The 144,179-nt window shown below is 40.5% G+C and overlaps 2 protein-coding genes across 5 annotated transcripts; both read left to right on the top strand.

Moving 5' to 3' along the window:
• Positions 1 to 23,218: 23,218 nt before the first annotated feature.
• Positions 23,219 to 93,896, top strand: acvr2aa (activin A receptor type 2Aa). Of its 4 annotated transcripts, none has more exons than XM_017684477.2 (12): positions 23,219 to 24,572; positions 49,860 to 50,067; positions 55,166 to 55,275; positions 66,397 to 66,551; positions 74,002 to 74,025; positions 79,263 to 79,406; positions 80,615 to 80,758; positions 83,340 to 83,485; positions 84,308 to 84,422; positions 86,137 to 86,275; positions 87,522 to 87,652; positions 88,351 to 93,896. In XM_017684477.2, exons 1-12 carry the CDS (start codon positions 24,518 to 24,520, stop codon positions 88,543 to 88,545), a joined length of 1,566 nt encoding a protein of 521 aa, XP_017539966.1. In that variant the 5' UTR covers positions 23,219 to 24,517; the 3' UTR covers positions 88,546 to 93,896. The 4 variants fall into 4 exon arrangements, with proteins under 4 accessions (XP_017539966.1, XP_017539964.1, XP_017539967.1 ...); XM_017684475.2 differs by having other exon boundaries at positions 55,166 to 55,317; XM_017684478.2 differs by lacking the exon at positions 74,002 to 74,025.
• Positions 93,897 to 109,747: 15,851 nt separating this feature from the next.
• On the top strand, positions 109,748 to 129,082 carry epc2 (enhancer of polycomb homolog 2 (Drosophila)). The gene is made up of 14 exons (XM_017715528.2): positions 109,748 to 110,151; positions 115,088 to 115,247; positions 117,056 to 117,201; positions 118,240 to 118,446; positions 119,490 to 119,638; positions 120,181 to 120,310; positions 121,332 to 121,544; positions 121,646 to 121,729; positions 122,405 to 122,544; positions 123,449 to 123,792; positions 126,733 to 126,869; positions 127,117 to 127,255; positions 128,291 to 128,561; positions 128,854 to 129,082. The coding sequence occupies exons 1-14, from the start codon at positions 109,999 to 110,001 to the stop codon at positions 128,924 to 128,926; spliced, it is 2,346 nt and encodes a 781-aa protein (XP_017571017.2). The 5' UTR covers positions 109,748 to 109,998; the 3' UTR covers positions 128,927 to 129,082.
• The last annotated feature ends 15,097 nt before the right edge of the window (positions 129,083 to 144,179 follow it).

Below are 144,179 nucleotides of genomic sequence, written 5' to 3'. Positions count from 1 at the left end.
ACTATGCCTACCTTCATCGTCACGCTGCACTTATTTCCACTGTTACACTACACCATTTCCATTGTTAAACTACCCTGATTTCCATGATTACACTACTCTAATGTCCATTGTTACGCTATACCTACAGTATTTCCATTTTTAAAGTACATTCATTTCCATTGTTCTGCTATATCTATTTCCATTCTTAACCTTCTTTAATTTCCATTGTTCTGCTATATCTATTTCCATTCTTAACCTTCTTTAATTTCCATTGTTCTGCTATATCTATTTCCATTCTTAACCTTCTTTAATTTCCATTGTTCTGCTATATCTATTTCCATTCTTAACCTTCTTTAATTTCTATTGTTCTGCTATATCTATTTCCATTCTTAACCTTCTTTAATTTCTATTGTTCTGCTATATCTATTTCCATTCTTAACCTTCTTTAATTTCCATTGTTCTGCTATATCTATTTCCATCTATTTCCATTCTTAACCTTCTTTAATTTCTATTGTTCTGCTATATCTATTTCCATGCTTAACCTTCTTTAATTTCCATTGTTCTGCTATATCTATTTCCATTCTTAACCTTCTTTAATTTCTATTTTTCTGCTATATCTATTTCCATTCTTAACCTTCTTTAATTTCCATTGTTCTGCTATATCTATTTCCATTCTTAACCTTCTTTAATTTCCATTGTTCTGCTATATCTATTTCCATTCTTAACCTTCTTTAATTTCTATTTTTCTGCTATATCTATTTCCATTCTTAACCTTCTTTAATTTCCATTGTTCTGCTATATCTATTTCCATTCTTAACCTTCTTTAATTTCCATTGTTCTGCTATATCTATTTCCATTCTTAACCTTCTTTAATTTCCATTGTTCTGCTATATCTATTTCCATTCTTAACCTTCTTTAATTTCCATTGTTCTGCTATATCTATTTCCATTCTTAACCTTCTTTAATTTCCATTGTTAGGCTCTACCTATTTCCATTCTTGAACTACACCCATTTCCACTGTTGCTCTACCTTACACTACCCACTGTTACACATCACCTACCTCCATGGATACACTACACCCGCTTCAATGGATTCTTCAACCTCATAGTGTCCATACAAAGAAACAAAAATGACACCCTTGCATTTTTACACTCCTAATCAAGCTTTAAGGATGTAAGCAATGTTGCACCAGACACACACTCACATTCTGACCCTTACCGCTATGTCAACCCCAACGTGTTTAATAACCATGAGCCGACAGTCATACCTCCGTATTTGCCTGTGGTCAGGCTGCCGGTGCCAAAACCCATCAACACAACAATGAGGTGGAGATGGCCGGTGGAACAGCGCGTCCGGCGACAGCCGTGGCCGTGCTGCGAGGAATTTATCGCCGTGGCACTGTCGGTTCTGTTTCCTGCCAAGCTGCCAAGCCTTTGGCTGACGCCCCACTTGGCACAAGCCATCCGGCTTTTCATTTTTTCAGCCGCGGACGAGCAGCAGGGCCAGCGAGAGAGCGTAACCTGCAGTTAGCATCTCACTAAAGAGGATTCCAGCTACAAGATTGATTAGGAATGATTGCTTTGGGCCACAAAGGCCAAATTCCGGCAGGTAGGTGTTACAGGATAGACAGAAAACAAAGGGGCTATTTTACCATTAACCATTAGAAGCTGCACTTAGCACCTATGAGACCAATGCATGTTGCAATTTTATATGAGTTATTTCTCACTCATAGCTCCTGAAAACAAGCAGAGAAATTCTATGAGCTGATTATAATGTACGTCACTTGTTATGTACCTATGTAATTACATAGTGATGCAATTACACCTATGTAAAGTACCTCAGTAGTCTAGCAAAACAGCAGTAAGAACTCTGGTTTCTAAAGCTTTCTTCACAGTCAGAGTGCAGTGCATTACTTTTGCTGTTAATGTTCAGACTTTGCATCACCCTTGCAGCCTTTAGACAGTATTTTACCAGAATGCGTGCGTTCACATTAGCCATGAAAGTCCCGTTAAATGGATAAAGGATGTGCTGTGTCCAGCAGCTCTTTCATTTCAGAATCCTGTACAGTCATGTTCCACTTTCCCAGGCGGCATCCTTGCCATGTAGAAAAAGCCACAAGGTATGAATTCTGCTACATCTATTTCCGTTCTTGTTGTTATGCGACACCTATTTAGATTGTCACATTAAACACACTTTCATTATTATGCTACACTTATTTGCACTGCTATGTTACACCATATCCATTGTTACGTAAGACCCTATGCATTGTTTTCACTGCACCTACTTTCTTTGTTACTTATTTTTACTGTTACACTACACCATTGGTACACGACGCACATTTCCATTGTTATGTTACATCGACATTCATTGTCTCACTACACCCACTTTCATTGTTATATGACACTCGTTTCCATTGTTATACTACACCTATTTACATTTTTATGCTACACCCATTTGCATTATGATACACCTATTTCCATTGTTACACTACACCTACTTTCATTGTCATGCTACATGTATTTCCATTGTTACATTCCCTTTTTATGTAACACCCCATTTACATTGCTTCATTACACCTCCCTTCCTTGTTACACTGCACTTATTTATAGATAAACATAACGCTGTTGTTAGAACAAAACCTCGTATCTCCATTTCTGTCAATTTTCAGTTTTTGTTGTACTTTGAAAATGCATCTTGGCCTTTATATTGTGTGTAAATTTCATGAAGGACAGAGTAAAATAAATGGCCAAAAATGACTTGGAAAAACGTCTGGTTCCATTGACTTACATTAAAAGTAAAGAAGGTTTTTCTCTTCTCCTGTAAAGTTAGCATTTTGGAGATACAAGGTTTTGTTTTGTTATTCGAGGGGGATATGAAGGGATGCCAATCCCCTCTTCAAAAAACATTCTCCCTAGCTGTCCCTCTTTGGAGTAGTATGATATCACATTAAATGTCTATTATCAATATTAATCCATATGTGATCCATGTTCATTTTGTTGTATCAGTAGTTACTCATGTCAAAAAAAACCTCATTATAATCAGGGCAATGCATGCATGCACAAACAGAAGAGGTGGATAATGTAATGGCTTGGGGCCTGAAAAGGGATGTAATAATGAAAGCACAGCTAATGAAACTGGCTTGATTCAAATCATCATTTGGAGAGGAACAGTCACTGGTTGGAAAACAAATGGGAAAAATGCTTGTAACACTCAACATGGGGTCTGTTTCAGGGAGAAAGTTCCACCCTTCAACAAAGAGAGCCAATTTCCACAATGGCCAGAACAGCAAATGTGTTAATGAGCCAAGCTACAAACTATTCATGAGATTTTTATCAAATTTTATCAGTGATTTCAAATAAAAAAACTGTGATTTGGCCTTCCGTAGTAAGTTTCAGGTCTCTCCATTCAAAGACATAGGACTCTGGTCTTGTATGACTGGAAATACCTGCCCAACAGCAATGCTAAGATGGCCACAGAGTGGACAGACTTTCTTATAAGGGCTTTGTTTGAACTCACCCATGCCCCCTTGGAATTTATTTTATTATAGTGCCCTCCACAAATATTGGCACCCCTGGTAAACATGAGCAAAACAGGCTGTAAAAACATTCTCTATTACTTATGCCTTTATCTTTAATGTGATAATATACATATTTTTCTCAAATGTGTGTGCCACAATTGTTGACACACCTTTATTAATACTTTGTGTAGCCTCCCTTTGCAAGAGTAACAGCCCTGTGTCTCCTGTAATGCTTAATGAGACTGGAGAACATACAGTAAGTGATCTAAGACCCTTCCTCCATACAGATCCTCTCCAGATCCTTCAGGCTCTTAGGTTCACATTGTGGGCTGTCCTCTTCAGCTCATCCCACAGTTTTTTTGTAGCGTTTGGGTCATAGGACTGGGTTGACCCTAAGCCTTGATTCTCTGGTCAATGAACCATTTTGTGTTGATTTTGAGGTGTGCTGTGGATCATTGTCCTGTTGGAAGATCCAAAGTATGGCCTAGTTTAAGCTTCCAGGCTGAAGCAGTCAGGTTTTGATTTTATTTCTGCTGATATTTGATGGAGTCTGTGATAACGTGTATCTGGATAACCAGCCCAGGGCCTTTGGAAGAAAAACATTAAGATTAAGAGACCCATATTAGCCCCACAACAGGGAAATTTCAACTCCTCATTTGATCCATCTGTGCAGTGAAACACCACATACACCCTAGTGACCACACACACACACACTAGGGGGCAGTAAGCACACTTGCTGGGAGCAGTGGGCAGCCCTATCCACAGTGCCCGAGGAGCAGTTGGGGGTTAGGTGCCTTGCTCAAGGACACCTCAGTCACATACTGTTGGCTCTGGGGTTTGAGCTGGGAACCTTCCAGTCACAGGGCCGGTTCCCTATGCTCCAGCCCACAACTGCCCCACATAAAGCAACCACAAGTCACACCCAACGTGGGGCTCAAACCCACTACCCTGAGAGTCTCATGCTTTACCGATTGAGATAGCCGGGCAACTGCATCCCCATAGAATCCCAGATTCTGCCACCATACTTACATACTTTTCTGCATGGCTATTTTTGTGTCCATGCCAAACTTACTTCTGGTGTTTGTTGCCAACTATCTATTTTGGTCTCATCTGACTATTGAACACAGTCCCACTGAAAGTTTCAGTAACATTTGCCAAACTGTAGGCGCTTGAGTTTGGAGAGTTGGTCCTTGACAGCAGAGTCTTTCTACTGACTGCCCTCCCAAACAACTTGTGGTTATATAGGTGGTGTTTGATTGTGGTTTCAGAGATTTTGTGACCCCAAGATTTAACTCATGTCTGCAATTTCACATCTGTGATCTTTGAAGATTCTTGGTCCACTTCAACCATCCTCCTTAATTATTGACCTGATAGTGGAAATTGACATTTTCAACTGTTTAGCTGTTTTCCTATAGCCATTTCCGGATTTGCGGAGCTGAACAACCTTTTGTTTCATTTCTGTATTCTGTTTCTTATAGTGACGGGAGTGCATTTGGTCTGTGTTTCATCTCATATACATTCTCTTGTGAAACAGGAATTCATGGCTGAACATTTATGCTCAGGTGACCTTAAAAAACGTAAAATATAGTGAATATTTTTCATTTAAATTTCACTCATAACACAAGATTTAGTTTTTTTCTTTTAGTCATTATACCTTAATTAAAGGTAAGGGGTGGACACACTAAATACTGAAATATTTTATATTATATTTAGTTTTTGTTTCGCAATTTTCTGCTTAAGATATTGTTTAGTCAGTTCTCCTGAAAGTTCCAATTTTGGAACCACAGTGTTTTTTATTATACAGTGACAATGTTTGCTTTTCCTCCTGACTGTGAAATGCGACTAACTTGTACTTAAAGGACATTTTGACTGGAAGTTAAATGAACGAAAGAGTGGTCCCTGCTTTTTTTCATGGCCCCCAGTGCAGTCGCCCACATTTCCAACAGTGCATGAGTTCTGCAATTCCGTGTACGCGCACTACTGTGCGTATGTTTGCATGCCCATCTGTCTAGTGAGTTTAATACAGCTTGAATATGCACATAATTACCACCTACATTTATATATTAAATTTCTATAGAAAAGCTCTCACACAGCCTGTTGCTTTGAGCCACAACTTAGAATGTGTGATTATACACTCCTTCCTATTCACTCCTTGTGTTAATTGTAGACTCGTTTTCAGAATGCCGTTGACCTCGCTGGCGCCGCGCTCTCATGCTACGATCAAGTGTATGGTGGTGTGTAAAGCGAGGCTGAAAGGAGGTTGGTGCTGTACAGTGAGCAGGTGAAAAGCAGAGAGGCCTTAATTACTTTCACTTCTCTAGATGGATCACTCAGGGGTCAGTGGAATGACGCATGAGGGGAGGAAGAGGGAGGATGAAAAAAAAGGAATTTTCCCTTGAAGAGTAATAAGCTGCTCTTGAAAAAAGACTGGAATAAAGGCCTGGTATGGGGTTTAGTGGGTCTGTGAGAAACTGGAACATGTTGAAAGTCGGATTCTCACTTGAATACTGCGCTCTTTATGTAGTACTTTTATTTTTTTATGTTTTACTTGAAGGAACAACTCAGATTCCTATGAAGTAAGGATTCAGGGTGGCCAAGCTGGATGTGAATATAATAAAAAAGATTATTACACATTATATTATTATACATGCACTTTTAGATGGAGATTTGACAAGTGGAGAACCCTCAGGGCCTTCACGGCCTTCAGAGAAGGCCTAGGTTCTTTCAACTCTGCAAGCATTGTACTAACACTTTTGTACCATTGCAAAGTTTTGGTTGGACACAAAAGGCTTAAACACCCAATGGGAAAAAAATCCAATCGTTTTTTTCTCCATAGTATCTAGACAGAAACTGTCAAGCGAGCTGTTCTATTGTTTAAAACCAATCACTTTGTTGATTTACAATGAATGTGACCAATTTCCTTGGAAAAACCTCTGTCTAGGACTTCTGGAAGTTCTAGATTCATTGCTAACTTGGTATGAGTGGTATGAGCAGTCACTCTAAAATGTAAAATACATGCTAATGTCAAACTTCAAACTTCTAATAAAACATTGAATGTTTTCTACATGATTGAAATCTTTCTGTTTAATCTACAATTGCTCAAAAATGCTCATGTGACCCACTGTTAGTTAAGTGCTAACATATTATTAGACTCCCATAGGTGTGCTAGTACTGAGCATTATCGTAGAGGTGCTTTTATTCATCAATTTTGACTGAGCTTTGACATTTATGCCCAAACTCAAGGCCTATCTCCAGTAGGCTAGTCCACTGGTGGTGCAGTCTTGATTTATTTGTGTTGACCTCAACTTAGTAAACACTAACATTATTGCTAGCTTGTGTCTGTACTTATGTACAGCTAGGGCAACTGATCCCCGACATTTTTAGAGTCGTGGGAGTGTATATCATTTTGGTCAGTGGTCAAATACAGTGCCCTCTACAATTTTTGCCACCCCTGGTAATCATGAGCAAAATGAGCTGAAGGGACTGTTCTTATTTTCTTACACTTTTGAGCTTTTATTTGAAGCTTAGCCAAATTATTAGCAAAAATCTAACCTTTAATTATAGCTTCTGTTCTTTTCAGGAGACTCACTTTTAGCTTTTCAAAGAAATCTACAGGGATATTTTTCCACACTTCCAGTGTTCAGTCTTAGAAGTTTGTTGCATTTACTGTGTCCCAAAATACAACTTAACTAACTAATTGCAAATTTAGACTAATCGTGCCTCATAAAACATTACATTACAAGCATTTGGCTGACACTCTTATCCAGAGCGACTTACAATTTGATCATTTTTACACAAATGGCCTATCTGCATGTCTTTTTGGACTGTGGGAGGAAACCCACGCAGACACGGGGAGAACATGCAAACTCCACACAGAGAGGACGCCGGTCGCGGAATCGAACCCAGGCCCTCCTTGCTGTGAGGCGACAGTGCTACCCACCACGCCACTGTGCCGCCACCTCACTCCACATCTCAGATGTCCAGTTTTGGGATTCTTCTGCAAACGTTATTCTTTTCTTTTTCTCAGTAAGTGCTTCCTGACCACCATGCATCCTTTCAGACCCAAAGTAACTGTCCCCCAAAGGGACAGTTTTGGTGTCTACTAGGTCTTCCAGGTGGTTGTTAGGAAGTTAGGAATCCCATTTTCTCTGTACGTTTTCTCTGTGCATTGAGGCAGCTGTGGTGTGTTTGGGTAGTTATGTTATGTGAATGTAAAGCTCTGTTCACATGTTTTTCCTGATGAATTTGATAATTAAGTGGGAAGGTGTTCAGTTTAAATGCAAGCCAGAGTCAAAAGTTCTTACAGCAACCTTTCAGCATGTGACTGAGAACCATACCTGAATAATTATCATAATAATTCAGTTTCATGACTGAAAACACCACAGGAGTAAATTTTGTACATGATTGAAGAATGAAGGAGCTGTTGGCTGTTCATCTACATGACATCACATCTCTGTTTACTGGGAATTTCATGGATAGTATGATTAAGATTAATTAAGAGATTCTTATTAGTCCCACAAATTTCACCTCCGCAATCTAACCCATCCATGCAGTGAAAAACCACATACACATTAGTGAAGACACACACTGGGGGGCAGTAAGCACACTTGCCCGGAGTGGTGGGCAGCCCTATCCGCAGTGCCCAAGGAGCAGTTGGGGGTTAGGTGCCTTGCTCGAGGGCACCTCAGTCATGTGCTGTCAGCTCAGGTCATTGAACAAGGCTGGTTCCCTAACCTCCAGCCCACGACTGCCCCCAAGGATGGTTTCGACCCAGCAACCTCTTGGTTATGAGTCCAGCCCTTTCCGCTGCGCCACTCTGTTGATTGGAGCAGATGAACGCATGCATCCTGATAAAATGCATTATGTGTTACTGATGCAAAACCTGAACAGGACCAGTAAAAGTATTATTCAGAGTTTTATGTGAAAAGGCTTTAAGGGCTCTTTGCATGTAATGGCTATTTTGACTGGAAAGTAAATAAACAAAGGCATGTTCTTTGACTTTTGCACAATACTTACCTCACCAATGGGCTTCCATCAACTAAACATATACAGCACTGATGTGTGTTTATCTCCCACTTATGCATAATGCTGCTCATCCATGGTAACTACTTTCAAACAGATCCTTCAACATGGTACATTATTTATCACTCTAAAATCTTAAAAACTTCATTTTGCAAAAACACATCTTGCACTTAAGCATGCATTTTTAAATGGTCTGCTCCTCTAAGATGCCGTAATATATAGGCTGATATCTGTTTCAAATATGTTCACAATTTACCATAGAAAACACAGAATTTCTCTGTACATCCACAAAAGTGACTGGTATAGGGTAGCAGCTTAGCTTCGCACATAACAAATGAGCTTGGACATATCATGGCCCAGTATACTAAAACATGCTAATGAGTGGACAAAGATAGGAGCGCACAGGGAGCCTTAGGCCAGCACTCGCCAGAGTCCCAAACGGGGACGAGACATGCAGGAAGCAACATGAGCTCTCCTTAAGGACACTTACACCCCATAGCAACACCACTGAGGTCGAACGCAGTAGTCCAGCAACCGTGCAGCTAGACACAAGCACTAGAAGCTAGCATTAGCTTAGCAAGAGGGTCCATGTGGCCGGTCTCCGCCCAGGCGTCCTCTTTAGACAAGAACATAGGTTCATTCACTTAATGAGCACATTCTGCTCACTTAAGCCTCGCTGCTGCATGTTTAGAGAATAAAGATTCAAATCTTAGCAAGTAAGCCTGTGTTTGTGTGTGCAGAGCTGTTAGCTTAAGCTACTTTTAATTGACTTTCTTGTTAGCACCAAATGCTAACTTAGCAAGAAGGTCTAAACAGCTTTACACACAACTAGGCCGCTTCATTCTGCCTAACTGATGCTGCAACTTTAGAGGATAAAGGCTCAAACCAGAGTGAGTGAAATCGAAAAAGACTTTGGAAAGAAAGACAGAATCTTTCTGATTTTTAAAGATACAGTAGGAACTTTTTTGTTCGTCCTCCAACTTGTTCGTCCAAACAAAGAGAAAGCATATTGGGCATTGGAGGAAGGGTGGGGTTAAGAAACAGGGTAGAAAGGGGCATTTACAGTTTGCATGATCTTGCGTATTCATAGATCTTTGCATGCTTCCTGAGAACGTTGGAGTTAAGGAACTCTTCTAATTACGTTGTCGTTTTTTCATTCATTGAAAGAATTTGCATTTACAGACATCATTTATTTGCACCAGGGGCCATAAGATCATAGCTAGAGCACTACGCGTACAGTTTCCCTCTTTCTGTGACTGCCTTTCTCTCTCACACTCCCACACGGTGTGTAACATTACAGAGATTACAGCTGCTCCCGTGTGTCATTTCCCCCCCAGGTCGCTCAGGTAATCCCCATTCACCTGTACTCTCTCTCACTGCTGCAGAGACACAGCTAAGGCCTCTGTGTTTGACTACAGTAAGCTTCTGGCTCACATGGCAGCTTAAAAAAGCTCCAGGGTTACGTCAGTCCTCTCATGTCAGCTTTTTATTCATCTTCACACTATCTATTCACCCACACCCAAGATGCTGAAATCAAAGGCGCATATAATGTGTGTATATATATATATATATATATATATATATATATATATATATATATATATATATATATATACACACACACACACACACACACACACACACACATTTATATATACACAACCCCAATTCCAATGAAATTTGGACGTTGTGTAAAACATAAATTAAAACAGAATACGATGATTTGCAAATCCTTTTCAACCTATATTCAATTGAATACACCACAAAGACCACAAAGACAAGATATTTAATGTTCAAACAGATAAACGTTATTGTTTTTTGCAAATATTCACTCATTTCGAATTTGATGCCTGCAACATGTTCCAAAGAAGTTGGGACAGGGGCATGTTTACCACTGTGTTACATCATCTTTCCTTTTAACAACAGTCAGTAAGCGTTTGGGAACTGAGGACACTAATTGTTGAAGCTTTGTAGGTGGAATTCTTTCCCATTCTTGCTTGATGCACACCTTCAGTTGCTCAACAGTCCGGGGTCTCCGTTGTCGTATTTTGAGCTTCATAATGCGCCACACATTTTCAATGGGAGACAGGTCTGGACTGCAGGCAGGCCAGTCTAGTACCCGCACTCTTTTACTATGAAGCCACGCTGTTGTAACACGTGCAGAATGTGGCTTGGCATTGTCTTGCTGAAATAAGCAGGACGTCCCTGAAAAAGACGTTGCTTGGATGGCAGCATATGTTGCTCCAAAACCTGTATGTACCTTTCAGCATTAATGGGGCCTTCACAGACGTGCAAGTTACCCATGCCATGGGCACTAACACACCCCCACACCTTCAGAGATGCTGGCTTTTGAACTTTGTGCTGATAACAATCCGGACTGTCCTTTTCCTTTTTAGCCCGGAGGACACACTTTATACCCAATCATGACACTCAGCTGCTTCCAATTAACCTGCTCACCTGTGGAATGTTCTAAATAGGTGTTTTTTGAGCATTCCTCAACTTTCCCAGTCTTTTGTTGCCCCTGTCCCAACTTCTGGAATGTGTTGCAGGCATCAAATTCAATATGAGTGAATATTTGCAAAAAACAATAAAGTTCATCTGTTTGAACATTAAATATTGTGTCTTTGTAGTGTATTCAATCGAATGTAGGTTGAAAAGGATTTGCAAATCATCGTATTCTGTTTTTATTTATGTTTTACACAACGTCACAACTTCATTGGAATTGGGGTTGTGTATATATAAATGTGTGTGTGTGTGTGTGTGTATGTATGTATACACTCACTGAGCACTTTACTGGGAATGTATCTATGTCTCTATATATCTGTATATGTATCTATATCTGTCCATATGATTGCACTTACTAAATACATTTACATTTTACATTTTACATTTACAGCATTTGGCAGACGCTCTTATCCAGAGGTGCACTTTGTAGATCTACAGTTACAGACTGTAGCCCATCTGTTTCTCTGATACTTTTTAGCCTCCTTTCATCCTGGTCTCGTTCAGTGGTCAGGACCCCCACAGGACCAAAACAGAGATGCCATGTCTCCCAGGCTGCCACTCAGCTTCGGCAGCAGGTCCGTGTGGCCGGCCACTGCCCAGGTGTCCTCGTTGCCCTCGTCCAGGAGCACTCCCTGCCACTTCTTTCATCATTCTCCACCAGGCTCTGCCGTCAGTCCTTGGCACGCTACCATTGTCTTTGTGGCCTGTCGTCGCAATGCTGCACCTTTGTCTGCAATCTTTGGTTCAGCCCTTTTTACTTTGATGATTGTCTTTCAGTTTGTAGTATCCCACTTCTGACACCAAATGTAGTTCACTGCTATTGGAGACAACACTACTTATGTGTAAGTTGTGCTTTATTAACAGGCTGAAGTTAGACGCAGTCATGCCATACATAAGAACAGTTCGCTATAGTCCAAACATCTGACTCTCAGTGCTCAGCTCTCACTCCAGTTCTTCCTGTTTCACACATAAACTCACAGCCACCAGGCTAACTAAACCTTACAATAAGATTTTTTGTAGGAAACCCACTGACTAAATGCTGTAGAACAATCACCCCAAAACTAACAGGATAAATAGTTTCCAAACAAGCCACAGTATGTTATACTATTCCACGTACAGCAAAACAAAAAATAAAATAAAACAATGATGTAGGGATTGATTTGGGTGCTTTCTAACATTTTCTGACATAGAAAGCCAATGTCAGCTGCTTTCAGAAGCAACACAACCAAGAACAAAGTTAAGGTTTTGAGCAGGATCTACTTGCTTGTGAGATACGCTGATTATTGAGTGCACCATCAGATCATAACTGTTTGATAACAGCCCTGATGGCAGATTTTCACTGTAAAACAGTTCAGAACTTCAGAGGTAAATGTCTTAACGACACTGTCTTGCTCTATTTAACTGAGATGGACAGAAGGCTACACCCCTCAGTTGGACTGGTTTTGAAACTTAGTTTGGTCCCTCCCTAATAAGACCCCCCCTTACCCCCACCCCAGATTTTCTCTGCACTTTTTTTATTGTGACGTCTGACTGGTCATTTCCACAAACTCCAACCTCTACAGGAGAGTCCGGGACATACATTCTGACTTTTTCTCTTTTTCAGCTGTGTAACAGCATTCCTGCTTAGTGGAGCTATGAAGATGACCTTATACACAACATTCCTCTTTACTTTACCATTCACTACACGCCCTTCATCATATGCAATGTAGCTGCAAAGGCAATGAGACTTGACTGCGTATTTATAGTGATAGACTGTCTTTTTAAGGCAGCTATAAACCAATCAAATCAAAAGATAATGAGGAAAATCATAGCAATTAATATATAAACAGTGAAATAGGTTAACTTTGTTTGCTTGTTAATGAACAAGGCCTTTCTTCTCACGTGCCAAAGCTAAAGTTTTAAGCAACAAGAAGAACAAATTGGTTGGTGCACAAACTGCGTGTTGGTAAACAGCCACTGCTCCGAGGCGACAGAACAGCTGACTGTGAAGTGTCGGCCTCACTATCTGCCTCGTGTGTATTCGGCGGTGTTTTTGATTGCTGTTTACATAGCACCGGATGCTAATGCTAACAACGCGCTGAAGGAGCTTTATGACAACATCAGCTCGCTTCAGAACAAGCATCCGGAGGCGTTCTACGTGGTAGCGGGGGATTTTAACCACGTAGAACTGAAGAACACCCTGCCGAGGTTTTACCAACACGTCAACATCCCAACGCGAGGTAATAACACGCTGGACCGTGTTTACACCAACGTGAGGGATGCGTACAGAGCCTTCCCCCGCCCCCACCTCGGGCTCTCCGACCACATCTCAATCATGCTGGCCCCTGCATACCACCCCCCACTGCGTCGCTCCAAACCCACACAGAAGACCATCACTGTATGGCCCAGTGACCGCGACGCTGTGCTGCAGGACTGCTTCGGCTGCACAGACTGGCAGGTCTTCAGGGAGGCTGCTGAGTGTGAGGGGGAGCTGGACCTGGAGGAGTACACATCTGCTGTTCTCGGGTACATCAGCAAGTGCACGGAGGATGTCACTACCACCAAGACTGTGACTTGCTACCCGAACCAGAAACCCTGGCTGAACGCAGAGGTGCGTTCTCTGCTGAAAGCCAGGGATGCTGCCTTCAGGTCTGGGGACTCAGGTGAACTCAGGAGGGCTAGAAGAGAGCTGACTGTTGGAGTCAAGAGGGCAAAAGCAGCATATGCTCTGAAAATCCAGGGACACTTTTCCTCCCAGGATCCACAGAGTATGTGGAGGGGCATCAAGTGCATCACGGACTACAAATCCAACGTTGCACAAAGCTCCAAAGACCCATCCCTGCCTGAGGCCCTCAACAAGTTCTACGCCCGCTTTGAGAACCCTGACACCCCCCCCAGCACCAAACTCACACACTCACCAGGAGAGGAGCCCCTCAGCATGACACCAGCAGAAGTAAGAAGGACGCTGAGGAGGATCAACCCCCGGAAAGCTGCTGGCCCGGACAACATCCCCGGAAGGGTGCTAAGAGACTGCTGAGAGACCGACCAGCTCTCGGATGTCCTGGCGGACATCTTTAACGCCTCCCTCATCCAGGCAGCAGTCCCCTCTTGCATGAAGACTGCCACCATCATCCCGGTCCCCAAGAGCTCTGCAGTGACGGGTCTAAATGACTACCGGCCAGTGGCCCTCACGCCGATAGTAACAAAGTGCTTTGAAAGACTGGTTCAGACCCACATCAAAGCCACCATCAACGTCACTGTGGATCCACACCAGTATGCGTACAGGAGGAATCGATCCACAGAGGATGCCATCTCCTCTGTGGTCCACACTGCCCTCACCCACCTGGAGCAGAAGGATTCCTATGTTCGTATGCTCTTTGTGGACTTCACATCTGCTTTCAACACCATGATTCCTCAGACCCTGATAACAAAACTCTCCTCACTTGGACTGAGCTCTTCCATGTGCAACTGGGTCCTAGACTTCCTGACCAACAGGCCGCAGTCTGTGAGGATCCACAACATCTCCTCCCCCACCATAACCCTCAGCACTGGCTCCCCTCAGGGCTGTGTGTTGAGCCCCCTCCTGTTTACACTGCTTACATATGACTGCTCACCTATCCATCCAGGCTGTCATATGGTGAAGTTTGCGGACGACACAGCAGTGGTTGGATGCATCACAAACAGAGATGAGTCCAACTACAGGCAGGAGGTGGAACACCTGGAGGGTTGGTGCAGAGAAAACAACCTCTGCATCAACGTAAAGAAGACGAAGGAGATGATTGTGGACTTCAGAAGGGGCCATCATGACCACCTCCCTCTGCACATTGGAGGTTCTGAGGTAGAAGTGGTCGACAGCTACAGGTACTTGGGTGTGCACCTGAGCAGCAACCTCACCTGGAGCAACAACACTTCCACTCTGGTCAGGAAGGCACATCAGCGGCTCTACTTCCTCAGGAGGCTGAGACGAGCTGGACTCGGGAGGGCAGTCCTCACCTCCTTCTACAGATGTGTGGTGGAGAGCGTCGTGTGCTCCAGCATCAACGTGTGGCATGGAAGCTGCTCTGCTGCAGATAGGAAAGCACTGCAGAGGGTGGTGAAGGCTGCACAGAGGATTGCTGGAGTCAGCCTCCCCAGCACCACAGACATTTACACCTCCAGATGCAGGAAAAGGGCTACCTGCATCAGGAAGGATCCCACCCACCCAGCACATGCACTTTTTGTCCCGCTCCCCTCAGGCAGGAGGCTGCGGAGCATCAAGTGCAAAACAACCAGACTCAGAAACAGCTTCATACCAGAAGCTGTAAGGCTCCTAAATTCCAACTGACACTTACAAGAACAAGTACTGTTACAGGCACTGTCACTTTAAACCGCACTGAGACACTTTATCTAGACACTTTATCCACTGCTCTAAGTCAATATCATGCTGCTATAGCAAACTTGCACTCTGGACTTCATATTGCTGCTAACTTCCTACTCTCCCTCTCTTGTGTACTTCTATTTATTTATCTATTTTAATAACAGCTCTTGGGTGTAAACTGGACCATGAGATCTTAATTTCGTTCCACCTCATGTACCATGTGATGCGAATGACAATAAAATCTCCTTGAATCCTTGAATCCTTGAAATAGAAATGCTCAAACCTGTCAATACAGAATGCAATTAATATATAATTACTTAATTAAGTCTTTAGATTTACATGAACGTACAGCAAAAGGGGAAAAATAACTCAAATTTCTACATGACATAGTCCCATGCATAAATGTAGTTGCAAAGGTAATGAGACTTGACTTCATATTTGAGGGATAATTGTTTTCACAGTATTTTTGTCATAAAACGAAAGAATTAAACAGAAGAACAGATGGGGTCAGTCATGATGTTGGTTGGTTATTGATTCAGCATTTTAATATGCTTTTAAAGATCAGGATTTAAATAATTTGCTGGTTCTTGCCTGATGTACTGGAGGAGGTTGGCAGAGTGAGAACAGGCCTCAGAAGCAAAGAGCTCATTTTTCAGGTGGGGGTCATGTTGTAGTTGACCTCATCTCTGTAACCGCCTCACCTTTCAAACAGATCTCATCCTTGAAAGAATCCTTAAGCCATTTAGTCTGACGGCAGAGAAGATCCATGTAAATGTTTAATTGTATTGCTGGTTTCTTGTCTTTTCGCGTCCAGACATTTGTTCAGTGGATAGGTCAGTTGGTAGTAGAAAAGGCATCACAGGTCACATTGGCATAGTTTTGACTGCCCTCCCTAAAGAAATGGCTAAATAGAGCCACTCTGACTGCCCAGCTTTTGTAATTCAATTAATACAGACTGAATTCTGAAACTGAATGAGTCGATGAATAAAACTCCACCTGAAGTAGAGCTACACCACTGATATGCGGATCAGTGAGCTTTACTCATTTCCCTAGTTACTCTACACCCATTTCTATTGTTTGCTACCCTCTTTTTCATTGATTACTATACACATTTCCATTTATATGCTGCACCAATTTCAAAGGATGCGCTACACCCATTTCCATTGTTTCACTACAGCCATTTCCATTGTTTCGCTACACACATTTCCATTGTTTTGCTACTCCCATTTCCATTGTTTCATTACACCCATTTCTATTGTTTCGCTACACCCATTTCCACTGTTTCCCTACACCCATTTCCATTGTTTGGCTACACCCATTTCCATTGTTTCACTACGCCAATTTCTATGGTTACTGTTCTCCCATTTTCATGGTTATTCTACACTCATTTCCATTGTAATACTGCTCTCCTTTCCTTAGATATGCTACACCCATTCCCTTGTTACTCTACATGTATTTCCATTGTTACTTTGCACCCAAGTCAATGGATGCGCTACACCCCTCTCCATGGTTACACTTGGAGTAACAATGTCTAGTACAGTTCTACTCTTATTGTGGATTGTGCAGTTCTACTCTTTACTACATTATTGTCCCAATTATAGAAATTCAGTGACTCTATGATTAAAAATGTGTCAAATTTTTATACTGATATACAAATACAGCTACTATACTCACTTCCATAGATATACTATACCCATTTCAGAGGAAACACAGCCTCCATTTCAGTGGGTTTGCTACACCCATTTCAATGGCTATGCTAGGAGTAAAAGCCTTGTAGACACAGCATTGCTAGGTGAATGTTAAAATATAATGACTATTATTAGTTAAAATGACTCAAAATTTATGAAGCAATAATGACTAGTGTTACAACAAACCTGAATCATCATAAGGAGCTTATTAAAGAATTAAATCTGTAATAATTCAATTGTTAAAAATGAAAGACTAATATTTATTCATATTTGTTCCCTAACTGCAAAACCCACTGAGGGAATTCTGACTGGTTTTAGACTCATGAAATTCACATTTGGCAAGCTATAAATTCTCTGCTTGTGGTATTTCAATTTTACACAGTTAAATAAAAAGTAAATGGTTTTATAATTTTGTTAGAACTTTTCAGTTTTTTGCCATTAGGAGAAAATTCTGCTATTTTATTAATAATTTATCACTTCTAGTATCATCATCATATCAAACATTACATTTGATGTCACTGTGCAGACCTACTACTTGGTAGCCATGGTTTCCATAAAAGTATGTACATATGTAGAAAACAGCATTAATTTTTTTGTTTGTGTTTGGGAGTGAGTAGACTCCTCAAATCAAATCTACGGCTTTGACAGGCTGCGTTACTTGGCTACACATTCAAAGGCGTTACAGGGTGACTCTTGGACAGATACAGCCCTCCTACTCCTGACGTGCTCCGCTTTAAAATTTGGCCCGAGATAAGCTGTGGCACTTTCAGCACTTTGATTAAAAGTTAAAAAGCTCAAGGAGAGGAACGATGCAAGGAATGTGCAGAATGCCGCCCGATGACCCTATGACAACATGTTTTACCATTATTTAGTGGTGAAACAATCTCAGTGCTTTCTGTAGGCAGTTTGCTGAGTAAATACACTAGTGTCCTTCACATTGCTAATGCAGTTTAAATTGGTAATTCTAATAGCCCTAATCCACACCTAGGGCAAGATAAGAAAAATACACCATTGAAAATCTGGGCATTCACTGTTAAAAACGAATGCCAGTTCAACTTAAACGTACACGGTAACATTTTTTCTCACCAACTCCAGCTTAGTTTAGTCAAAAGTTCTCTCAATGTTTTAGTTCTGCTTTTCAGAGAGGAAAATAATACAGAATTAGTTTTTTTGTTACCTCTTCAACTCGTGAGACCATCAATGGTCTACAAAACTTTCATATTTCACAAGCTACATTCAAAAAGTGAGTGTCATATGAGAGCTGTATCTGTACCTGTCTTTCCAGTTAAATAGATGGTGATGTCATTTTAAACCTTTATAATAAAAGAAGCTGAACTTTTTTTTTTTAACTACTGAAAGTCGACCCATTTTTCTACAAATCTGGGCTATAAACAATAAACAGATGGCATCTCTTCAGTAAGTCTGCTCTGGAAAAATTATTTTTATAAAATAATACAAAGAGTATCTAAGATTTTTGGCCTTCAGCAGTAAATTGTAAGCATATAGCAATATGTGTACTCATAAAACACATGTTCTGTTAATTGGAGGGGAGCTTTTACAAAAATAAATAAATAAAATGAAAATTTACTATTTCATACAGTTATCATTTTCATGCAGAATAATTTGCCTTACGATTTGGTCATGAAGAATCAGATGGACAAACCAAAATACACCCTGGAGAATCACACAATTAATCCCATTAGACATGTTCTCCTCTTGGGTACCTACTTACGAATGGCTGTGGTATCACTGGGGTTCAAACTCACAACCTCCTGAGGTTGAAATGAATTATTAGATAGTTGCACCACATGTGACCATATATTTGAAAGTAAAAAACAAACATTTTTTTTACAGTGCATTAAACATTTATGTGCACAAAGACAAGGGTTCCCAAGGGGTGCAATGGACTAAGCTTTCATCCCAACAGGAGGTTGTGAGATTGAACCCCAGTGATGCCACAGCCATCTATAAGTAGGTACCCAAGAGGAGCCCAGCAAAGCCATAGCAGTCCATATCTGGAAGCCCAATAGGTCTAAATGCCTGAAGGAGTCCCAGTTAGTGAAGAAACTGAGATGCAGAACCAGAGAGGTAGGACAACTTTTGACCAAACTAAGAAGCTTGAGTTGGGTGAACTTTAGAGTCTACAAGCTGAGTTTAACTGGAAAAAGACTGTATACTGTTACCTTCTAATTTAGCCAGTAGAACAGCTCTAAAAGAGGTGCACAAAGTTATCCAAGTCATCCGATTTCTAAAATTGCTTCGCCAGACAGAAAAATCCCTTTTCTCTGAGGTGAAATGTGTAACAACAGTGAGCTGAAGACCTTTAAGAACTACATTCTTCAAGCCTGAGACATCGCAGACTTATTCGAGTTTGAATATAAGCTTTCTGACTGAATTCCACAGTCTGCATTTCAGTATGAATGCAAGAAATGCATGTATTGTGTTCGTATTAATGCCCAAATTACAGCTTATGACCCTGTTAAATGCTCAGTTTCACTCTATGAATTAAAAGGGCGCTATCTCTCAAAAAAGGAGAATGCAAGTCTATGTAAGATTGTGTTTCAGAGGCACTAGAAGTCCTTAGTCCTTAACGAAGCATGTAAAATATGCCTTCAGACTTTTCATATTTTTGTTATAGTCCAGCAATTGATTATTAGTTTGTGAGGATAAGAGACTCCTGTGTCAAGGTGGCTCTTGGCAATCACAAATTGCACTACCTTATTTTTCCCTTTACCTATGGAACTCGCATTCATCTTTTAGTGACACTAATCTAATTTCTCTGGCTAAAAGGCATCCAGTTTTTCTGGAGTGATAGAGACTAAGGGACAGAGCAAGAAAGATAGAGAGAGAAAATGTGAGAGAAAGGGCGGGAGGTGAGTGGAAAAAAGGAGCGTTCTTCAGCATTATTTAAGGTTTTAAATATCAGGAGTGGGAGAGAAAGTGGTGGGACAATATCAGTCCCCATCAGTGTTTGACCTTCATAGTAGCTTAGTAGGGATATTGTCAAAGTCACCACTCTGTTCGAGCCAAAATAGCATTGTGTGATGGCCTTAGCCTTAAAAGTGCCCTAGCCAGCACATGCTGGAAAGGTCGCATGCTCATTACATGGGCTCAGATCGCAGGACGCCGATGCATTTTTGCAGCAGCGACAACACTTGGTTAAGCAAGGCAGAAGGGATTATGTCTGTTGATCCACAACATCAGGCTATAGTCATACATATAGCACTCTGAGGAGGGGACATACATTGATCTTGGTCATCCAGGGTTTCAAAAGACGGCTCTCGTTTTGTCATCTTTGCTGGAATGAAAAAATAGTGCTGTGAAAAACTTTTTCATTATTCTACATCAGGATAAAAACACAGGAAACATAGATTTAACAAAAAATTGCACAACTAAACATGCAAAAACCCAAACACCTCCAGGAAAATTACACATTTTTTCTAAATGAAACATAAAACATCGTCTTCAAGGAACATGTTTGAACATGACATTTGTCTGCTAATTTTAATACACGGCTTCTATTGATTTCTATGTATTAAAGTAAAACATAAATACAAAAATAAAGGTACTAAACTGTCGCAGGACCCCTCTTGACACTGGGGTCGTAGCCTCAAGGGTACATTTCAGTACTTTAGTCAAGGAACATAACTGTACCGTAATCCACTGAGTTGTATTTACTCCACTCACCCCTTCTCGCTTCCAGGCTTTTAATTTTATTGTTCTGTTTTAACTTTTAAATTAAAAACTTCTCTGCCCATAAAACTTTACTCCACATCTCAGACATCCACTGTTCCTCTCTCAAAAATGAAAGCTTTCAGTGCTGTTTTTCTGATGAGGACAGTTTTAGTGCCTACCAGGTCTTCCAGGTGGTTGTTAGGCATCCCATTTTCTCTGTAACGTTTAATAGTATGTTGAACGTTTTGGAAACTCCTGCCTTTTCACTTATTTTCCTTTGACTTTTCTTTTTCTCATGCAAGCAGATAATTTTACATCTATTTATATATCTATATATGTATGTATATATATATATATATATATATATATATATATATATACACACACACACACACACACACACATACATACACACACACACACACACACACATATACATATATATATATATATATGTATATATATATATATATATACACACACACACACACATATATATATATATATATATATATATATATATATATATATATATAATCAGAAATTAAATGATTGCTGTTGACGGAACAAAACCTCATATCTCCATTTTTGTCGTTTTTCAGTTTTTGACATATTTTGAAAATGCCTGTTGCTCTTTATATTGGGTGTAAATGTCATGATGAATGGATCAAAGGAAATAACCCAAAATTACTTGGAAAAAAATCTGGTTCCATTGACTTACATTAAAAATAAAGTATGTTTTTTCCTTCTCCTGTAAAGTGACCATTTAGGGGATGCGAGTCTTTGTTTCAACAGCTATATATATATATATATATATATATATATATATATATATATATATATATATATGTACATATATTTCTGATGCTGAAAATTCATGTACTTAATGCTTGTTTTGAGTGGAAAGTAAATAACTTATTGGATTTTGCACAGTAGCTACTGTAAGTACCAAACATGTGAACATCATGATGGTGTGACAGAGCTGAGCATTTTCTGAGTATGTTATTGTGCATCCAGCAGTTCACAATACATGTTTTTTCTCATAGAAGGTGCATGCTAGCCTCATCCTCGCAGATTGATGGTATTGTTACTGGCGCTGTCATACTTTGCACATAGAATTGGCTGTGACTAATTCTGTAGGGAGACACTGGAACCCTTTTGTATTTTAGTGGCTGTGCGTTAAGCTCTGTGTTACCATTAATTACACGTGTATAAATATTATGACACTGACTAACATGAGTAATAAGATGTTTAGATGCACACAGATTCTACAAAGCTCAAAATTAGGACTTACAGGCTAAGCAGTGACTTGAAGAATGTTACGGTCGACATATTAAGTCTAAAGGATATTTAGCACATAGTACCATGTTATGGATTTTAAAACTATTCATTTCTTCAGAGGGACCCTTAGACAAATTATGGGAAATATTCAAATATCTAGATGGAAATCTTCATTTACACTTAAAAATGGTTCTTCAAGGTTTTTAAGTAACATGAATGCTTCTATTTATAATCATGAGTTCCATTTCATGCTTAAATGGTTCTTTACATGATGAAATGCTTCTTCAGATTGATGGAAACTATGTGTTGTATATGGTTCTACCTAGAACGTTTCTGAAAATGGCTCTATATAGCACCAAAAAGGGTTCTCCTATTGTTTTAAGCTTGACATGGTAACAATAGAAGGACTCTTTTTGGTGCAATACTTGTAAGAAATGGTTCTTCAAAGGCTCTTTAATAAAGGGAACGGATGCATGAACATAGAACCATGTGTTTCATGGTTAAATGGTTTTTCAACTTGATGGAGAATGTGTTGTATATCGTTCTACATAGAACGTTTCTGAAAATGGCTCTATATAGCACCAAAATTGGTTCTTTTATCGTTATACGCTTGGCATTGCAGCAATAGAAGCCTTTTTGGTGCTATATAGAACCATTTTCAATTAACTTTTATATAGAACCATACACAATGCATTCTCCATCAATCCGCTGAATGTTTTCACCACGCAAAGGAGCATGAAAATGGTTCTATAAAGAACTCATGGCTCTAAACACAACCATTACCCAGTGTAGGACACTGCAAGGTTTGACTACCACCAAACGTACAGCATTGCTAATAGTGGAGAATTTCTGTCTAGAAAGTAAATATAAAAGAATAAACTGATATTGTCTTTTTTGGAGATGTTTGGCACTGAGTAGGACCTCTAAGGTGCCCTGAAGTGTGTTACATCACATTGTAGTAAGAATTCATGCTCAGCCTCCCTCCAGCTAGCCATGGCTAAACTGCCCACCGTCTCCACACGTCCAACCCCGCCTTCCTTCAGGAGAGGGACGCTTTGATTGGTAACCGAGAAATCTGGCCTTCGGTATTCACCCCTCTGATTGGACTGAAGGCCTGTCAGTCATCCGATTTGCATTACGTCTGCGCGAAATGGGCGGGAAAAAGAGAGTGAAGGGCAGAAAAAAAACAAAAACAATCCGCCCGGTCTGCCATCTTGAATACAGTAGAGCCTACAGTGCGAGGCACTTTATTGAAGGCAGCGTAGAGAGACGGAGGAGGAGAAGGAGAGGGAGGGGGCTAAAACTGACCCGAGATTCATCGTAGCAGGCAAATGAAGACGAGAAAGCTTCATAAACCGAGAGGATCGTATTGAGAGAAGTTATCGGCGCCGTGACAACGTTTTCTTTCTTTATTGCTTTCTTTCGCTTGTTGAAGTTGCTGCCGTTGGATAGCTGGCCATGCTAACCGTCGCTGAAGGAGCCGACCCGGGCAAGAGGACATTATCAAGCCGTCGAAATTTCCCAACGACGATATTTTAAGATATTTGAAGCAAAACCGTTCGGCTGTTTGCTTTCGGGGTTCCTGAGAGGGGGACGACGAAAGAAAAGAGATTGCTCTGTGGTTCTCTGGAGAACCAAAAAAAAGAGGGAGAGAGCTGGGTTAGCTGGAGCGGAATGTGGGATATAGCACGTTAGCTAGCCACGTTAAGCTTGTTTTCCCTGTCAACTTCAGCCGAATTGCTGCGGCGAAGTCCGGGGGAAAAGGGGAAAGGTGGCTCGGCATTTAATGCGAGGTCGTTTTTTCACATCCTTTCAAGCCATCTAACCTGTAATCTCTCTGTTCGGCCAAGCATCAATGCTCGTACACATAAATTATCCACGTTATCTGCCTCCCTCGTCTCTCAACACCGCACGTAGTTGTAGGATGGTGACTTTCCCCTGAAGTGAGTGAGAGTGTGGGACGCTTTCTTTGGATCTTTGAATGATTTTTTTCTCGCTGGAAACTGATTTTTAACCCTTTTTAGGGACCAGTTGTCATCACTGGGCATGGGAAGTGGCCCACTTAGCGTTAACGCCACCGAAGGAGAGGTTATTGAACGGCCGGGTCTGGAGCTTTGACCGTTTTTTTGCTTTTTCACCTCAGACAGGTCTTCAGTCTTTTTTGCCTGAGTGAACTCAGAACTGCTCTTGTGAGATTTGATTAACCTGTTTTAACCGTTTTCTTCATTTTTACTGAACTGAACTCTTTTCCTATATTTTTGTGGTCCGGATCTCTAGCCACACATCCTTTGCTGCTGGGACTTTAATATAAGACCAGTTTAACACTTAAAAGGATTGTATTTTGCTTTTCATCGACGCATCACTGAGTCTCTGACATGGGTTTTTAAGCGAGTGAGCAGTCGTTCTGTTAAAGACTGGCCGTTTTGAAGGGAAACCGCTGGAAGCTGCAGCTGTTGGCCTCTTGTCGTATAAACGAAAAGGATACCAGATTTGAAAGGAGGAGAGGAAGAAAATATGGGTCCAGCTACAAAACTTGCATTCGGCGTGTTCCTCATCTCTTGCTCCTCAGGTGAGCCGGTTATTATTATCGCTTGTGTTGCTCGGGTCGCTTTGGGGTGGGAGGCACACGATACTGACGGAAAAACGACTAGTACACTGCTACACTCTTCGCTCTCTACATGGTGAAAGGATTCTTCAAATTGACGGAGAATGTCTTGTATATTTTGGTTATAGCACCAAAAAGGGTTCTGCTGTTGTTACAAGCTTGACATCTTAATTATGGAAGAACCCCTTTGGTGCTATATAGAAGCATTTTCTAAAGGGTTCCGTCTAGAGTCCCCGTCAGTCTGAAGAGCCATTTCGCCAGGCCATTAAAGGAGCATTAAAACATGCAGATAGTTCTGTATAGAGCTCATGGTTGCAAGTAGAACCCTCCCCTTTGCCAAAGAACCTTTGAAGAACCGTTCTTTTTAAAGAATGTACGATATGCAATATGCCATACATAAATACTGAAATATGTTGGTGTGATTTCAGGGAGAATTGCTGTTTGAATTATTTTGACCAGGGCTACAGATAATCAGATATGTGGCAATATATGGAATATATATATGACATATATTAGCCTATTGTTGCTGTCCAGTGAAAACCATATGTATCTCCATTTTTGCTGATTTTTAGTTTTTTTTACATCATGTCAACACACCAGCTCTCCTTTACGTCGTGTAAAAATTCATGTTGAAGGGACTAATAGACATGCTTGGAACTAAATCTCTTTACATTGACTTACATCGAAAGGTAGAGTGTTTTTGCCCTCTCCTGTAAAGGGACTGTTTTGGAGATACTGTTTTTTTATTGGACAGCGATGATATATAGATTCCTCTTTTATCCAACTTATGGTAGTCACATATGGACATATATATGCCATCTAATTTGAAATTTGGCCATTTCCAAATATGGGACATTGGGCTATATGGGACATTTCAGCCATATATTAACATACTGCAACATATGTGTGTTATGCATGTTAAACTACATATGGTAGAAAACATGCATATATGGAAGACATATATGTATTCAACCATGTATATATGATCCACATTTTATGCATATGTATGTCCAGTATTTGATACTTACATTCGTGTACATATATCTTGAAACATATGCCTGACCCTTTATAATATATGGCCATAGAAGAGCATATATATCAGATTTCTCTATGGGAGAGACACTGATCTGGAAGGTCTGAGGTGATTCAGGAGAATCACAACATGCAGTAAACAGTTTCGTGTTGTATTTGCAAACTGCAGCCTCCTGCAATATCGACATTACAAAGGTTAAAGTTGCGCAAATTATAACCAACTGTATATTGCACTGTCCTTTGGAAGTCTGCATGGGTTTTTTCATGCTTAAATGAACCATGTCTGGTTGAAAAAGCTTTGTAAGGCCAGGTTTTATTTGCAGCTGTGTATGATCCAAAGGTTATAACCCAGTAATATACTTTGTGGTGCTTTTTCTAAGATGTTGAGGTCATCTTCGCTTGTAAAATATATAGTGGCTTGCATCTAAATACCTCTTAGTGGGTTTCACTGCTGGTAAATGTCCACCAGTAAAGCTCACAGTGGCCTGGAGAACAGTGGAGAAGATTCATGAATATGAACAGCGTTGGATTTCTAATGTATGTGATAATAACTAGTCTATAATTAATGTTCTCGGCGCTGCTGCTGCATTTTTTATGGGTAACGTGTAATTCCCCTCTGTACACAAAGCTTCAGCTGGTAGACGACATTGAATGTATCTTTATCATTTATCAGAAGAACGGGAGGGTAAGCATTTGATCAAACTGACTGGACCAGAGCTCGTATTTGCATGTGGACCTCAGAAGAAAAGCAGTAGAGATGCATGTAGGAGACTGGAGGGTGTTTTGTGAGGGCCTGTTTTGGTTTGTTGAAGAACTTTTGTGTATGACTGTCCTTAGTTCACAACTTAATTTAGCAGGAATGTCATATGTGTGCTTGTTTATCCTATATATTTTTCACTATTCTGCACCAGAGTCGCAGCTGAACCAGTTAAATGAATAGATTAAGATCAGTGTTTTCAGTCTTTTGACTGATAGAGTAGGAAAAACGCATCTGATAATACAGTCATTTGCAAGTATTTACAAAAGATCCATCTTTTCTCCTCTTCTCACAGGGCAAAAGCACTTTGAATATGAAGGCTAAATGTGAGTGGCACATTTGCTGAAAGTTTGCATGGTGTGTTTTCAGGCTTTTCACTTTCCGTGTCACTGGTTACAACACTTAATTTAGAAGGTATCGGAGCAAGTGTGTTGTTACTCAGGTTCACAGCTGAGAGCGAAGCACTTGGCTGGTTTACTGCCTTTGAGGGCTCCGTTTACCCTAACTGGATTTCCATGAGGCAAAAGCCTCAACTGTCAATAGAAGTTTAATGCTCTGGACTCACTCTTCAGGCTTCTCACGTGGCCTGGAAGCCTCTCAGAATGGGAAAATAAATAAAACACCTTGAGTTGTTTTAGATGATTATGTAAAATTTATTTATGTATCATTTATGCATCATTTTCACAGTTTTGCTCAGAAGGCGAGAGTTATTTTCATTTTGCTGTACATAATTGTTGTGTATTAGTGTAGTAGGTTCCACAGATAATTATATTTACCTTCAGTTCATCTTCTGTATCTGTAATTATTAACCATCTACTCTACCAGTTTTTTTCTGTTTCTTTCAATGTCAAAAATGAGAAACGTAAAAAATGTAAAGTGCGTTTTTCCATTAAAAAGTCATAGAAATATTTCTACTTGCACTTATGAACACAAATGTGACATCAATTGAAAGAACCTTTTTAATAAGCAGTGAGTGAGAAATGATTATTATCAAATAACACCAATATTCCTGGCATTAACTGCAGCTTCTGAAGGTTAACAAAAATAACTTGGCAGCTGACTGTGACTTTAGCTTTTGGAGAAATCTGAAGGCAACTTGGCTCAAAGAAGCGCTCATTTTGAAGATCACACCCAGGATTTAGAAGCAAGTTTGTTTATTGCATTTGTGCATGCTTTGGAAAAGATTATCATATCTGCATTTTAAAACAAAGAGGAATTGCACCAACTTTAAAAAAAAATTCTGCATAATCTAATCACTGGGTCATTCAGAGTGCTGTGATGTGATTGTAGAGAAACTTAATGACTTCATTACAATTGCGGTAACAGGATCTGGGGCCGTGATGCATAAACAGTAATAGTGATTTCATTTGGTATCTAATAACCAGTGTGTTTTTATGTATAATGTTGGTATATGTTGGCAAATCTGAAGACTGTTTTGCAGTACAACATCCTCTGTAGTCCTCCTACAATGACTAGATTAAGAAATGTTTATCTCAGGGTTATCACAATTCAACATCTCAGGCATCCGGCAACATATTCACAACCATTTCAGCTTCATGTGATGTAGCTTTTAAAGGCAGCCCTTTCTGTCTGGTTCCTGTCCAATTCTTTCTCTGCGAAGGTGCATTTCAGGTCAAACTCTGAATGACTTTGTTTATATCTTAATGATTAAATGGACTGAATTAATCAGTTTAGTTTGAAAGGCACCGTTTTTATCCAGAGATGAGAAATGTGTGGTGTTTTCTTTTGACCGTTTATATATTGCCTGTTACCAGGAAAAAGAAATGAATGAACATTCAGCTGGCCAGAGATTTGACTGTAGGAGTGAATGATGCTTTCTCAGACCTAGCTGGTGGAGCATGGCTATCACAGAGCAGTCGGAGGGGAAATAATACATGTGTATGTGTGGGCTTGTGTCCTTGTTGAAATCTGTTAGCAGGGCCTAGGTCCACTTCTGTTGTGTGTGTGTGTGTGTGTGTGTGTGCATGTGCAGTCCAATTTAAACTAATGCATTACTGAGTTGAAATAGGAATACACAGTGTATTAGATATAGTCGTGTTTAGTCTTCGCAATTAATTGTGAAAGACTGCAGTTGCTGCTTGACCATTAGAAACAGCACTTAATATCAAGTGAATGCATTAATAAAATCACAAGAATCTAGTCCTTTAAGATTATCTGTGATATTTGTAGCAGATTGGTGGTGTTTCAGATCAGACTGGAAAGATGGTTATTGGTTCTGGCTAGGTGAAACACGGAAGTGCAGAAGATATATTAAAAGTTTTGTGCAAGTGCTTCACTGCGGTAATAAGAGAATTACTCGCTGTGGGCTAAATTAAATGCATAGCCCTATCGGCATCCCTGGTGTTTGAGGATAGATTGGTTTGCCTACTTTACCTGGTTGAAAATGTCCTGAAAGAGGATTTTCCAATATAATTGGAGTCTCTGTTGCTGCAAAAACTCACCCCAGGCTCAAGTGCTTATGTAGCCCAGAAATTAAAGGCATTCACTGTTCGAGCAGGGGAGTAATCCAGGTACGACTTTCAAGTCGATTGGCTCAAGCAAGCACAAGGTTTGGCATGGCTAAAGCGTACGAGTGCCAAGTGGACCAAAGCTGGGTAGCTGTCATTGCAAGGTTAATTACACATTATTCATACCTCATGCTGCTTGTAATGAATCAGATTTACCAACACGCAGTCAAGACACACATGAGAAACAACCTTTACAGTAGGATTTATTTAGCTTATTGAGGCAGAAACACTTGGTAGTCTTTCTTTACTTTTTTAAACTTTTAAAGATATTTTGGATCTGAAAATTTACTGATTTGCATATTAAAATACACCAGTACAATATGTTTGCTTTCCCAGAAGCTCATGAAACATTAAAAACGAATGAAATACAGGGACAAAGGATATGGAGGAAAGACTAGACTACTTTGTCAGCAACCCTGAAGCTTCTCCCTCTATCCCAGCAGTCATCGGGCGGAAGGCAGGATACACCCTGGACAGGTTGCCAGTCCATCGCAGGGCAGACAGACAGACAGACACATTCACTCACACACCTAGGGGCAATTTTAGTAAGTCCAATTGGCCTGACTGCATGTCGTTGGACTGTGGGAGGAAACCGGAAAACCCGGAGGAAACCCACGCAGACACGGGGAGAAGGTGCAAACTCCACACAGAGAGGACCCCAGTCGCCCAGCCGGGGAATCGAATCCAGGCCCTCCTCGATGTGAGGCGACAGCGCTACCCACCGTGCCACCCGGTGTAATACCAAAAATCTAAAATATCAGATGGCAGCACATGACACACATGCATGTGTACACGTCTATGAAGAAAATTGCATAACTAGGAAATATGGGTGTAATTAGGGATATACCAATATTACTTTTTCCCTTCCGATACAGATACCTTATCCTTATATGCTTATCCTTAAGTATCTACTGATACTGAGTACTGATACTGATCCTTACTCTGTCTAATGTATCTACTCGATAAGTGCCTGCAAGTGTTAATATCTGTACCATTCCACTTTAATATCGTGTTGTATGTCACCGCCACAGTCACCAAAAAACACATTAAGATTGAACCAAAGCATTTGTTGGTTTGGTAACATCACATATTTAAGGGAAAGTCACGGTGCTCGTTGGTACGGTTCATCTTTAAATGCTTATAATGATTGATGTTTTAAAATATTTGTGAGTCATGTCCTTTGTGTAAACATTTTATTTCAGCGGTAACCCTTTGTCCAGCTACCAAAACTGTTAGCGAGTGGTGGCAAGCGTTCATAGAAAACAGAAACCTGTTTGGAAACGCTGTCCTCTGTTCGCCGAATTTGAACGGTGGCCTTGACGCTAAGACAACGATACATTGTTTAAAGCGGTAAATGTTATCTGGAAAGTGAAAAGGGCGCTGTGAATAAGGGTCACTTGCTTTTCTGTTCCAACTGCATTAACAATACATGAAAGCAGCATTTCGAAATAGAAGGTGTTACAGCTCATTGAACAGCTCACGACACTAATGACTGCACTTCTAGTAGTATATGCGCTACTTTTTACACACTATTTAGTGAGCTAGTGTGCAGTTTGGGACGCGGCGTATTTTACAGAGATTAATCCTCTTCATCCAGTGAGCCGACGAGTTTCCTCTTCAGATGCTCCAGCATGGAGGGTGTGCTCCGTGCCAGCTAAAGGTCGGCTTTACAAATAGCACAACTGACAACCTTGTTTGCTGACTTTAGCTCCTGCTTTTGAGGATTTTGTTCTTGAGGCTGCCATCGTGCTGTTCTCTCCAGTGAGCAGTAATGACAGAACATTCTTACTGAGACAGTACAGCGAGAAACATGCGTGCATGATGACATCACCAACTAATGGACTACTAGATTAGTTGTTAACTAATTTGTTCGCGGATTTTAGTCGACTAAGCCGAAAAATCGTTGCACCCATATTTCCAACACAGTGTTGTTATGATGTAAGTGATGTGTCGTGATGTGGTGGTTGGTTAGTGTAGTGGTTAACACCTCTGCCTTCTACGCTGTAGACTGGGGTTCAATCCCCACCTGGGCAAACACCCTGCACTATACCAATAAGAGTCCATGGGCAAGACTCCTGACACCGCCTTGGCCCACCTGTGTAGAATGATCAAATTGTAAGTCGCTCTGGATAAGAGCATCAGCCAAATGCCATAAATGTAAATGTAAGCCATAAGTAGCTGTCTACGATTAGGAAACGGTGATCCTTCTTTATGGCTGCGTCTAGGATGTCAAACAAAGGTTTTTCTTGATACGCCATGCCATGCAAAATCAAGACAATTGACCATGCCGTGCGTAGGCCTCAGAATGGCGCCACCTACGCTGGGGGCCAACTTTTGAAAACATCGCACAGTCAGTCAGTTGGGGGCATTGACTATTCTTGGCCATCCTGCTGAACAGTCAGACAAAAACATTACACCGATGAATAATGGAACTTGGGGTAAGCAGAAAAAAGAGCCTAACGCTAATTGTCAGAGTGTTGAACTCAGCTTTTGCTTCAAACTGTGAAGGGATCTAATAAAGATTGAGCTGTGCAGAGCTTGAAAACTGAGCACGGCTAGTTTTAAAGCCTTCCATATACAGCTATTTTATTGCACAATTCGTTTGACAGCAAATAAATGTAAATCACAACTAAATGGTCTCAGTGTTTTAGTCAAAAGCAGAGTGTGTGGTAACGTGTGTGATAGTCACACTGGTGGTTACCTTATTACACATAAATCTGTTGCCATGAATCATCATTTTGTTTTACAGCCTTATGCATGAAGAATATTTGAGCCCTCTCATTTAGTGGCAATATTTTAATGCGTCTGAATACATCTGTATTCTAAATCCCAACGGAGCTGGAACTGATAATAGTTTACTATATGATTTATAGTTTGACTGAGAATAAATGTGACCAGAAGCTTTAAAATTAACCACTTATATACTGTAGAAATGCCTAACGAGAAGAAACAAAAAAAAAGAGGAACGCCCTTTTTCGTTTTTCTGTCTGTGTTTAGCTGGAGTGCTTAGCAGATATTAAAATGACACCGAAGGTCACCTATTTTACTCAAATAGATAGATATAACTGATCATCCAGCAAATGATAACACTAAAACCAATCGAGCATCAAGCAGATTCATGAATTTTTAAGAGCCTTTCTTCATCAGTCTAATGCCTTATTTTCTTGTGTGTTGTGTTGCACTTCTCAAACCAGCATGCACACCACTTAGTTTGAATTGTCCAGTTTAGGTAATAGACCTCAACTAGATTGTCTCATGCAAATCGCTGTTGTTGGATCAAAACCTTGTATCTCCAAAATGCTAACTTTACAGGAGAAGGAAGAACATACTTTACCTTTAATGTAAGTCAATGGAACCAGGCGTTTTTCAAAGTCATTTTGGGTCATTTCTGTTGGTCCATTTATCATGAAATTTACACACAATATATAGGAGGTACTTTCAAATGGTCAAAAACTGAAAAATGACAAAAATGGTGATACAAGGTTTTGTTCTGACAGCAGCGATATACACGTTTCATATAAATTCATGTTAGCCTGTGTTATCAATTACTGGGATTTGTAACCCTTTAACATTGTTTTGCTCACTCAGTTTTCATATCAGGTACTAGGTAAATGGAGATTCATCATCATCATCATCACCTCTTTGACCTTCTATTGTCCAGAGTCATAGCTGCGGCACAGCCTAGACAAAAACATCTTTTCCCTTGTAAAGTAGATCCAGACAGCTTAGCAGGGGGCCATTATATATCCACAGCACTTCTACAGCAAATCCCCAAAACAAAGATTTTTGTTATGTTGGGGATAATACACATTTACCTCATAAATCCCCCTTTGAGAAGTCACACAGCATGCATGCTGATGGGCAATTTGGTAAGCCTTGTGCATTTGCGTGCACTCCAGCTATTACAGGATTACGGCTCATGTTTTCAGCACGAGGTCACAAGATGACATAAACGAAGATAAAGAGGCAGGCCTGTGTTGAGGAGTCGCTGAAAAACGTTTCCTTTCATTTAAAGCTACGTTAGTCATATTTTCTCATTAAGGTTGTATGTCACATGGTTTGTCATGACTGGAATAGAAAGAAACCTCTAGTGTTGCCCCGGCCTCTCCAAAGAAATATATATTCAACCTAAACCTCTTGAATGCCAGCGGAAACACTGGTACTTCCAAAACACACTTTGTCATATTCTTTACTTCATAACTTTCATATTTTGCAAGCTACATTCAAAAAGTGGGTGTAATATGAGAGCTGTGACTGTCTTCTGTCCAGTCAGATAGATGATGATGTAATTTTAAAAGTTTATAGTAAAAGAAGCTGAATTTCTTTGTCTACTGAAAGTCGACCCATTTTTCCACAAACCTGAGCTATGAGCTAGATCTCTGGTGGCGTCTCTTCAGTGATGTGCACTGTAAAAACATATATATTTTTAAAAGTACAAAGAGCTTGGCTTTCAGTAGTAAATTGTAAGCATATGGCAATATGTTTATGATCATAAAACACATTTTCTGTTCATTTGAGCTTTTATAAAAACACCAACACTTTATATTTATTTCATTCAATTGCTGAATAATTTGCCTCGCAATTTGGGCATTCGGGTGGAAAACCCAAAGTATACCCTGGAGAATAACTGGTTAAAGACTGCATTGATTTTCACTGTGTAGCTTCCAATAAATGGAGTAAATTAGCTGTTATCTAGGTACTGGATGATAAAGGGTTTACAGTCGTGATATCAGTGACTAAAGTAATCTCAGGTTTCTGTATTATTGTGATGTAGTGAAAATATAGTGATGTTTAAACAGCACTAACGCAGAGCTGAAATCCTTTCACCCTGGCTGTTAAATTGACTTTCCATCGGACTGCTGGTTTTTCTTTATAGCACCAAATAATCAACTAAAATTGAAATAAATATGCGATTATTACCAGTAAAACTCTTTAGATTGTAAATGTAAATGTGTTGTCCTGTTGCTTTGCGGGGAGACTGGAGCAGTAGCCTGTTTACATCCAGCACATTTTAAAAAGAGTGCCATCATACATGGTTATCATAATTATAATTAACCAGATTTTAGAGATGCATTGGGTTTTTTACATCAGCATAACACTGATACTCATGTAAAACCAATACTCGTCCCATCTCCACTGTAACTATTGCCATTATTTAGTTTTGTTTATTTCCTCAGTGAAGTATCTTTGCCCTGATGCAATCAGTGTTGCTGGCTCCTGCATGTTTCTTTAATGGCAATCGGACGGATGTTTTTCTCTCTCAAGATCAGATGTCAGTTTGAGCCTGTATGCTGTGTGGCCAGGCTTTCTGCAATTATTGCAATGTAATGAATGGCTGTTAATTCCATCGTGCCAAGCCAGCAGTGTAACTGGCGTAATGATGTGAAGCGTCATTAGTTTTACAGTTTAGTGTTTGCTCATTTTTAGAGAACATAACACATAATAAATGCTCATAATGCTTCGGGTCCAGTTGCTCTTCTTCTCTGCCGCACCCAAGTGACTTTTTTAAATTAGCTGCGTTTTGTATTCAGATATGATGGTCCCTCAGCAGAGTGTTTAAATGACAGATTATTTCTTTTTTACTCTTTTCAGCTCTGGCTTACTTAGCATTCTTAATTGATAGCTTGACCTTGCGTCGCTTGGCAGCGTATTTTGATCTGCCTCTTGAAGTGGACTTCCATGACATAGGCAGGTTGTTAGCTGCTGTTGTCCAAGATGCAGGTGCCTCTGTGAATAATTTACTACCACGGTTGACCACTGCTGACGGAAGGGTTATTTGAAATCAAACGTGTCGCCTTTGTCCTCTGACAGTTTTCTTTGACCTGTGCCGTGTTCTATTCTGGTTTGCGTCTGCAGCGGCGCAGCCAACACAAAGATGTGTACTGACGGCTTTTAGTACTTTTTTTAGTAGCGAAGAATGTTTTGGAATTCTTATAGATGAAAAAAGTTTACCTTGTAAAAATTGCTATTCTTCATGAATGAGGATATTCTTTCAGAAGCCTCAAATAATAAACCTATTAAACATTTCGTCATTGTCCTAAAACTGTCTGAGATGTAAAAAACATCCATAACATACAAAATGCTGTATACTCACGTTCTAAAGTTTGGAATCAGTGTTTTTAGTGCTATGAAAGTGTCGATAAATGGTTAAAATGATTTGAATATACTAGTCCTGTCCAACTTTTTTGGGATATTTACGAATAGAAAACTGTAAAATAAATCAAAGTAGTTGTTTAGTTCGGAGTGATGAACTTAACCGTAGAAGATTCTAAAATGACTTGTTAAAGTTATGATAAAATTAATATTCATAATACATTACATTTCAGAAGTGTCAGTCACTTCTCGGATAACTTCACATTGATTCCTATAAACAGATAAGTACAGTATATTATAGGACATTACAGTATCTTGTTGCTGTTGTGCTTGTTACTTAAAATATTTTAAAACATCTGGAAGTATCTCTTATTGTCTAAGTGCAGAGTATGTAAACCTGCACTGGTTTTGTTGATATTGTATATGAAATCACCAAAAATATTAGTATGAAAAGCTATTCCAAGCTTTTTTGGAGTTCCAGAAGCGCATTAACTCAAAGAACGTGACGTTGGACCTATTGGTCATGGGATGTACACACAGTGTAAAGGGCAGCTGGCGGTTTCAAATGATGTAAATTACAAAGAAATTGAGGTTAATGTATTTTGATATGGCAGAAATAATATTCGTGTTTGCTCTGTTCCTTCTACACGAATTCCGCTGGTCAGCAGCGACTCCCAGTCAGACACAAAGACGATTCCCTTTTAAAACGGCTTGACAACTGCTGGGACCAAATCTTATCCTGTAAATCCAGTCTGGGATTTCCAGCATGATCATTTGTGGCTCTGGTGATGATGTACATTTGTTTCACTGAGTCGATGAAGAGGCTGGCGTGAAAAGCATCTTCTTTTGCAGTCCTGGATCTGAGAACGTGCTCTCAGACCGACGCCTACCAGCTTGTGTTCGGCAGTCGTGTCCACACAGGTGAAGCTCCTCTTACATAGGCTAATGGTGGTTGATGTGTCTTTTTCGGGGGGATGGGGTTCGGTTTTCCCAAAGCAGCTTAAAGAGGATTTGGAGCGAAAAGTGTGTTAAACATGATTGACAGTCGATTCACTGACATGCACAAAAAACCCTCGCAACATATGTTTGCCACACATAGGAAAGCTTAACATTCTGGATTTCCTTCTTATCCAAAATAACCTCTTCTTTCCGACGTGCGCGTTAGTTTGATTTTGATAATAAACAAAAATATTGTCATTAGACCCATTTTGTACTTGTGTTTGGATCTCATTTCAATGAATCACCGTCATCTCAGTGCTTTTCAGCATCTCGTAATTGCTCGCTGGATGCGCTTTAGAGGCCTATGATAGCGATCATGCAGCCATTTGCTCAGTTAATAGCTCATAAGCACCATAATCAATATTTGATGCTTATAACTCATTTGAAAACGTGTAACAAGGGTTTATTTCTCCCATTAGTGTTGTATCGTATGATTGGAGATGAACCACATATCTCTACTATGTGTCAAATCGTCTAAGTCAAGCTGAGTAATTTTACCTTCAGCCATATTTGCGGCTTCTTATTTCTTATTGTAGTCCTTTAGGGAACGCCGCATCTTTCTGGACTGCCAGTCCAGAGGAGGAGGCTCCAAGCAATATACATAACCAGAAGAACATTTTGTCTTAACATCACTTTCGAGAACAGTGACCAGGGAGAAGATCTGCTACAAAAGTTGTTGGATGGCGCCTGAGAGGGCCAGTTCACTGTTGCCACGGGTGGCATGAATCATTAACCCTTAATGATTAAGGGCCTCGGGACACTTCTTGCAGAGGTGCCGTTGGCCTGGATTTGTGGAACAGTAACAGAGAGTCGTGGTGAAAACAAACAACCGCAGACGACATGCAGGTGCTTCACTCACCATGTTGTGCGCATAGCAGCTGAGCGACCTCTGGAAAGGCACCATGTGTTTGGTCAGCGCAGAAGAGCAAAGAATCGTTTCAAGATCAATGAGGATATGTGAGTTTGTGATGTAACTTCTCTGAAAGTTTACAGAGGCCTTTAGAAGCAGCATTAGATCTTTCACATTTGACGTAAAGTCAGTAGTGTAGACTCAAACCTGACGATACAGAAGGTCAGTTGAATGTAAGTGAAGTAACTACTATATTTACATTTAAATACTATAGCAAAATGACCAGAATCATTGCAAGACTTGTAAAGGTGAGCTTACTTTGTTTTCAGTGTTGTTAGTCCTGCTGATTTTAAACGAGTTGAGTATTTAATATCAGAAACGCTACCATTCACAGTTAATATCAGTCGTAACAGGTATAAGAAGGGCTCATTAGAGGCGTGGCAGTAAAAACACTGCTTGGAAAGACCCCTGCTGCTTGGCTTAGGTTCAAGCTGGGTAGTGCTATGTGCTGCAGTTGACCTGATTTCCGTTGGGAATTATTGGACGTTGAGACTTTATGTTCCTTCAGGACTAATTCAGTCAAACGTATGTGCATCAGGTAGTTCTTAGTTAAAGATTTTCTGACTGGTACAGGTTATAAAGGGGCTTAAAATGTCAATAAATGATCAATATATAGGCAATATCATTTTGGATTTGTATTTTAGATAGAGATGCACCGATAAGCAATTTCTGGGCTTCTATGATAACGAAGTATGAGCATGTCTTTGCTTGTACTATAACAGCTGAATTAATTACGAAAACTTTTAAAAGACTATAAAAATATTCACATTATACTTACATTCATATCATCACTGCTATCTAGATTAACAAAAATCCTAGCACCCAGGCATCTGTCTGAAATAGGCTGAAATAAGGGGGGGGGGTGTTTAAATCTGTAAAGCTCTGATTTTCTGTTAGAATTCATGTCACTAAGTTATATTATGTGCTGCTGCTGGTCGACTAGTACTCCTTGCAGCCATTGCAGGAAAACTCAGAGTGACTAGCAGCGGCTGCTGTGAGGTCAAGCAGAGGGAGAACACTCTCCACAGGTGTCTACATGTGCTGCACAAGCTTCAGTGCATGCATGGGCTGAAAATAGGAGTTATCTATTGTAATTATTAAAAATTTCAATATAGGAGAGATAATAAGAATTTGGTTATTCCATTTATCAGCACGTCTCTATCAGCATATCTCCTGATTTCAATTTTATGCTTCTCTACAGTGCCTTGCTGACTAATAAGATTGTAGGTTGTGGAATGAAAATGGCCAAATATGATCAAAATGAATGATTTTCTTTATGCCAGAGGTGCATTACAATATTAAACTAGTCTTTAAATATTGGTGCACCAACAGTATTTACCGATAAATGCACGGCACCTCAACGTTGATATGTATTAGTTGAGTCCTATTTTGGACTTAGTTCGCAATTCAACAGTGCCACTGATCCCAAGGAGTGTGAACAGAGACACATGGGCACTGGGGAGCTGGAGATGGCTATATTTAGTGAAAAGCATATAAGTATAAGTATAAAGCTACACATAGTTTCTTTTCTACTTTGCTTTCGCTTTCATCACACAGAGCTCCTTTGTGCTACAGAGACCAAAGAGCATAAGCCAGCGGAGGAGAGAGATTTATTGATGAGCAAAGTGCACGTTCCGCTTTATTCGCAACAATGCAGTGTGAAGAGGTTTCGGGTTGTACAGAAGTTCCCACTGAGTTATGCTAATCCCAAGGAAAAAAAAAGAAGTGGGGAAAGTAAATGTTCAAAAAAATGGGAATTTAGAAAAAAAAAAGAGAGAGAAGTCTTAGTGAGTGAGGAGTCGAGTCTAAGATTACCTCTTGGCTATCAGCTTTAATCAAGAACCAGAGCAGGATTTTAACATCTCGTCTGTCTGGACTACTGGGCACAAAACATCTGTAACATGGGTTAATCACACAACTGCCAGCTGGATGAAGGACACTGCAGTACCACAGTCTAAAAATGGCTAAATCTTAAGGCTTATTGACATTTGACATTTAAAACCCTCACAGTTTTCGCCAGCGATAAAATTTTGTAATTTCATATAAAAATATTTCTTACTTGTAGCTCATTAAAACAAACAGAGAAATTCTGTTTCCCTCAACTTTTTATTTAACACATTTGAGTTTGAGAATTTTTATCATGATTTTAATTTTATTATGATTTATGCAACAGGTAGTTCTAGCCATGCTAATATTTGGCCATAACATCAGGGGGTTTTCTCAATCACCGTATCACTCCGCTGAGATGCTGTTGCTAAGCAACGTGTTTGACAGCTGTAGGAGACGCTTGAGCCATATGAACGTTTTTACTTCTTACTTTGCCCCAAACAGAAAACGAACACTTTTAAGGTCACATTTGACCCACAGCCGATTTGGTCAGACTCTGAAGACGAGGCGACACTAAATTCCTAAACTGTCGTCACCACTGAGCAGCTTTTTAGTCCGCAGCTGAGACAGAAGAACACCTGGACAACCTGGAATCAGCCAGAAATGAACCCAATACCATTCGCCAAACATGTGCTCTGATCTTCAGAGTCTGACCAAATCGGACTGAGCCATAAAATTGACGCAATAAAAAACAAAACAGTTTGGGAATTCAGCGTAAGGTGCTGGAGAATGAACTGGCAGCTGTACGGCGAGGGAGCGGAGCTCGTTACTCTGACATGCTGCTTGTTAAAGAACTATAATTTGGTGGAAGGAATTGCTGACATGAAAACATATTAAATGACCCAATTTATTTATTTCTCACTTTATTTATTTACCTGTTGTATAAAAGCAACAAAACACAAGGACGTGTGTTATCGCCATAACATCATGAAATCACAGCCGTGATGTTACTTCGCGACAACACGCTCCCTCTCATGTTCTGTTGCCTAAATAAATTTGATGAAAGGTTATTGCTGTGCCAGCAGTAGGTACAGTTACATTTTTCAGCCTCATCCAGTCTTAGCGCTGTAATGCTGAGTATTTGCCCATTCCAAACTGATCCAGTCTTCGAGTTTTCTTGGGAAGTACAGCCACATAATTTGGGTAAGATATGCTAGTCTTACGCTTAAAATTACAGAAACACAACATTTTTAGTATTTTTCGTAATTTGACACTCTAGAGTGTTTGTTTTATTTTGTATTTTGTATTTTTATATACAACATTTTGAAGTTTATTTTAAATGGTCCCATAGTACGTCAGTGCATGACTACAATGAAACTGGCAGATTCACAAAAAAGCTCTTGTTAATTTACCACATTATGGTGCTAATTTAATCAGTTTTGTTTGGATTTGTTTTTTCTCAGACTTAAAGTTGCTATTTAGTGAACATGGAAGTCCTCATATTTGCTTTCTAGTGTCTTTATATTGGCTTATCATCCAGTTTGATTGACCTATTTGATGAATTAGGGCGGCGTGGTGGGTAGCGCTGTCGCCTCACAGCGAGGAGGGCCTGGGTTCGATTCCACGGCTGGGTGACCAGGGTCCTCTCTGTGTGGAGTTTGCATGTTCTCCCCGTGTCTGCGTGGGTTTCCTCCGGGTTCTCTGGTTTCCTCCCACAGTCCAAAGACATGCAGTCAGGCCAATTGGACATGCTAAATTGCCCCTGGGTGTGAATGTGTGTGTGGCTGTCTGTGTCTGTCTGTCTGCCCTGCGATGGACTGGCGACCTGTCCAGGGTGTATCCTGCCTTCCGCCCGAAGACTGCTGGGATAGGCTCCAGCACCCCCCGCAACCCTGATGGAGAAGCGGCTTGGAAAATGGATGGATGGATGGATGGATATTTGATGAATTAACCACCAGTTATTTTACTATTGTACAGTGAAATCTCTTCACTTTTGATATTTACAGTCATATACATCTTTTTAATGTTAGTCAATGGGTCAATGGAACCAGACTTTTTTCAGTCATTTTAGGTCATTGCTTTTATTCCATTCATCATGAATGTGTTCAAATTATGTCAAAAACTGAAAACCGTCAAAAATGGAGATGCAAGGTTTTTTTCCAGCAGTGATATATTGCTCTAATCCACGCGTACTAACTTGTTCATTTCTCACGGTTTTGAACCGGTGGCACGACTGTATGGGCTTCATACCGCTGAAAATAAGTCTGGATCAGCCCCAATCCTTAGCATTTGGTCTTGTTTTTGCAGTGTTTTTGATTCTTGACATTCAGACAAATGCAAAAAAGTTGGAAGTGCAGACTTGAACCCATTGACACAGAATGTAAATCAATTTACGCAAATCTTACCTAACTGACCTGTTAGTCAAGCAGTTGTGTAATTATGTTTGCTTCCAATAGCAAAATGATGACAGTAATGGATGTAGACCTTAAAAGCTTTGGTTCTAAATGTTCAGTAGGCCCAGTTCACCAAAACAAGGCATGACGTTAAACTGTGCTTGTGCTGCCCTGGTGCTGTGGTTTGGTGACGAACAGCAAGATGGTTCTTTCCTGCACTCTTCAGTACCACATCTGTCATGATAACAAACGCTTTCTGATCTATTAAGTGCACTTTGTTGTTCATAAGAATCCAGCCCCGGCACTTCCAGGTTTATGCCATACTCAACGAGCCTGTGAGCCTGTGTAGGCAGCAACTTGCCGAGGGTTTAAAGGGCCTTGTTTTCATTTGAACCCAAGCCCCTCCTTATGATGGTAAGGAGCATAGGAAATTATGTAAGCCTGATAAGCAGCAAACACGCCGTGAACACCCTGCTTCCAGTAATTTTGCAGTCCTTTTTTCCGTCAGAAATGTGTAATGCAAAACCACAAAACTAGCGAGGGCCTAGTTTCATCAGCTCTAACTACAAGATACTTTGGATCATTTTTGCTTTTTTTGGGGGGGTTATTATTATCATTTGCTGAAAGCCAGTGTGAGGTTGGATAGATGCAGATGTAGCATAAATTGTTGTATATATAAACCATATGCGTTTGGTTTAATTGACAAAGAGAAATAACTTATGTTTATTTTTGGGAGTTATAAGCACTTAATATGCCTTCAGCTTACTTCTCAAGAAAGGTTCAGGTTGCAAAGTGAAGCCAAGCTAAACACAGTGTGGTACACAGATTCTCGTGGACATCAGGCGAGTGCCCTTAACAACGCAAACGTTTAACAGTATCACAGTAGTCTGGTTACCAGCGTATGTGACATTGAAGTCCACGCAGAGACATGTGTGTCAAGAAATACGAATAAGACTGTTGTCATGTGTTTTAGGGAGAGAATCACAGAGCAACAGGTTGAATCCAGCTGGTTTAAAGACAGGAAGATAAATTCATTGATGGTAATTGGCTAGAATGAATTTTAATCCATATTTTAAAAACTATGAAACTGTGACTTTGTAACAGGTGAATCAATAAAGTGATGTGGTTGATGGGCCTGTATTATTTTCACTGTAATAATTTACTAATGGTGGGTTTCTTGAATGCCCTGATGCATCAGAACACCCACAGAAGCATTATACTGTGCCATTCTAATGGACAGGAATTTCGAGTGGGTGAAGCATTTTTTGGCTTTTCACATTTTCTTAAGCAAATCTTACTTGACCATATTGCGGGATGAGCGTCTGACTCAAGTCCTGCACGTTCATTAGTGATCATTAGATCATTATTTTGAGTTTGTCATGGCTTTTTTTTAAGTGAGCTCACACTGCTGACACAGAGTCAGTGTTCCAGTGAAGCTCAGCTGAGGAGAGGATCATGCAGGAAGAATATGAGTCAAAAGTTTATTGAGTCACATTTAGATGAGTTCAGAGCATGGACTGACCATTCCCTCCACTTGTGATCACACACTTGTTCGATAGCTCATTTGAAACCAGATGTTCCCTAGAGGGAATTACAGGACTTAAAGCATATTCCTGAGAAGTTTTTGCCTTAGCCAGATGTGTCCCGGACCAGTACTTTGATGCATCGCTAGTGTCAGCGTAGCACTTTAGAACCTTGATGTTCATCTTCGGTACCACCATTCCGCTCCGCTTGAAACTGATGTGACAGTAATTCCAGCAGATTCCCTGTAATCCTGATAATGGTGACTTGTGTCTCTGGAACTAATCCTTTGGCTTTATCCTCACCAAGGGGCAATTAGCAAATTAATTCCACAAAATAATTTACGCTGTGATTGCCGGTTTGAATTTGTCTTTAATGAGCCGTTTTGGTGTCATTGTTTTTCGGCATTTTGGATACGAATGACTCACTGAAGATCTGTTGGACGGTGTTTGTTAGTTTTGATAAAGAGGGCTATATTAACCATACAGACAAAAGCACACTCAGTTTCTGTGGCTAACGCTTCTTTTGCAGTGTGATTCCATGACTAATCTTGACTTGAAGAGGTGCTTCATGCCAGAAAGGGAAGGCTACAGTAGACCTGGAATTATGTCCAATGATGTTTTTTGTCAGTTGACACAGCTATCATGCTTCCAAGATGCCCTGAGGAGTAGTGAGTATTTGAAGTGGAATGCTTTGTTGAGAGTAAAGTATGGAGACTATTAAAGGCTTGGGCCTTTAGTGCTTTTCTTCTTGGTAAAAGAACTCCAGAAATGTGCATTTGCCAGACATGCACCTACTCTGATTTACTAACGTTAGCATGTGGTAGACTTGGGCCACCAAGCCAATGCTTCTTCTGGCCAAAATCAAGAATTTGTTGCCAAAATTATAGTTCACAGATTATGTTTATTTTATATACACCAGTCAGGCGTAACATTATCCTTGCTTCTACGCTCACTGTCCATTTTATCAGCTCCACTTACTCTATAGGAGCACTTTGTAGTTCTACAGTTACAGACTGTAGTTCATCTGTTTCTCTTATGCTTTGTTACCCTGTTCCTCAGTGGTCAGGACCCCCATGGACCCTCACAGAACAGAGCAGGTACTATCTGGGGGCACTGCTGTGTCTGATCCACTCGCACCAGCACAACACACACTAACACACCACCGCTTTGTCAGTGTTACTACAGTGCTGAGAATGATCCACCACCCAAATAGTACCTGCTTTGTGAGGGTCCATGGGGGTCCTGACCACTGAAGAACAGGGTAAAAATGGGTAACAAAGTATCAGAGAAGCAGATGGACTACAGACTGTAACTGTAGAACAGTAAGTGAAGCTGATAAAATGGACAGTGAGCGTAGAAGCGAAGTGGTCATAATAAAGCTGTGGCTGTATTGTTGAATATTGAATATTGTAGTTTCTCCCAGTGAAGAAGGAAATTGTAGTGTCTGCTTGTTGGCAGTGGAAACTGACAACAGGCTTGACAGAAAGTAACTTCCTCCTCAAAATCATACACCAGCCATAGAACCTTTTCTTCCACTTGGCTTTGAACTGGGGCGGTCAATATGACAGTACTTTATCGTTATTATGATCATTTTTGTTTGCAAAGAAGCATTTGTGAGCATATCTTGAAGATCGTCAGTGCTTAAAGAACACAGACCAGCTGCATGTTTCACTACAAAGAGAGAATAATTAGTCCTGTTCAGTTGGATTTAGTGCAGCACAGTATGTGGAATATTGAATATTCAATAAACATTGTGTTCATAGTCTTTGATGGCTGTGTTTAAATGTCCGCGTCAGAATATTGTGATAGACAGATAGAAAGAAAGAACGAACTAACTAACTTTATTGATCCCGAAGGGAAATTGCAGTGTTTCAGTAGCAAGACGTAGGCTGTGTTCACATTACCGAGTTGAAGTGGCACAAATCAGATTTTTTGCCCTTTTTCCTGTAGTCGTCATTGTTGCCGTCATTATCTGATTCTTTTTTGTTGTCTGGACTGTCAGTGACAGGAAAGCCATATTTTAATACCTCGGGCAGACTTAACTTCCAGAGAGAAGTTCTTCTTCTGCCATCTGTCATTTCACATTTAGCTGCCGTGGTGGTACAGGTGTCGAATCCTGATAAAATCTAACTTCATGCAGTTACTTGTGTGGCTGTCCAGACAGGCTCTGGATCTTGTCAGGTCTGGTGGTTTGTAAAAGGCAGGGATTTTCATTTGTAGTGGTGAAAATATGATATGTGGCCATGGCAACGTCAGAAAACGTCAACCCAGGGCATGAGGATATAGTTTTATCACCTATGCTCATTGAACGTTTTCGTAAAATCGAGCTTTCTGGTCATAAAAGTAGAAAATATGAATACGAATAGATCATCCATTCTAAACCTGATCGGTTTTCACGCCTAACGCAAGATGCCAGAGACCACAGCTGTTCTGTAACACCGCCGGTTCTGTCTGTTTTGCTGCACAACATTAAGCATGTTCGCAAATTAGCATAAGTGCACCACAGTGCATTTAGATTCCCTTTGCCATGGCCTGACCTGTCGAAGTCCAAACGAATGAGCTCGCATTGCACGTTATTCGGTTTGAAGTATGATCAGCGCTGGCACTCTGAAGTCATTTGCATTTGTTAATGGTAGCTACCAACAGTCACAGTGAGTGGAGAGACAGAAATGAAAATGGAGACAATTAAAGGAATGTGCACTAACAGCTCTACTTGAGCACTAGTAGGTCATATTTCATATTTCGTCCTTGTGGGATTGCAGTTGTAGGTAGCTAGTTGCTTTGGTTTGTGGCTGCTTGACCTGTATTGTTCACTGATTTCCCCCCTAACCCACCTGTTACGGTGGCGCCAGCAGTCTCTTCGCTAAGCCTGTGCAGCCAGTTCTTAAATACCTGGCCACACTTGAACTGTTCCTTCTGGGTGATATGAGTGTCACCGCAGGTATGGCTCCAGGTCTCTTTAGCCCGAGTTACCGGTTGGATTGACATTGTTGTGCAATGCAAATGTCAGCAGTGTGTAAGCATTTAGGCTTAAGTGTGACAATTGCATGCACTTTAGAACCACTTATTACGTTTTAATTAGTGTGTCGTGCCTTGGTTGTGTTAAGTGTTTCATTGGTTACTGTTGGCAGCACCTGTCAATCGTTTGGGCACAGCTAATTAAATATCTGCTTCTAATTCATTAAAAAAAAATTTTTTTTTGTAAATGCACCCAAGTAGTTTTCATATTTAGTCAGATTTAGAGTTGAACCACAATAGTTTTAATTCCTAATTACTGTGTGTTTTAGAAGTTAATTGGTAGAACATCTGTCCTTGGTAATGCGTTTGAACCTGTGTTGTGACCAGGACTGGGTTTTGAAATTCAATACTTCTATGATTCCAAACAAAGTACTTCACCACTAATGCGTACCTGAAAATGCCATGTCATTTAATACATAATTAAAATTCCTAAGTCGTTGGTCACCATTGAGAGAGACAGTAAACATGTTTATTTTAAATCTATTCCTGTTTAAATTATATATTTTACACGTTTTATTAGCGCCAGTGCATCTTAATTAGACTGACATCCATAAATATACCTATTTGTTTCACCTCATTTCTTGGTTGAGCCACAACCACTTTCTGTTTTATAGTTTTAAAGAAGATATTGAAAAAGTACTGTTCAGGAATCTGTTGACGTTATGGTTTTAGTGTTGGTATCATAGTTGAAGATTGTTGAATGATGAGCAGCTCTAGTTGTGATGTATGGTGGGTCTAAATTGCTCAAATTGCTAGAAGTCCAGCATTTCTTAGTGTTAATGAAAGCCCTTCTAGGAGTAATCATAGTAGTGTATTTGTAGCACATTGGTACCAGTTTGTGATACAAGGTGCAAAAGCACAATGAAAATTTCATTACGAGCCTCATCAATACGTGCATTTCGGCTGTGTTCACATTACCAGGTTGAAGTGGCACAAATCAGATTCTTTGCCCTAATGTGACTCAGATCTGTTTTCAGGGCCATGTGGACAAACAAATCTGATCTTTTCAAACCCGACCTGAGTCACTTTCATATGTGGTCCTAGATCGGTTATATATCTGATTTGTGGCCATGTGACACTCAGATCTGAATTCAGGTTTCTGTTCCACTGCGGTCAGCATTACCATGGCACCAGCGCCGGACAGAATTTAAGGCCTGTAAACGGTGGAAAAGAAACACATCTCACCTTTTTTCTCCTTCGTCTCACTCTGATAATGAAAAGCTGAGAGCTGATTATCTTTACAGAGTTAATTATCTTCACAGCGAAGCACACTCGGACGGTTAGTTTGTTCGCTGATGACGTGACACATGCGATTCATTCACATGACGTTACTCAGTATGATGTGCATTGAGTGCATTGAGTCACTTACCTAAACGAGTGTGAACGATCCTGTCAGAGAGATCGGATTTGAGCAATGAGGCTTGTAATGTGAACATAGCTTTAGACATTTTGTAATTTCTTGTTTCTGATTCAAGCAGAAGCAGTATATACATAAAATTGATTTTAGTAGAAGTATGTGTTTTGTTCAGAGTGATAACAGCACTTGTTGCTGGTTCTTTATGTTTGTATAATAAACACACACACTGACAGAAGTGACACATTATATCTTATGTCCATCACCTCATGCACGAACATCATCTTGTTTTCCCAATTGTAGCAGTGGTCAGAAGCAATTATGAAACCAACCTTCATCTTACCTCCAACCATAGTTCTTCTGCTCTTGGTCATGAAAGCCACAGCCTGTTTTTAGTTCAGGGTTAATCGTGTTGTTGTATTTTTTTTTGTTTACCCGTGCGGTCAGCACAGAGTATTTTTTTCCCCTGAAATGGTTTAAAATCCCATCGGTGCATCTCACTCTCTCAGATTATTTTAAATCCAGCGGATTAATCGCCTGCGGCCTCTGTGGATGAATATGAGAATCTGCATGGACTTGTAGAGGCCTATATCTTATCTAACTGTTGTTTGCCTTTATTTATTTACTATTTTAATGTGTTTTTTTTCTCAGCCGGTTCATTCACAAAACCTGTAGCCATTAGAATATTATCTGAATTCAAAAGAAAGTTTCCACTTTGAAGAAAAAATGGATTAGCGACTTTGAAATGAGTGACAACAGAGATATAATATGGGATAATAGGAAGTGTAGGCTAGCCTACACTGTACAGTGTATGTGTGGTAAAGAGGAATGAACCTGAGATGATTTTATCTATTGATTTATTAAGGGTTGCATCATGTTCAGTGCTGTGAAAAATTGCCCCTTCCTAGTTTCTTCTATTTTTGTGTATTTGCCACACTTGAATGTTTCTTATCATCAGACTGCTTTTAACGTGAAACCAGTATAACCCTGTTATGCTGGTAGACACAAAATAAGGTTTTTAAATGATGATTTCATTTATGATTTCATTTTCATTTAAGGAAAAATGCTGTTCAGCCCTGCCTGGCTCTGTGAAAAAGTAATTGGCCCCTTAGCAACTAAATCAACCAGTTAACCAAATTCAATTTAGTATTGGGTTCAATTTCAGTGGCCACACCCAGGAACAATTACTGTCAGACCTGTTGAATCTAAACATCACTTTAATAGAAACTGTCTGGTGATACGAAGCAGATTAGAAGGTCTCAGAAAGCAGCACATGGTGGCACGTTCTAAGGCGATTCAAATACAGTTGCCAAAAAAAAAGTCATTGAAATCTACCTGGAAATCTAGCCAGCTAGCACTGCTGAGCCTATGAGACTCCAGAGAACCACAGTGAAAGCCATTATCTACAGTTGGAGAAATCTCGGAACAGTGGTGAACTTTCCCAGGAGTGGCCAAAACACCAAGATTTTACCAAGATCGCATCGAGAACTCATCCAGGAGGTTGCAAAAGAACCAAGACGAACATCTAAAGAACTGAGGGCGTCACTTGGATCGGTTAAGGTTGTGTACTATTTCACAATAGGAAAGACACTAACCCCCAAAACCTTTGGGATAATATTCTGTGTACTAATGAGTCAAAGGTAGAACTTTTGGAAGACATGGACCCCTTTACATCTGGTGAAAATCTAAAACCACATGGTGGTGGTAGTGTGATGGTCTGGGGCTGCTTTGCTTTTGCAGGATCTGGACGACTTGTCATAAATGACAACAAGTCCAATGAATTCTGCTCTCTATCAGAAAATTCTAAAGGAGACTGACCGCCCATCAGTTCATGACGTAAAACTCAAGCATAATTTGGTTATGCAGCAGGGCAATGAGCCAAAGCACACAAGCAAGTCCACCTCTCAATGGCTCAAAAGAAATAAAATTAAGGTTTTGGAGCGGCCGCAAAGTCCTGATTTGAATCCTTTTGAGATGCTGTGGCAAGACCTTAAACGGGCAGTTCATGTTCGAAAGTGTAGCTCAGGTGTTGCTGAATTAAAAATAATCCTGCAAAGAGCAGTGGGCCAGAATTCCTCCACGGCAGTGTAAAATACTCTTTACAAGTTTGCAAACGTGTAATTGCAGTTGTTACCTAAAAGGGAGGCACAAGCGTTTGTCAGATACAGGAAGGCAGTTATGTTATTACATTGATGATTATAGGTTTTGGATAAATCATTATCTTCAGTAAATGGAATGATCATTTAAAAGCTGCATTTTGTGTTCATTTTGTCTTTAGCGTATGTTAAAATTGATGATCTGAAACATTGAATTGTGACAGATAAAATAGAGGAAATTGAGTGAGGGCCAAATACTTTTTCACTATATCAATATTTGATGATAAATGGGGAAAACATAATTGTTATACATTGTAATCATTGGAGCCCCACAAACTAAACCCTCACATTAGCCAAATCCTGTTCGGATGTCCATATATCCAAATAATTCTGTGGGAAAACCTGCATCATCACTTTCCCCTCCCATAACACCCCATTTGTGGGTATAGTATTGAAACAGAAATTCCATATCAGCGCAGATTTTATACTCAATCTAAAGTAGATTTCTGTGGATCGGGGTTCTTGAGTCTGTAGAGTGTGTTTTGAGTGATTTTCCTGTCGCTTTGGGAATTTGGGGCTCAGGAAATGTTGGGATTTGAGTGTTTGGTATTTCAGGCTAGTTGCATCATCCACGTTCGCCTCCAAATTGTGCTCATCGATCACCACTTGTCACAGCCCACAAAACAAGCTTGTGTCTAATGTTAAAATCTCTGCTTTGCAGGTGCCATTCTGGGCCGATCGGAGACACAAGAGTGTGTGCTCTACAACTACAACCCAAGCTCGGAAAACCAGGGAAACCGCAGCATTGAGCCGTGCGTTGGAGACAAAGATAAGCGTCTGCACTGCTTTGCCACCTGGCGGAACGTGTCCGGGACGGTGGCGGTGGTGAAGCAAGGCTGCTGGTTGGATGATGTCAACTGCTACGACAGGTAATCTTTGTTTTGAACACACTGAACAGCACTTTTCTTGACCCTTTCAAAGGGCTTATAGTTTCTTTTTTGTGTGTTTGATTTTATGTTTGACGTTCACTTATGACATTTTTGAGGGTTTATGTTCCAAAAAAATAATTTTCCATCCTCTCTGAATTCATTAGAATAAAACTCATGTTTTTGTTATTGTGAGTTTAAGACTCATATATGTAAATGAGCTTGGTTCTCGTTGGCTGCCCTGTATGGTGCCTTGTTCAAAAAGCAGTCCAGGCTGAAACACTCCTTATAACTCAAGCATAAATGGGTGGGGCCAACCAGCTATAGGTTGAACACACGGATATATCGCTGTTGTCCGAACAAAACCTTGTATCTCCAAAGTGGTGCCTTTACAGGAGAAGGAAAAAACATCCTTAACTGAGTACGTTTTTCATAAACTGCCAACTCTTTTTTTTTTAAGAAAAGTGAGTAAAATGTGGTTCTCCATGACATGGGGTCTGGAAATGCCTACCATGGATTATAGTGTTGCGTTGAATTTGCTTGATTCAAATGTGTAAATCATGTCCACATGAAAAAGTCTGTTAGGTCAGTGCAGTTTCGTGTATTGAGTTTCTAATGTATTCGCTTTTGATGACAATTGTGTTGATGTAATGGATTTCATGTAGAAAGAAATGATGTGGAACTTACTGCAATAACTTTATTCAGTGTAGCAACTCATTATTCCCTCTCTGCCTTGTGTATTTCAGATAAGTCACTAATATAACATAGCAAACTACACTCACCTGCCACTTTATTAGGTACACCTGTTCAGTTGCTTGTTAACACAAATAGCTAATCAGCCGAAACTCAATGCATTTAGGCATCTAGAGGTGGTCTAGAAAACTTGCTGAAGTGCAGAACGTGGCGTGGATGTTGGTGCCAGACGGGCTGGTCTGAGTATTTCAGAAAGTGCTGATCTACTGGGATTTTCACGCACAACCATCTCTAGGGTTTACAGAGAACGGTCCGAAAAAGAGGAAATATCCAGTGAGCGGTCAGTTGTGTGGACGAAAATGCCTTGTTGATGTGAGAGGTCAGAGGAGAACGGGCAGACTGGTTCCAGATGATAGAAAGGCAACAGGAACTCAAATAACCAACCAAAATCTCTGAGGAACGTTTCCAACAACTTGTTGAAAGTATGACATGAAGATTTAAGGCAGTTCTGAAGGCAAAAGGGGTCCAACCTTTTACTAGCAAGGTGTACCTAATAAAGTGGTCAGTGAGTGTGTATGTTATTTATTTTACACAGCTTTGGACACATTTTTTTTCCACCCTCTTGGAAAAGTCTTCAAAGGGAAAGGACTTTCTGGACACCAAATGTACAGTTGTGAAAATGTTGTTTATGCCAGTTTTTCAGACACAATACAGAAAAATCGTGCTCCTTGTACTGACCTTTGGTAGTTGTTAAACATTGAACCTTTATTCTTGCGCTGGCTGCGGCAGAGACGACGGTAAATCCCCATTCATTAGCCATATGGCCTCTACTAAAGATAGAACACATTCCGTGCTGAATATTGATACAAAGACACTGCAGCCTTGTGTAAACATGTTTTCTGGTTGAAGTTTGAACCCTGTCCCCTCCCGTCATAAACGTAAGTAAAAGTCCACTCAGCCTTATCTGTTCATGAACCCCCATGTGACGGGTAACTGCTGCTAGCTCGTCAAGAGGAGGTGTTTCGATAGCGTGTGAGGCGGCTGATCTCGCGAAAAGTAGCACCTCGCTCTCCTTGCGGCTCTTGTCCTAGCATGCTGCTGAACCTGTTTACTCTGAACCCGTTGGAACTGGATGGGTCGTTTTATTACTATTGCCTTTTTTTCATGAAACATACCAGCTGCCAGCCTTTGGTGAATCTTGGTAGCTTAGTGAGCATAAAGGTATAATAAAAAATATAACATCAGAATGCTTCACAATAAATGTAATATCAATGACAATATTTATTTTTCTCTGAAATTTGCTAACAAGCTGTAATGGTAAAATGTTCCAGTAAAACTTTGATGCCACGTTTAAAAAGGCAATGCAAAAATTTGACTACAGTGATTTTTTTTTTTACCCAAATTGTAGAACAGTCGTATAGCGAAGGACTAGAAGGGAAACCAGGGACCTTGTGAATCCTTAAAAAATGTAAGGCCCTAAAATGTCTTCATTTTTTACTATTAGAGGTTGTAAATCTTGGTGATGCCTAAAGTCTGTGTACAGTACAGTTTTTATGGTTAAAAATTCAAAGTAGGTTTACTAAGTCAGCCCTGTAAAGCCTGATATAATCATTTGAAAGTCAGACCACGTCGTACGTCTTTACAAATAAATGTCACACGTACAGACCAACAAAGAAGATCCTCCTCGATGTTTAGGTTTCGAGTGCTGTAAAATCAACATGATACGGATGAAGATGTGATAAGCACAGCATATAATTCACTCACATCCTCAGAAGACGCCTTCTCTAAGTTTTGAGTGAGTCCCATTTGAATACTTTTTCAATTTGCTTCAATTGTCAGATGCATGAGCTCGGGGATGGGCTCTAAAGCACAACCCATGTTAGACATTTTGACCCCAAAACATAAGTTTAAACTACTTCAGAACAGTCCACCAGCCAATAGTAAGAAACTTAATAATTATGAAGGGCAAAAAGACAAGACTGCAAGAAAGAGAGAGAGTGGTTAGTGGAACTAAATAGGGAAATTGAGAAGAAGGGTTCCCAGGTACAGCTGCAAGTACTGTGTATGTGTGGCAGATTTTCAGTCGGTCTAAATAATAATGCACAAAGACATTAATGCAAGTGGAAATGTGCCTATTTTTCATTTCTGAGGTTGTATGTCGGTATTGAAAAGCATTACATTTGATTGTAAAATTTGTACGAAAACCTTGAAAAACAAAAATTGGAAAGTAAAATGAATAAAATGTTTTGATGTCCAATGATATTATGCAGTTTATTCAGTAACTATACACTGGTTGTTGTTCACAGACGCTCTGTAATTGGTTTTAGTCTGTCTTCATCCATGTGGTTGTTTAGCGTTCTACATGCCTGTGATATATAAAGCATGTCATGACATAATTTATCACAATAATGATACCATATCATTATATTGCCCAGCCCCAGCTCAGTAGCGCGTGCTCATCACAGGCCTTGAAGAAATGAGCAGCCTCACCTCTTTCTCTTCATCTTTTCCAAACAAAAAGCCTCTGGAATGTTATCCACTTCCTTTCTCGTTTGCAGCAGAGTGTGTGTGTGTGTGTGTGTGTGTGTGTGTGTGTGTGTTTAACTGGTGCAGGGTTTTTTTGTGCTGTTAATCTTTGTTTATCAACTCTAAGCTAACCGGAGCATGCGGCACTGATGTGGTCTGACAGCTTAAAAGAGTTTATTTTGCAAATATACTTTTCTTTTCCTGGTTTATTTGTTCGTACGTTGGCTTTGTGACATAAGAAAACTAAAAGGAGGTTAGGGAGTGGGGCTCCAGTCCTGACTGGACTTTGGCACAAACAGTGTAATGATTGCTAAAAGCCTGCTCAAAAAAAAGCTCCCATAACATAGTATGCTTTTATCCTGTCCATGAAAAGGTAGTTTTTTTAGGACGTTTTCGACGTTTGTTTGCAGTAATTTAGCCATTAGAGATTAAACAAGTTTATATTCTGTTGAGAATTTTATCACGTAAATATTTGTGACAGTATTTTCACAGTGATGTCTTAGAAATAAAGCTAAAAGCTACACAGTTTATCCCCTTGTTGTGATGTCAGCTCTCATCGGCTCTAAAGCCTTTTTTTGAGTCATCCTAGGCAAAATCTACTGTTTATACCAATGAAGACATGTTGATCATAAAGCTGATTGTTAAAGCTAAATATCCCAAATTGTTTAATGCAGAAGTGTTTTATGTTATTGAAACCCTTGCAGGTGTTTTCCTTGCTGATTTAAAAATTAACAGTGTAATAAACACTTAATCATCTAAGCACTGGTTCAGTCCCTGGTGATGCCAGGTGAGTATAACTGGCCTCAGCATTCTCCTCCAAGCGTGTTGAGGTATGTCTTGGAGGAAGCACGCGCAGGTTTTCACCCTCCTGGCTTGGTAGCATTGTGTGATGGGGAGACTTAGCCAAAGGGTCAAACTCAAAAATTGAGAAAAATTGGGTAAACCAAACATTATTTACAAAATATCAAATAAGGCTACATTTACACAGCAGGGGAAAGTGGCCCAAATCTTATTTTCTCGCCAAATATGATTTTTTTTGTTTGGCTGTTCACATTATCTTTTAAATGTGATCTGCATGAGACATTAGTCTGAACAGCTTCTAAACTGACCTGCATGCACAGAATACAGTGCTTCACGTTGCTTCGCTTGGCTCATCCAGTCGCTCGTGGAGGGTTCAGTTGTGTCTTTGATGGGATCTCAGGAGCAGTTATGAAGTTCCAATGGTTGACAGCTGGACTCACCACTCAGAACGTGTTCGAGGTCACCGTAAAAAGTGCACATTATTCAGCCAAGGCCTTTTCTTTGGTTCGCGTCCTCGAATTCTTCAAACCTGTCTTTTGACGCTCCAGCCTCGGACTCCAGCGCCTGTATTCGGCTATTTCATTCAAAATCTCTTCAAACAGGAGGGGTTGCAAAAAGTGCCTTCTATTTTTTTGGTACAAAAATCAGCCTAAATGTTTATGAGTCTCAGCAGCACGAAATTATGATGAATGTGGAGTTGCATTGACGTAAATGTCGCATGAATTCCGATCTGGCTGGCCAGACTGAGTCACATCGCCGCAGGTAGGATACGTATCGGATTTCCGTACCACATATGAAAGCGTCTCGAATCGGAATTGAAAATGTCAGATTCAGTGGTTTTTGCTGTTCACACTGACACACAGACACACATCTGAGTCACATAATATCAGAAAAATATCAGATTTAGGCCACTTTTACCTCCTGTGTGAACAAAGCCTAAGTGAAGGCGTCCCCTTAATTCTGCAGGGCAGTGTAGGTGTAGTGCCCTTCAGAAACCCTGAAGTTAACAGACAAAAAAGCAAAACGGCAGGTTTTCACATCATCTAATAACAGTGAAACTTTTTTGTGTTCTGTTTCTCAGCACGGAATGTGTGGAGAAGAAGGAGGACCCCGAGGTGTTCTTCTGCTGCTGCGAAGGCAACATGTGCAACGAAAAGTTCTACCACAACCCAGATGCGCAGGCTGTTCAGAGTAAGGCTCCTATCACCGACAGAAGCAGCGGTGTCTTTAAGGGTACTGGAAGTTCTTCACTTCTGATAAACCTGCTTAGCTCCTGCTCGGTTGTTGTCTTCATCGAACCTTTCACCAGCGTCAGAAATTAGAGTGCTTTTTTATCGAGGGGTGTTGATTTTCAGGGGCTTTTTCCCGATCCTCCTGTCAGTAAGCCTGTTCTTCTCTGAGCTATGTTGCAATAACTTTTTAAAAATATATATGGCATGGACTAATCCATCAGCCACAGGTGACTCCACTGTATACAGAGGCATTAAAGCTGTTTTCCGTGTTCCATATCTGGGTAGCAGATATGACGGAACAGAATGTATAAAACAGAGAGAGCAGTTTTTTGCTCTCATCTTTGGAATTTTTCAGCAGTTTTTGGCTTTAAGATACGTTTTTGTCCTGACCCCTCATTAATTTCTGACTCTGCCCTGCATGCTAGACCATACATCCTTACCCCCATTAATTTCCGACGCTGCTATGCATGCTAGACCTTACATCCTTTCCCCCCCTCCATCTATCACTGAGCGCCATTGATGGCTCTTAATCCAGTGGTTTTTGGTGCACTTTGAAGGTAACATGACTGATCCTGCTAGCCTGAGCCTGCTTGCTGGCTCAACATCGACTCTATTATGAGGATGACAGTCAACAAATGTACAGGATAAAATGGAACATCACAACAGCCAAGCAAGAAAGTACCATAACACTTTGTCAGCTAAGCAGATACTGTTATTCTAAATGTGTCTCTATTATGCTGAGCTGCAGACCAGCACGCACGCACCATTCATCCGTTCTGAACTGCAGAAAAGTAAGAAGATAAACAGCAGCAGCTAAACCGTCAACGCACAATTAACTGATAACACTATCTTTGTTCCATATTGTTCCATATTGAATCAACGGAATTGACCGCATCTTTCAGTCGTCACAGCAGTCACTCAAGATACCGCTGTGTTTGCTGCTTGGCTTTAAGTGCGTCAGTTTTCTTTCCTCTGTCTATTCAGTAGTGCAGACTGAATCCTGGGGAGCGCCTCAGAATGTTTTCTTGTATGCAGGTGGCGTATCATGGTGAATCGCGGTGCTATTTAGCTAGCTTTGTCAAACAGAGTGAAATGGCCAGACAGTTTTAAAAAGCAGAGGTTTTGTGAGGTTTTCCCGGTAGTCATGTTAGTGAAAATAGTGCTTTGGCTGAAATTAGCACTATAAATCATTCCATTTCTTTTTGCCTAAATAAGACTTTTAACTGCAGGATTGTCAGCTGGTGCCATTCCAGTAACAACAGAACCACATTTTTCATAGAACTAGCCTGATCTTTGAGGGAAATGTTAATATGGTGTTGTATGTTAGTCTGTATCCTGCCTTCCGCCCAATGACCGCTGGGATGGGCTCCAGCACCCCCCCGCGACCCTGAGGGAGACGCGGCTTAGAAAATGGATGGATGGATGGATGTTAGTCTGTCTTTATTGATAAATGGCTATCATAGAGTTAAAATAATACATCACAATTAATCTTAATATTTGGTTTAGATTGCAATTAATCACATTTGTCTTACTTGCTCAAACTTCACCCTACAGAAAGATTCCACTTTAAAGGCAGTGCATTCGTTACAGCTATATGAGTGGACAGAATGAAGTTCATCAGGATGTATTTATTATTTATTTCAGTTTCCAGGTTTCTTTAGGTTCCAACTCCTCCACGATTGCTGTCCTCTCGCTTTCCTTTTGCTGTGTTACTTGTTGATTTATGAGAAACTAGTTTTCCGCTTTCCTGATTTTGTTAGTTTGCTGCTGTTTGATGTGTCTCCTGTGGGCACTGTCCAGCACAGTCTGCTAAAAGTGTCCTCCAGCACTAATGTTACTGTTATTACCGGAATTGCCAGCATCACTGCTGTGTTTTGCGTGTAAATGACGCTTCAGTCTCCTTGTACTTTCACGATAAACAGATTCAGTGCTTGGCGGTAGCTGGTAATAGCTTTGTTTTTATCAACCGTCAACAGAATTCACCATCTAAAAGCTGGATTTGAATGAGAGGAGTTACGGCAGGTGAGCAGTTGTGCTTGTTGTACCCTGTACTAGGCTGGAACTACAGATCATTTGAAAATGGTTTATTAAAGAAATTAGTGGCATTAATAATTTTGTTAATGCATCCATAAAGTATTGACTTTTGACAACACTTAATTATTTCTTTTTCTGTTTCTGCTTTAGGATATTCCAGCTTGTAGCAAGTACTGTTATCCATAAGCCTAGCCTTGAGTTCTTGGTGATATCACCTGGATTTGTATAGCTGCTGCTGTGTAATTAGCCCTTCTTCTTGAGAAGTGTCTTATCTTTTTTTAAGCAAATCACAGCCAAAGTGTGTGTTCTTAAAATCTAAAAAGATAAGGCAGCCATTCTAACAGGATTCATGTCGTGTGCTAAATGGTCGAATGAATACATCAGTTGAATCTGGTGTACTTCTGAAAGGGCAGCTTCAAATTCAGGGGCTTGCCTGAGGGACAGCGCCATTGCCCAGTCATATAGACAGGATTTCCTGCTGATCGACAAGCAAAGGAAGGCGTCACAGTGATAAACGGAGATTCTAAAATGACTGTAAAAGATGTGCATCATTGAGAATGAAGTTTTAAATCCAGAATTGTTCAGACGAGACAACTTATCAAGATGACAAAATATAAGATAAGTACATAAGTACAAGTTCCAGCATATTATTTATCATTTTATTCACATCTCAGTCACAGAATTCTTGAGTGAGTTTTTTGATGAATGAGTGAATTGGAATGAATGAAAGAAAAAACTTTTGGCAAATAGTTTGTAATATTTAAATCCACATTGTACAAGTTATTATACAATAATATAAACTGTTAATATGGTGAATTTGAATGGTAATTTGAGTGGTAGTGTATGGGCTTCTCAGCATCTCAGATAGAAAGAGACCATTTCAGTGTTTTCTATTTTACTTTCGACTTTAAATTCTAAGCTAAATCATCTTGGCTACAAACAGGTCCCACCAGTAATGCACCAGCTTTGTCACTTGCTTGGGGTTTTAGATTTAATTTTGTTCACCTTTACCTGCTGTTGTGTCATGTGGCTGCATTCTTGAAAGAACAGGGATGTTTGCACATTTCTTGCCTCATAAACTGATGTAAATTCTTCACATTCTCTTTCTGCATCAGAATAAACTTTCCCCTCATCAGGTGCTGGGCCCGATCTGATAAAGCAGTGTTGCTTGCTGTGCCCCTTTGTTTGATTGGTTAGCGTGCATGCAAATGTACAAAGCTTCTCTTGTAATGATTTGAATTCTTTAAAACTTTGGTTTGAAATGGGCCTGTGAGCACCAGAGAGGTCCTGCCTCAGTGTTGCCCTGCCACTGTTTTGGGAGCCGTGTTCGTGCCTACAGCAGCGTGACGTTAGGCTCGGGAGATGTCTTTCAGATTAGCAGAGCTGATCTAGCACTTTATCTCTACTGAGCTAACAGGCGACACTGTCAAACATCCTCTTATGCAAATGAGCGATGGAGGGAGGTGCGTGAGTGGACGTTGGTGGCAATCTCTGAAACCACTGCCGAGATGGGTAGTCAAGAGGGTCAGGAGAGATCCCGGTGGGCTGGGGCTGCTTGCTGTGGGCTAACAAAATAAGTAAATCCACACATACAAGCGCAAGAAAACACTTGCAAACTGAAACCGTCACAACCAATTCTGTGTCTTTTCAGTAATTCGGTGGATAGATTACGGAGTCATCTACTCAAGTGGTAGAGCTCTGGTTTGTCATTTGTATTTAGCTGATAAATCAAATCAGCCATACGAATCTGGTTGTTTTTACAGAGTGAACTGCTTTTTGCTTTGCTGAGTGATGTGAAATTTCCATATGTGAATCTTATGAATGGCAAGAACAAAAGTGGCAGCAAGAAGGCAAGAATTAAAAAGGCCCAGTGCAGTGCTCCAGAGTATCGAATATATCCAAGCAAAGAGGACAGTGCAAAATTCTGACAAGAACTGGCATTTGTTTGTAGCACACAAATAGCTGCTGGCTTGATTATCTCACTTTATACAACAGTTAGTTCCAGCCATGCAAGCTGACTGGTTGAGAAGCGTTCTAACCGTGAAGCGTTCTAAGCAAAACGAGTTTGACAGCTATAGGAGACGCTTGAGCCATTTGAACATTTTACTTCTTACTTTGCCCCAAACAGAAAACGGACACTTTTAAGATCACATTTGACCGACAGCTGATTTGGTCAGATTCTGAAGACGAGACTCCATTAAATTTCCAAACTGTCCTCACCACTGAGCAGCTTTTCAGTCCGCAGTTGTGACAGAAGAACAGCTAAACAACCTGGAATCAGCCAGAAATGAACCCAATACCATTTGCCAAACAAAATGAGCTGTAAGATGCTTTATAGACTGGCTGGAACAAAAAAACATCAATTCTGATCCAGCAAAAATTGACAAAATTGAGCTAAACTTGATGTGACAGCATTGATATTGGCTCAGACACTGAAGATCAGACTGCACGTTTAGCGAATGGTATTGGGTTCATTTCTGGCTGATTCCAGGTTGTTTAGGTTCTTCTGTCACAGCTGCCGACTGAGAAGCCGCTCAGTGGTGATGCCAGTTTGGGAGTAAGGAGCTGGAGAATGAACTACCGGCTGTGCCGTGAGTGAGTTTGTTACTCTGACGTAGAAACAAGCTACTATAATTTGGCAGAAGGAACTGCTGACATTTAAGCACATTAAATGACATGTTCACAGCCCACAGTTTATTCATTTCTTACTTTATATATTTAACTGTGGTATAAAAGCAACAGAACACTCAAGCTCGTCTTCTGCTCGTGCCTGCGATAACACACTCCTTCTCGTGTAATACGTCTATTAATTGCCATACAAATGATTGTAATGCACAATTTTGTTGTCTTTGGGAAGACAATTTAGTTGTAGTAGACTGAATACCTGTCTTACTCCCTAGCTGTCGATTCTCCCTACGGAAGACAAAACCAGCTTGAGCTCAAAAAAACAAATATCAAACAAATGCTGGCCTCTAAATATGTTATAGCACCTGTCAAAGTTTGAACTTTTGTTGTTTTTTTATTTACGATGAATTTGCCGCCGACCAAGTGTTGAAAAACCACCCAATTTAATTCAGTTTGTTCAGCACAGACATATGGCTGGGGAAGCTGACAGCTATGGAAAACAGTTGCAGTCAGTTTAAATAATTGACATCAGGAGCTTGTGTAGTTATTGTGACAGACATAAACAGTAGTTAGTTAACCTAATTTGTACGCACTGGTCGACTACCTAATACTTTTCTACATTTTGCTAAATTAGCCATTAGCTACTATTATGTTATCTATTAGCATCATGAAACGCCTAGTCTAGAAAACCAGTGCCACTCCAGCCCTGTCTGCATTCCTCAGTTTGCTTTCACCTCTCCACATGGTCAGTCGTTAGATTGAGATTTTATGTTATTCACATTAAGAAACTGGAGCGGGAGCTTAAATAAATGGCATTTACAGTAGCAGATAGGAGCGTTGGCATTGATATTGAAGCACTAATGATAAATTTGCAGGTTGGCACAGCAGCTTGATTTTAACATGTGTTTTGCTTTATCTTTTTAAGTAGTCAGTTTTAAGTTGGCAGTTTGTGTGGTGCTGTTGAATGTTTTTAAATTCTCCTACTGTTGTGTCTTACAGTAAGAAACGAGGCTGGTGGAGCCAATTTATGCAACCATTTATATGCATTTTTGTCACTTGGTTTTTTCATGATGAAGTCTTTTTACAGTTTTTTGAAGTCATACTTTGTTATTGTTTTATCGTATAGTATTTCGAAGTCATTGAATAGTTTGTTTTTCTCACTTGAGGCCATGGGTATTAGTTGATAAATTGTCATTTAAATTCAACTCGATTACTCGATTATTCATTATAATTGATTGTGAAAGCCCTAATTGTATTAGTAATTTGTCAGCTTTCAGAGCAAAAGTAAGCGCTAGCAGGTTTTAAGGTTTACTAACAGTCTAGCATCCTTGCTGTAAGAATCCTTTCCTGCTGCAGTCCTATGCAGAAGTTTGAGCATCCCAGTGTAACATGCCAGAAGGATTCAAATGCTCGCAGTTAAAAGGAGAGAAAGAGGATTTACTGTTAGAATCATGATCCAGGTTCGTGGTCAATAAACAGGCATGGGTCAAATCCAAAAAAGACTAACATAACAGAAGGCGAACAGTCCAGAAAGGGTCAGGCAAAAGGCAGAGTCAATAAACATGCAAAAAACGATCGTACGCAGGAATAATAACAAACACAAGAGAAGATCTAGAAAGATGCAATGCTCCGCAACTAGAGTGTGTAAATTACATGTTTTGTAAACTTTAAAACTGTATTTCCGTGTACGGTGTTCAGTACAGCGATCAGGCATTATGACCACCTCCTTGTTTCTGCACTCATTGTCCATCTTATCAGCTCCACTTACTGTATAGGTGCACTTTGTAGTTCTACAGTTACAGACTGTAGTCCATCTGTTTCTCTGATACTTTGTTACCCATTTTACTCTGTTCTTCAGTGGTCAGGACCCCCATGGACCCTCACAGAGCAGGTGCTATTTGCGTGGTGGATCATTCTCAGCACTGCAGTGACTGTTGTGCTGATACGAGTGGATCAGACACAGCAGTGATGCTGGAGTTTTTAAACACTGTGTCCACTCACTGTCCACTCTATGAGACACTCCTACCTTGTCAGTCCACTTTGTAGATGTAAAGTCAGAGACGACAGCTCATCTGCTGCTGCACAGTTTGTGTTGGTCAACCTCTAGTCCTTCATCAATGGTCACAGGACGCTGTTGGCTGGATATTTTTGGTTGGTGGACTTTTCTCAGTCCAGCAGTGACACTGAGGCGTTTAAAAACTCCAGAAGAACTGCTGTGTCTGATCCACTCAGACCAGTACCTGCTCTGTGAGGGGGTCTAAGAGGGTCCTGACCACTGAAGAACAGGGTAACAAAGTATCAGTGAAACAGATGGACTACAGTCTGTAACTGTACAACTACAAAGTGCAGCTATACAGTAAGTGGAGCTGATAAAATGGACAGTGAGCCTAGAAACAAGGAGGTGCTCATAATGTTATGCCTGATCGGTGTTTGCGATGTCCATTTCTTTGCACAGCCCACATTTTCTGTTTTATTTGTTTTCAGTTATATTTAGCAAAAAATCACTAACTGCACCAAAATCAGAAGTGTGTTCTCTGTAGAGGAGCTTATTTACACTTAGAACATCATGAAAAACGTCATTTATAGGTACTCATACTGAGACTTTTAGTTGTGATGATCAGGGTCTGCCAAATCTGGAAAACACTACACAGAACAGTTTTCAGGCACAGTCTGGCAATCATTTATGATTTCCACGTCAATGTCAGAGCTAAGTACAGGAAAAGGTGGGCATGGTATTGAGAAACATTTTCTTTGTGATAAAAGGTTACGGGAACAATAAAACACAGCTGCCACATCCTTGTGTTATTTTGTCCGCACTATTTCTGTCTAGCAGTGCAAGGATTTCAAGTAAGAAAAATGTTTGATTTTCATGTGACGTCGATTTAGCATGCTGTTATTTAGGTTCAGATGTTGGCTAGCATTCAGTATCCACTCAGATTAGTAGCCAAAGAGGTGGGGTCTAGCTCAGTGCTTATGCAATTGCAGGCCTATTTTCAGCATCGACTCACTTGATATGGAATGCCCTAGATATTAAATGCAAAAGCCCACAGGGATACAGAGAATTACATTAAGCACACCTCGCGACGTGAACGGGCGGAATGTGTTTCATGACCTTGCAACCAGGGCACTTTTCATGCCCGAGTGTGTGTGTGTGTGTGTGTGTGTGTGTGTGTGTGCGTGTGTGTGTGTGCTGTGGCAATCCCAATACTCCCTCCAGCAAGAGAGGGTAGAGTAGAGGGGGATGGGGCTTTGGTAGATTTGCTTGTGGGGGAATGGATCTGCATTTTTCTGCTCACATGCTCTAATCTGGAGTCTTTAGCACACATCCAGCTTAAGGCCGGCAGGAGAGTAGAGGGGGAGAGGATAAGGGGAGGGGGAGGTGGTCTTATGGTTTAGCTCATCGAGGTTCTCATTAAGAATGACTTCAATCTAAAGAGGTAAAGGGGTTCTGCATTTTCGGTGTATTTTATGTATGACAGGTCCACATCCGAAACAGGTCATAATTCCTTTTTACATGACCCTTTTCCAACTTCTGTTTTTATCACTGTTTTTGTAAATGAGCTCTGTTCTAGTTGGCAGTCCTGGGTTGTGTCTTGTTCAAAAACCAAAGCTGACTGAAACCTCCAGATAACATGAATGGACAGGACTAAACTGTATATATAAGCTGAATATCAGGCTAAAAGTGGCCCAAATCTGATTTTCTCACCAAATCAAAATTTTTGTTTGGCCTTTAATATTATTTTTTAAATATGATCTGTATGTGATATTAGTCTGGACACATCAGCTCCTAAACATATACACATCAGTGTCACAAAATATCAGATTGCTGTGTAGATGCTGTGTAAACGTAGCCTTAGTGGAAGTGCACAATGCATCTTTTCATATATAAATGTAGTTTTCATTATATTTCTATGATTTTGCTTTAGTACTTTACCATTGAGCTATCATTTTGGTTCATGATCATAAAATATAAACTATATTGCCAAAAGTATTCACTCGTCTGCCTTTACACGCATATGAACTTGTGACATCCCATTCTTAATCCTTAGGGTGTAATATGATTTCGGCCCACCCTTTGCAGCTATAACAGCTTCAGCTCTTCTGGGAAGGCTTTCCACAAGGGTTAGGAGTGTGTTTATGGGAATTTTTGTATAATGTAGTGGGTAGCGCCTCTGCCTTCTATACTGTAGAGTGGGGTTACATCCCATGCCTGGGTAAACACACTACACTATAGCAGTAAGAGTCCTTGGGCAAGACTCCTAACACTACCTGTGTAAAGTGATTAACTTGTAAGTCGCTTTGGATAAGAGCGTCTGCCAAATGCCGTAAATGTAATATATATTGATAAAATTTTAAGCTTTTGTGATTTATTTTTCATCTGTATTATATGATAGTTTCTTAAGCGTCCAGAATTGACAAACTAGTTATTAACTAGTTTAGTTGGTGTTGCATTTATAATCTGGTTGGGTTGACTGCATAAGCATATTTACATGAATGATTTAGCTAAACAGAAGATATGGTAATGTTAAACTGTAGGGACACAAGTGCATGAAGGATTATTGAAACTCTGCACAGCAAACTTGGCCTCACTGCTTCATTTCTGGCCTGGCACAGTGCTGGACTGGGAGTTAGCGTGTGGCAAGAGTGCTGTGCTTTCTGTCAAGCAGCCTGGCCATTTTCTCCCTTGTAGATAAACAGTAGGCTTTCATGGTTTCCCTGAATTGCACTTAACAAGATAAAGAGAACATTTGGGGGGGAGACTGTGTGCACAAGTCTGTTTGAACGTGCGAATAATCACTTCATTGGCAGCGTTCCTAAAAGAACTTGCTGCGTTTAAGGGCTGCATTAACTACTGTACTCCTCTAAGGCATTTTAACCCAGTAGCAGAGCACGAAAACTTCAGACAACACATTTTAATTCTGAGTGTTAAAAGTAAGTGCAGTCTGACTCTCATGTAACAGAAATTTATGACTCTCATGTAACAGAAATTTGGTTTTCTGCTCCAAATGCTTGAACACAGTGGGGTAGAACTACTCTAGCTATTGTGCTAATTAGCAAGTCAGCGACTTATGCTGCTGTTCCCCCCTCTGGAGATGTGTGATAGAAATCACAGCTACCACGTCTTCCTGTGTGTCTCATTATGAGTTTGGAAAGTGCCAGATGTACAGTGCCAGTCAGAAGTTTGGATACACCTCTCTGAAGGGGTTTTCATTATTTTTTACTATTTTAGGATAAGAATGAACATAGCATCTTTAGTATCTTACAGTTCCTTCACTACATTAAACCAAGACCCAGACCACACATCTATAGTAGGTAGATAGTTCACCTAGAACTGCTAAACAAGTCTTTAACCCCTTAAGGCAGACAAAAAATGGTTTAACCTGCTCTTCTGTGTTAACTGTAGTGTGAAAACCTGAAAATTCTGTGTGCATCACCAACTGGCTTTTTGAGCAAGAGAACACATGAATAGGAATCTGACTCGCACATCAGTCCCACATAATTTACTTTATCATTACATTGATTGACCAAAACAAGTATGAGAGGTTAATGGACTTTAAATTGCACTCTGAATGAGCTCACACAAAAAAGATGATGCATCCAACATGCAAATTCAGTGATAGAAACCCAGTAGCACACCTCCAGCTCTACATGCTGAAATGATTTTATGGTTGCATACACTATATGGACAAAAGTATTGGGACACCTGCACATTACACCTACAGGAACTTTCATGACATCTCATTCTAAATCCATAGCGGTTAATATGAAGTTGGCCCCTGTTTTCAGCTATACCAGCTTGCTCTTCTGGGAAGCTTTCTATAAGATGTTGAAGAATGCCTGGGTATTTCATCTAGAAGAGCATTTGTGCGGTCAGATACTGATGTTGGTGGAGAGGGCCTGGCTCACAGTTGGCATTGTGCATTTAGGCTTGTGTGTAGCCTTTTTGTGAAGCTCCTAATGCTCCTAATTCTTTTGTTGATGCTGCTTCCAGAGGCAATTTGAAACTCTTTAGTAAGTGATTCAACAGAGGATAGGCACTGTGCGCTTCAGTGAGTTGGTGTGGCAGAGGTGGCAACCCAAGACAGTGCCATGTTTAAAGCCACTGAGCTCATCAGCACAACTCATTCTACTGCCAGTGTTTGTCTATCGAGACTGCAAGGCTGTGTGCTTGATTCACCTGTCAGCGATGGGTGCGACTGAAACACCTAAGCTCGGTAATTAGGAGGGGTGTCCCATTACTTTTGTCCATATAATATACTCTGGCAGCAGATTGCTGATTATGTTAGATACAGGCAAAGATTATAATTTAATATTTTATAAACATCCATGAATATTCAAAAATTCTGACTCATCACAGTCGTGCCTGTAAACTAGCATCAGTAATTGAGTCATTTTACGTCCTTCTTTCTCTTTTCTCTAGCAACATCAAACCCATTCACCCAGAAGCCACCCTTGTTCAACACCCTCCTCTACTCCCTCGTGCCGATCATGGGCATTGCTGCCATCGTCCTGCTCTCCTTTTGGATGTACCGCCATCACAAGCTGGCGTATCCACCTGTTCTGGTGCCCACACAGGTAGGTCGAATGCACACATTTTGCTGGGATAAGAGGCGTTTTTGGTTGAAGTTGTCTCTCAGTGTTTGGTAAATGATGGGAAAATACAGAAAGTGCTTCTGTTTTTGTGTATAAAATGTCATTTTTGTCTTTGGTTGTTGTTGCTTGTAATTCACGTGCATCCTCTCTGTTTACCTGCACAGTCATCTTCTTGTCAAGACTCTGAAAAACCAGGGGTTGGGGACATTTTTTTTCCCCCCTAGGCTGCACCTCTTGTTGCCATGAGTGACAGTTACTTTACTGATCTAATGTGCTCAGTGTCACACTTGCTAGCGCTCAACCACACTTGTCTGTCAGCCAGAATGGCACGAGGCAGCCCCACAAGAGCAACATGAAAGCATTCGGGAAACGGTTTGCCCCTCCACGTGCAGCATTGATTATTTATTTATTTATTTGGTTCCGCAACCCACACAGGCTGGATATACAGCGCAGAGCCGCAAGGTTTCTGGCTGATCCGCGGGCCGCTGAAAGACGAAAGATGGTCAGCGATTCTCCGCGAATGAGATACGATGTCTAACATCATTATCGTAATCTCCCTTGGAAGCATTTGAACAGTATCTAGTTCCACCATTTCGGCTCCACTAATCAGGTTTTTAAACACATTTCCCTTTCCATTCAGTCATGCATCTCTGGAGTTAATATGCCGTTCGCTATGAGCTTAATGAGAGTCAATTAATCTAAACCTCAGATGCTAACAAGATGATAAAAGTCTTGCCTTAGCTTTGATTTATAGTCAGTAATGGAATAGCGCTTATGGCAACCAGTAAGTGTTTTGAGTGGAAATTCCCTTTCTGCATTAATAATTCTTTTTGGCCAACCAAAAAAAAGTCTGTTCCCTCTGATATCACCTGCTATATGTCTGAACTTGTCCCTCATATGCTGAAAGGGGTTTAAAAGCCTTTTTTGAAAAGCTTACGTTCTGAAAAACTGATACAGCTTCAAGCGAGTTGCAGAGGTTTAGGTTCATGTCATGTATTACTCTGCAGGCGGTGTCGGTAGGCCGCCCGATTTTGTTTCATAACATGTCGACAGGAAGCATAACATTTGGACTTACAAGTGACATTCTCCTGCTTTCTAATATCTCTTTGGCAACCGGACGGAAACGCTCGCTTCTGAATAAGTAGGTCAGTTTTTAAAGGTGTCACTCACTGCTCCAAGCCTCGCGAAAATGTGTCTGAACGCCGGCCAAGGAGCCTCAGTGCTCACACATTTTCAAAGCAACACTTTGCTTTTCGAAGATTTGCTTTTTTTTCCTGGCCCGCGTCCGATTCTCCAAAATAAATAAATAAAAATTCATCTTGTTTTCCTTCCTCGCCTGCCGTTCCCAGTGGAGCTCTTATGAAAGTTTGGTTGCTTCGTTTGTAATCGCACCTCCTCTCTCATGTCGAGCTGGAGATTGGAACTGTATGAGCGGCGTGGAACAGTGCAGCGTGCCCTGACCTGGATTTGACTTTAGCTGTTTATTTCCATTTGCTGATGTGGCTGAGTGCTGGGGATCACCTGTTCTTGCCCCCCAACAGCCTTCGGTCAGCTCTTTTCAATGCATCTCCGTCTTGACCCCTGTCTTGTGGAAATGGTCTTATATCTCATTCATATTCTGTTCCAAGAAATAAGACCTGCATTATAAATCCACGTTTTAAACACATTTCTTAAATGAGTCACAGGGTTTAATCCCCATCTTTGGATATGTGTAACTGCACCATCTAATAAACATTGGTGTTAAAGAACAGAGCACTTATTTTCAAAAACGATTAGGCGGTGTTTGGGTTTTAAACACTGGTGCCGATTTGATGTTGCAGTCAAGCTCTCCAAAGTTTGTTCTGCCATAGGGAGAGCAGCTGTGATGGGGTAAGAAAGCACTAGAGAAAAGTAAACATTTGGGTTTGTAGTGTGGGTGGGTCAAAGCCTCCTTTTTATAGCTAATACTGTTTCCTTTTTTTTTTTTTTTACATTTCATGTCAGTGTTAGGTCGCTCCATTTTGAAGCCTCTAGCAAAAAATCTGTCACTGCTCCTTCTGTCAACAATTCCCTCTTGAGGTCAGGTTATGTTGACTTGTTTTTTGTCAACAGATTGTAGAATTTGTATTGTGCAACACCATTTGGACAAACTTGTTGCATTTTATGAATTCAGAGGCCCCACTGTAACCCACTGTCGGCATTTATGACCCTTTTTTTATTAGCCTAATGGGTTGATCATTGTGCTAGAATTTTGAGGAAGCCTCGCATTAATTGCAAGTTGCAAAAATGACTTAAAAATTTGAAAATTTTGTCAATCCAGCTGTTTCGCTCTGTGTTTTGTGCTGTGCTGGAATTATCTCATCTAATGCATGGCCTTGTGTCATTTTGGAAATGAGATAAAAAGCATCATTTTATTAAACAGAATTCTTAACAGCAATCAGTTTCTCACCTTCAGAAAAAGAGAACTTTAAAGAGAGATGGATCCAAATAGGGAGAATATGAGAAAGTTGGAGAGAGAGAGAGAGAGAAAAGGAGAAAGGGGGGGCGAGGGACAGCATCACACTCTAACCTTGTTTACCGTTTGGCTTCACTGCAAAAGAAGGGAGTTCCTAGTTGTAAATTCTCTGGGCCTTTCGTGGAAGTTAGGTCCACTCACGCAGCTGCGCATTGTCTCTGAACCAGACGTGACCTAAGCTGTTTAAGGGCTTAGGGTCAGCACTGTTAGTCAAGTGCCAGTCTCAATAAGTTAGCATCGCTTCATTTCCATTTTGGAAGCTTACTATAAAAATTGTCCGTCATCGAGCATGCTGCTCTTATGTAACCCTCATCTACATGCAACTACATCTCATATTTGTGTTTTTGAATTTGCATCCCTGTAACACCAGCAAACGTAAGCCTACATTGATTTGTTCTTGTTTTTTTCGCCCTGTGTTAATTTAATATTGGTTTATTAACTCATACAGACATGTGAATAACATGACTAGGCTAAATTATTGTTTGTTTTTATGTACGCAACACGTGGTAGATTGAGACGAGATTGTAAAGCACTCCAGTAATCCTGCAAAGAACCATTTATTGATACGTTCTTTGGGGAACCAAAGGTGGTTCTTTTGCATCAGGAGTTGGCAGCCCAAATGTTAAGAAGAACCCTTTAATCAAACCTTTTATGCCCATTTTACCATATTGGCTGTAAATATGTCTCAGTATGTGCAAATAGTTAATTTAGCTCAGCTATAGCCACTTTCCTCACATCTCTGACAGGAAACTTTTCTGTAAAAGTAAAAATGGTTTCTTGTAAAATGTCTCGAGTTCTTACAAGACAAATTCAGCTTCTCGTCCGCCAGGTTTTTGTTCAAAAATTTCCATTCCACTCTAAACGGTACCTGAGGCGCCAGAATGTAACTGCAGCACCATTTAAGGTGGAACGAGAAAATTTGAGCGAGAAACTTCAGCTTTGTGACTTTTTAGTGTTTGACAGTTTCTCGTTGCAGATTAAATGTATCGTGAAATCAGCTGAGTGCTTATAAATACAAATAAATGCAAAAAGTCAATTTTCCAATTATCAATGTTTGTTTTAATCTCTCACTCTTCCTTTTTGTTAGCTACTAGTTAGGCATGATCGTTATCTGTGTTGCTATGTGACCAGCAATCTGCACACTAATCTGCAGGGTTAAGGTTGGTGAAGTAGTAGACACGCATTAACTCCAGTGTTTAAGACCGTTTATTGTTAAAACTGTGTTAGAACGATCAGAAGAACTTTATTTTACTGCGAATAGAGATTATTTTTACCTAAGAATCTACTTCTTCTGTGGAGCCGCAACAGAGCAGTAAAAGAGCCCCATGCAGCTCTGAAGCTGCTGATCTATGTCATTGCTCCAGAGATCCCTTATGGCACTTTTATGTCTATTTGGTGCTTCGTAAAGCTAGCTTTGCTAAGTAAACTCATTCCTCTATGAATAGTTTTGGACAAATGTACATTAATTGTGTCAGATTTTCAGTTTTCCCTTTTCTCTCCCTCTCCACTTTGTTACCTGTTGTTGTTTCATCCCAGGTTATACCTACACGTCTAAAAAGAGAAGAGTTTTACGCTCCTCTTTGCTTTGACATAGGAAGTTAGCGAAGTGGGCACTTTCACAGCGGTTGTGAAACATTCTGCGAGTTACTGGCAGCTACTGAAATGTTTACTGTCAGTTTGTCGTCTTGCATGCTCAGACTAAACACTGCAGACAGGTCCATTATAAATGCGGCGTTCAGACGGCCTTGATGAAAATGAAGAAAAATGCTGTAAATAAATAAACGATGATATTTTTCTGCACTACCGTTTGGGAAGCCGATGTGCTTGTCCTTTCTGTGCACTGTGTACTCTTTTTATGAAGTAATATTTTTTACTCCCACAAAGTAGATGTCAAAATGATTGGTTGGAAATCCTTTTAAAACAAACTAAGCAATATTGGCTTATTTAGGATTTTTAACTGCGTTGCAGTTTTTAATAGGTATGTTAGAGTGGAGGTGCCCAATTCTAGTCCAGGAGATCTATCACCCTGTACAGCTTAGTCGCCTGACTTGTCTAACACACCTAATCCAGGCAGTGAAGGTCTTTAAGAGCCTATTAGAGCAAGATGTGTTGTATCTGAACACTCTTTGGTAGTAGATCTTCAGGACGAGCATTGGGTCAGTGTTCCATTTCAGAGGAAAAGTTGTAGTTACCCCCCACTTAAAGGAGTGACTGGCATAGTTTTAACTCCGCTTAAAGCAATAATTTGCTGAAAAAGCCTCAAACTACTGGAAGGTAACATTTTTACTTTCAATGTCAATGCTTAATCATTTTTGTAATATCAAATGTGAAAAAACAACCTTTGAACATGTGCAACCTTTGAAAGGAGGGGGGGTTTCATTTCAGAATCATTCACATAAAATAAATTAAGATTCCAGCCTTGCCATGGATTTTTATAAAGGCTGTAGGCAGAAACAGGCTGCAAATAAGAGCTATTGACTGAATACTGCGGAACAAAGTCACAGTTCCAACCATCATGATTTCAGCAGTTAAGTCAGGATGCGAACTGTTTCTATTTTGGGTAACAATGAAACTGAATCTGACTGGTTCATGGGATCTGCTTGACTGACAGGAGAGGCACATCTCTGACAGTAATGTCATTCGTCAGAAGGGAGTACATTCATATTTTAACTGGTGTTTTAAGGCTGCGTTCAGACGGCAAAGCGTATTGCGCAAAAATTCTGCTAAACTGTGAGGAATCAGAAAAGGAGCAGAGCAGGAAGTTCAGCATCACATTCCACATCACTGAAGAGATTAAAGAAACAAGCATGTTGCACTTCTTTTTGGTGGAGAAAGATGGGTTTATTTTTTAATTTCAAGTGCCTTAAACATCACAAACAGCAGGACAAGTGACATTAAACTACTCACCAAGCTACTGTGGTGGTATTGAGGGGAAAAAATATATATTTCTTTACTTTATAAATCGCAAATGCAAGCAAAAGTGTCTTGCTGAACAGCCCCGTGTGAACTAGGGCTGGGAGATTCATCAAATGTTATTTTCAATTATGATTTTGGCTTCCAACGATTAAGAAAACAAGATCATCGAAATAAAAGATTATTCTGCCACATTCCGTTTCACAGTGATGCTCTTGGTTTGTCTTGTGTCATCCAGCGCACCCTTTTCCTTTACAGCTGTGCGTTTTCTTCCCCAACCTTAAAGCCCTATCATCTCTTGTTTGTTTGTTTATTTATATATATATATATATATATATATATATATATATATGTATGTTCAGTTGTTTTCAGTAGGTTGGGGAAGTGCACGTAATTGATTTATTATTATTTTTTTATCCTTTTTATTTGTTTTTGTTATTTATTTAAATACATATATCATTATATATTATAATCATGATCTCAAGATTGACCAAAATAATCGTGAAGCAGTGAAGCACTCAGAGTCCTCATGCTACTATGAATTCTAATGCTATTTTAAGCTGAATATGCTTTGCTGTCTGAGCGCAGACTAAAGGTACCATATCATGGAGCTCACAAAATACGATAGTTTGATGTAGTATGCAAGTTTCAAAAAGTACCATTCACTCCCCAGATCATACAGTTTATTTATGGAAGCTAAGTAGTGGAAAACAGAGGCTGTCACCAAAATAGATCCATAGTCTCTAGGTCTTTAGTTCAATAAATATCTGAATTAAGTAAATAAAACTAAGGGTATCCTTTATTAATAACACAGTGGGGAAGTTCACCGCTGAATTTAACCCATCCATGCAGTAGAACACCCACATACACACTAGTGGGCAGTGAGCACACATACCCAGAGTCGGTGGGCAGCCCTATTCATTGTGCCCAGAGTGCAGTTGGGGGGGGGATTAGGTGTCTTGCTCAAGGACACTTCAGTCATGTCCTGTAAGCTCAGGGGATCGAACCAGCGAAGCTTCCGGTCAGACGGCTGGCTCCCTAACCTCCAGCCCACGACTGCCACACATAAACCTGTATCAGCATCCGCCATGTATGCTAACTAACCAACATGATACGCTTGATTGGAGCTGAAGGCAGACAGCTGTAAAGAGCCTTGTGAAAAGTGCTCGAAACACAGATAGGAATCCATTTTGGTCAAAGCCAGGCAGTTTTTAATTCACCGTTTTTGTGATATCATAAAAAAAGCGTTATTACATATATCAGCCTGCAGCAGCTGAGCTTCGCCCATTCATGCTGAAGTTATAAGGGGTGTTTTGTCTCTAACTGCTTTCTAAATAAACCGCAGTTCAGGGCAAACAGAACAGAGATAGTTTATGTGTAGCACAATAAAAAACTGACACATTTGATTTTAAGGAATAAAAAAGAAGTAAAAAAATAAATTATTGTTCATTTTGGCACATAAACTCTCAAAAATGTCTCAGTAGATGTCACAGAGAAAAAAAAAAACATGGAATATGGCCCTTTTAAAATAAACAGGTTTGATCGTGACCTGCTACCAAAGTACTTGACAAGCTGTGTGTATTTATTATGAAAATCTACGAACAGAATAAATTGAATGTGAGAAATATCTTCAGGCTCATGTGTGGATGACCTTACGGCATTTTTTTTTTCCTACTTAAAAAGGACTTGAAATAACATTTAATTCCACTAACATACTTGCTTGCCTTGATCTTTCGATCACATTGTGTGCATTCTGTAGAATGAGATGTCTGTACCGAACTCGAAGTGACGGTACTGTTTTATGACACTGAATCAGCATCTCATCCTGAAGGAACGTTTGACTGCGTGCGCCTGAAACATTGCTTAACCCTGACCAGCCAATTGAGCTGTTGGGGAACACAGTCAAATGGGGCTACTTGGATTTACATTTGACCCAGATTCTTTCCATCCCATCTGTCTCCATCTCACACACTCTAAAAAAAAACTAACGCTTTTTATTTCTGCTTCCTTCTCTCCCTCGACTAGCACGCCTTTCATATCATGATAGAGGTAAGAGAAGCCTAATTTACCCATCCTTTTGAAGAGAGTGGCTTGGTTCCTGCTTATTCTTATTCCTTTTTGTTCTGAACATCACCAGTTCGGTTCTGAATGAGTTTTGTTTTTTGCTTTGTTTTTGTTTTTTTTTTCCTCCATCATGATCCACTGTAGAATACAAGGCAGCAACCTCTTTGATTTTGTTTTTGATTTGATCTCTGCATATTTAAAAGTGTATTATGCTCTATTGCTCTTCGGTGGTCTGAATTGGAGACTTATGGGTTCATTTTGCTTTTATTTCTGTTTTATTTGTTTTCTCAGTGCACGGATGAGTACAAAATCCCTTTTATTTTGGGGGATTCGAGCACAAGATCCCTTAATTAAGGTGCATGGTAAACTAGCGATGCTTTGCTTTCGGATGCACGTCTCCAAGCATGCAAACGTTATACTGCAAGGATGAATGTGGGAATGTATGGGAACTTGAATTGTACTTAATACTGAGACCTGCTAGTTGCCAAAGCAATTTGGCAACACCCATTGAAAGTGTCTTAGGCTACGTTTACACAGCAGGTAAAAGTGGCCCAAATTCTCACTAAATCCAGTTTTTTTGTTTGGCTTTTCACGTTATATTTTAAATGTGATCTGTATGCGACATCAGTTTGAAAAGATCAGCTCCGAAACCAGCCCGCGTGTGCAAAAGAACAGAGCTTCACGTGGCTCGTCCAGAGGTAAAGAGTCATGACGGCCAGTGGACGCTTGTCGCTCCCGGAGGGTTCAGTTTTGTCTTCGCCAGCATCACAGGAATGATTATGAAGTTCCAGTGGTTGACAGCTGGGCTCATCACCCAGAATGTGTTCGAGCTCGCCGTCAGAACGGCACGTTATTCCGCCACTTGTTTGGTTTGTGTCCTCGGATTCTTTAAACTGTTCCGACGCTGCAGCCTCGGTCTCATCTGGCTGCATTCAGTCGTTTGATTCAAAGCCTTTTCAAACTCGGAGCGGCTGCAGTGAATTTCTAAATTTTTGGTACAGAAACATCAGCCTAAATATTTGAGTCTCAGCAGCACGAAATTATGACGACTGTTGAGTTGGATTGACATAAAAGTTGCACGAATTCTGATCTGGCTGTTCAGACTGAGCCGCATTGCCTCTGATCGGATACGTATCAGACTTCAGCACCAGATGTCTTCAGCACCAGATGTCTTCAGCACCAGATGTCTTCAGCACCAGATGTCAGATTTTTGCTGTTCACACTGACACACAGACACACATCTGTGTCCACAAGATCGGATTTGGGCCACTTTTACCTGCTGTGTAAACGTAGCCTTAGTCTTTTCCAACATTTGCTGTTGTTTAGTGTGTCCCTTTCTGAAAACAAACTGCAACAGGTGCTCTCAGTCATCTGTCTTACAAAAGACTGGAGCTTCTCTTGCACAAACACTGAAAAGTATTGAAAATGAGGGATTCATACACACAGTACACAGGAAATGTGATGCTTTTAAAGGTAACTGCCAAAATATTAAAAATATTTAAGTTTGGCTAAACTAACAAATTTAATACCCTTTTATCGGTTTTAAGTTCTGCTAACTTGAGCATGATGATAATGCAGCCAGCACCATAATGTTTTGTAGTGATCTTGTCTTTTGGTGTCTGAAGTCAAACAAATAAATTAAAAAAAAATTAAATATTCAGGCAATTTTTCAGGGAATTTCATCATATTGTTCACGCCACAAAACAAATAGGAGGGATGACTTCAAATGCAAGAAGATCTTCTTTGTTCCTGGCAAACTAGACAAACAGTACCATTGTGTTGGCTACTCTCCGTTATGGAGAAGTGAAGGTCGCTCTCATTCTGGAGCTGTACTTTTAAGCACTTTTGCACACAATTCAAATGTGCATAATTCAATTTGAGCTGCTCTTGGTGGTGCTGGCACTACTTGAGACGCACAGGACACAACCTAAGCAGAAACAACAGTGATTGGTTGAGTGAGTTGATGGCATATGCAAAAATAAATAAATAAATTAATTAATTAATTGCACAAAGATATCATGACCTGTTTACATGTTTAAATTCTTTTATTTACGTCAGAATAAATTGCACTCCAGGCCTGTAAAGGCCTTAAGAGGAAAGTGGCATGTGGTTTATATCGTATTCCTTGTTTCATGGAGGATATGATCATCCTTAAGGTGACCTCTCCCATCAGGATAAAGTTATTAGCTGGGTTAACACCTGTTCCATATTTATCACATTTGTACCCCTAATTTACTCAAGTGCTCAGTTATTTTTGGAAGTTACTTCTTCACCTATAACATACGAACATGGCTTGACGTAGTAAAGCTAGTCTGGACCATTTGCGTAAGGCTAACTTGTTCTAACTGGTTTTGATCATTCTTAGCATTTTATGGGTGACGCATTCCTTTAAATAATTTGAATAACTTGCCTGGGTTTGGGCCCAGTTGGCACATGTTACAAGACACTGACAACACACGAAGAAACAGACAGGTCAGTTGCTCCTGGACATTTTCCACTGGTGTCTAGTTTGTTTGACTCTTTAACAACACCAACTCTTGTAACCCTTGCACATTGACATTTGATATCCGCCTTGGGTGTCCAGCGAAAAGACAGTCCTCTTAAATTACAGGTAAGCAGCCCATGTATATATTTTTTTATCCTTGCTAAAAGAGGCACTTCATAACGCTGCCATAAAAAATCATCGTCATTTTCCCAACTCGTGCCTGCTTAGTGACTGACATTTGGTCAAATGAAAAAGTCAACATGACCCTGGTCATTGTGCGCGTTGTGACAGGGAGAATGAAGGGTAAGGGCGTGTGTTATTTTTCTTTGATCCCTCACATCTACGTTCTTTCACTCTTTCTGTGTCGGCTCTTTCACGGCTAGTTTTGGGCAACAGCGAATGCATCTCAATCTCAAATGAATTCCTTTTCTATCCTGTTTCTTTTCTTTTTTCTTTTGTTTTCTCACCTCTCTTTCTTCTCTCCTTCATATGATGGATGTTCTGCCCTTTCGCCCCGTCTCGCAGTCACTTCAGCTGCCTTTTCTCCAGTGTAGAATTCCTTGCGGACTCACTAGAACGCAGTACACAACCCAGATCCATATGCTTTGGAGTCTCAACTCGGAGGGCACCGAGCCTTCCCTGCACCCAATTGTTTGTTTTTTTTTTTTCTCTTCTTCTTATTTTGAAGAAATGTAGGCCACGTATAAGAGCATAGCTGCTCTACATTTGCCCTACTTCTGTCCAGACTCTTAACCACAGGTGTTCTCGCTAAGGCACCAGCGTCAGGGAGTGCAAAAAATGCCCCTCTCTTTCACATTCCACAGATTTTAAGTACATACAGTCCATACGTAAAAAATGTAGCTGCAAAAAGAGCCCCGTTATTTTTTCAGATTTATTTACAAATTCAGACTATAGAGGCTCAGCCCCACAGTCTTAAAGGCTCAGTAACAAAACCAGTCTGTTTAATTTTAAGGTGTAAAAAGAGGTTGGGATATGATCACATTTAATCAGTTAAAAAAGAGTTATGAATGTTTGAGCCACACAACAGTCATAAGTGGACCTCAGGGGGAAAACAGAGAAAAAATGAGCTCACCTAAAAGGGGGGGGGGGGTGTTGCAAGATGTGGTGGCTTTGTTTCACCTACCCAACCACTTAAGATTAATGACTTATAAAAGGAGCTGTGCTTTTTAGTTTTTTTTGTTGTTTGTTTGTTTTTTTACTTGTGCTTGGGAGTTTTATTTGAAAAGCCAATACTTCAGTGAGGCGAGTTGGTGGGAAGCCAGCAAACACTGGGTCTCTCTCGCTGACTACAGTTGAATAGCAGGGATTAACTTATTTGATAAGCGCTCACGGAGCAAAGAAACAGTCCATTGTTTTTCTGCTGACAGAGGTTAATTGGTCAGAAAATGTCACGTCGGGTGTGGACGGGGTATGCATGCATGCACATATCCTCACAGATATGCACTTCCCAACCACGCACGCATGCGGACTGCCAAAATGAGGCATGGGTTAATGGCACACAGTGGGTTAATTTGTACGTTTGTTTGTTTGTTTTCTCTCTTTTCCGCTCAGTAAACGCTCGTTAAGGGCACCGTTCTTGTTGTTTGAACCGAAAGCAGCACTGGCGCTCATCTGCCGTGGTTTATGTCATTGTCAGTCTCATCCGCCTGTTGTGGCTCCCTGATTCCACCGCAGTCAAGGGCTCCTCCACCCTCCCCCACCAGCCAGTGCATTCCACAGCTTTTCAAACTGGGTCAGCTCCTCATCAGCCCAGTAGTCCACTTACAGCAGCTATGGATTATATTTAACAAGCTCAGTACTCCAACTCCCATAAGCCCCTTCTGTCAAAGCTTTGTGGAGCTCAGCAGTGTAGTGCTCGCCTGCATTATTGACTGTACAGTATAGCAGTGCTGTGGCTTGATTTTAGTCTCGGCTTTTTCTTATGCTCTCATAAAATAGTGTGTGTATATATACACACACGCAGGCAGGCAGACAGATAGACATTTACACACATTGGGGAAAAACCAAAAGAAAAAACATACTCAAGCTTGTGTTATGAAGATATAATACAAGTAGAAGTGAATATTGACTACCATTGCTTTTATTTAATTATGGTTCTTTAGGAAACCATAATCCATGATTTTAATTAAGTACAGTGGATACACAAATTTTAAAAAATATTTTAATATATTTTTTCCTGCTTTGTGAACACAAATGTGGCATTGTTTAAAAGTTTGGAATCCAGAATTATGTTAAATAAAAATAGATCAGCATATTACGTTTGGCACACTTTATTGAATGTTGTTATAATAAAGTTATTATAATTTGGCGTTTGTAATATAAACTCCAAAATCAGTACAGCTGAATGGTTTTGTTCTGTAGAGTAAGCAATAACTTTACAGTATTATAAATATAATCCTATCATATAAACTGGAATATCAGCATGGCTATTTTAGCATATGAACTGTTTGCACTGGTACACTTCATTGCTTCAAAATCCTGGTGGAAAGCGCAGATGTTATGCCACTGGGTGATTGCTCTCCAAGGGAACCACACCGTGCTATAGCTCGGTTGCTTCCCACGACACATAACAACATGTAACAGATCGTTGCTACGGAAAAAAGCTATGATCACTGTGATGCCCATAACAGATGTGTTCCTGACACAGATAGCCAGTCCCACTGTATCCATAACTCCTCCCTGATTTCACACCTTCCGTTTTGCCCATGTCTTTCAGGACCCTGGCCCCATGCCTCCGTCGCCCATCCTCGGCCAGAAACCTCTGCAGTTGCTGGAGATCAAAGCCAGGGGTCGGTTCGGCTGCGTGTGGAAGGCTCAGCTGCTCAGTGACTATGTGGCAGTAAAGATCTTTCCCATTCAGGTGCGTGAAGGAGCTCTGGCCAAGGCTGGGGAATCAGCTTGCAAAGCTGCTGAGTTAATCTGCCGAGCTTATGCTCTCCGCGAGAGGCAGTTACCTAGCCAAGAGTGTAGCAGAGCTTCAGTGTCCGCAAGTGAACTCACGTGACAGCATGCCATCCTGTTCTATTGCACTTGCATTGCACCAGTTTCAGAAAAGCTCTATATTGCCATGTCCTTAAGCAGACTCTGGTGTGTAGTTAACCCTTAGAAATCGAGTTATTACTTTCATTTTGGCATATTATTCTAATATATTTTCATAATTTGTTGTTTCACATTGAATTACGTTAACATTCTTTTTCCATTCTATATAAACAGGTTCAAGTCTTTAGGTTTGACTTATTTCTGTTTGTTTCAATGTCAAGACTGTACAAGACTGCACACAACAATTTTTAATCAAATATCAGTTATTTTAAAGCATATTTTCTCTGCCTATGAACACGTGGCATCGTTTAAAAGCTTAGAAAAAAGAATGTTGAACATCAGCAGAATTTAACTGGAGTTCTTGATTTACTGAATTACAAGCGAGAAGCAGTTAAAATAGCACTAGGGATGCACCAATATGGGAATTATAGGCCGATGACAACATTTGATCATTTGCATGTACAGATCTGCAAATACCAATGCTGATACATAAACATTTATGAAATTTAGAAAGCCCAGAAAAACATAGTAGCCCAGTTGCCACCTAAACATTCTGCTCAATAAACAGCACAATAAACAGATCATCAAAAATCGGTCAAATCTAAACATATGTCTGATGCTAATAATATTATTTAAAGCAGGTATCTACCCGATATGGTTATCATCTTGCATCCCAAATAAAACCGCCATTGAGAAGTGTGACTTCTAAGGGGAAATCTTCAAAAAATACTGAAAAGCTTAATATCATTGCTATATTCATTAAGGCCAGACATGCTATTGGGTCTTAATCAGACGTTTAGACTGTAGACTGGCTTCATATACATCGTCTACTGTAAATGATTTAAAAAGGAAATTTTTAATTTAAGTGTGGTAATGTAACCGTTTCTCCTCCCTTGCTTTAATTTAATTTCTCTTAAGCTTCAGCCCCTGTAAAGTCCTTTTTGAACGCTTGATTGACCACACATCTTTTGGCTTTTGAAGTTTCACATTTAATGTTCTGGTTCAACACAATGCTGTTCTTCTTCCCAGGACAAACAGTCTTGGCAGAACGAGTACGAGATCTACAATCTGCCTGGTATGAGACATGAGAACATCCTCCACTTCATGGGTGCGGAGAAGAGAGGAGCCAACCTTGACATCGAGTTGTGGCTCATTACAGCCTACCATGAAAAGGTAGTAGCCTCAGATTGCATCAGTTTCTTAAAATTGTTGCTTTGCATCACTGGTGCTGGTTGGCATCCAAGAATTTGTGATGGAGAGGGAGTTACAGAGGTTAGATGCTGTAGTCTAAAACTGAAATGCTTCCACTGTTTAAAGTGATAGATTAGACTCTTACTACAAACATAGTCCCATATAGTTACTTCAGCTAATAAGTAATGCCCGGTTAACATTGTGCAGATTGAATGCATAATTGTCTTACACTTGCCTCAAAAGACATAATTTGGCTGCATGATACCATTTATGCATAAACAGTTTAATTACATAGCAGAATAAGTCTGAATAAAAAAATATATAAATATAAATCAAGGTAGAATGTTTGCACATAGCTAAAATCTCCAGTACTTGTTGCATTAGCCTTCGTAGCTCCAGTGCAGAACTAAAGAATCTAAATTCAGACAGTAAAACACTTGTGAGTTATATCATCTTCTACACTTCATGGTTTGATATAATTCAACATAAGCTGATCTCTATATTGTAACAATAATGTTTGTTCACTGTTAAGCATACTAGCATTGGTGGTTTAATCACTGCTTTACAATCAACTTTATAATGGTTTGGGGGCAGTCGTGGGCTGGAGGTTAGGGAACTGGCCCTGTGACCAGAAGGTCGCTGGTTCGATCCCCAGTGCCGACAGTCCATGACTGAGGTGTCCTTGAGCGAGACACCTAATCCCCAACTGCTCCCCGGGCGCGGTGGATTGGGCTGCCCACCGCTCCGGGCAAGTGTGCTCACTACTCCCTAGTGTGTGTGTATTCACTAGTGTGTATGTGGAGTTTCACTTCACAATTGGGTTAAATGCTTAGGTGGAATTTCCCTGTTTGTGGGATTAAAAAATTATCATTTCATTTATTATATATAATAATATAAATAATGTAACACCAGATAGCTGAAATAAGTATAAAAGAACAACTTTCATGAGCAACCTTAGTGCAAACCAGTAGTCCTTAGAAACTTGGCAAGTCAGTACAGCTCATTTAAAGCGAATTGTGCATTGTAGAGAAATTTACAGACTAGCTGCCAGGATGTAATGTTTACAGTGCAAAAATAGACATTTTATTTGCTTTTTCATGACCAGTGAACCTACATGAATGATAATATGTATTAATGATGGTAAAATAGTTGTAAATCTCTAGTTTTCTTTGTGGAGTTTTGTTCCTTACAATGCCCGGCATGAACCTCTCTGCCATGAATGTGAAAAAACAACATTTTAGGCCAAAAAACCTTTCTCAGAACTTTTGTAAAACAGTGTCTCAGGCATCAGGCAGTGTATTCAGAACCATTTCATATAATAGCTGTTCTGTGAGGGAGCTTTTAGACGTCTGGTTCCTGTCACCACCAGTATGAACAAAACTTTATTTTTCTAGAACTGAGCGGTTCACAAACCTCTTGTAATGACTCTGAATGCAAACATTTAGGAAAATGGGTAAAATTCCCCTTTAGCACATTTGAGTTCCCTGATCCAAGATTTGGTAGTGACACAGGTCAAATGTGATTTTTTTTTTTGTCAGAGGTTGGTAGCCAAAAACTACACTGACATGAACGTATTGTTACTAAAACGTAATGTAGAAATAAAAGTAGTAAGACGTAAACATACACATCTACACATACTATATAAAACACATCCAGCATGAGGATCATGTTATAATACATGTTTGTAAAATCAGTGGAATTCCCCTTTACTGTGGTGTACACTGTCTGTATCATAGACCGACACATAAAAAATGAAACGAATACAAACAGTTTAAACTGATAACTTGACATCACATTATCATGAATAAGATAAACACAGAGATGCTACTTTGCTTTGAAGGTCTGTTCTTAGTTCCCAGCCAATAGTGCACAACATTGAAAAAACTCCTTTTCATTCATATTGTGTTTGTGTAAGAAGCCTTATGTGATATTAAGCCGAATTCAGTGTAGCCTATGAAACATTTAGCTGTACAGACCTCCTTATCTGGATTACTGTCACAGACTCGAGGCTGAATGCTCACATCTGCCCTCTAGAGGTAGAGGATGGTAACTTGCATGAGAATCATAAATATTTAAAATTTAAAGTCCTTTTCCATTATGAAGGCATCCTTAATGAAACATGCATTAACGACTGAGACATAAAAACAAGCTACGATTTCAAAGGACACGTTTCGTCATTATGCCGTGATTAATGGCTGTAATTACAGAACACACCAGATCACATGCGGCTCACATTCAGAGCTGGTTTGCTCAGATGCAGATTAAGGTTGTTCCTGATTTAAAGTGACTCTGAGGATCACCGTTAACACTGCAGTTAACCATAAGACTGGATGCCCGATCTGTATCAGAGCACTAGTCCCATTGTTCTTGAATCGAGTCAGGTATTCCAGTTGGCATTCCTAAGCGGTTGCCACCTCCTACTCAATATTATGTTGTGGAGATCTTTGTGTTGTTGTGAATGGACGTGCGCCTAACAAATCCTTCCTCAGAGCCATTTAGAACCCTCTTAATGCTGCACAGGAAGCTGTTGCCTCACAGCCTCTCTTGTTTCTCTTTTCTCCAGGGCTCTCTGTCTGATTATCTGAAGGCCAATGTGGTAACGTGGAACGAGCTGTGCCACATTGCCCAGACCATGGCACGGGGTCTGGCGTACCTCCATGCTGACATCCCAGGCCTCAGAGATGGACACAAGCCTGCCATCGCCCACAGGTTACTACCCTTTGACCCTACCTCTCATATCAGCCCACATTAAGCCACTGGAGCTGGTTGGCTGTGTATAGCTTTTGACTACGCTTAGTTATAGTTTGAAGGTTTTATACATTATTTATTCATTCACTTCGAAAACAATTTCAGTTAGGTGGAAACTATCATTTTCCGTTTCACATGTTTTATTTAATAGTATCTCGAGTGTTCTAATATTCTGTGAAAAGGGTATTTAACTCTGGTTTTGGAGACCCACTGTTCAGCACAGTTTTATAATTGGCCATCTCTAAAAACACCTACTAATCCTGGCAATTAACAGAGGAGTTAAATTAGGTGTGTTTGAGCAAGAAAATCACCAAACTGTGCTGGTCACTGGTCCTCTAGGACTGTAGTTGAACTCTGTTCTATAAGAATAAGAAAATTAAGCACATCTCATCTTAATAACTTAATAAAAAAAATGTGGTGCTTTGATTATTATTATTATTTCTACTATTATTATTAGTAGTAGTAGTAGTAGTAGTAGTAGTATTAATATTATTGTTATATTTCTATAGAGAGTTGCATGAAAATGTGGAACTGGGGAATTCTGCCCAATCTGGCAGATTGCTGGCTCTTGAACAGAACTCTTTTTCACTATTGTCTAAAAATGAAAACCAAGGCCAAGAGTGGTGTTTTCGCATTGTGTAAAAAAAAAAGTGATGTAACAGCAATAAAATGTTCGTTTACATATGTTTTATTGTAAAACACGGCAAATATATTTCTGCTGGTGGCTGGTTTAGCGTGACCACTCTGTTTATTGTGTGTTTATGTCTGTGTGTGCACGTGCAGGGATGTTAAGAGTAAGAACGTGCTGCTGAAGGCTAACCTGACGGCCTGCGTTGCTGACTTTGGCCTGGCCCTGAGGTTCGAGGCCGGGAAGTCTGCCGGGGACACACACGGACAAGTGAGTTCTGACAGGAGGGGAGGGAACCGCAGCTGTTTGGCTGGCAGTAGTTCTACAGCTCAGCACAGAGAAAGAGCTACAGATGGTTGCTAGATTACACCACTGTGCTATGCGTGTAGGCGTTCTGTGTGAGGAATGTCAGTATGAGGAGCTTGGCTGTTTGCAGGTACGTTAGGGAGAACAGCCTCGCTCAGGCTGAAGCTACAGAAACTCACCTCCTCAGACCTTGCCACACAGCTTTGTTTGTTACTTGGGAAGCAGGTTCCTGCTTTTTCATGCTTTCTTATTAGCATCTGCATGAGTGTGAGTCAGCTCTCGGAGGAAAATAGTGACAAAAGATCAAATATACACAGTTTTCACCCAAACTTCAATTGTATTAGATCAGCTAAGACGTGTTTGGTGTTGGAAGTATGCTTTCTTAGTTTTGCCCTGCAGTGAGGCTGGTTTAGATAACAAGTTACTGGAGTTTACACCCTACGGCACTAACATCACATAAACTACATCTCTTTCTCGAGTGGTGAGCCTGATAGTACTTACTACTGTAGAATAGTTGTAGAGATCATTCCTTTTCTCCACTTTGTAGATGAGTTTCGTCTAATCCATTTTGATGTGGAATGGCAGAGCAACCTGTTGCAGCAGAAATAGAAATGGGACACCGAACTGCATCACGCTCTGCGGCTGGTGTAGATTTTTCAATTGTATTTATGTATTTAATTAACCTTTATTTGACCAGGAGACCCCCTGAGATTAAAATGTCTTTTTATAGGGAAACCTGGCCAAGGTAGCACACAGTTTCCAGTTGTAGGAATTATAAAATCAAGCATAACAAAACAGACGTGAGGCATTTTAAATAGAGCATTAAATAGAAAACGAATGAAGAACAGAAACGTAATACAAAATGATTGAGCATGTTGCGCATGTTGCACTCTGCGATTTCGGGGATCATCCAGTGTTGTGGAACCAACGGCGAACACTCTGAGGTTCACTGCTGATAAAAATCATGTTGTACAGTTATGACGGATTCACTGTTATCGAAGTGGAGAACGTAAGACACTTTCTGCTCAGGGGTCTCCATCTCCTTGCAGACTGAATGGAGCCATCTTCCACTGACAGAAACTCTATGTCCCCCTTTTTCAATTAGTATGTGATTGGTTCCTAGGCACCTCACAGTTGTAAAAGTGTGGTGCTTTAAAATTGGATGAATCTTTTTGAATCACTGCATGTTATGCTGTTGTCTGTGTCCCGGTGTTGTCTGTGCCTGTGTTCAGACAGCATTAAAAACTCATACTTAGCGGTATCCAGTTAAGATCAGATTGCCATAGCTGCAGGTGCGATTGAAGACCAATAGTCTTATTTATGTGGACAAATGTGTGTGTTGCATAGCTAAAAACGGTAGTAGCAGTTAACATGACGCCTGAATTTTGTCACCGCTTTTGCTCGGTTGTATAAAATTATAAAAATGTCTGTAAAACTGTCAGAAATTACTCACGATCACTTAAAATGAGTGACTGTGCAGACGTTTGTGTTTTTCCTGCTCTAATACCCCTGACCCTGCTCAGAGAGAGTTTGATAATTACCTGCTAAGTTGAATCAGGTGTGCTGAAGCAGGGAAAATGCAAAAGAAAAAACATACAGTATATTGAACCATTACAGTATAGAGCACTTAATTCTACATGTGCTTATGCTTTGTTTGTTCACTGCTCTTTGTCTGCAGGTGGGAACCAGGCGCTACATGGCTCCTGAGGTGTTGGAAGGGGCAATCAATTTCCAGCGAGATGCGTTCCTCAGGATAGACATGTACGCCGTGGGCCTCGTGCTGTGGGAACTGGCCTCCCGCTGCACCGCTGCCGACGGTAAGAACAGTGAATAACTGTTTATGGGGACCAGTTAGCGTAGTTCATTCACACAGTGCTAACTGGCCCCTGTCAGCATTTGTTCATCATTCCCATTCCCTTTAACTCTGTCATACCTTTTAGCTTGTGTTACATTTACGGCATTTGGCTGACGCTCTTATCCAGAGCGACTTACAACTTGATCATTTTACACAGGGAGGACAAGGCGGTGTTAGGAATCTTGCCCAAGGACCCTTATTGGTATAGTGTAGGGTGTTTACCCAGGTGGGGATTGAACCCCAGTCTACAGCGTAGAAGGCAGAGGTGTTAACCACTACACTAACCAACCACCCTACAGGTGTTCTACAGAGAAACAGAGAAAAGTGGATTAAAAGGCACATTTTGCTGCAGTATTAAAGGGGTAGAGCATTACAGGGAGAACTGAAGACTAACAAGGTTTGCCATTAAGACTAACAAGGTGTAGAGCAACATGATTGAAGGCAGACTGCTTCTCTTTGGTTGACAAGGTTTGGATGAGGTAGGCATTGTTAACACGTTGTTACAGGATTTTCCGTCACCTTATTCTTCAGTAGAGACGAAGGTGTGGCCTTCGAAGGTGCATGAAGGTGCATTACACTTTGCTTTACCTTTTCTGAGCTGCTATAATAACCAAACTCTAATGAACTCTGTCAGTTTAAATCTTTTACTTGTCTTGAAATTTGACCTAGACTCACCTTTTTTTCTGCAAATGAAATTTTGGACCTTTATGCTGCTTTAAAGAATGATTGAACTGACTTTTCCCATTTCTTTTCTTTAAAATGATACCAAAGAGAACCCTACACAGTGCTGTGAATGTTAACCAGACAGGAGGCCCTTTTTCCAAAAATCTATTATTTATTAGTGTTTTTTATTTTAAACTGGTCTTTCAAAGCAGTCTGATCCTGTGTCATGGATTATCTTGTCAAATACTCATTATTACAGTATTATTACAAATACAGTATTGCTAAAACTGAAAAATCACAGTCAGTATCACAATTTACTGTCATAGGCAGTATATCACTGGACATCTATCTATCTGTCTCCTGGACTTTAAATCTCCTCGCTTAGCTCTTCCCTGCAGTGACCCTAATAAATCTTTCAAATCAGTGTCACACTTTCATGTAAAATACCTGCCGCTATCAAAACCAATAAAAGCCCAAACTGAAAGCTGAGACCTCTGGACTGTGTGAGATGTGGAGGAATAACCACCTGCTTGTTGTCCTGGCAGGCCCAGTGGACGAGTACATGCTGCCGTTCGAGGAGGAGGTGGGCCAGCACCCCACCCTGGAGGACATGCAGGAGGTGGTGGTCCATAAAAAGTTGCGTCCCACTCTGCGGGAGTGCTGGCAGAAACATCCCGTGAGTTCTCAACCACAGAGCAGTTGTTATTATTAATCACTCTGTGGCTGATTCTACAGAAACGTTTATTCGCTCTCACTTTTCTGTTCTTGCTTTCTTTTCTTTCTTTCTTCCTTTGTTTGTTACTGACCTTCTCATGTCTACGCGTTCTTCTTTTCTCTATTACTGTTGTTTTGTTGAGTTTTTTTCTTTGTATTTGATTTTTTTCTCTGTCTATTAACTGATCCACGTTCATTGTCTTTCTCTCCTTGGTTCATTTTTTGGTTCTTACTGTCATTCATTGTTTTTTTCTTTCTTTGTCTCTTCCTGTTGTTCTATTTTTTTCGACGTCTTTTTATTTTTGTTCTTTTTATTTCTTTGTCTTTCTTTCTCGTTTTGCTTCTTTGTGCCATTTTTATGGATATAATTCAATTTTGTTTCTTTATTCGTTCTTTTTGTCTATTCTGTTCTTTTTCTTGCATTCTTATCTTTCGGTTATGGCTGTTCTTCTTCTGCCTTTTTTTTTTTTTGTTTCTTTCTTCACTATCCTTTCTTTCTTCCGTCTGTGGTCCAATCATTTTCTTTGTTTCTTTGCTTCTCTTTCTCTTGCTGTCATTCATTTCGTCTTTCTTTTTTTGTCTGTATTGTTCTTTCTTTCCTGTTTCTTCTTTCTTTTCCTTTCTCACTTTATTCTTTCTTTCTTTGTCTCCCACTGTCAGGGTCTCTCCATGCTGTGTGAGACGATAGAGGAGTGTTGGGACCACGAGGCTGAGGCGCGTCTCTCTGCGGGCTGCGTGGAGGAGCGCGTGGTTCAGATGCATCGACAGACCAGCATCTCCGGGCCAGAGGAGATCGTCACCGTTGTCACCATGGTGACCAATGTGGACTTTCCTCCCAAGGAGTCCAGCCTATGACTAGCGGAGAACACCATGTGAATCACGTGGGCGCAAACAAAAACCCTTCAGAGACGGGCCTGGGACCGGAAACTAAAGTTCTGGACATGGAAAAGCTCGAGTCATCCTGGTGATTGTACTGTATATACTGTTGGTCGAGTTTTTACCAGCGGTGGATTTTCCTGCAGAATTCGGGCCGATACCGGTTTGCAGCTACACTACATGTTTGTGCGTATGTGTGTGTTTGAGTGAGTGAAGATATCTCGAGGCCTTCTGGAAAGGACAGACGGATTTTTATCCAGCACGAGGCCCTCATGCAGGACACACCTTTTAGCAAACGAACTACGTCAAAAAATGAAGCTGATGTTTCTCTTTTTTTCTTTTTCAGCAGGACAAGAGAAAAAGAGAGAGAGAAATCACTTTTTCTCTGAGAATACAGGGAGAAAAAGAACCAGAGACTCCTTGCATCATTTCAGTGTAAAAAAAACAAACAAAAAGAAAGAAAAAAAGAAAAAAGGGCAACATTGCTTTCTAAAAAAACACATTCGATGTGTTTGAATGAATGACTTTTGCAATGCCAATACGAAACAGCTTCTGAATGTCTAGTGTGTCGCTGCTGTAAATATATCAACCGAGAGGGTGAACACATTAACCGGCGGCGGTTTTTGTATCTCTGGATTTTCCTCCCAGCGTTTCTGTCAAAATAACCACCAACCTCTCTCGACAAGGTATACCTCAGTTTCTCATCCTAATAACAAGTTTGTTTTGTAACACTATATAAAGAAAAAATATGAAGCTTTCCGTCGACCTGCACTGGGCGCAGAAGCTTTTTACATACGGGGGAAAAAAAATACTTTTTTTTTTTTTTTATACAACAGATTATGCCAAGAAAATATGGCCATTCATAAACCAGTGTTTTCTTCTGCCTTCTTTCTATTACTTTATGTCTTTTCTGTGTTGCCCTGGTGTTTAGAATGTGATTTTTTTAAGCATTGTGACAAATGGTTTGTTGAATCAGTTTTAGACTTTTATCAGCACCTGTTGAGAAGAAAATCCCTGAAAAATATGAATTCTGTGAAAATATGAAAGCACTTACCAGTATAGGTTTGCAGTGTCCTCACAGCAATCGACATATGTGCATGCCTTGTATTTTTTTTCTTTCTCTTGTGCGTGAAACCCCGTGAGCAGTCGTCAAACCCCACCCCATCCCACCACTACTTTTTTCTATTTTTTTTTCTTTTCTTTTAATCATTTCGTTCGCTGTATTCAATCAGGGTATCGCTCTTTTTCTATTTTTTTTTTTTTTTCTTCTTCATTTACTGGAATTTGATCTCGGTCTTCTGTGATCAGTGTCTGCTGAACCCATCCTCCCAAGCAGAGGTTCTCCTCAACAATCCCGGACCAGCTTCCTTTACTGGAACCCTGACCCTGACCACAATATGTGAAAAACTAGCCTTAGACAAGCGGCTAGCGCTAAATTTCACAACAACTACAGTTAACTGTCTCTTAAGTACGTCTCAGGAAGCCCGCTGCCACCTTCCCCTTTTTGAGCTTTTCTCCTCTGGTGCCATTCTGGTGGTCCGTGTTGTATCGTGTATGCAAGAGGCCTTCATAACACCTTACTCATTCTGTTCTACTACGGTGATATCATAAGCTGGACTTAACCTTTTCAAGCACCACAACCTTGAAGCCTGATATGTTGCTGGTTCCAAGGCTAGTCTTGTGAATTTGCTTCAAGAAAGGGTTTATGTTGAATATATGACTCCTAGATGAAGATCAGTGAGTCATGCTGATCTTATTATGCTGTTATGTACGTTTTTTTTTTTTTTTTTTCTTTACACAAAAACTGCACAGAAGTATTATCCTGATAATATGCTGGTGTTATGAGGACCTGACAAATATCGTCTTCATCAGTTCAGTACTTTTCATTAACAGTGAGTCCTAACAGTGGTCCTTCTGCTACTCTTAAGCTGCTAATAGGATTCAGGCTTTTTGTCGTTTCTTAAGCTATGCGTCACAGCCCTTCTCGAAGCATCGAGGTCCGTATGACTGTATGCAATCAACCTCTTTCAGCCGAAGTGTGCTCTCGACTGTAGCATTTTCAGTCCGCTGATGTTTGCACATGCCGTTTTTCATCGCCGACCTTCTCAGCTCCGGCTGGTATGGATGTGGTCCGTAAGGACAGGTGCCAACTCATGCCGTCCTATATAGGAGCGCTTGGGAAGAATGTAGAGGCTTCTTCACGTTGTTATCGTTGGCAAACCCGAGATAAACGATCGATAGAGCCATTATAGCTCTTTTTCGTTATTAGCTACGGAACAATCCAGCAATATTTTTTCCTGCTTCTGTTCAAATGGTAATGCAAGGGGATGGCAATAGTTATCTAAAGCTTAATACGATTGTAATTTGTTTTGTGACACGTAGGAACCAAAACAGCTTACTTTTATTATGATCTCAGCCGGGACGGACAGCTTTTTCACAATCACTAGCCGTGATGTGTTTTTCAAGCTTTTCCTCACTTTGTCAGAGATAATCGAGGCGGTCAGAAAGTTCCCACTTAATGAAATCTCGTAAGTTGCTAATTACATACTACATAATGTAATTATACATGATATGAGTGCGGCGTTAGCAGTGCTTGATTGCATGAGTTCCATTTGCAATTGCGCAGTCCGCAGTGGCACAGGAGTGTACTGAGCCACCACTTACTCCTACCTTGATGGAGATTCTAGTGCCGAATGCAATAAACAGGGCCAGCTAGCATGACCCTCTTTTGCAAAGTGCTAACTGGCTATTAGCTTTCAGCTATGTCAGAGTTGGCACTTTTAGGCTGATGTATTCATTCATTCACATCCTTCATGTGAGTGAACTCCATGTCTTTGCTCAGTTTGGCTGTGTTCACACTAGATAATTCGGATTCTTTTCAATTTTTATAAATTGGTTTTTAGATCAGGTGGTCAGTGCTAGAACCACAGTAATACAGCAACCAGGTCCAGTTTGATCAGTTTGAAAATAACAGTGTGGAGAGTTAGCCTAGAAGATGATGCCTAGAATCATGTTGACCATCACATTGGTCGATTACATCAGATACCAGTGACAAGTGGCAAATCATCTGGGGGTTCACACTAAAACTGGTCTGTAAAAATAGGATGTGGACAGACTTGTGCGTTCAGACAATGACATTTTCTGGAATAGGTTCACTGGTTGCTGTATTAATGTAGGCATGATGTTGTCATGGTAAGAGCTGCCTAGAAACATGTTTACAATAAATGAGATGTGATGTCAAGTAAAAGATGCGCCACAAAAAATCGGAGCGTTCAGACTAAAGCTAGACTTCAGATTCGGATATGCAGTACCATGATAGTATGTAGTAATGTAATACAGCAACCAATGTAGCTGTTCCAGAAAATGACCAAGTCCAATTTGATCAGTTTGAAGCTAACAGTGTGCAGAGTTAGTCCTGACTTAGAATCCCATGAACTACAGTATATAGTCGCTGTCCAAAGAAAAATAAGTACCTCCAAAATAGCAACTTTACAGGAGAGGGCAAAAGCACTCTTACCTTTCAGTGCAGGTTAATGTAATGCCAATGAGGTTTAATTACAATTGATTTTAGAGCGTTTCCTCCATTCCCCATGAAATCTTCACACAACGTAAAGGACAACTGGTGTGTTGAAATTATGTAGAAAAATAAAAATCGACAAAAATAGAGATACATGTTTTGTTTGGACATCAACGATATATAATGTCAGATATGAGTTCTGACATCATCTGAGCGTTTTCACCAAAACTGGTCTGAAAAAACAGGATTTGGACAGGTGCAGTAGCTGCTGTATCAGTGTAGACATGACGTTGTCATGGTCAGTGCTGCCTTACCACGTTTACCACAATGAATGAGGTGTGATGTCAAATAAAAGATGCACCACAAAAAATCGGAGTGTTCCCATTAAAGCTAGACTTCAGTTAGAATTCAGTTATGCAAATAAATCGGTTTTGTTTTATCCGTGTGAACACAGCCTTTGCATTCACTCTCAGCCAGGAAACAAGTCTTCAGTCCACAGGCAAATGTGGGAAAGAAACTTAAGAGTAGCCGTCATTCGCTGTAGCTTCCATTCATGTCCGTCCCACACAGCTGTCCTTCTACGTCTCGCTCAAGAGAGGGTCTTCAGTGTTATTGTGGTTAATTGGGCCTGGTATTCAGAATGTATCAACAGTATGAGTGGAGTTTTCACAGCTAACTTAACCATATCCATGTTCTAGATCCTGTTGAAAGGTAGATTGAGAGTGCTGGCCCTGGATTCTCTGCTAGCTTTAAACTCTAAAGTCAGTATGAGTGGTTTGTTAGTGGCTCCTCTGGCTGCTCAGTTTGGTCAACAGGCACAGGCCCTGTTGACCTCTTTGCTTCTGATTCAAAGTCTGGGTTTTTCTCTCATGAATCATTTGTCAGGTCATGTGGAAGCATGAAATAACCCTTTAACATACTCTCTGCCCTTAAAACACAAGCCAAACCACCACCTCCATCACCATCACGTCCTCCTCCACCTTTCCAAACACCCTTTCCATACGTTGGCAGAAGACTGGATTGAAGGTGCACCGTGTGTATATATGAATAATGTTTTAGATTGTGGAAAAATAGCATGAGGTTGTTTTTTTTTATGGTCTCAAAAGCAAAAAAAAATGGTTTAAAAAAAGAGAAAAAAAATCCTTTATTAATATTATGGGAAAAAAAATATTTTACCGTTGTTTATTTTGTATATCTGTATTTTAGGTTGTTTTATTAATTTATGTCACGGCCCAAACGAGTTATTTTTATTCTCGATAAAATTTTCTTCGAAATTTTGCTCTATTTATAAAACTGGTCAGAAGAAACACTAAAAAAAGAAAAAGTAAAAAAAAATAATAATAAATAAATAAATAAATTAGCAGATCGATCTATCCTTTACCTCAGACTTCCCGGGTCACTCTCAACGTTAAAAGAACAAGCGGTGTAGCACGACAGATAACATGGTGCAAACGTTGTGAAAACTTTTACTGGGAATTGACCAGCAGGTTCTCTCACCTTCTTCTTCTTCTTCTTTTTCTTCTTCTTTTTCTGCTTTTTTTTCTGGCAAACAAGACGCTCTTTGTGGTTTTTAGTGACAGTATTTGCTCACCACGATGCCGTCGAGTGAATGTCACCATTGTACCAAAACTGGCCGTCTTGGGTGCAGGCAACTGTATTACGACCTTAACGCCGGACATGCCATTTGAGTTTCTCCTCTAAAGTATTTAATGAAACATATTCAGGGCCTGGTTGGAAGTAATTGTTACATATTGTACAGATGAAAATTTTATGCTACTACTCCCTTCAAATAAAGTATAGTGACTGCTCTTGACTCCGTGTGGTCCATCTGTAAGTGTCAGTGCTGTTGTCGGTCAGTTCCCTTCTATACAGTCACCGTCCACTTTATCATTAACATCACCTCGTACTTCCACTGGTCCGCCACTTGCCTCCTAGCTTTGCTGTACGCTCTTAAAATCAAGCATTCTTTAGTGAAGGCGGTGGTTCATATAGAACCACGAGTTCTGTATACACTCACTGGCCACTTTATTAGGTACACTTTGCTAGTAAAAGGTTGGACCCCTTTTGCCTTTAGAACTGCCTTAAATCTTCATGCCATACTTTCAACAAGGTGTTGGAAACGTTCCTCAGAGATTTTGGTTGGTTACTTGAGTTCCTCTTGCCTTTCTATCATCTGGAACCAGTCTGCCCATTTTCCTCTGACCTCTCACATCAACAAGGCATTTTCGTCCACACAACTGACCGCTCACTGGATATTTCCTCTTTTTCGGACCGTTCTCTGTAAACCCTAGAGATGGCTGTGCGTGAAAATCCCAGCAGATCAGCAGTTTCTGAAATACTCAGACCAGCCCGTCTGGCACCAACAACCACGCCACGTTCAAAGTCCCTTAAATCCCCTTTCTTCCCCGTTCTGATGCTCGGTCTGCACTTCAGCAAGTTGTCTTGACCACCTCTACATGCCTAAATGCACTGAGTTGCTGCCGTGTGGCTGATTAGCTATTTGTGTTATCAAGCAATTGAACAGCCTACTAAAGTGGCCGAAACTACCTAATAAAGTGGCCGGTGAGTGTAGAACCATTTCATGGTTAAATGGTCCTTTGCATTTTGAAGTCATATGCAAAAGAAAACCATCATGCCAAGAACCATTTTACCATGAAACAGTTCCATTTAGAACTCGTGGTTCCAAATAGATCCGTTGCTGTGAAAGCGTTCATCATATTGATGGAAAACGTGCATGAATGTGCTATATACAGTTCTATATAGAACCTACAGCACAGTCTTCATCAGTCCACATGCAAGGAACCATGAAGGCAGTGGCTCAATTTAGAACCATGAGTTCTGTATATTTCATGCTTAAATGGCTCTTTTCATGGTGAAGTGGTTCCTCAGATTGTTGGAGAACCTATTTGAAAGTGATTCTATCCAGGGCCAAAAAGGGTTCTTCTATTATTACAAGCTTGACATTGTAACAATAGAACCTTTTTTTTAATCATCAATCTGAAGAACCATTTCATCATGCAAACCCTTTAAGCATGAAACCGTTCTATGCAGAGCATATGGTTCCAAATAGAACCACTGACATGAAAGGGTTCTTCAGATTGATGGAAAATATGCATGAATGTGCTATAGACGGTTCTATTCATAACCTTTTCAAAAAGGGTTCTTCTATTGTTAGAAGTTTGACACCATAACAACAGAAGAACCCGCTTTGGGTGCTATACTGACCCTTTTCAAAAGGTTCTATATATAACCATCTACAGCACAATCTCCATCAATCTCAAGAACCCTTTCATGATCCAAAGAACCCTTTAATCATGGATAGGGTTCTATGAATGTTCATGGTTCTATATAGAAAGAAGTACATTGAAACACCATCTTTGTCAAGTGTGTACACTTGCTGACCACTAATCAACACAGCGGGCAGTGCGGTACTTTCTGTTGATGCACAAATTTGTGTTAGCCACCTTATATCCCTTCATCAGTGGTCAGTTTCTGTGTGGTCAGTCAGTGGTCACTTTTCACAGTACAGTAGTGCCATTGGTGTATTTAAAAGCCCCAGTAACACTGCATTCATACCAGTACTGCATACATTACCACGCCGTTACCATGTCACTATCTCCTTGGTGTGCTCTAAATAATCCACCAGCCAAACGGGGTCTTATGGTGGTCCCATTTCATTGATGGCCGAGGCTACAAAGTGGCCCAAATGGTAGATGTACCTGATAAAATGGCCAATCAGTGTAGGCACAAAGCAGGTACACCTAATAAAATAGTCACTCTAAACTGGTCAGGCATAACATCATGACCACCTCCTTGTTTCTACGCTCACTGTCCATTTTATCAGCTCCACTTACTGTATAGCTGCACTTTGTAGTTCTACAGTTACAGACTGTAGTCCATCTGTTTCTCTGATACTTTGTTACCCTCTTTTACCCTGTTCTTCAGTGGTCAGGACCCCCATGGACCCTCACAGAGCAGGTACTATTTGGGGGTTTGGTCATTCTCAGAACTGCAGTAACACTGATGTGATGGTGGTGTGTTAGTGCGTGTTGTGCTGGTGTGAGTGGATCAGACACAGCAGTGCTGCTGGAGTTTTTACACCTCTGTGTCACTGCTGGACTGAGAAAAGTCCACCAACCAAAAATCCAGCCAACAGCGTCCTGTGACACCTGATGAAGGGCTAGAGGATGACCAACACAAACTGTGCAGCAGCAGATGAGCTGTCGTCTCTGACTTTACATCTACAAGGTGGACTGACAAGGTAGGAGTGTCTAATAGAGTGGACAGTGAGTGGACACAGTGTTTAAAAACTCCAGCAGCACTGCTGTGTCTGATCCCCTCGTATCTGAGCAACACACACTAACACACCACCAGTGTCACTGCAGTGCTGAGAATGATCCACCACTCAAATAGCACCTGCTCTGTGAGGGTCCATGGGGTCCTGACCACTGAAGAACAGAGAAAAAGGGGTAACAAAGTATCAGAGAAACAGATGGACTACGGTCTGTAACTGTAGAACTACAAAGTGCTCCTATACAGTAAGTGGAGCTGAAAAAATGGACAATGAGCGTAGAAACAAGGAGGTGGTCATAATGTTATGCTTATGTTTAATCTCACATGTGCAGTGCCTAAATGCACCACTAGGTGTCAGCATTTCTGTCACACTTAATTAGATCACTGATTAAATGTCAGTCTGAGACGAAGTCCCCAGCAGAGCCACCACCGCTATACAGCCACGCACGCAAGGCCTAATAAACCTGTGCATCTGTATTCATTACCGCAGCTGATGCGATTGCTCAGCTTCCCGGCCTTGGCAGCAGTTCAGATGTAGACGCGTGTGACGTGCAGCACCACAAATCCTTCATGAAGTGCTCACTGCTTTGCATGCATGATTACTGTGCAGTGCTTTCTCTACACTTCCCTGAACGTGCCACTGATGGGTCCCTGTAGTCGTCAGAGATGCCTTGAAAATACTGCAACTCAATGAGCAGAACGTGGATTAGACAGTGACATTCAAATGGGTCGGATTTATTTCCCCACAGCGAATGTACAGAGAAACTGGGGCGGGGGGTGGGATGGGGGGGGGTACAACGCCCACAAACAGCTCCCCCATGACAAACTGAACTTGCTCTCACACAACTCAACAAAAGCATTCTAACATTATTACATTATTATTATTATTATTATTATTACAGTATTGTATTTTAGGTTCATTTTACATACTACTATTTACTATTACTATATTGCTATTTATTAATTTAATTTGATCATTTTTATTATAGCAGTATTATTATTATTGTTGTTGTTGTTTAACCGATAATAGTGTTAATAACAATTATTGTATTGTTTTAATGCAATTATATTAGTTACTTTTTATTATTGTTGTATTATTATAGTCCTTGATTTTTTTTTTCGGACCTGATTATTAAACATTTTTTTTTAACTTGAACAGGGGTCCTTTTGGTATATGTTACCTTGAGGCAACATTGTGTGACAATGGGAAGAAACGATATAGACCCCTGTTCCCTGATGACTTTCAGTCTGAACGCAGACTGAAGACTCATCTTTTTACACAGCACTTAAATGAGCACTGAACTATAAGCTGCACTTATTTTATTTATTGTATTGTATCTTATAGTTATTGTATTGCATTGAATGGCACAGAGTTCTGCCAAGTTTCTTTTTCTCTTGGTGTCTGCAGTGACATTTGTTTCTAGCAGTATCTGAGCTCAGGACTGTCTTTTTCTCTAAGCTATTGGTAACTAGCAAAGATACTTTCTCTAGATTGACAAAGCACTTCTTGTAAGTCGCTCTGGATAAGAGCGTCTGCTAAATGCTGTAAATGTATATGTAAATGTAAATGATGTGGTGAGACCTGGCTTGTGAGTGGCTAAATCCATTCCACTGTCACACAATGTTGCTTCTAGGCAACAAACATATTTTGGCAAATTCTTATAACAAAAAAAAAATGTTGCTGAATTAAAAATTTTTTTAATGTGCCCACAAAGAGACAGTATGACCAAGTACATGCTTTTTATTCACTTACTCGAGCTCTTTCCATTGTTGTTAGTACTACTGTTGTCTTTAAATATGGGTAATGTTATTGTAAAGTGAGGAAAATGACTTTGTTGCCCTGAGGCAACATCGTGCAATAGAGGGTTAAGTTCATCTTCAGTTTGTAATAACTGTTATTATTTGTAATTATTATTAGTAGTAGTGGTAGTAATAGTCTTGGTGGTATTGTTAGTATTACTAGTATTAAATTTTAACAAATATTTTTATTATTATTTGTGTTGTGGTTATAATTATATCAAAAATGTAATACTATTGTTGCCCTTTTCTATGTGCACTTCAGTTTCACTTTGGTTTCAAGCAGCTGAAGTGAAGCATGAAGGTTTCACTGTGCAAGTAACTCTGGACATGAGTAGCCTATTTATATTCCTGTTTTTACGCAGAGGCCGGCCAGGTACAGCTGAACGCCTCAATTCCCCAAATGGGACTTCACTACAAATTCCGAAATTGCCTGCCCTGAATTTCAACTGGCCACTTCCCTCCAAGCGGCTGAACTTTGCTTAGGGACACTGGAGACTGGACTTTTACTGCCTTTGATTTATTATGTGGGAGTGCTTCCTAAAACCACCACGGCTTACGCTTCACAGTATGACGTCCAGCTTGGTGAAATACGACCAAAGCCTGGTCAGCATGAATAGCAGAGGAACATTCTGTTGTGGGCTAAATCATTAATGAGCATTTTACAGCAGCCGTTATTGAACCAGGGGCTGCAGGGGGGCCACTAATAGGACCACAGAAAAATCTCCAAAGTTGTATCTCCACTTAATCATTTTTAATTTTGTCAGGTTGTTGAATTTGCTTTGTCATATCTAAAAAATTGTGTTTGTTTATAAGTAGTAGATGTTATTCAAGGGCCCAGATTATGGAGAATTACAGTTGCAATAAAAGAGCTTGATGTAGTATATAAACACTAGATGTTAGTAAGTTAGTGTAGCACTAAAAGCTAAAGAAGAAAACTTCAGACACTTGACTGACTATATTTTGGTTACGTTGGGGCAACTGTTCATTTACTGTGATGGATGTGCTATTAAGAAAAGTTGAGCTCATGGCATGTTAAATAATCTATGTAAGTTTTGGGGATTTGGAGACCTCACTGGTGGAAATGTGTAATTGCACAATGTGTGGAAGAACATTGCATAACATGGATTGTGCTTCTGGCCCCTTCCCCGAGTGGATGAATTTGATGATTGAAAGAGAATTCAGGAAGAACTCAGTCAAAACTTGGTGAAGGACATGTCTTCTGAGGATTAGAGTGATTATTTAGTATTGTCATCATACACTGTATTACCAAAAGTCTTCACTCAACCATCCAAATCATTGAATTCAGGTGTTCCAAGCACTTCCATGGTCACAGGTGTACAAAACCAAGCACCTAGGCCTGCAGACTGCTTCTACAGACATTAGTGAAAGAATTGGTCACTATCAGGAGCTCAGTGAATACCAGCGTAGTACCATGATCGGACGCCACCTGTGTAGTGTCCAGTCATGAAATTTCCTCACTACTAAATATTCCACAGTCAACTGTCAGTTGTATTACAACAATGTGGAAGCGATTGAGAACGACAGCAACTAATGTGAGTTGACTCCACAGGAGTGACTAATCACGCTTCTCCATCTGGCAATCCGATGAATGAGTCTGGGTTTGTCGGTTGCCAGGAGAACGGTACTTCTGACTGCATTGTGCCAAGTTTGGTGGGGGGGGGATTATTGTGTAGGATTGTTTTTCAGCAGTTGCTGTCGGCCCCTTAGTTCCAGTGAAAGCAACTCTTAATGCTTCAGCACCAAGAGATTTCAGACAATTTCATGCTCCGGACTTTGCGAGAACAGTTTGGGGACGGTCCCTTCTTGTTCCAACATGACTGCACACCAGTGCACAAAGCAAGATCCATAAAGACATGGATGAGCGAGTTTGGAGTGGAAGAACTTGACTGGCCTGCACAGAGTCCTGACCTCAACCCAATAGATCATCTTTGGGATGAATTAGAGCGGAGACTGTGAGCCAGGCCTTCTTGTCCAACATCAGTGTCTGACCTCACAAATGTACTTCTGGAAGAACGGTCAAAAATTCCCATAAACACACACCATAAACCTAAACCTTGTGGAAAGCCTTCCCAGAAGAATTGAAGCTGTTATAGCTGCAAAGGGTGGGCCGCCATCATATTAAACCCTATGGATTAAGAATGGGATGTCACAAGTTCATATGCGTGTGAAGACAGACGAGTGAATACTTTTGGCAATATAGTGTATCTTCATCAGAATAATGTTGATTTTGCTTTTACACGTAAACATTGAGCCAGACGTTGTTTTTGAGCCTGTACGTGTGACGTTAATATGTAGAGACGTACGCTGTGGTCCGAAAAACTCTCAATCTAATTCCCGGCCCGACTCTGAAATCATTTGAGGCTTCACAAGGCGACTCATGCAGCCCACACCCACCATATTTTCGCCTGTTTTCATTTCTTCTGACTCAGTAATGAGTTGCAGCTTTAAAGAGCAGAGAGCAGTCGAAGCTGCAGAGGCATATGGTGAATGGTGAATGAACACAATGTACAGTTCAGCCTGAAAACTTCTGCCACTCAGTTTGGATGTGTGGATCCTTTGGAAACCTGCAGTGATACATTTGCTTCCTGACAGCCAGGAACACCATGACATTTAAATCTTCCAATTTCCACTCCAGTAACTTTACTACAGATTGTCACCACTGCAGCATGAATGGGTGGGGCTTAGTGGGCAATGTAGTGGGCAGTGGTGAACAGTAACGAAGTAAATGTAATTCATTACCGACTTACTACTTTCACTCCACCACATTTCAAAGTCATACATCTGACTTTTTACTCTTCTACATTTTGAGAAATCTGTGGTTCCTTTTGGTTTCTGTGTGAAAAACATAACATTAAAACAAAAGAAGCGCAAAGCCAGAGCACCAATCAGGGCCCAGCGGTCACTTTGTTTAAAGCTGGTTTTGACCTGTTGGTCATACCGACCCAGTGCAGCACACGGTTCAACGTCAGCGCAGCAGCGTAAAACTTTGGGAGAGTCTGTTCAACATAAATGATGAACTAACCTAACTTTGTGTAAATAGAGCACAATATAGAAATATGTCCACATATGCAGTCGAGACTGACGCGGCTTTTTTCTGAATTTCTACAAACACCATTTCATTTTATAGTAAATGAGTTTGGGCTGGTTTATGTTTATGAACAGACGCCTACAGATCAACATAGTAAAGGAGCTCATCTGTGATCCTGAGTTTAAAGCCAAACTTAAACTTGGAACTAAGTTGTAAATAAATATGAAACTGAAACTTTGCTTGTGTGTAAAAAGTGATTTCAGAGCCACTCGGTTCTCCCTGGAAACTGTTTACCTTCAGTGTTTTGTGCTTCTGATAATTTTAATAGACGTCAGCGTCACTAATTAATGACGTTCTATTAAAAGACTGGTTTACCAAGAGAGACGCTGGAGGACCTTCACCTGAAATGAGTTCATGAAGCCAGTCTGGTTATAAAAATGATAACAGGACATCAGAGCCAGAATTACTCTTTTAGTACTTTTACTTTTGATACTTAAGTACATTTGAAGGCAAATACTTTAGTACTTTTACTCAAGTGGAGGTCTAAAGGGAAGAACTTCTACTTTTACTGCAGGAATATTTTACCTTGGGTGTCTCAACTTTAACTCAAGTACATGATTTGTGTACTTCGTCCACCACTTCTAGTGGGCTAAGTGGCAAGTGATATGGAAATGTGCTCATGGTTGTGACATCACAGCCACAGTTCATTCAAAAGGGGCAGCTTATTTTTCACATATGGATGGTATAAGCTGGGTATGTCAGATTAGATTTGAGTAAGGAAACAGAATTTCAATTAAATATACCCTTTAAATGTCTTTGCTTGGTGCGCTGCATCGCCGTGGTCATCTTTAGGTGGTCGATTTTTTTGCACGAAGAATGAATCTGTGCACTCTCTTATTACACAGTCTTCTCGGTCCACAGAGACCGATGTCAGCGGCTTCGATTCCATGAACTTTTCCATGCGTGCTCGGCATCAGATGACTCATCCGCGGCAGGAAGCGTGCAGCAGGCATGATTCACACCGCCTGTAATGCACTCTGAGTGGCCTACACTTGATTTCCTCCTCGCGTTTCGTTCTAGCTTTCAGGCAGTAGAATGGGGGTGGGGGAATGTTGGGGGTGGAGGGGTGGGTGGGTGTGTGGGTGGGTGGTTGGGGGGGGTAGAAAAGCAACTGGACAGGAAAAGAAGTCGAGGTGTGAAATGTCATGGTTGTTTCGTGGGGCCACTGAAACTCTGGCTTTAGACTGTGTATTTCAGTGCAGAGCTTTTTCTCCCCAAGGTCAAACGTCCTGTCTCCGTTATTATAGAGCCGTGGCCCTCACCTTCAGCGGTCATGAAAGCCTTGGATCAAAGCTGGAAAATGAAATTGCGGCCAAGGGGCAAGTTTGACTTTGCTTCTTGGAAGATGCCTCAGTAATCCTCTTCCATTCGTTCAGCATTCTGAGAGGAATAAGGCTAATGCTTTGCTAATTAGCCTGCTTAAAAAGGAAATTCCACAGATTTTTGCACATTTCTGTGTCAGTAATTGAAATGTAAACAGTCATTCAGAGTGCTTTGGCGTGAAATGGTTCAATGTAGAGGCTCTTTCTTTACAGTGGTGGTGATGGGAACCAGGGGTCGCCATGTCTACAGCACAAGTAGAACTGTTTTATTTACTATCCAAAACCACCAGTGACCCTACACGTGCCGTCTGGGCTTTTTCAATTGGATGTGAATGATGGTACAATACTGTAAATCCGAGAAAATACGTTTTCTTTGGGACTATTTTGCTTTGTACCTCTCATCCATGAATAGAGTTTCAGAAATACATTTTAACATCAAAACATAAACGTCATAAAATGACTAAAAAACAGTGTATCAGGCAGTGAATTCATGTCATAAGTTTCTGTGAGGGAGCTTTTAGAGGAGGACATCTGGTTCCTATCACCACCACTGTGAATGATTCTGACACATCTCAGCCCTTTAATTGTGCAGAAATTGATTATGTAGAAAGTTAAAACTCCCTTTTATCTGAAGTCAAACTCACTTTTCAAAGCAATTGTTGCTACTTAATTTGATGTAAGCTAGTGGTTGTCAACCTGTGGGACATGCCCCCCCCCTGATCCCTGAAAGGCTCAGTCGTTCAAAAGTAAAGGATGGGGTGAGGTTCACCACTTTGTGAACAACTGCATGAGCAAATAGTCCAACAGTTTAAGAACAACGTTTCTCAACATGCAAGTGCAAGGAATTTAGGGATTTCATCATCTACAGTCCATAATATCATCAAAAGATTCAGAGAATCTGGAGAAATCTCTGCAAGTAAGCGGCAAGGCAGGAAACCAACATTGAATGCCCGTTACCTTTGATCCCTCAGGCGTCACTGCATTAAAAACCGACATCATTCTGTAATGGATATTACCACATGGGCTCAGGAACACTTCAGAAAACCACTGTCAGTGAACTCAGTTCATCACTCTATCTACAAGTGCATGTTAAAACTCTGCCATGCAAAGTGAAAGCCACATATCAACACCACCCAGAAACGCCGCCGGCTTCTCTGAGTCCACATTTCAAATTGTTTTTGGAAATCATGGACGTCGTGTCCTCCAAGCCAAAGAGGAACAGGACTGTCTGGATTGTTATCAGCGCAAAGTTCAAAAGCCAGCATCTCTGATGGTTTGGGGGTGTGTCAGTGCCCATGGCATGGGTAACCTGCACATCTGTGAAGGCACCATTAATGCTGAAAGGTACATACAGGTTTTGGAGCAACATCTGCTGCCATCCAAGCAGCGTCTTTTTCAGGGACGTCCTGCTTATTTCAGCAAGACAATGCCAAGCCACATTCTGCACGTGTTACAACAGCGTGCCTTCGTAGTAAAAGAGTGCAGGTACTAGACTGGCCTGCCTGCAGTCCAGACCCGTCTCCCATTGAAAACGTGTGACGCATTATGAGCGCAAAATACGACAACGGAGACCCCGGACTGTTGAGCAACTGAAGTTGTACATCAAGCAAGAATGGGAAAGAATTCCACCTACAAAGCTTCAACAATTAGTGTCCTCAGTTCCCAAACGCTTACTGACTGTTGTTAAAAGGAAAGATGATGTAACACAGTGGTAAACATGCCCCTGTCCCAACTTCTTTGGAACGTGTTGCAGGCATCAAATTTAAAATGTGTGAATATTTGCAAAAAACAATAAAGTTTATCCGTTTGAACATTAAATATCGTGTCTTTGTAGTGTATTCAGTTGAATATAGGTTGAAAAGGATTTGCAAATCATTGTATTCTGTTTTTACTTATGTTTTACACAACGTCCCAACTTCATTGGAATTGGGGTTGTATTTTATTGTTCTGTTTTAAAACATTAAGCAATGAAAAGGTAAAAATATGTGGAAAAACCTATTTAAAGTACGCAATTGGACCTCAGTACAACTTAAAAATATCATTCCAGTGGATTATTGCACAGTTATGTTATCTGACTAAAGGTACTTAGGACACACCCCAGTAACAAGAGGGGTACTGCCCCAATGACAGCTCAGTACCTTTTCCTCTGGCTGATGTGTGATGTGATGTATGTCTGCAAGTGCGGGCTAAAAGACAAAAGAGTATATAATAAAGAAAGTATACAGGTTTCAAATTGAGATTTTAAAAATAGAGTTTACTTTACAAATACTGTAACTAACTGCTGTAGGCTGAGTGGGTGGAGGTTTGTAAATGGTGACATCACATCCTCCATCCATTTTCTAAGCTGCTTCTCCGTCAGGGTCGCGGGGGGGGTGCTGGAGCCTATCCCAGCAGTCTTCGGGCAGAAGGCAGGATACACCCTGCACAGGTCGCCAGTCCATCACAGGGCAGGGGCAATTTAGCACGTCCAATTGGCCCGACTGCATGTCTTTGGACTGTGGGAGGAAACCGGAAAACCCGGAGGAAACCCACGCAGACAAGGGGAGAACATGCAAACTCCACACAGAGAGGACCCCGGCCGGGGAATCGAACCCAGGCCCTCCTCGCTGTGAGGCGACAGCGCTACCCACCACACCACCGTGCCGCCCTGGATGGACATTATTAACTCTTTAATTGAAAAAAAGCAGGGAGAAATTGATTTTCTGTGATATGGGCCATTTAATCAAAGAATATATTACTTACTATCCCTGTTGTCGGAACAAAACCTCATATCTCCATTGTTGTTGTTGTTTTTCAGTTTTCGACAGGATTTGAAAGTGCCTGTTTCCCTTTACATTGTGTGTAAATTTCATGATGATTGGACCAAAGGAAATCACCCAAAATTACTCTGAAAAAAACTCTGCTTCCATTGACTTACATTCAACATAAAGCAGGTTTTTTCCTTCTCTTGTAAAGTTACCAATTTGGAGATATGAAGTTTTCTTCTGACAACGGCGATATAATAATAATAAAAAAATCAGCTTGCTTTCACACTGTTGTCCTGTAGTGCAAGTCAGTGGAACGCGCTTATTATAGTATACATATATACTTATAGTATTATAGTATCTGCTGTTCTATTTGTTTTTTTTTTCTTCAGCAGATCATATTCACACACTTTTCCTTTGCTTGTATTGTGACACCTCAGCAAATCAACTTTGATTCAGCAGCTCAATCTAGTTTTTGTCATTTAATAGCAGAAACAGTAGTGTTAATATTTCAATGAACAATCTGGTCATAGTGCTCAGATTTTCGCTGCTATCATTTCTTTGTTTTCTGGCGTTTGTGTTGCTTTTTCTGGCCCTGCTGACAGTCCATGCAATGGGAAAGCATCGGCCAAAGCGCAACCATGTGGGTCACAGCCAAGGTCAAACAGCGCCCTCTAAAGGAACAGTGAGTTACAGTGCGCTGGTGTGTGAACAACTGAATAAAACAGGAAAGCAAAGCTGAGAAGGATGAACTTTTTGAGTGATACGATAAAAAAACATTCAGTTTATCTTTTTATCAGTGTGTTTGAAGAAAATGAAATAAAATAAAATTAAAGCGATTTGCATCTGTCTTTGTCTTGATGTCTTTACAGTGAATTTCATTTGAATTTAAATCCCTTTACAGTAAATTAGATCTAAACTGAAGGTCTTCACAATTCATTTAATCTGAATAAAACTTCAGCTTCATAGCAAATTTATTTATTCTGGATGTAAGCACTGTGATAAGGACATGCGAAAAATATGGAACATGAAAATAGGTGTAATTTGCTTTTCTGTCACTCCAGAAGAGTTAGACTCGGTTTAACACACTCATGCACAAGTTTGGGCGCCCCAGGTCAAATTTCATGTTTTGTTGATTCTCTAAGTGAACAAGTAAATAAGTGAATTCTTCCTCTACACAGAACACACTTCTCATTCTAATGCACGAATCCTGTTTATTTATTTGCTGAATGCATATTGGAAGAAAAATAAAACATAGAACATTTTACATTTTATTTTCTCCCAATGTATTAAACTCAGCAAATAAATAAAACATGCCATGTTTAAGTGTGTTTCCTGAAGAAATTGTGAAGACATGTCACTTGAGAGTGTATATATATATATATATATATATGTATATATATATATTCTAGCGGTCATTGGGTGGAAGGCAGGAAACACCCTGAACAGGTCACCTGCACAGGGAGATTCAAAAACATTCATCTGATTTCAAACTGATTCATTTCACTTGTAAATCATTACAGATGAATGCAGTAAACTGTAAATGGTTTAAATGAGCATATAGTTGATTAATTTTACGAGAGCTCAATATGAACCTCCTCCAGTTTTAACATCCACGCCATAGTCAAACTCATCCCATATAGGACTGAGCATGTTGAGTGTTGCTGCACTCACAGCTCTTTCAATGCGATTTCGGAGATCATTCAGTGTTGTGGAACCAACGACGAACGCTCTGAGCTGTTGGAGGGTCACTGCTGACAAATCACACTGCACAGTTATGACGGATTCACTTATCAAAGTGGAGAACATAAGACACTTTCTGCACAGGGGTCTCCATCTCTTCGCAGAGGGAAGGGAGCCGTCTTCCACTGACAGTCAGAAACTCTATGACTCTTTCAATTGGTATGTGATTGGTTCCTAGGTGCCTCACTATTGTAAAAAATATGTCGCTTTGAAATCGGATGAATCTTTTTGAATCAGTGTTGGCAGCGCTGCACAGTCTGCTCAACACGTGGAGCGCAGCGTGTTGTTTTGAATGAACAGCTTCATTTGAAAAAGTTCCTGGACGGTGTGAGTATATAAATCGTAGGCTTTGTCTGTACATGATAGAGTTTTCAATTATACAGTGTGTGTGACCAAAGTACAAGATTTCAGTTTCAGATTTATGTACAACTTAGTTCCAAGTTTAAGTTGAATAAAAACTGGCTTTAAACTCAGGATCACAGATGAGCTCCTTTACTATGTTGATCTGTAGGCCTCTGTTCATAAACATAAACCAGCCAAACTAATTTACTATAAAATGAAATGGTGTTTGTAGAAATTCAGAAAAAAGCCGCGTCAGTCTCGACTGCATATGTGGACATATTTCTATATTGAGCTCTATTTACACAAAGTTAGGTTAGTTCATCATTTATGTTGAACAGACTCTCCCAAAGTTTTACGCTGCTGCGCTGACGTTGAACCGTGTGCTGCACTGGGTCGGTATGACCAACAGGTCAAAACCAGCTCTAAACAAAGTGACCGCTGGGCCCTGATTGGTGCTCTGGCTTTGTGCTTCTTTCGCTTTGACATTTTGCGTTTTTATACACACAGAAACCAAAAGGAACGACAGATTTCTCAAAATGTAGGAGGAAAAAGTCGGATATTAGACTCTGAAATGTAGTGGAGTGAAAGGAAAAAGTCGCCCAACATGGAAAAACTTCAGGAAAGTACAGATACTCAAAAAACTACTTAAGTACAGTAACTAATTACATTTACTTACTTACTGTCCACCACTGAGCATATCTAGCTAATACACTTCATTTAAAATCAGCAGGATTGAAATGATTTAACTGTTAAGGTAAACTGCACTCATTTACACCAACAAAGTAATGTTAGTAGATAATTCAGTATGGTATTGGACGAGTAATAAAAAATACATACTCATACTCGGTCTGAAAAAATGGTATCAATACAACTCTAATATTGCTCTGTGATGGACTGGCGACATGTCCAGGGTGTATCCTGCCTTCCGCCCGATGACCGCTGGGGTAGGCTCCAGCACCCCCCCCAAGACCCTGAGGGAGCAGCGGCTTAGAAAATGGATGGATGGATGGATGGATGGATGGATGGATGGATGGATAACTCTAATATATTGTTGTGTTAAGCTACCGGTTTGGCGCTGGTGGCTGAGACTCTGGAGGTGCGGCTAGTCAGAAACCACGCACAAAGGCTCATGGTAGCGCACGACCGCCGACAAAGCGCCCTATTTTTGTTGTGTACTGTTGGCCGTTGTTAATTTGTGCGTTTGTGCTGTGTTGTGTTGGTTGGGGCATGGCTTTGGTTTGGTGATTTTTATGTGGGGAGGGGGGATGGGGGGGCTAGAGGTGACCTCCTCCTTGAGTATCGTGTTCTCTATGTGCCCCTTTGTGCTGGTGCGTTCACTAAAGAGCAGTTCCTGCATGAGAACCGCATCTACTCTTGTGTTTCTTCTTCTTTCGATGCTACAATGTATTTATGTCAATTTCAAATGAAAAGCTTTTTTGTATATTTGCTGCATTTGTACACTAAAAAAGGTAAACATAATGCAGAAACACTCTATTTAAATATTATACAGTATTTACACAATGTAGATAATTACAAGTATTAACGCATGATGTTGTTAAATAATGGGGAAAGTCTGGCAGCAGGTTTTAGGATAAATGAATGCTTTAACCAGTGGGGATTCCACTGATTATTCAATAATTCTTTATAAATAAATACACACACGCACACGCACACACACACACACACACCTAAGCTGCTTCTCCTTCTGGGAGGTGCTGGAGCCTATCCCAGCTGTCATAGGGCGGAAGCCAGGATCATAAATAAATAGTCATCATGTAAACTATGTTATTCAGGGTGGCTTGTTGTGAAATGGTTGATGGCACAGACTCAGATTTCTTTACAGTGGTGGTGATAGGAACCAGGAGGCACCATGTCTACATCACAAGTATAGACAGTTTTATACGCAATGTTGATAAAATAGTGCTGAATCTGAACTTTATCACTAAGCAATGTCAGACATCATGCAGCATATTCATTAGCATTTCATGTAATAATATCTGTGATGGAGCTTTTAGAGGTGGACGTCTGGTTCCCACCACCACCACTGTGAACAACTCTGCCTCTGTAAGTCAGAGCAGAGCACTTCACACCAAACCTCCCTGAACAATTTACCCTAATTATGTACAAAAATTGTGGAAAAGGGGAACCCCGGCGATTTAAGCACTGCAGCTCAAGTTTGAGCCTGTTAATGCATCAGTTTAGCGTTTCGTAACGTTTCCGCGTCGCTGCCGTGCGCCTGAACTGAAGCTGCGCGCGCACCCGCCTCGTGCTCGCGCTCGCGCTCTGCTGCTCTCTGTCTCGCGCTGCCTGCCGGGAGCCCGCTCATGTCCGCCATGTTCTGTGTGGCTCCGAGCGCGGAGCGGCCGAGAGACGCGGCGCCGCACAGGCTCTGACCCGCTCTGAGAATGAGCTCGGCCGCCGCGCTTCCACCGCCAGGGAGTCGGTGAGCTGGACGGCGGAGAGAAGAGGAGTCGGCCGTGCGAGTATCGGCGCGTTTCGGCCCGTTTCTGTCCGCGTTTCCTCCTCGGCGTCGTGCTGCTGTTTGCGTGAAAACACACCGTCATGAGTAAACTCTCCTTCCGAGCCCGGGCGCTAGACGCCGCCAAACCTCTCCCGATTTACCGCAACGGAGACATTCCCGACCTCAATGACTGCGTCTCCATCAACCGGGCGGTCCCGCAGATGCCGACCGGCATGGAGAAAGAAGAGGAGTTGGTAGGTTAACGCTTTAAAGACATCTTTATTTTGGAGGATGTCGAGCTTTCATGGCAGGCTGTTGGTATTCACCATCGCTTCTTACGCCACTTCTAATGCGTAAGCGCCATTCGCTACGCTAGGTGCGTAGAAGGAAGATGGCGAGGGTGGGTTTTTTTTGTTTACGCCAGCGTTGTTTGCGAAGGGTACGTACGCAGGGCGCCTCTCTGGGCGTTCTACGGCGCAAAACGCGTCGTGAATGGCGTAATGGCGTAGCTACGTCACCTTGTAGCTGCTCGGGGCCGCTTTTTTTGAAAAGCGGAGCCGGTTAAGCTAAGCTAAGCTGGCGAGCGTCTAACGAAGGAATACGTTAAATGTATTCAGTTTATTCGTCGTCCACATGCTCCGTTTTAAGCACGCCTTTATATATTTTACCATATTTTCTGTTTAATTTATCAAGGAAAACAAACCTGGTCGTTAAGTTTAAGTTCGGTTCCGCGTTAGCGTGCTAGCCGTTAGCTGGATTTGCTAGCCTGGTTGGCTAACTGAGATGATTTCCCGGAGGTTTTATGATTTATGTGAAGCAGATTTTCTAATTAGGTTATTTGTATATGCGAACGGTTGGCTTACACTATTTGTACAAGCGCGTTAGACTCTTATTCGACAGTTTCTTATTCGAATTCTCCCGTCCCACTTTAAAAAGACCGGCTCATTTAAGGTGGAACGGGAGAATTCGAACAAGAAGCTGGCGAATAAGAGTCTAATGTGCTTGTCTGCTTTTCTTAAGCTTAAAATTTGTTTGCAGCTCTTTAGATATTCGCCTCAGTGAAGAATCCCAAAGCCCATCATTTCCTTACTGATCTGAACCACAGTATAGGACAGCCAATCAGAGTAGGAATAATTTACATATAGGTAATAAAGCCTGTTTAATTATAAGGGGTTAGATGAGGTTGGAAAATGACAATGAATTGTTTTTGGCATGTACAATAAAACAAACATCATACGTTGGCCTCTTAAAAAAATAAAGCAAAAACTGCGGTTTTGTCTGGATTTTCAGTTTTTTGATTCCGTCACTGAGTGAAGAACTTCTGCTGCGCTGAGCCAGTGGGCAAAATGGTGAAGGAAATGAAACTGTGGTTTTGGCGCCACTGAAAAATTTCCAGATGCTTCACCTGATATTATGTCAGCAGATGCCCAAGAAGGTTCTTGCGATCACTTTTTTTTCTCCCTTACGTTAAAGTGATGAAGTGGAAACATGGAATCGTTAACAGTCACAGACGTTGATGTCAGATAACGTAAATACCGTAAATAAACGAGAAGCTTTTTGAGCCTTACAGGGTTTCATGACATGGACCAAATCTCGTATTGCAATTATTTTGCTACGTATTGCAATTGCAGGGATGTCTTAAAGGCTCCATGTCCTACAAGTGCTGTCTTTGATGTCTTTTTATAACATCTGTGTGGCTTTATGTACCAAAAATAGGACTAATTCATTATTATGTGATCATTTATCTTTTATCTTTCTTTATGCTTTAAAATGAAATGAGCTGTTTTTCTTACTGTGTCAATAACAGGTAAATGAGGCCTGTTCTGATTGGCTGTCCTGTACTGTGCCTCTTTCAGAAAGCACTCAGCTTTAAGCACTCAACACTCCATATAACTACAGTGTAAATGGGCAGGTCTGAGCTACTGTAGACTGAAGAGGGAGATATGGAAATGAGTCTCAGAAACAGTGAATTCAAAATGGGCCGTTTTTGCAGTTTAGTTTTCTATGGACTGGAGAGTGAATGGTACGTTTGGAAACATATATTACCTTAAATTCCTTAATTTAAAAAAGGGATGGAGCTTTTTAATGATATTGACCTCTTAAAGTATCATTGGAAAGAAGGACTTGCGTTGTTTTGACCAAAATTACTTAAGTTTGTTAGATCACATGAATGCCTGGGTTCATCGAAACACCCACAGAAACGTGTCTGTGATTGGCCATGTTAGGGGGCAGTCGTGGGCTGGAGGTTAGGGATCTGGCCCTGTGACCGGAAGGTTGCCGGTTCGATCCCCAGGGCTGATAGTCCATGACTGAGGTGTCTTTGAGAAAGACACCTAACCCCCAACTGCTCCCCGGGCGCCGTGGATAGGGCTGCCCACCGCTCCGGGCAAGTGTGCTCACTGCCCCCTAGTGTGTATGTGGTGTTTCACTTCACGGATGGGTTAAATGCGGAGGTGGAATTTCCCCGGTTGTGGGATCAAAAAAGTATCACTTGCTTACAGCACTCAGATGCTTATATATTTGAATTGTGATTGCATGCAGTAGCCTAGTGGAGGGTGAAGTGGTGATAGTCATTGTAATTGTGATAGTCACATCACACTGTTTTTCTGAGCATCTCATCAGAACATAAAGAATATCGAACTGCATGGTTCACTCTGCTAAGAGAGTAATTAGTCCTGTTTAAGTGGATTCACTGCTGTATGGTATGTGAAAGATCATTGTGCTTAGTTTTTTTTTTTTTTTTTTTTGTTTTATATAAGTGTGGCACTGGTAACTAATCAAACCTCAGGGAAACAAACCCAAAATATCATGATGTATCAGAATGTCTTGAAGCATCATGGATTTTTTTAAAAATGTCATCATATTTGTCCTGTATCACCCACCTGTGTAGCAGCCATCTGTAATATCAGACCTGCAAAGGCCAGTTTTACTGTAACCGTATTATTCAGTCTGATATAATCTGACTGACTCAAATACGTGCCAACAGTAACTGCTCCAAATTGCTGTATGTTGAAAGATGATTTCACATTTTTCCACTTGAATTTTAAATAGAGTTATCAGATGATTTATTCGCTGTAACTCAGTTTGGCTGCTCCTGTTGTTAAGAGTAATGTCAGGATGGAGAGGAGGTCAGTATGAGGTACTGAACTGGGTATAGTGGAAATGCATGGTAATAGCTGTGCTTGTTGGGTGAAAGAAGGTGGCAGTGTGGAAAACATTTCACGGAATTTCGTCAGATTAAGTTTGTGTCAGCTCTGTCCTCTTGGTAGACATGTGTGACCACACATACAGTATAAACCGGGCAAATGGCAGCTGTGACAATGAGCTATTATTACTGTAATTATTATGGGTTAAGCTGAATAGTTCGACTTGAATTGTGTTGATTTTCAAATGTTCACATCAGCCAAAATGGGTCAAATTCGGCTAAATTAATTGAAAATCACTGGTTTGAAAAGCTGGCAAAGTGTAATGATACAGTATAAATTATTAATTCGATCGAAAATATTTCACGGCAGGAGCTTTGGTAGAAATGTGCCTTGAGCAAATTTTCATGTTTGAGTCTCCGCACGATTTAGCAGCAAGCAGAGGAACAAATTTGAAAATGTCTTATTATTCAAAATAAGCTGAGGAAGTTTTGTAGCTTTTGTCTTGGATGAAGAGCACGTAATGAAGACTGCTTCTTCAGATGAGCTGAACCTAGAGCTAACTGATACAACACTGCATGCTATCTTTGACTTCTCAGTCATGTCTTAAACAACACGCTCACGTCCAGGCGCAGTGTGCTATTATACATACATGCACACAAATATGAGCAAAACTAACAGTTTACAGTCTTGTTAAACAGTGTTTCACGTAGTTATTAGTCTGTATATTTTCTCCGGCTTACTGTGATGAAATTGAGTGATCAGTGTTCAGTTACTCGCGCCTCAAACGGTTAACCTAGTGCTCAAGTACCCATACACATCTCTGCCCTTCAGGCCATGGATGGCTTCAGCATATGAATATGATCTGAACATCTTTGAGGAGCTGCTGTTTGAGCATTAAGGAAGTCGTGGAATCAAAGCAGAGCTTTTCTGACAGCACTGACTGAGGTCACATTCACACTTGATGCTAATCTGTGTCCTGTTATCCGATCATAAGAGGACAGCGCCGAGTACAGATGTGAACGTGGTCTGATGCGCCTGGAGACACTTTATGATCTGATTGCCCAAACCACCTTCAGTGGAGGTCGTCAGGGATGCATATGACCACGTATCATTCACAATATAAAGGCTAAAGCGTCTTTGTGTCTTTGACAGCAGAAGATCCTTCTTAATCAGCTGTCGTTCATAGCAGAGAAGGGAGCAGCTGGGAAGCTTCGTTTTCGTCTGTTCTGCCGTTACGTTAGCGGTTCGTGTGGTCTAAATGTTTGTAATTGCCCTTTTATTTACATGAACATGAACCAACAGTAGGTTTTCGTCTGATCACAAATGCAGTGAGAGTTTCTTGACAAATGTGGATGGCATACTTCCTCTTATCATGAAGTTCGATCATTTGACACACAGTAAAATGCCTTGCTGTCCACTTATGATGAGGTTCTTTTGGGATGGATGTTAATACCAAGTGTGAACAGGGCCAGAGTGGCATAGATTTTTAAACAACCCTAATCAATAATAAACCTTTTAAAATGGTTAAAAAAGGTGATCAAATGATCAGAATCATTGGCATAGCCAGCTGCTAACAATATGGTGTCTTGCAGTCCACTTCTTTTAGTGTTGCCAGTGAATGACAGAAACTTAACAGTTCAGTTCATCATATTGCATCACACTGACCCAAATTCTGAGGCGCTGTTGGTTCCAGCCTCAGCCTTGATGCCCTTTAGGCATTTTCATTGCTCTAAGATAAGTATAAATTTTAAAAACTATGAGCTGACTTATAGTTAGTTATTAAGATATAAATGTTGTTGTAGTTGGGCTTTTCCTTTCCTTAAAAGTTTCAGTTGAGTGGACACAAAATGCAACAGTATACATAACTAACATTGCGTGTTGTAAACGTTTAATATGGCAGGATTCACAGCATGATCGGTGTACGTGTTGCGATTTTGATTCATATCTGCATTTTTACAGTGGGAATATTAATAACATGACTAGATCAGCTCTGCTTATGTCTACAGCAGACAACGTTTAACACCTCCTCCCTGTTCTCCCACAGGAGCACCATCTCCAGAGGGCTATCTGTGCCCAGCAGGTTTTCAGGGAGAAGAAAGAGAGCATGGTCATCCCTGTTCCTGAGGCTGAGGGCAACATCAACTACTATGACCGCCTGTACAAGGGAGACTTCCGCCAGCCCAAACAACTCATACATATCCAGCGTGAGTAACTCTGTGTCTGTAACGCTCTTTTTCTCTAAAGTCACACTGAAGTGGCAAATCATTTGTGAATAACATTTTTAAGGGATGGGATTATGTAAAATTATGTATAAGCAATATTTTGGGTTTAAATGTAGTTTTGATTACTGGAGGTCCAAGTACTGATATCTTATTATTTAATTATTATTTCTGTTGATTCTGTTAATAAGCCCAATGTTAAGACTTGTTTATACTTTGTCTGATTTTATATACAAAAGAAACTGCATGTTTTCTTGAGAATTCTGAAAATGATGGCACCACTAATGATTTTCTGTGTTGTATGAACGCATTAAGAATAGAGCTGACGAAGCTCTGTTGTCATGGTTGCAGTTAATGCAAATGTGCATGAAAATCAGGGCTACAACAAGTATCCTATGATATTCTGTAACTGCAGGATTCGAAAACAGAAAAGCCACTCAAATAACTGACAGAGGTATGGCCTTTAGATCCGTTCTGACTTCGGACAACTATGTGGATAGTGTTTACTTCAGCAGCGGTTTAGAAAAAAGCTTGATGGAGCTCTGCTGTCAGCACACAGTGTCACATTTTAAATCCGCTGTAAAACTGTTTAAATAGAAAATAAAACTAGAAAAGGAGCTCATATTCCAGCCTGATGCAGTTACGTTACAGAACGTTCAGAGGAAGGTTAGATGGTGGCTTCCGATTTACTCAGTGTTGCATCTGGTGTGAACTCTCTCGCGGACACTCTCTCGCGCGTTTGTATGCTCTCTTGTGCTATCTCGCTTGCATGCGCTCTTTCTCTCTATCTCTCTCTCATGCTCTTGCCTGCTCTATCTTACTTACACGCTCTCTCTTGTGCGCGCTCTCTCACACACTCTCTTTCGTGTACATCCACAGAGCACAAATAACTCTCTCTCTGTATTATTTCATGTTTACATGCATTCATGCTTCTGGTCTACTGTAATTCCGCTTGAGTCGCTGAGAAACGTGTGTCCTGATAAGTGTTGGGTTGTATCTCCTGTTTTATTGCCTTCAGACAGTCTCCAAATGTTACCAAGTTAAATGGCTTTACCAGGAGGCAATGTTGCAAGTGACGCTTTTTTTGCTGCCTTGTCCTGCGTTATTTCAAGTTTTTAAAAAAAATCTAAACATTTAATTCACCCATTTCGTCACCAGTTGCATGATAAACAAGTAAACAAGTGATAGATGATAAAAACATTGTTTACATTGTGTTTGCACTGAGATGGAGTTGCTTTTAATCTCATTGTACTGTGTATAGTGACAAAGGCATTCTATTCTATTAAAACATAACGTGATATTGTAAAGTGGAGTGGTCAGTGTTGGCGAAACAGAAAGCTGAAACTGAACCTGTACTGTGGTTCTTGAGACTGTAGTATTTTGGCTACGTTAATGATAACTTGGTTAACGGCTTGGATGTGCCACACAGCACAGCCCTGTTTACAGGCTAACTGTTGCTAAAATTACACCTGTTTAGAGTATTCCTTTGCGGAGGAGAGTGCAAAGTCGAGTGAATGATGTTAGTGTAAAACCCAAAAGCTATGATGTTTAGTTTTTCTCAGCTTTCTCCTAGATCTGGTTTTTCCTCTCTTTACATCAAGGCCACCTGTTGTTGAACTCCCAAAGCACCAATCAGTGATAAATGAGTGGAATGTGTTTATTTAGGCATTCAGACGTGGAATAGAAATTTGATGCATCATAGTTGTTTTCCTATTTTGGAAAAAATGTTTGAAGTAAATCCCTGGTTCACTGTCAGATTTGAGGGTGACCTTTGATTTGTTTGTGTCCCTCAGCGTTTGGTCTGGACAGTGAGCAGCCAGACTACGATATGGACTCGGAGGATGAGACACTTCTAAACCGACTCAACCGCAAGATGGAGCTCAAACCTCTACAGTTTGAGATCATGGTGGACCGACTGGAGAAAGCCAGTGCCAACCAGGTAGTGAAATGCACTTCACAGTCCCAGATTATAGATTTTGGCATCAGACTTGACCACATCGAGCTGCACAGAAGGGATTTTACACATTATGTTCTAAAACATGTCGCCTAGAACACCACATTGAATCTGCTTTCCAAGCTTTTCAGGAAGGGGTGCTGTAGTGCATAAACTCAGACATAACTAAAAGCTCTCTGCTCTACCTTGGAGACGAATACAGCTGAGCTGTCAGTGCAGTGGTGACTGCTCAAGTACAGGACATAGGACTACCAACTTTTTGGTGGAGTAAGATTTCACTAAGATTTCTCTTTAAGCTCAGTTGTATGTTTTAAATCCATTTTTTGGCTGCGTACCCATTACCAGGCTGAAGTGGGAAAAGTCTTTTTTTTTTTTTTTTTTTTTTTTATTTCTAATGTGACTGTGATGATGTCAGTGACTGTGTGGACACGCAAATCTGATATTTTAAAATCTGATCTGAGCCACTTTCATATGTGGTCCTAGATTGGTTCTTCGACATTGACGTTTGTGTCACTTAACCATCATGTTAGAGATCAGATCGGAGTAAAAAATCAAATTTGACGTATTATAACGTAATTATAGCAGAGTTTTTCATGAGAGCCACTTATTTTCACAACATTTCACAAACGTTATTTAAGCCATTTTAATGCAATTAAAATTTCATGTCACATCTCAAAATATTACTCATTTCTCTTCTGCAACAGTTCTGCTGTTAGCTAGTCAGTGATTGACCACATTGCTTGTCGGATTAATTGGTTGTTATAATAATGTAAATAATCTACTCAGTTCATCCAACAAAATCTTAATTGGAACCACAGCAAAGTAACATGCTCCTTTTATGTCTGGTGTCCTTGAGAGCCTCTAGAATTAGATAGTCACAAGTTTTATTTTGCACTGTAACTTAGTTTTAGCTGAAACTTGAGCAACTTTATAGGCACATAAATATCCTTCAGGCTGCCTTTTCCCTGCTTTCACCATGCATGCTGGTATCTCTTACACTATCCTAATGTATCTTCTTTCTAGCTGGTCACACTGCAGGAGGCCAAGTTGCTGCTGAATGAGGATGACTACTTGCTCAAGTCGGTGTATGACTATTGGGTGAGGAAGAGGAAGAACTGCCGGGGTCCTTCGCTCATCCCGCAGGTCAAGCAGGAGAAACGAGACGGTTCCACCAATAACGATGCCTACGTGGCCTTCCGGCGGCGCACAGAGAAAATGCAGACCCGCAAGGTAAAGTCATGCCTGCCAGAATTACCTTCAGTTCTTTTATGGAGGATTAGCTGCATTCTTTCTTTTAGAGGAATAGTGAATTGCACACTATGTTGGTCATTTTGTAGCATGGCTCAAATTCTCTTCAGTAAATCTTGTGCAGCCTCTGCGCAGTAGTGCTTCTTCCACTGAGGAATAATGGATTCATGATAGATGATAGATGTCCTAGTCGAACCAGAAGAAGGCCTGCTACCAAAGATAAGCACAACATTCTACAGAAGTGCTCTACTTACGCTCACTGTCAAACATTTGATGACGACTGAATGTCTTTTCAGAATGTTTTTAATTAGTGCAGCATATAGGTGTACTTGTGACACTACACATGTGACAATACCACAGGTGACCATTTCCATTCTTTTCAAAGGGGGCTGGGCATCATATTTAGCGTTTATGATGCGCTTGTATATAGTTCTTTGTTTTTATTGTAACAATAAATGCTGCATACCTTAAACATCACGATGGCTGTCTGGGGCCTGTCTTGTTGCTCCGACACAGGGGCGTCAGGGCTTGTTCGAAGCTCCGTATACTGAGGAGCACATTGCACGTTGTTTTGTTCAGATTGTTTCGAGCTAGTGAGAGTTATTACAGAATATTTGAGGCCTCTTTCGAGTGAATCTCCCTGTAATTTCATCACTATTTGTTTGCTGAGCTTCACACATTGAGGACAAAACATGAAAAATGCGATAACTTTTGCACAGGCTGTGTTTCTTGTGTGCATGTGTCCCAAGTACATTAAATTTAGGAAATTTACTGTGTATTAGAAATGCAGAAGTCTGTTGTATGTAGTGTTAACTTATTTACACTTAAAATCAACAAAACGTCAGGACTGAGGACTAAATTCAGAATAAGCATATCCATCAGTGCTTGAAACATGTTTTAATGTGTAAACAAGTTCAGTGTGATGTTACTCACCTCACTGAAGGGTTTTTATTCACAGTTTCTGAGAGAGATAAGTGGCTGGATTTGTGAACCTGCAACTGAACCCAGTTTCTTTCTCTTTGCAGAACCGGAAGAATGACGAGGCATCCTATGAGAAGATGCTGAAGCTGAGGCGAGAATTCAGCCGCACCGTCACTATCCTAGAGATGATAAAGAAGAGGGAGAAGAGCAAGAGGGAGCTGCTCCACCTGACACTGGAGGTGGTGGAGAAGAGGTACAAACAGCACTCACTTCAAACATGCACTGTTCTCCTTTGGAATCTGTGGCTTATATGTGCTCGACTAAGCTTTTAGTCTCTAACCACTTCCACTCAGCCTGGTTTTATTTGATTAGAGTTATTTTTAATTTGATGTTTGTCATTGTTTTACATTTATTCTTTTTGTTATCCGGTTAGTTTTTAGTTAATGCTGAGTTATTGCCTTGCATTTTTCTTTTTTTTTTTTTATTTTGTCCCGATTTGATCTGTTATTAGTTTTATTAACTTATTAATTTTGTAATTTTAAGTTTATTTAATCATTTATTTTTATATTGGTAAATTTACTATTATGATTATTATTTTACTAACATAATAACATGGTTACTGATAACACTGTAAATGTGGGTCACCTTCAATGTAATCAGTTTAAATAAAGGTTTATTGTTTGATTTACTTGAGTTTTATATAAGAGTTTAAAGAATGTCTATACAAACTCAACTTTGAGAAAACAGTATTATGTTGCTGAAACAATGACCAAAAATCACCTGTTGCATTTGCAGGTACCAGTTGGGCGACTTCTCTGGAGATGTTCTGAGCGAAGTCTCTGTGCCTCTGGCAGAGAAAACAGTCTATCCAGCTCCTATATGCCTACCAAATGGAAATAGGCATAAAACAGAAAACAAGATCAAGGTGAAGTCTCTTTTCTGTAATTAGATTTGAGGGTCAAATTATTTGGATCTGAGCTCATTTACACAAAAGGACAGAGAAAGGTTTTGGCTTTTATGTGACAACATACTACATATTCGATAACTAATTTCTAAGCATCCAGGGTCACATATTGCAAATACTTAATGCAGTACCTAAGTCAGGACGATACTAAATCAGTATTTTTGATTTAAACTTCAGTTGCTCTGAATTGGGAACTCAGAAAGTGAGTAGTGGTTGGGCAGGGGGAAATCTTGGAGTGCATTAAATGTTCAGAGTATGTGGTATGTTTGCTGAGAACATTGGATTTCAGGATTAACAAGTGTGGTAACAAGATTCTTGAGCAACAAAACATTCTCTCGTAAGTGGGTATCCAAAAGGCACTTGTTAGTCTCTCATCATATTGATAATGGATCATTAAGAGACACCCCGAACCCCCCCGTGTAATCTCTTAAAAACCTTATATTTCTAATAAATGTTTTGCAGAAAATCTCACAGTACGATAGGTTTTGCTTAACCTACAACATTAAGAGGATATAGTCAGGTCGAAGTTTCTTACACATAAAATACAGTTTATATATGTATATAAAATCAGTCAGTTGAATCTGTTGGGATTGATTGACCTGATAATGGGACCACATGACCACAAACTCAACTGCGCAGCTCTCAGAACTGAAATCAAAACAACTAATGGCCCGTTTTGATTTCAGTTCTTAGAGCTGCACAGTTGAGTTTGTTATTACTTTTTGGAATATTGTGGATTATATTGAATAGAACTACAGAAACCTTTCCCCATTATCAGGTGTTTTATAGCATGACATCTGTGTTCAGTTCACAGCGTGCATCGTCCCTCAGCCTCCTTATTAAAAGAAATATTAACATGCATAATGTGACACCCATAATATTTGCACACCATGACATAGTGTTCTGTAATATGTGAATGAGGTGCAGGATACACTAAATTGTGTGGATTCAAACTGATTACGTTTTCCTCTTCTCCCCTCAGTCACACAAGTCTGTGCCCAAGCACCACCCGCACAACGTCACAGTCAAGGTAGAGCCTCATTTTGACTTTGTCCGGCCCCACAAGAAGTACACGCGGAGGCCTAAGCTGGAGACACTGCGTCCCCCAAGCCGACCTGAGCGCCCACACACCGTCAACAACGCAGACATCAAACAGTACGACTTCCACAGCTCCGGAGAGGAGGACTACCTGCTGGTGAGTCTTCCCACTGACCCTGTATCAGTCATGATTGTGGTAGCTTAAAAACATTCGCTCCTTCCATGGTTGATGTAACTTACTCTTCCTCTCTCTGCCAGTCTCCGTCCTCTGAGCCAGATGAGGAGAACGACCCTGATGGAGCCTTTGTTTTCAGACGGCGAGTTGGCTGCAGTTACCTTGCTGTAAGTTGGCCCAGTTAAAAGAATGGAGAAAGTCCTTTATACCTTTTTGCCTCAAACATCCAACAGTCAAGACGTATTTTGTGTCTTGCGGTTTGAGTCGGTTGACGGAGGTTTTTGGGAGACGTTTACAGAGAAGATTAGCGGTCTTTGCCTTGTACCTCAACAGTGTAAAATGGGAGCGAAAAAGCAGCAACTGGGGCAAAATTGTGTAAATTAGATTTTTCTTTTTTGTAGAGTTGCTTATGTGGTTTGTGATACTGACATGCTTTTATTTCTGAAAATGAACAAAAGTACAGACAAAGCTCATGCATTTGGATGGTCCCTGTGATGGTTACACACAGTATTTTTTCTGCATGTCTTTGCTGATCATCTGCATTTGAGGCAAGAGTAATAATGAGTGAACTTGTTAATGTGTCATGTCCTACATACCGTTTCTACAACTTATAGTTGAACAGACAGACAGAAATGTTCCAAAACTTCATGAAATAAAATCTTTTAACATTACAGGAGAAGGCAAAACCTTAACTTTACGTTAAAGTTACTATTTTGGAGGTTTTATTTTATTATTTTTATACAGCAGCAGTATTCTGTTTTTCCTATTGTGGTTATAAGCGTTTTGTGTTTTATTGTGGGGTGTAAGTAATAATTTTGTTCTGCCTGTTTGTGTGTGTGTAGCCTCTTTCTGAGCAGAGCAGCTCTTCTCCGGTGGGTCTGGCTGGAACTAATGCTATGTGGCAGCGGAACGCCCTCACGGCTCTCTCCGTTCCCCGACGCTGTGTAGGAGTGGCCCGCAGACGACTGGGCCGAGGTGGCAGGTTAGCTATCCTTCCTTTATCACCTCTCTACGTTTTGACATTTGGCCTTTCTCTGCTTCTTATCCACTAATTTCTTCTGTACATCATCATGTGTTTTTATCATCATATGTTGTTATAATAGAGCTTGTTTACATATATCAGTTTTAAAGGCATGGTGAGCAATGCCAGTTTTATTCTAATGGACAAAGGTGGCCAAAACTACTGATTTTGGCTCCAAATCAATTGATCCAAATTGAAATTGATCTCAGGGGAAAATTAAGATTCAAGAAATATGTAGACTATAAACACTTCAATGTTTAACTATCAAGCCTGGTATTTATTCTTGCCACACACACTTTAGTTTTTTTTTTTTACTGCTAATGCTAATGACATGTTAAAGTCAAAACAAGTTTCCGAGTAGGAAAATCCAATTGAATGGCAATCCAACTGTTAAATCCCTGTTCGGAAAGTCAGAGGCTCTCAGGAATCCAAGTTGCAGTTCCATCACGTCACTTGGTGGCTCTCAAGTAAGAACTAATTAATAGCCAGTTTTAAGTAATCTTGATGCAAAATAATATCTAATCTTGGCCAGATGAACTTGTCCTCCTCTTGAGTGTGTATGTGTAGTGTGTAATGTGCCAACAGCAGTCAGTTCAGGACACGAGTACTCACATCAGCCTTGTAGTATCTGTTAAGGGTGTATGTACTTCATTACAGTACTTAAATGTTTTATGAGATCACTATTTTGCACAAAGACATGGCTCATTTGACAAATTTTAAAATATTTTGTTTCTGCTTCAAACGAATCTGTGAAGTGTGTATCCTGTGCTATTTACATGTTACATGTTGTTTACATGCATTAGTGGACCACTGATCTCACTGTGATTGGGGTTTTTTTCTTTTTCTGTTTCTTCAAATGTGAAAGGCTGCTTCTGGACCGATCTTCAGCGGATTTGGACCGAGCCCTCAGACATTTGGACCCTGGTGCATTTTGCCCATTTGTTGCCCCCAGCGACGCCTTCCCCTTAAATACGGACACACACATGGACACGTGCACGAATGCACACGATCCCGCCCCATTCAGGACACACCCTCAGCGCTCCCTGGCTCAGCTCCTCACAGACATCCAGGCCTGTAGGTGGCGATACTTCCAGACACGATCCCTCCACCAAAACCAGAAAGAAGAAAGTGGGAAAAAAGCCCTTCAGGAGGATGACAGGAGAGGAGGAGGACCGATTGTGACGAGTAGTTCCAGAAACGCCGTCTTAGGTGGAGTACAATGTTCCAGCAGTATGACTGGCTGTTCGTTAATTGTAGAAAACAAACTTGTATTTAGGGCTGCATTTGTCATAAATTGGCTCAGTTTAAAATAATAGTTTGCCAAAATCAGATTTACAGCTTTCTCATTTCACAGGCTTTGACTCTTTAGTTGTGCTGGAGCTACAGGGTAATGAAGCTGGCCAAATCTCAATTGTTCAAATGAAAAAAGGCTACACAGTGATGAGGGAGTTTGACTGCTCTTCCAGAAAAGAAGACCATGATTTAGTTGACTGCCACCAACTACTTTTTTTTTTTTTTTGTCAACCGACACAAGGCCTGACTAATCAAAGGAAACATTGGATAAAGTCAGCTTGAAGTCAAATTTGTTAGATGTTCCTGGACATATTAACCTGAGATGTTTGCCCACCTCAAAAACATTATGAGTTTTGAGTTTTTGCACCAGCTGTTAATAATTTTCCTACTATACCCACCTGTCACAGAGCGAATTCTGAATCGTCTAAATTTCACTATATTTACATTGGTGATAAACAGTCAATCAGAGAGGTTTAATGGGACATGCATTCTTGTAGAGAAACTTAGCAAGTCAGAATTGTTCATAGTGGTGGAGATGGAAACCATGTGTCTAAAGACTTTACTTTAGTCATTACATGAAGCATTTCACAACCGTTCATAGTGGTTGTGAAATGCTCCGTTATAGATAAACTTGGCGTTGCTAGTTGTAGTATTGATAGGAACCAGACGTGTGAAGAATTCTTCACAAATGCTTCTAAAAGCTCCCTTACAGAGTTATTACATGAAATTGTCATGAATACAATGCTTGATGCCTTGGATATTATTTTTGGAAGAGGTTTTAGTGTCAGGCTTTGCCTAAAACACATTTCTTTAAACACATACTTTCATGTCTCTAAGGAAAAAATACGAACTTATTTTTTCAGATTCACTCTTATTCCATTGTTTTATTATTCACATATGAGAAATCAGAAGGCACATGTACGTTCACTGGTGGTTTTGGATAGTAGTAACACAGCTGTATTTGTGCTGTAGAAACATCTGGTTTCTGTCACCACCACTGTAAAGAAATATATGTCGGTACATTTTGCTACAGTGAACCATTTCACATCAAACCCCACCCTTAAACATTTAATTATGACAATTAATTATGACAAAAGTTTTGAAAAACTGGTGCCATCCCCTCCTTTAAATAATGGAGAAACTAAGCAAAGTTGGGAACAATTTAGCATGACAACACATTAAATTTTTACAATGGTTAATACATCACACTTTCTTGGAATTATAATTTTTTGTGCCCACAAAGAACCTTTTTTAAACAATGCAAAGTTGGTGAACCCTGGTCACGGTGTTGATGTATCACTGTTTACCTAATTCGCTTTTTAAAGGTACAACAAATACATAAATAAGTAAGCAATACATTTAGTTAGCCAGTTGAGGTCAAGCTTGAGTTGCATTCACTAGAAACATTCTTTCTGCTTTTTCCAAAGTGTGATGAAATGGTAGGTGTTTGAGATGAAAAGCTGGAAACCTTTGTCTTTTGCCTCTGCTCAGCACCCAGAATGCAGTGCTCCACTTAAAAACAGCTCTGAAATTCATCATGTTCCCTCCATGTTCCGTCTCTCCCAAGTTGGATACAGTTTGAGCACCAATCCGCTGCAGGCTTACATAAGTGTTCTATCTCAGCAGAATTACAGAGCAGGATGGTTTTAGCATGAAGCCAGCGTGGCCTCTGCTTCCCATGAAACCTCCGGCCTTTAGCAGAACTGGGAAGTGACTTCACAGTCTGTCCTTCGAGGAAAGTGTGGGAGGGAGTCAGCTCGGACTGCAGCTGTTTACGTTTCCATGTCTGAGCTTAAAAATTAAGCGGTGAAACCATTTGGATTTCAGGCTGTGCTTTAGTTACAGCTGCTCTTGGTCTGTATTGCACACCAGGACTTTAACTGAGAACTCAGGTAGTGAAGTGCAGGTTCACTGGTGTGATCAATTTAGGCCGAATTCCAAGCTGCAGCAGAAATTGAGGATTTTTTGGGGACAGTTTTAGGAAATCTCCCAAATTCTGGTGGAAGCCCTTTTGTGCCATCTAGTGGTGGAACATAATATTGCTATTTTAACGTGTATTAAAGGGCAATCTTTCCCCCCTTTAAAACTTCTACATAATTCACAGGTTGACAAAGTCATTGAGAGATTGAAAATGAAATGGAGCACTGTAGAGAAACATACTGATTTCCTTACAGAGGTGCTGATAGGAACCAGTGGTAATTATGTCTTCATTGCAAATATAGCCATTTTATTTACTATCCACAGCCAGCAGTGAACCTACATATGTCTTTTGAGGTTTTATCTGAAATGTCGATGATGGTAAAATCGTTGTACATCTTAGTTTTCTTTGGAGATTATTTTCCATCACAGTGCCCTGCATGGTCCATTTTAGTCCAAAAGCTTTTCACAAACTATCATGAAACATTGTGTCTGACGTCAGACTGCGCATTCCTAACAGTTTTGTGTAATTACACAAATCACACTGTAAGTAAACACTTCAGATGGCTGGTTCCTGTCACCACCACTGAACAGTTCTGACTGTACATTTCTCTAGAACAGCTATTTTGAGTTATGACTGGAATTCCTGTTATTGGCTCAAACTTTATTGTGCCATAGTAAAATAGACTTTGGGAATATCTGTATTTGAAAAACTGGATAAAAGACCAGAAAGCGATGTATGAATATCAGATGGTTAACAAAGGCTTTAACACATACCAACAAAAATTGCCAGTTTAACTGTAAATTAGTGATCATGCAGCCTCAATCCCTCTTTTCTGTTGTTTGCTGTTCTAATTTCACATAAATAAGCCTTTGCTGTTTCTTGTATTTTGGAAACCACAGTCAGCACTCATTTGCACTTTCTCCATCTCTGTCTAGGTGGGATTACAGAGGAACAGTTTCAAACCCACCAGCAGCAGTTGGCTCAGATGCAGCAACAACAGCTGGCTCAGTTCCAGCAGCAAGGCCTTCAGCAGAACTCAGCTCTGCCCGAACACCCACACTCACATGCCTCTGTATGTATTACACCATATTGTACACTGTACATTGCATATTGTCATTGTGTTTCATTTGCTGTCCACAAGGGGGCCTCAGTGGTTGTGATGTGTTGGTTAATGTTATTAAGAGACAAAAAAAGCATGCTGTGCTGCTTTAGGTTGAGTTGCATCAACGTGTAATCTCTCATCTTTCTCTAAAAATTGACTTGTTCTGCTGAGTCAGCGTGACTAATGTACGTATATTTCATTTATATTTGTTTTGTAGAACACGGCCTCCTTGGACACCGTGTCTAAGACACTAGACTCGGCCAGCGCCCAGTTCGCTGCTTCTGCCGTGGTCAGCACCTCCAACAAAGAGAGCAAGTCCCACAGCCCTGCTGTCAACGGCATCCTTCCGAATTCAGGCAAGCACACAGTACTGTTAAACAGAGGAATGCACTGGAATTTCTTAGCTGATACAATTATTGATTAATTAACTAATACTTTGTTGCAGCCAATATTCATATCAGTAACCAGATGTCTTTTTTGCAAATCTGTACTATAATCTAGTGTAATCCAAAGTTTACACTGTAATTCACAAATGAAGTGTGACAGGTGAGGAGATGAGCATTGATTCATTCTGCATACATTGACAGATAGAAATCAGATGTTTACGTAAATGTGTGCTTTAATTTTATGAAAATATTTTGCAATGTTTAGCAGACTTTCAAAGCCACTTACTACCGTAAGAGTAGAAGAGTGCAACAATAAGTCCCAGACAATCTTATTGGCACCATAAATTAAACAGGCAACCTAAATTCATGAAATTGAACAAAGAAATAGTAATAGTGCATTACAATGTGCAGCACGGTGTTCTCTGTAGAGGGTGTTTTAAATTATTTAAATACCAACCAAACTTGGAAGTTGACACAGGGGTGTTTTTGTATACTTTTGCATTTGACTGTTGTTTTCTAAGTGACAGTTAACACATCCTCTAAAGGGAACAGTTATAAAAAATAAATAACATCTGCCACAATGTTTGCACATGCCGCAGTTTGCCCCCCACAGAGCATTAAAAAAGTAAAAAGCCTTAGAAAACATTCTATTGAACTGCAAAACTCAAATCAGAGTAGTGTTTCAACAGACTTAGTTAAGAGGCTTCTATTATAAGTGTGTTTTAGGTCAATTGGTTTTCTGTTCTTTCACTAAGTACAGGCACAAATGTCCTCAATAATTTTCTGTTAATTGATGGTACAGTGAAGATGCAGCAGATATAGATTAACGCTGAAAAACACTGGAGTGTTTCTGTGAAGAGCTATCCATTCAAAGGCTCTTTAGGGAACTAAAAGTGGTTCTTCTTTGGCATCATGCCAAAGAACTCTTTCAGTACTTTTGTTTTTAAGTGCTTTTACAGTGAATATACAGCTTTTTCACTGGCTTCTTTTTTGGTTTCCCATCAGGCTCCAGACAGACCAAATTCAGCTCCTCCGGCTCTTCTTCAGCCCGGCTGTCGGGGGCCTCCTCCAAACCTCTTCCGGCCGTGCCCCAGTCGCTGCCCCACGGCCACGGGCCCCTGAGCAGCGTGAGTGCAGTGTCGCCCGCCCACACACACCACAACAGCGCCCGACCCTGCGCCCCCTCGCCTCCCGCCTTAAAGCTGGCCACCATCGCCAGCAGCCTGGACCGCGTGCCCAAAGTCACCCCCGCCAGCGCCATCGACAGCATCGGCAGGTACAAGCACCAGCACAGCCCTGTCTTACAAATATATGATTGAAACATGAAAGTTTTCGGTTGTTGATTTCTAAAGTCTACATTTATGAAAAGACGCTCTGGCTTTTGGGGCTTATTTTTTCATTTCACCCTGCAGATCATGTCAATTTTATTGTGCTCCTGTTATTCTGTGTCTGTGTGTGTGTCTGTGTGTTATGCACACACACATTTCTAAACATGTCCACATCTTCATGAATCATCACAGTACCCAGTTCTCAGACATATTCAGTACGTTGCTGTTTTTCTCTTTCAGGGATAAACATGAACCAGAGAGGCTGGCTCTTAATGGAATAGCAGAGACCACTGTTGCCATGGAAGTGACATAGCCTTCCCTTCTTCCATTCAACTCTAAGGACGCTGATGAGATTGTGGGACCTATACATGGACCTCTTGCGTGCAACAGCATATCAAAATATTAAATTTGTGAATATTATGTGTACATTTTGTAAAATTGGGAATTATCACTACCTTGTAAAATAGTATATTTGTATCATTAGTGTCATTTGTTACTTGAATTCTAGATATTTTGTCATCATGCTTTTGCACTTGGGGGGGGGGGGGGGGGGGGGCTGGGGGGGAATCAGCTGGTGGAGCGCAAAGGAAAAAACAAAGTGCATCAGTAAATGCAGGGATCATGCGCATGAGTACAGATCCCACATTACTCGTTTTAACTATTTATTTTTGCCATGTTTACATTTTTGTATCTCGTACAAATAAATCAAATTTTGTGAGAAAATGTGGATATCGGCATAGCTAGCATACTATTGTTTGTTTTGTTTTTCGTTGTTTTTGTTTTTTCTGGATATGAAGGAAAAAGTCTTCGATTTGATTTGGTTTCACAAATTACGTTTTTTATTTCAAAAATGACAATTTGCTGTCTTTGTGGCATCTTCTGTTGGCAGGAGATGTTTTAACTTTTTCCTTGTTTTTCAAGCCTTTTTTTTTTTAAATAGTCAGAACATCAAATTTAGAGACAAAAGGTCTACTTGAGAATGTATTTACTTACATTTCCTGGAAATCTCCAACTGAAGATCATCAAGCAGGTAACTCGATAAAGATTTGATACCAACGACCACAGATGAGTGTTCGCCACGTTGACCTGCGCTTTGTGTGTGTAGTAGCTTGATCCCGTTCAGCTACCAGCCACAAAACACCTTGCAGAACAGGTCCAATTGATGGGTTAAGCAGCTGCAAAGTGGTCAGTATCAAGTATATGTTCTGTGGTCTTCAGTACTACCAACCATCTTGCTGTGAATGGTGAAATTTATACATTATAAATTTATCAATCGTCTATACCAATAAATGTCCCTTTTTATGTGTACTTGCCTTTTTGAAACAGTAAAGAGTGCATCTAGTAAAATCGAGACATGGGATTTGGTGAAGGTACAGTGGTGGAAGTTTTCAGTATCAGGTATTTGATACTCAACACCATTTCAAAGAAAAAAGTGAATGTATAAAAGTGTTCTGGTTCCACCAAACCCTGATTCTTCAGTCTGACTGCCAGATGGTGGTGCATGACTCACTGCTGCAGAGTCCAATTCCAGCCAATGCCAGTCGACACTTTGCGTATGGTGATTTGAGGCTTGGGTGCAGCTTACCAGCCATGCAAGCTCAAACTTAAAGCTCCTGAAATGTAATTTTTTGTGCTAATGTGGCTTTCAGAGGCAGGTTTTTGCATACTGAGCACTGCTGCCAGTGTTTGGACTGTGGCTTCAGGTTGTGGTCATAGTACAATAAGAAACTACAGTCAGGTCTGTGAGTATTTGGCAGTTATTTGAGTCGTTTCGTTCATTTTGCAGTTGAAAGTAACTTGAATAGGAGCTCAAACAGCAAACTTGCAGCTTTAAATTAATGGTCCAAAATCCAAACACTTTGTAGTTCTACAATTACACACTATAGTTCATCTGTTTCTCTGCATACTTTGTAAGCCCCCTTTTACCCTTTTCTTCAATGTTTGGGACCACCACAGGTATTGGGTGGTGGATCATTCTCAGCACTGTAGTAACACTGACATGGTGATTTTGTGTTAGTGTGTGTTGTGCTGGTGCCAGTGGATCAGACACAGCAATGCTGCTGGAGTTGTCTTGTTGGTCCACCTTGTCGATGTAAAGTCAGAGACGGTAGCTCATCTGCTGCTGCACAGTGTTGGTCATCCTCTAGTCCTTCATCAGTGGTCACAGGATGCTGCACACAGGTCGCTGTTGGCCGGATATTTTTGCTTGGTGGACTATTCTCAGAACAGCAGTGACACTGAGGTATTTAAAAACTCCAGCAGCACAACACACACTAACACCACCACCACCACCACCACTCTTCTGTTTTAAGCAGAACACCCTACTTTTGATGGATGGGTAGGGTGGTTTGTCATAGGAAACAGAAGGTAGAGTTGAAAGTTTATAGTAAATCAGGAAGGTGGAGGAGATTTAGGTCCACTCTCTGAAAATTTCAGGGCTGTATGCTAACTTTTGTGTACCTACACTTGATATGAGCTTATAACGGTACAACAAACATTTTTGGTCCTATCTAGAACGGTTTACAAAAAGGTTGTAAATGGGACCATCAACACATTCTCCATCAATCTGAAGAACTCTTTCACCAGGTAAAGAATCATTTGATCACACAAAGGGTTCTTTGAGTGGTCATTGTTCTGTATAAAGAACCATTTTCTTGATTAAAGAACCCTTGAAGAACTGTTCTTTTTAAGTGCATATAATGGTCCACACTGTTGAATGTAGTGTACCATTTCAGATGCGACACTGGACACTAAACAGTTATGCCTCCATCCATTTAGTGATGCAGCTCTATGACATCACTAGAACTTATGACCTCATAATGTGGTTTCCAGGGTAACGTTCCAAATCTCATGAGAAACACAGGAGCTGCAGCGGCGTTTTCAGGTCTGTTGAAGCTCAACAGGTTCTTCATAATGAGTCGACTGAAATGCTTCACAGGTGAGTGTCGTTGATTTGTTTTTCAGAATTTGATTATTTTTAAACATTTGTGTAAAACTGGGGTGGAAGGAGTTCCTTAAAGTACTGACCTGCTGAAAAATGACAACTTCACTCATTAACTTCATGAAGGAGCAAAACAAATATGGAGCTTTTTTGTAAATACATATAAAACTTCATTTTTCCTTCTGCTTTGGGAAGCTGAAGGCTTTCTGTGTAACACTTCTTTCTGATTTTGTGCTTTGAAATTGCAGTTTGTACTTTTTTCCCCACCCATGTCACAGGATTTTACTTCTAAAGCATGTAAAACTCAGTATTTCTTACATAACAACTGAGAGAAAATAAGATATGTGAAGGTACAATTTCAGATATGAAACCAGTTTAGATGCTGTCAGCTTCATATAAAATAATACAATATAAATGTTGCCGTATGGCAACAGCATGAAGTAATGGAGCTGTATTCTGCAGAGTAAACAGTGTGTATAATGAATATTTTATTTTTGCTTCGAGATTTTTTTGTATAAACATTTTTTAAAAATAATAATCACTTCCATACTTCTCTATAGTCTTAAAACATGTACATATGGCTGTTAGTCACACACCTGGATGATGAATCTCCTATAGAGGTGAATGCATTGCAGACTGCATATATATATATATATATATATATATATATATATATATATATATATACACGCACACAGAGGGAGAGAGAGAAAGATATATAGATATATATTTAGATAGGCACTAAATATTTCTGTGTATATGTGATCATGTGCCAAAATTCACACAGGTATCTACCAGCACCTCATGTAATGATATTTAAAGGGCTCATATCCTACATTTTTTCTTGGATTTGAACTTTTTTCAGTCCAAGGAGCTCTTTTGCAACATGTTTGTGTGTGTAAAAAAAACGTGTGTGTGTGTGTGTGTATGCATATATCCTCTAAATGAACAGGCTGTTATACTTACTTTGCCTTTAAAACTGATATTATTCTGATTTTCCAATACACACAGTTCTGACTGGCACTGTTTAGTTTTCCACAATTTGGGCACTTTAATGATTATTTATAGTTCTGCAAGGATGTATGCAAACTACTCTACCCATGAACCCATTCTCCATACATTGTGTGCACAATTATTAGGCAAGTGAGTAATTTGGCCATATAATCATTTTCAGGCATATTTTCTAACTCCAAGCTGGATAAACTTGAACGCTTAATGGATTTAAGCATAGCAGGTGATGTGTATCTGTGCAATGAGGGAGGGTGTGGCCTAAGGAGGTCAACACCCTATATCAAGGTGTGCATAATTATTCAGCAGCTTTTTTCTTTAGGCAAAATGGGCCAAAAAAGATTGAACTGACTCTGAAAAGTTAAAGATTACCAAAAGTCTCTCAGAGGGATGCAGCACTCTTGAAATTGCTAAGATATTGGGGTGTGATCACAGAACCATCAAACGTTTTGTTGCAAATAGTCAACGGATTTGAGAAGAATCAGGCATGAAGCTACCAGGAACCCATTATCTTCCAGTTTTGTCATATTCCAGAACTGCAACCTAGCTGGAGTATCAAGAAGTACAAGATGTTCAGCGCTCAGAGACGTGGCCAAGGTAAGGAAGGCTGAAACCCGACCACCACTGAACAAGACACATAAGCTGAAGTGTCTAGACTGGTCCAAGAAGAATCTGCAGACAGACTTTTCAAAGGTTTTATGGCCTGATGAAATGAGAGTGACTCTTGATGGACCAGATGGATGGACCCGTGGCTGGATCAACGGGCACAGAGCTCAGCAGACGCCAGCAAAGTGGAGGTGGGGTACTGGTATGGGCTGGTATTATTAAAGATGAGCTGGTTGGACCTTTTCGGGTTGAAGATGGGCTCAAAATCAACTCCCAAGCCTACTGCCAGTTTTTAGAAGACACCTTCTTTAAGCAGTGGTTCAGGAAGAATCTGCATCTTTCAAAAAGACCATGATTTTTATGCAGGACAATGCTCCATCACATGCATCCAAGTACGCCTCTGCATGGCAGCCAGTAAAGGCATTAAAGATGAAAAACTCATGACATGGCCCCCTTCCTCACCTGACCTGAACCAAACTGAGAACTTGTGGGCAATTCTTAAACGGGAGATTTACAGTGAAGGAAAACGGTACACCTCTCTGAACAGGGTCTGGGAGGCTGTGGCTGCTGCTGCACAAAAAGTTGATCAACAGATCAAGAAACTGACCGACTCCATGAATGGAAGGCTTATCAGTTATTGAAAAGAAGGGTGGCTGTATTGGTCACTTTTTTCTTTTATGTCAGAAATGTTTTGGAAAGTTTTGAGTTGTTTGTTTATAATTCTCACTTGAACAGATGAAAATAAAGTGAGATGGGAAAATGTTTTTCATTTAGCTGCTTAATAATTCTGCACCATTATAGTAGCCCAATAACTGTGCACATATAGATATTCTCCTAAGAAAGCCAAAACCTCACTTAAACTTTCTTAAACATTCATGTTTAAGGTTTATTAACATTTTGGATTAACCGAGAACACTGTAGCTGGTCATTAATAAAAATAATCCTCAAAAATAAGAACTGCCTAATAATTGTGCACAAAGCGTACAGACATGTTTACCTACTCAGAATATATACACCTCTTTATAGCCTTTCCACCAGATGCATGATGGGAAATGGTCTCAAAAATCTAGCTGCATTTTTCTAAATAGTGACCTTCAATGTTTCCACATATTTTTGTATAGTCCAAGATTTAAAAACAACTTCAATACTTTTCTACATTATTAAAATGTGCATATGGCTGTTAGTCACATCCCTGTATGATGGATCTCCCACTGAGGTAAATCCATTGCCGACTGCATGCATATGCTGTTGCCATATGGTAACAAAATGCAAAAGACCTAATAATATCAATAATATTAAATTCAGATAATATTTATTCAGAAAGGAGCTAAATACTTCTGTGTAACTGTGATCATGTGTGGGTGTCATGCGCCAGCATTCGCACAGATATCTACCAGCACCTCATGTCATGATATTTAAAGGGCCCATATCCATTTTTTCTTGTATTCTACTTTTTGTAGGTCCATGTACAACATTTGTTGATATTGTAATTCTTGGCACTTAAAACAGCCATATTTAATTTTAACAGACTCTCTTTATCCCTATAAAGGAACAGGCTGTTTTTCTTACTGTGCCTTCAAAACTGATATTATGCTGATTTTCCAATACACTCTGGCCCCATTTAGTTTTCCATGATTTCGGCCCTTTAATAATTATTTATAGTTCTGAAAGGAAGCGTGCAAACTACTCTACCCATGAACCCCTTCTCTGTACAGAAATGTTTACATGTGTCTTCTCAGAATATATACACTGCTCAAAAAAATAAAGGGAACACTTAAACAACACAATATAACTCCAAGTAAATCAAACTTCTGTGAAATCAAACTGTCCACTTAGGAAGCAACACTGACTGACAATCAATTTCACAGCTGTTGTGTAAATGGAACAGACAACAGGTGGAAATTATTGGCAATTAGCAAGACACACTCAATAAAGGAGTGGTTCTGCAGGTGGGGACCACAGACCACTTCTCAGTACCTTTCTGCTTTCTGGCTGATGTTTTGGTCACTTTTGAATGTTGGTGGTGCTTTCACACTCGTGGTAGCATGAGACGGACTCTACAAACCATACAAGTGGCTCAGGTAGTGCAGCTCATCCAGGATGGCAAGAAGGTTTGCTGTGTCTGTCAGCGTAGTGTCCAGATGCTGGATGCGCTACCAGGAGACAGGCCGTTACACCAGGAGACGTGGAGGAGGCCGTAGGAGGGCAACAACCCAGCAGCAGGACCGCTACCTCCGCCTTTGTGCAACGAGGAACCAGGTGAGAACTGCCAGAGCCCTGCAAAATGACCTCCAGCAGGCCACAAATGTGCATGTGTCTGCACAAACGGTTAGAAACCGACTCCATGAGGATGGTATGAGGGCCCGACGTCCACAGATGGGGGTTGTGCTCACAGCCCAACACCGTGGAGGACGCTTGGCATTTGCCAGAGAACACCAGGATTGGCAAATTCGGCACTGGCACCCTGTGCTCTTCACAGATGAAAGCAGGTTCACACTGAGCACATGTAACAGACGTGACAGAGTCTGGAGACGCCGTGGAGAGCGATCTGCTGCCTGCAACATCCTTCAGCATGACCGGTTTGGCAGTGGGTCAGTAATGGTGTGGGGGGGCATTTCTTTGGAGGGCTGCACAGCCCTCCATGTGCTCGCCAGAGGTAGCCTGACTGCCATTAGGTACCGAGATGAGATCCCCTTGTGAGACCATATGCTGGTGTAGTTGGCCCTGGGTTCCTCCTAATGCAGGACAATGCTAGACCTCATGTGGCTGGAGTGTGTCAGCAGTTCCTGCAACATGAAAGCATTGAAGCTATGGACTGGCCCGCCCGTTCCCCAGACCTGAATCCGATTGAGCACATCTGGGACATCATGTCTCGCTCCATCCACCAACGCCACGTTACACCACAGACTGTCCAGGAGTTGGCGGACGCTTTAGTCCAGCTCTGGGAGGAGATCCCTCAGGAGACCATCCGCCACCTCATCAGGAGCATGCTCAGGCATTGTAGGGAGGTCATACAGGCACATGGAGGCCACACACAATACTGAGCCTCATTTTGACTTGTTTTAAGGACATCACATCAAAGTTGGATCAGCCTGTCGTGTGTTTTTCCACTTTAATTTTGTGTGTGACTCCAAATCCAGGCCTCCATTGGTTAATAAATTTGATTTCCATTGATGATTTTTGTGTGATTTTGTTGTCAGCACATTCAACTTTGTACAGAACAAAGTATTCAATGAGAATATTTCATTCATTCAGATCTAGGATGTGTTATTTGAGTGTTCCCTTTATTTTTTTGAGGTGTGTGTGTGTGTGTGTGTGTGTGTGTGTGTATATGTATGTGTGTGTGTGTATATATATATATATATATATATATATATATATATATATATATATATATATATATATATATATGTATATATATATATATGTATGTGTGTATATATATATATATCTTTATAGCCTTACCACCACTGCATGATGGGAAATAATCTCAAAAATCTAGCTGTATTCCTCTGAATAGTGACCTTACTGGACCTTGCTTGTCAGTCTTAGCAAAATCATTGTCTGTGACTAAAAAGTGTGACATCGTCTTTAGATGTGACTTCAATCTTTTAAGTCTTTTCAACGTCTCTACGGTTAGCATAGGATGTCAGACATGCGAATCCATTACGTAGATTATAACGATCCATAAACTCCTACAGGCCAGTTAGGTTGAATTTCCTGCTTCACAGCTCTTTGGCTAGCAGCTGACTTTTTTAAAGCTTTTCTAATAGTGGTTTTTCTTAGCTAAAATAATCAGTGGGGGGGGGGCTGTAGTACTGCATCACAACTCATTAATTACTTCTCTGAAATTGTAACAAGATCTATTACTATTTCCAGGAATAAATAATCTCACTGCTCATGACTTCACTGCCACATTACTCTCTAAACACCTTAACATGCTTCCACAAATCACTTGCTGGGTTGACTGTGCTGCCTGCACTCACTGTGATGCTCACATTCACAATCAAAGCTGCACATTTGGCTGTCACAGATACGCACATATGCAAATTATGTAAAAGGACAAGATAATCTGTATAGATGTAATTGAATTTTTTTAATTTACATCAAGCAGAACATCAGACCACTGACATGTCATTCTCACCCTGCTCTGACATTCTGGACAAATTTGAGGCAAATGAACTGAAAGGCGGTCAATCAGACTGTTGATGTGCGGCACAGCAACCTATTGTGTAATCTTACATGGTAAGATTTAACGCTGAAACTCATACTTTCTCGGTATCACAGCAAAAGCAGAAATGCGATGAAACACTTATGTTTGAATATATTACTGTATCTGAGGTTTAATTTAAGGTTTTGTTCATTTTTCATAACAGGATCGGGAAAATTTACAAACGAGGAGAATCACAGATACCAAATCAGCAAAGTCTGGAATGGCTCAGAAAAGACTTCACAGCAAAAGAGCAGAAAAATGTACTGAGTTTACAGTACTGAGGAACTGGCCTCCCAGCAAAAAGGGCAGAATAATCCCTTGAGGCCTGGTGAGACAAAGGTAGTCTACCCTTTGTTCTCTAGATAGTGGAACCTTGATCTGAAGGAGACAACATCTGGAAAATTAACAAGAAGTACATAGGGGACCTCATAACTGGAGACATCATAACACACTGGAATAGTTCAGGAACAGGCCTCCCAGCAAAAAGGGCAGAATAATCCCTTGAGGCCTGGTGAGACAAAGGTAGTCTACCCTTTGTTCTCTAGATAGTGGAACCTTGATCTGAAGGAGACAACATCTGGAAAAGTAACAAGAAGTACATAGGGGACCTCATAACTGGAGACATCATAATACACTGGAATAGTTCAGGAACAGGCCTCCCAGCAAAAAGGGCAGAATAATCCCTTGAGGTCTGGTGAGACAAAGGTAGTCTACCCTTTGATCTCTAGATAGTGGAACCTTGATCTGAAGGAGACAACATCTGGAAAAGTAACAAGAAGTACATAGGGGACCTCATAACTGGAGACATCATAACACACTGGAATAGTTCAGGAACAGGCCTCCCAGCAAAAAGGGCAGAATAATCCCTTGAGGCCTGGTGAGACAAAGGTAGTCTACCCTTTGTTCTCTAGATAGTGGAACCTTGATCTGAAGGAGACAACATCTGGAAAAGTAACAAGAAGAACATAGGGGACCTCATAACTGGAGACATCATAACACACTGGAATAGTTCAGGAACAGGCCTCCCAGCAAAAAGGGCAGAATAATCCCTTGAGGCCTGGTGAGACAAAGGTAGTCTACCCTTTGTTCTCTAGATAGTGGAACCTTGATCTGAAGGAGACAACATCTGGAAAAGTAACAAGAAGTACATAGGGGACCTCATAACTGGAGACATCATAACACACTGGAATAGTTCAAGAACAGGCCTCCCAGCAAAAAGGGCAGAATAATCCCTTGAGGCCTGGTGAGACAAAGGTAGTCTACCCTTTGTTCTCTAGATAGTGGAACCTTGATCTGAAGGAGACAACATCTGGAAAAGTAACAAGAAGAACATAGGGGACCTCATAACTGGAGACATCATAACACACTGGAATAGTTCAGGAACAGGCCTCCCAGCAAAAAGGGCAGAATAATCCCTTGAGGCCTGGTGAGACAAAGGTAGTCTACCCTTTGTTCTCTAGATAGTGGAACCTTGATCTGAAGGAGACAACATCTGGAAAAGTAACAAGAAGTACACAGGGGACCTCATAACTGCAGACATCATAACACACTGGAATAGTTCAGGAACAGGCCTCCCAGCAAAAAGGGCAGAATAATCCCTTGAGGCCTGGTGAGACAAAGGTAGTCTACCCTTTGTTCTCTAGATAGTGGAACCTTGATCTGAAGGAGACAACATCTGGAAAAGTAACAAGAAGTACATAGGGGACCTCATAACTGGAGACATCATAATACACTGGAATAGTTCAGGAACAGGCCTCCCAGCAAAAAGGGCAGAATAATCCCTTGAGGCCTGGTGAGACAAAGGTAGTCTACCCTTTGTTCTCTAGATAGTGGAACCTTGATCTGAAGGAGACAACATCTGGAAAAGTAACAAGAAGTACATAGGGGACCTCATAACTGGAGACATCATAACACACTGGAATAGTTCAGGAACAGGCCTCCCAGCAAAAAGGGCAGAATAATCCCTTGAGGCCTGGTGAGACAAAGGTAGTCTACCCTTTGTTCTCTAGATAGTGGAACCTTGATCTGAAGGAGACAACATCTGGAAAAGTAACAAGAAGAACATAGGGGACCTCATAACTGGAGACATCATAACACACTGGAATAGTTCAGGAACAGGCCTCCCAGCAAAAAGGGCAGAATAATCCCTTGAGGCCTGGTGAGACAAAGGTAGTCTACCCTTTGTTCTCTAGATAGTGGAACCTTGATCTGAAGGAGACAACATCTGGAAAAGTAACAAGAAGTACACAGGGGACCTCATAACTGCAGACATCATAACACACTGGAATAGTTCAGGAACAGGCCTCCCAGCAAAAAGGGCAGAATAATCCCTTGAGGCCTGGTGAGACAAAGGTAGTCTACCCTTTGTTCTCTAGATAGTGGAACTTTGATCTGAAGGAGACAACATCTGGAAAAGTAACAAGAAGTACATAGGGGACCTCATAACTGGAGACATCATAATACACTGGAATAGTTTAGGAACAGGCCTCCCAGCAAAAAGGGCAGAATAATCCCTTGAGGTCTGGTGAGACAAAGGTAGTCTACCCTTTGATCTCTAGATAGTGGAACCTTGATCTGATGGAGACAACATCTGGAAAAGTAACAAGAAGTACATAGGGGACCTCATAACTGGAGACATCATAACACACTGGAATAGTTCAGGAACAGGCCTCCCAGCAAAAAGGGCAGAATAATCCCTTGAGGCCTGGTGAGACAAAGGTAGTCTACCCTTTGTTCTCTAGATAGTGGAACCTTGATCTGAAGGAGACAACATCTGGAAAAGTAACAAGAAGTACATAGGGGACCTCATAACTGGAGACATCATAATACACTGGAATAGTTCAGGAACAGGCCTCCCAGCAAAAAGGGCAGAATAATCCCTTGAGGTCTGGTGAGACAAAGGTAGTCTACCCTTTGATCTCTAGATAGTGGAACCTTGATCTGAAGGAGACAATATCTGGAAAAGTAACAAGAAGTACATAGGGGACCTCATAACTGGAGACATCATAACACACTGGAATAGTTCAGGAACAGGCCTCCCAGCAAAAAGGGCAGAATAATCCCTTGAGGTCTGGTGAGACAAAGGTAGTCTACCCTTTGATCTCTAGATAGAGGACTCCTTGATTTGAAAGATGCAATATCTGGAAAAGTAACAAGAAAAATGAAGGAGACCTTGAAATAGGAGATCTTATTAAATTCTAGACTAATTTAGGAACAGGCCTCCCAGCAAAAAGGGCAGAATAATCTCTTGAGGCCTGGTGAGACAAAGGTAGTCTACCCATTGTTCTCTAGATAGTGAATAGCTTATCTTTTCTTATCTTAAGGATAAAACCTCTGGAAAAGTAACAAGAAAAACATAGGAGACCTGGTAATAAGGGTCCCCTTAAAATTCAGGAATAGTTTAGGAACAGGCATCCCAGCAAAAAAGGCTGAATAATCCTTTGAGGCCTATTTGCTGTTTTTTTAATTTTTTGCTCTCCGGTGTCGACCAGAGGAGGATGGGTTCCCCTTTTGAGTCTTGGTTCCTCTCAAGGTTTCTTCCTCTTGCTTTGAGGGAGTTTTTCCTTGCCACTGTTGCCTTTGGTTTGCTCACTTGGGGCTCGGACCCGGATTACTGTAAAGCTTTTTTGTGATGCCTGTTGCAAAATGTGCTACACAATTAAATTTGTATTGACTTGAATCGACTCTAGACTTTGATTTGAATTTTACAACATCTGGGAGAGTAACTATCAAGTAACTGACTGACTTCACAACAATTTATTCTGGAATAGTTCAAGAACAGCCCTCTGAGCAAAAGGCCTTCTTCTTTAGATTTTCAATATTAAGTTGAATGTTGAACTTGACTCTATGTTTAAGTTTGAATTGACATCAAATGTAAATATCCAGCACTGCTACATTTCCATAGTAGAAGTTAGTATTATGTTAAGCTAGTTGGACTTATGAAATGAATTACAAGTTTTTTTCTGTTAAACATTACTATGTAATGCCAAACAACTGTCTTCATGATTTTATGAATGTACCTTTTTAACATTTTAATATAACTGAAATATCACACACTTCATTTTACATCCCAAGGACCAATGCCTTATTTTTACCCTACCCCTTGTTTTCGAGTGTAACCCTCCCCCTTGAAACTGAGTTACGAAATGGGACAACCCTTCAAGAACCGGAAATGTCATCCGTTGTTGTCATTGACTTTTACGTAAACAGATGAGACAAAGTTTTCTGGCCATTTCCAATATAGTGCCTCCAGCTGTGGTGATCTCACTTGTGTGTGACAGGTGAATCATATTTAAAATAGCCTGGAAAAAGGATGTGTTTTCCTGCTTTGTCTCCATACTATAGCAATAATTGAATATCGCACTGACACTTGCCAGTTTTCCAAAGGAGACTGTAAAGCATGGGCACTCGCGATTCATTCACAACTTCAGTTTTACACATCAAACGAGTCACCAAATAAAAAGAGCACAAACAAAAAACTACATCACTTCATCAGCTACTAACTCTGCTTTGTAGGCGACCCTGCTGGTCGATATATTGTGATATATGAATATATAAATATGATATATTGCAAAAGTCAGAGACCACTTAATTTTCAGTCAACACATCCATTAAGTCCAAAAATAATGTAAACACAAACTTTATAAGCTGCTTATCCTTCTGGGGGGGAGCTGTAGCCTGTAGTGAAAATGTGTATTGCCCTTTACATTGTGTGTAAATTTCGTGTAGAATTGACCAAAAGAAACAAATCAAAATTACTCGTTTTTTTTGGGAGTGTGACGATGCTTCGGTGAACCCTGGGAGGAGACATAATGTAACTACACAGTTATTAGAGACAATATATGTATATATATATATATAGTGGGACTGGGATCAGTAACAGCTGCAATCAAGCAATTACAATAACTTGCAGTGAGTCTTTTACGTTGCTGTGGAGGAATTCTGGCTCACTGCTCTTTGCAGAATTGTTTTAATTTAGCTACATTGGAGGCTACCCATTTAAAGTCTCCACACAGCATCTCAATCGATTCAAGCCAGGACTTTGACTCGGCCGCTCCAAAATTTTGTAATGTATTTTTCAAATAGATTTGAAAATGTATGAAAATAGCCAAAATATTGTCCGATGAACATTCCTGTTTGGATGCCTTTTGAATTTGTATTCCAGCATCTCAACTTTAAATATGAGCCCATGAATCTTTAACCTGGCAAGAGCAATCGTTATAAACACAGATACTCCCCAGACAAAATCAAGAATGGATGAGCCCCGAATTCTGTTATGACTAAGTTCAGGGAGTAACAGAGAATGAGAGCGGGCTCTCTCCCCAGACCTGCTGCCAGACCAGACACTGGACACTGGACACTGGGCACGTCAAAAGCTCAAAATCAAGTTGGGTGGATGGCTTCAGGGTTGAGTGTGTGCCAAAATCACAAACAAAACAACTAATGATTACAAATTTAATCAAACCTGAAAAGAAAACCAAGCAAAAATACAAATGGCTGCCTGATCTTCCTGCTTTAGAACCAGGAGAAATGGTACCCGAAACAAAATGGCTCTCATCCCCCACTTTAATCTGTACAGAGAGCTTCATAGAGTCTAACACAGCTTTCAGTATTACAAGCAAAGCGAAGTGGATCAAAGTGTCGAGGGCTAGTCCCCAAAAGGAATATTACAACCAGAGGTCGTAACATTTTATGTGCCTTACTGCATTCGTACATGGTTAATGCAAACACAGAAGTCAGTAGCATTAATTCAGTTCCTGTATATTTGGACAAATCTTCATAACAATTACACATCATTTCGTGGTACCTGGTTCTTGAAAACATTTGCTTTGGGATTGTCCAGGGGTCTTTTCATTTTGGAAGAGGGTGACTTCTATAGAGTCTAAACCAATAGGAAAGGACATGACGATTCACGACTACAGCTCAATGAGAAACAGTGGAAAATTATATTTGCTGATTTGACCGCGGCAAAAAACTCATAGTTCAACGCTGGAGGCCCCCTCATATGTTGCATAGTAGAAAGTGGTTATTTTCATTTGTTCAGGGGAAAGCATTGATTTTTACATGTGTTGTCATTCTACATTTTGTTTCTGTTTAGTATTGAAAATAAAAAAATGTTCCAAAGAAAAAAACAAAAATAACACACACATACAGAAATAATAACCAGTAAGATTGAGGGCAAATTTTAAAAATATCATTAATAAAACTTTTTTTGCCATTTTCATATTTTGCAAAAACATGTTTGATAAATATATTCACAATATGTATTTTTTCCATATGTGTAGCCTTTTCACTACATAGCGCACCATTTTGGGGTTCCACCAACTTGGACTGGTAGCTGAAAACAGTGCAGAATATCCAGTGCACTCAATCAATCCCATAATGCATTGCATTGTTTGTAAGTTTGTAAGCACAAACCTGTATAGTATTAGTGTTCAAAATCTTTTACAATCATCTCAAATTCTACTCTGTTTAATAATGTTCTAGATATCTTCTGTTCTTTATAAGTGTTGGCTACAGCCTTACCTTCGTGTGCGTTTTTTGACCGTTCATTAATTCACTTAATTTTCACTCCAAGGCATCAAAAGTAGTCAGAAAAGGATTCACTATGATTTATTTTGTCCCAAATATTCAAATTTCATCAGAAAATGCACATTTGTCATTGGGCCAAATTCACCAAAATACGTGAGGCTATAGCCTTACTGTTCTGGCGGATGTTACTCCTCGCCAGCAGAGGGTGCTGTTGTCTTGATGTTCATTTTATGTGTTGCAATAGCCAATGGAAATGCCAGTGAGCCA

The sequence above is a fragment of the Pygocentrus nattereri genome, chromosome 6 (assembly GCF_015220715.1).
Source record: "Pygocentrus nattereri isolate fPygNat1 chromosome 6, fPygNat1.pri, whole genome shotgun sequence".
In the NCBI taxonomy this organism is placed as follows: Eukaryota; Metazoa; Chordata; class Actinopteri; order Characiformes; family Serrasalmidae; genus Pygocentrus; species Pygocentrus nattereri.
This window is presented reverse-complemented; position numbering and strand designations above follow the sequence as displayed.

What these genes read in the sequence shown, in the direction of transcription:
- epc2 (XM_017715528.2), top strand. Translation starts at nt 109,999, where the DNA reads ATGAGTAAACTCTCCTTCCGAGCCCGGGCGCTAGACGCCGCCAAACCT. An exon ending in AGAAAGCCAGTGCCAACCAG is followed by an intron (nt 117,202 to 118,239) that starts GTAGTGAAATGC and finishes TCTTCTTTCTAG; the next exon opens with CTGGTCACACTGCAGGAGGC. An exon ending in ACCCACACTCACATGCCTCT is followed by an intron (nt 126,870 to 127,116) that starts GTATGTATTACA and finishes TTTGTTTTGTAG; the next exon opens with AACACGGCCTCCTTGGACAC.
- acvr2aa (XM_017684475.2), top strand. Translation starts at nt 24,518, where the DNA reads ATGGGTCCAGCTACAAAACTTGCATTCGGCGTGTTCCTCATCTCTTGC. An exon ending in CCTCATCTCTTGCTCCTCAG is followed by an intron (nt 24,573 to 49,859) that starts GTGAGCCGGTTA and finishes TCTGCTTTGCAG; the next exon opens with GTGCCATTCTGGGCCGATCG. An exon ending in AAGCCTGCCATCGCCCACAG is followed by an intron (nt 83,486 to 84,307) that starts GTTACTACCCTT and finishes GTGCACGTGCAG; the next exon opens with GGATGTTAAGAGTAAGAACG.